The following is a 144,179-nucleotide window of genomic DNA, read 5'->3' as shown; positions in this document are numbered from 1 at the left end:
GTGTTCCATTTTGGGAGAGTCTTGATTATGCCTATTGCTCTGATCTAATTTTTAAGAGCACCAATTTCACTCTCAGAAATGACTTAGTTTTGAAGATGAAGTACATGATCACCAAAATATTAGAGTACTGTAATTTGTATACTAATGTCTCAGTCATATTGCTGCTAAAAATAATACTCCATCTGAAACTGCCTATCCGAAGCAAAGGCCTCTGCTTAGGAAAAGGAAAGAAATGTACCATGTGCAAAGATGGCCTTTCTTTGGACCAGGTTCAGCATCTGATACACAGGTAGATCATAGAGACCTGTAAGTGATCCTAAAAAAGAGCTCTACCCACTAGGCATTTAACCAATAAACTAAGCCAATCAATCTGGACAAGAAATTATGAAGGAAATTGGTGAGAAGAGAACAGATGGAAGAAAACAGGATATAAAGATATCTTACAGGATTTGAGATAAGAGCATATAGAGGTGTCTCGGATTCCAAATGACTCTTTTTCCAATCTATGTGAATCCTTACAGTAAAATGTCCCATTTCTTAATAATGTCTGAGTGAGTTTGCAGATGCCGAACCCAAGTTCTTACCAGCACAGTAAACCACAATTAGATTTCCTTCCTTTTACATCCTCATCTTTCCACTGTCCTTAAACATCTCATACCACCCCCGCCCCACCCCCCTGCCTTAGGTGATTTATTTTCCAGAACACTTCTCACTTTTAATGCAAATGAACCCTTCTATGTGTCCAAGAGGGCACCTCTACCTCTAAGTCTAGACCACCGCTATATTTAGCACAAAGGATTATGTTGCTCATATCTGATTTCACTATGTGAATTTTTAGGCAATTTTGTTCTCTACACTACACCCTGAGTTCTTAAATATGCAGACTACACATTTCCCCCATGTCCAACAAAGAAAAATAAACAATAAGAAACTATAATTGAAAAATTCTCCACCTGTTCAGAAATGGGAAGAACTATATCGGCAAACAACATAGCATTTTGTAGAATCAAGACTTGATTTTGACTTTTAACTGTCCCACTTGCCATTCTGCTTGACCTTTAGAAGTTTAAATCATTCTTTGCCTGTTATTCGCTATCTGTCCAATGGTCATTACAACAGTATCTGCCTCCCTGGAATATTTGTGAAAATTAAATGTGATTGCATATAATGCATTGGCATAAAAATGTGCAATATTCTTTTCCTTTCTGCAAAATGAGGACAACATTGCAGCCTAAGACTCCGTTATTTTGTATTACAATACTTAATGAATATCTTTTAAGCTTTTTCAGCAAGAAACTTAACATTTTTTTCTTGAGATCAGTCCATACTACATTCTGTGCTTACCTGAATCCTTAAACATAGGCTACAGACCATGATTTAACCTATTTTTGGTGGCTTATTTACCAATACAAGTAGTTATTGTTACTAGTTTGAATTCAGTGATGACTAAATGCTTGGCTTTCAGCTTTGTCAGCAGGAGGTAAGAGTCTCTTTAAAGGCTGCCAAAGAGACACTCTGACTATCACACTTTGTTTTAAATTAATGATTGATTTCCCTGAGCCTGTCATTTTCCCTCTTTAAGCATTAACGATGTTTAGCAGCAGTCACCAAAATCCCTACTGCTTATAATTACTATTTCTTCACTATTTCTAAAAGGCCAGAGACATTGCACAAGCAAGTACATCCTGTATGTACTGTATACCTGTATCCCATCTTTTTTCACCACAGGTTAAAATCTTAGCAGTTGCACTTCTAAGGTCTATCAATACTCCACTGACCACCAGTGATGATGTTTCATTGCTCTAGCATCCCATCCTTTGTGCCTGCTTCCTGGAATCACTCCTGGTAGCAAAATTTTTTAATTAGATATTCTAGAAGCAGGGCCTGAGACAGGAATTTGGGCATACCTGATGCATTGAAGAGCATACTGCATAAAACCTATAAGGGAGTGGGGAAAGTAGGATAGAGAAAGGGGACGAACTGGGCAAGGATGAGACCTCAATTGTCTACTCTTGGCCTAATCTATGGGGCAAGTAGAAATCTCTGTGAGCACAAATCTGTACCAGAGTCGTATCTCCTGAAGATAAGTGATCAGCCTTCCATAGTCATGGATCTGTCATTGCTTATTGGATGCTACAAGGACAAGGGTAAGGGTATGGAGTGGTCAACCTCCTGCATAAGGGGGTGCTGTCAGCAGAGAGGTATTATCTAGAGAACAAGGGCTGTTGTGGGAATGTATGCACAGGCCACAGAAAGGGAATCTGAGTGGGGCACAAACAGTGTCTACTACAGGTAGATCATTCCGTGCCCACAATTTACACATGGGAAACCTCAGAGGTAGGCAATGGAAAGCTTCAGTAACCTGCTCCAAGCCTCACATCTTGAAATGCAGAATTTGATGCCCGGCTTCTCTCACCAGAATGCATGTTCTTAACCAACCTGGCATATCCCCTCACACAGGAAGACAAAGAGGTTTACATGGATTGAGGAGAAAAAGAACGAGTAGAAAAGATGGGGAACAATCCAGAGTAACAGTATGACTAGACTTTATTCTAAAAAGATAAATGTAGATGAGAGAAATCAAGGAAGTATAGATGCAGAATCATGCTTAAAATAATTTTATTTCAATCCTCTTTAGGTTATATCTCAAGAAAAGTAATAATACCAAAACATGTTGGAAAAGGAAAAATAACCTAAAGAAAAACTGATGAAAGAAAGAAGATACTAAAAAGAAGAGGCATTTGAAATAAACCTGCAGGAAAATATATCTTCATTCCAACTATGGAAAAAAAAATGTCTATCATATACACATTTTTAAAAGAGACTAAATGTAGGTATTTTAAAAGAAGGAGAGACAGGAGCATGGGCCTACCAATAGAGCATGAGAATTATATAATTTCTGGTTCACTGCATCAGTAGAAATGGTATAAAGTCTTTTACTTCTTTTGGGAGCTATTTTTTAAATTAATACAGGACATTATAATATGCTTATGCTTATTTAGTGCTTAAATGGTACCTAAATAGTTATTTAAAACTCACTTTGCATCTGCATTTTCTTTCTGAAAGAAAAAGTATGAAAAAAATATTTAATATTATTAATTTCCAAGTATGGATACTTAAAAAAAAGTTTGAAGACATTGCCTTTAGTCCCCCTATACTTGGTCATCATACTTTTTTTATAATCCCTTAGCATTCTTAATCAGACCTTCAGAAGCTTAAATTATTATTGAGCAATTTATTTAGGATTATGGCTTAATTCATGATTCTAAAATGAACATACTATCAACTTTTGGGAGTAAAATCACAAGAAACAGCATAATCGTCTAGACCAAATAGGGCTTGAGCAATTTAAAATACTCAGGATTTGAAGGAATTAATAGATAAGAGAATAGATTCATTATGTGGTCAAGAGGTCATTTCATAAAAATATTTTAAATTAAAAAAATTAAAAACCTTTTCATTTTAAGACTGAGGATAAAATGAATTGGCAAGAATTAAAGAAAATGTTGAGAAAGACTGTAAATTATGCACCTGATTGAAGGGCTAATTAAAATTATCTTGAAGGCACTGAAAGTTTTTATCTTTGAATTTTTTTGTCTGTGGATGAAATATTCTTTTATTGTTTTCCAAGGAAAAATGCATAAAAAACCTAAATACTCTCTCTCCGAGGAATTTCAAATAAAATGTGGTATAAAATACAGTTTTATGCCCCATGCATGTCCTTATACTATCACTCAACAGTCCATCTAGCCCAAAGTTTTGTGAGTGTTGAAGTCCAAAGGCTTATGGCAACACCATTCTAAGAATTTCCTTGGGTCTACTGGAGCCATCTTATGCAAAAATGCTCTAGGAGCACCGTAATGACTTAAGGTAACAAGTTTTATTCATTTGCCTCAATTTAGGATTCATTGACACTGCAGATTTCCCTAGAGGATTAGATTGTGGCTAGACTTGAGCTGAATTCATATCTTTGCCAACATGCTCTCCCTCACTTCTCTGCAGTTTTCACTTCAAAACACTCCCTCAATAAAGCACCTGCATAAGAATCCCGACATCAGTCTATCTTGTGATTATCAATCTGTGTTCCAATGATTCTCAAAGTTTAATTGCTATCAGAGTCACCAGGAGGGTTTGTGAAAACACAGATTGCTGATGCTGTAGGTCTGTAGTGGAGTCTAAGATTCTGCATTTCTAACAGTTCCCAGGTGCTGCTGCTACTCTGTGGATGCTATGTTGACAGTCATTATTCTATAATAGTCAGCCTAAAACAATGAGGACACATTTATAAATCATGTGCTACTGCCTTTGATTCCTTGCTGAAAACAATTATAATTTATTAATATAATTTAACATTTTAATGTATAAAAGAATATTGTAGTTTAAGTTAAAGGTACTTATAAAAGTTAGGAATAAAAAATGTGAGCTAAATTCATAAAATAATTTTATTCAATAAATAATGAATGAGCATATATTTTGTGTTTTAGGCAGTTGCACCCCATTAGTACAAAAAATATGGGAAAAAAACACTCCCACCCAAGAGGGCTTCTGGGGAAGCAGCATCATATGAAAGCCAGCTTTCAACCAGAAGAAAAAGACACAGAGATTGAGGATGGAGGGGATTTGTTGATTATTGATCATGAGATCTAGATGGTAAAGTGACAAGGTTTCAGAAGATTGGAAAGCATGAGAGAGGGTAAAATGAGGGTAAAATGCAGAACTTTATAAGGATTAAGGTCCAAAGTATAAGAGTTGACTTGGGCTTCTGTTGGTGACTGACATGAGTAGGTCAAAGTCCTTGATTGAGATTCATGCTACATGGCCTCAGTGTAAGGGGTAGAGGAGACTGAAGAAGAGGAAGAAAATAAACGGGGCACTTGCAGGAATACAGAATTTGGGGAATACAGAATACAGATGGAAGCTTCTACAGATAAAAATTAACACCTAGCACTGAAGCCCTATTTTTTACTTCCACCAAAGAAAGCCTCAAGCCCAGAGGTAGTAAGTCTTTGACTAGGAAGACACTCCCTTGATGACTGTTAAAGGAGATCTCCAAAATGGGGAGTCTACTCTAAATGTGTAATTTAATCCTTTTCACATACAGTTGTTATAAGTATCTCCTCTTAGTCTACCACCTAACTTAGAATTTAACACAACTTTTTTTCTGATAAAGAAATTTTGATGCAGTTAAATGCATCAATTCTTTTTTCTTTAACAACATATGCCTAAGGTCACAAATATATTCTAATACCTTTGTTTTCCTTGCAGTTTTACTCACACATTTAGGTCTTTAATCCATCTGGAGATTATTTAAATACGGTCAGAGGTAGGAAACAATTTTATTTTGATCTGCTGGTAAACCGACTTTCCCATACCATTTGTTCATTAGTCTCTTCCTACTGACTTGTGATAGTAATATCATTTCCAAGTACTAAAAAAAGTGTATATCTTTTTCTGGGAAATCTGTAACTTTCATTGGTCTATAAGAATATCTCTGCATTGATGTCATCCTATTGATTTTCTATACTTTGTAAAATATGACTTAATATATGGTAGAGTCAATCCCTAATTCTCTTTGGTCCATTTTTCAAAATACTTGTAACTATTTAGGAACTCTTTATTTTTCCTTGTATGTATGTTTGATTGATTGATTAATTACTTTTTTCTTAACCACAGGGGACTTTTATTCTTTTGTAAGTCAGAGTCATTTTTGTAGAGATGAAGAGACAAAAGAATTAGACTCTAGGCTTGGGCAAAGGATTGGGAGCATGAAATGGTATAAAGCCAGTATATGTTAGCATCTTAGCCGCAGCCAAAATAAACTATTTTGCATTCAACAGAGCAGTCTGTATGGACTTTAAAGTTGGGAGATACAGTAAGTTGGAATGAGAGTACCAGCTGATCTGTAGAAACTGGAGAGATAAGATAGGCACCATTAGTGCATCTGAATGGTGTGTCCATATATATATATACATATATAAATATATATATATATTTTGGGGGGGAATGATTGATTTGACTTATCCATCAAGTAATTGCTGTTGTTGAGTTTCTTGTTGCTTTTTCTGAACATACTTGCATACTTGCTTCCTTTTTGTTCTGAAGTTCTTGAACCACATCTGCAGTACTATACACTAACACTGTTCAATATATTATTTGAAGTTCCTGTCTGTACAGCAGGATGCAAAAAATAAGATGTAGGAATGGAAGGGTCAATATCTAAATTATTACAGAGAGAACTTTTGAATTTTGTAAAGGACATAAAACTACAACTAAAGAACTTGAGAGATATGCCATGTTTGAAGATGAAAGAACACAATAATGCAAATATATCAGTAATTGACCAAATTAATCTAAAAAATGTAGAAATCACAACAGAATACTAGCAATCTTAACAAACTGCTTCAAAAATAAATAAAGAACATTTTGTCATGAATCTGAACACAGTCACAGAGTAAGATTATAAGATGCCAGACTCAGAGGACCTCACTTAGATAAGACTCCATGCTTCTCAGACACAGTCTAATGGAACCATCAATATTCCTGCGAGAGAGGGACTTGAATCATCATCACTTACCATTGGGTCATCTGGGACTTACCACTGGGATATTACACTGAGACATGAAGAAGCAAATTCACTTTGAAGAGTTATTAGTGGGGACTCTGGAAATCCAAGAGACCTCCTATAATTGGCTATTCCTCTGATGACTTCTTGAACTTGAAAGAATGTAAAAAAATTCTTGATGCTACAGGAACCAGCCAGCCCAACCATGTAAACACTAGATGCATCCACAAAGGAAACAAACTATATTCACTGTGAAGCAGTTGGAAGATCAGAACATTGTTTTTTATTACTGTCCATACCACAGTAATTGGAGAGAAATGGCTTCAAAAAAAAAATTCACATTTATACAAAAAGACACAGGCCAAAGAATGCCACCAGCCAGCAGGATCTGGAAAAGGAAAGGAACAGATTCTCCCTTAAAGCCTCCAGAGGGAGCAAGACCTTGCCAACACTTTGATTTTGGCCCAGTGATACCAATTTTGGCCTTCTGGCTTTCCGGAACTATAAAGAAATAAATTTCTGTTGTTTTGGGGTACCTGGGTGGCTCATTTGGTTAAGCATCTGACTCTTGATTTCAGTTCAGGTAGTGATTTCAGGGTCATGAGATTAAGCACCACACTGGGCTCCATGCTGGGCATGGAACCTGCTTAAGATTCTCTCTCTCCCTCTTCCTCTGCCTCTCCCCATCACTTGTGCGTGTGGGCACACACATGCATGCACGCTCTCTGTAAAAAATAAAATCTGTTGTTTTAAGCCACTAATTTTGTGATAATTTGTTACAACAGCCATGGGAAATCAATACAAATTTCACCTGGATAATCCAGAATACTCTCCCATCTCAAAATCTTTAACTTAATCACATATTTTTCCATATAAAATAACACTTACCCTTCCTCCTTTTTTAAATATAGGTTAATGTTCACACTTTCCAGGGATTAGGGTGTAGCTCTCTTTTGGGAGACAATTATCCAGGCTACCACAGTGGTCAATGATTTATTCTGGAATTGTCCTAAAATATTTGGGTTTTTTGTACTGTCCTATTCTGGTTATAATTTCAAGGTTTTATAAGCCTCCTGAAATTTTGAAGTTTGCTAATTTTGAAATTACCATGTCTATGAAAAGATGAATACTGCGTATTTATTGGCGGTAAACAATCAAAGACAATCAAAGGGAGTCTCGTGATCCTAGTGAATAGTAGAACATCACCAGGAAGGTCATGGGATTAGATGATGTAACATTCAGCTAGTGAGGCCTATTCTTAAACAGTCTCTATGGACCCTGGGGGCTATTGTCAAGAGCAATCAGGTTTCGGTTGGGGCAGCGGTCCACCCTTTAGCAGACCAGGCGTTCCTGGCTGCTCCTTATCTGAGGGGATTTCGGGAAAGGCAGCATTCCACCCTGAGCAAGCCGGGCGTTCCCAACTGCTCTGCTTTGAAGTTTACGCTAAAGCCTGCAGGGTCACAAACATGTTTTCCTATTATATCCTTAGCATAAGCTCTCCACCAGGGGCTGCTGCAGGGATGCATGTGATAAATTTCTTCAGGAGTTTGGTAGAGCAGGGAGTTAGAGAAGAAAGTGAAGCAAGTGGTATGTTCCAACTTGCCACTTAATACTGGGAGGCGTATTCAGTCCCATCTCAGTTCTGTCTTACATTAGTGAACTTTGTGGGACTTGAGTGCCACTTTTTCCCTTCTAGTAACAATTTGAGTAAGTAGAGACCAACGGATCTTATCTAAGAACTACCAACTGAGGAAAGATGAATGGTATTTTACAGACTGACTGTCCTTACATTTTTTTTTTATCATGATTGGAAATTCTGCAGTACATTCTAATGGATATTTTGCTCAAAAAAATAACATCATCCTTTTATACCCCCAATTTTTTTTTCTGCTTTGCAGTCTACTTATAGTTTATAAGATAGAGGGGGAGCACATTTTCTATTTTTACAATAAAGCTGTAGTTGCTCTTTCTTCGTCTCACCCAGCATCATCAAATACACGAGTCTTTGAGGGACAAAAAGGTAGTACTATCTATGACTTAGAATATATGCATATGCATATGTTTTAATAAGTTATCTTTACCTCCAAGATTCCCTATAGGATTAAAAAAAATCCATCATAACTTTGTTCTCTTTAGTGCCTTCCTAGGAAAAATGCTATATTTTGTGATTTTACAGGTCCTTGTGTGATATTTTCTTGGCCTGGTAATTTGCATTAATGGATATTCAAGAAACCAATTTATACAGCTCACTGATTTAAGTTATAACAAAGTCTGGAGACATATGAGGACACATTTTCAGTAGGCTTTTGAAAATGTGCTGACACATTTTAGGAGTGCATCTGTTTTTGCTTGCAAAAACTCACATTTATGTGTGCAACATGAGAAATTGAATGCACAAACAGGTGGTTTTAAATGGTTTTAAATACTCAAGCAGAATTTAAATGGAGACACTCACAACCTCATTGGAGTCTATTGAAAATTCTTCCAAATCTCACATTTAAACTAGTGGCAACTATCTTGGTATTCCTGATATTTGTGACTTTATTCTTACATTTGCAATAGCACTAGATAAGAAGTCTTATAGATAGCTTTCTGACGTTACTAATGATATACTGTGCGAAACTGAATAAGTTGTAAATCTTCCTTATGCTTTAGTGTGTCATACATTAACTAAAAATAATACAACAATCTCAGGGTAAATATTTATATATATATGTATAAATGTTCTGTTTCAAAACCCAACCTCTTCTAAAGAAATGTAGAAAACTATAAATAATGTATAAAATGATGGATTATAAAAGCAACATTAGGTCTTTAGTCATATCCATGTGAATATTAAATGCATGCACACAAACATGCACACACACACATATCAAACATTTGTTTAATTCTCTACAGTAGGTTTGATATTCCAATCAATAGAAATCATAAAAGCTAATGGTTCCTGCGTCAAGGCACATTCAGCCTATTATAAAGGTATTCATATAGATATTTTAAGAATTTCAAGCAAAGTGGTAAAAATAATGTTGAGAGCAATGAGAGTCACAAGCAATATTATTTTAGGAAAGGAGGGCACTGTATGATGTATAAAACACAGGTTAGATATTATCAGAAATTGAGTTTGAACTGAATTCTGAAATATATATATATATATATATATGTGTGTGTGTGTGTATATATATATATATATATATATGTTAAATGAGAAATGATGGCATTCATACGAAGGGAAATAGCAAACAAAGATGACATTAGAAATGGAGAGGAAAGACTACATATGACATTGATTAAAATGAAGAATCAATTATATCTCCAAGTTTCTGTTATTACATAGATGATAATGCCAATGACAGAGTTAAGGAATATAGAAGATTCAATAATTTTGTATTAGAAGGGAAGATGATTTCTGGTGTTTTTTTTTTTTTAAGATTTTATTTATCTATTCGACAGAGATAGAGACAGCCAGCGAGAGAGGGAACACAAGCAGGGGGAGGGGGAGAGGAAGAAGCAGGCTCATAGTGGAGGAGCCCGATGTGGGGCTCCATCCCACAACGCCGGGATCACGCCCTGAGCTGAAGGCAGACACTTAACCGCTGTGCCACCCAGGCACCCCAGATGATTTCTGTTTTAGTCTAGACAACTTGGAATTATCTCTGGTTGCTTACAGTGAATATGCTCAGCAGGCAGTTAGATCTATGGGTTTGGAGCTTAGAGACCTAATACCATATGCATCAGGGCTTTTCCAACAGAAGCGTACATCAGAATCACTCGGTTGTTGTTGTTTTTTTTTCCCCCTCATTTACAGAAACCATGGCCCCAATCCAAATCTACTGACAGATTTGTGGGAGAGGGACACATGATCCTATTTTGCAAACTTCTCTCTGTGTTCTGATATGCACTTTAGATTTAGATTCCTTCATATGGGTGGTGATGGAAGACACTTAAATGGAGGGTACTGCCAAGAGGAAGACCAAGAACTTCACCTGGGAGATATCAGATTAAGAAATAAGCAAAGAAGTGGAATTAGTGAAGAAAAGGAAGTAAGACTTAAAGGTCAGAAGATAATTAGAATAAAGACTCAGACATGCCGGTTTCAAGAAATGATCAACATATTTAAATGTCACAGAAGTCAAATTAAATAACACTGTATGTTAACTAAATGGAATTAAAATAAAAACTTAAAAAAAAAAAGTCAAATCAAAGAATTAAATGGAGTATATTGAGTTGACCAATTAGAAGTCCACTAGGGGGTTTGCCAGTTCTGACTCTATGAACTAATTGCTCAGAGGGGGTCAAATATTCCTTAGAGGTACTTGTTTTAGGCAGAAGGAGAACGTGAACTTAATGTGCCTAAGAGGGAGGGAGGGAGGAAACCAGGATCAAGGGAGAGTTCTTTAATATGAAAGAGTCTTCAGCATGTTTGTTGCCTAAGGGAAGCAATTAGTACACAGACAAGTAGAAAACAAAGAAAGGAGAGGAAAACCAACAGATAGAGTAAGATTCAACAGAAGAAATGTTTAAAGAAGTTCTACCATGAAATCATGCTTGTGCAAATATTTACTAAGACTATTTGTACTGAGCTCTGTAGAAGGTAAGATGTTCCCAAATCTGTTAGATATCATCCCTGCCTTATATGTAATTACAGAGTGAGGTAGTTAATACTGATTGTGACCAAAAAATAAAATAAAGAGTACATATAACCTGATGCCCAAATTAAGTGATAAAGTTATGCCTTGACAAGACTGTAGATACGGTTCGTTAAGAAATGTCCCAACTTTCTAGAAGTTGAATATAGATACAAACTACAGTAAATACAAACTTATACGTCTTTGAAATATCTTTTTTTTTAATCAAATACTAGTGGATATATATAATTTTTGAGAAAGAATTCTATTTCTCATGGCACCTACCATTTGGCAGACTTGATTAACATAATATTATTTGGATGCATTCATGTATTCATGGCACAGCAGACTGAACAGACAATAAGTATTTGAATTGCTTTCCATTGAAAATCTCCTATCAGTGTGAATGTCAGAGTGAACAAATCTTTACAAACCATATTAGCAGTTACACGAACTAGAAATAAAGTAAACCAGGTAGCCATACTCTATCCTGATATGAAAACAGTAATATTTGCTTCTAAATCACATTTTATGTTAATTTATACCAAAAGGTAGAAAATCATAAATCTTCAGTGTTATTTCCAAGAGGACTTAGTCACAGAAGAAATATAAGAATGTATCTAATTTCAAATTGTTGTGGTTATTTTACATTTCATGTACATATGTCTTGCCTCTCCAACTAACTTCTAAAATCTGTGATGGCAGGGAATATGTTTTTGAAAGTACGTATCTGACTGAGAGCTCTTTGAGGACTCTCAATCATCTTTGTATCTATTTGCTAATTACATCGGTTGGTACATTGTTAGACCTCCATGCTTCACTGAGGGAGAGAATAAACAAATGGTGTAATTATCTTATAAATAAATTGACATAACTGTTGTTATTTTAAATACTATTTCTTTCCTGATGCACCCTCAGTTTTGTCATTAATGTTTCTGAAGAGTAAAAGTAAACAACTGCAACAACCTGAGCAGTGTTTTATGGTTGAAGGCATCAACTTTTCCATTAAGGTAGAAGAGTATAAACAAATAAAAATACCAATATGATATTTATATCTTCTTAACCAAGCAGAGTGCCAACTCAGAACCACAAAGGTATGTGGACATATTAGGAAAACTGTTGATATTTTTGCTTTCAGCTCTCAGTTTGAGTCTTTGCAAAAAGTTTTTAGATTATACAGAAACCTGGGAATTGTCTTCTCTTTAGTAATGTGTCTGGGAAACATCACAGCTGTTCATTAACATATGAATTTAGTAGAGTTTCAAAATTCCCCAATCATTGTTATCTCTGAGTATGTTCTTTGTTGTGAAGGGAAGTGAGTTGTTATTTTATTTATCTGAAGATTGTACTGTGATAAGCAAAGTGTCAGGAATAATCATACCCAATGCTATCTATCACAATAGCATCCAATTACGCTTTACATGTCTTTCATCAAGAAAAGAAGTGAAGGAGTTTTTAAATTACTTATCATGACTTGATGAGTTGAACATTTTAATGAACATTGCTTAAACTCAGAGTAAGATCATTAGAGATACTAATAAAATAGATTTCAGACCTGTCATGTGTCACAGCACATAGAATCCAGGAAAATTCCTAAAAAGTACAAAAATTTACTTTAGCTCTCAAGAGCTCACATTAATTTGGGCAAAATAAGAAGCAAGACATAAATATAAATTTCAAACAGCTAACACTTGTCTAAGGGGATTTTCATATCTTGGAGGTTAAGAAGTGGGCCTGCTTAATGAGGCCTTTAAACATAACTCTCTGGAGAGGCACTTCTTACCTTTTTCTTCCTCTTCATAGTTGCCTCCAATTTTTTTTTTCCTTCCCACTTCTACCGCAGAGAGGTTTGACATGAGTTCTGGGATGGTTATGGGGATATGTTCTGGGAAGTATGGCAAAACTAATTAGAAGTATTACCTAAAAATAGGTTTATTAATAAGTATAGAGCCCAATGAAATAACAGCATTTTTATGTTTCTTCCATTTTCATATGTGGGGAAGTTGCAGTATGCCAAGTCAAGTGCAATCTCTTAGAAAAGCAAGTTTAACTGAGAGTTAAAGAAAAGAGAGAATGGAGTAAAATATCTATTTTAATACAAGACTTTATTTCAAAGAGATATCACTAGAGGGAAAAGGAAAAGGAAAATGATGAAAGGAATTTATTTCCCATTAAATACATTTATACATTCAGTGTGTACTTCCTCTGGCAATCTGAAATATACAGCTCTATTTTAGCTTTTGGTTTATAATTCATTAACCTCATTCTAACATTATAAAGCCTATGAATAGGCTGGTCTGAACACATCACACCCCTCAAAGCCTACTACAGGTCATTATTTCCTACTGGATAAAGAGCAAATTCATTAGTCTGAATTCATTAGCCTGAAATTTAATATATTTATCACTTGCATTTCCAGTAGGAATCACATAACATGTTCACCTAGATATGATTCCTCTTCATGACTGGCGTGCCGAGCCAAATGTATGTGACACATTTTCAATAATTTTACAATCTAGTTAGTAAACATTTTTAACTTGACACAGGCCATAGTAAGGATATTTGTACCATGGAAATTGTAAATGCCACAAATCATATTTGATTTTATTTCCCTTCAAAGAGCCATTTATTAAATATTTAGTAACATACCACTGCTGAATTCTTCAAACATGCCCTACACTTGCTGACTGTGTGCCCATGGCATTCTGTTTTACCCCTGGATGCTTCCATTCTTAGCCTTGAACCCCATCTACAGTGTCCACTCTTCCTAAGATCTTACTTAAATGGCTTCTTTCTGGCTCATTATGATCTTCTCTTAATATCCTGTTGGTTTTGTGGGCTGATCTACATCCATGATCCATATAACCTAAGTTCCATACTGTCATCTCTCCTTCTCAATATGTGAGTCCTAACATTTGGATCACCAAGAGTTATCAGTCCTCTATGATTGCTCAGAATTCAGCAGTAAAAAAGTTCAGATTTATCAAAGGCACTTTTACTACTCTTCTATTCTTGTTACCTAATGCCTAAATTTTTGTGTAGGCTAAACCAAAATGTAGGAATTCTAATCTAGTAAGAACAGATCTTTTTTAAGTAAGAAATTACTTCTATTCTTCCAAATTCCTTTTATGTATAAAGTTTATTGTGTTGATGTGGTGAGAGGAATTTACTTAAATAAATAACTTCCTATTTGAATGCTATCAGGAAGACGCTTCCACTCCTTAGCACTAAGTCATTTTGTTTATAGGTGCCTCCTGTTGGCCTCTGTCAAGTGTTTACGTAGTGGCAGCAGATAAATGGTAAGAAACAAGCTTTTTTTTTTTTTATGTTCATATGTTATATGTTCACCATGATATAAATTTAATTAACAAACATACACATGTGTTTTTTTTATGTTCTGTATATTTCGAGTGCCTAAATTTAATCAATATAAAATTAATTCACTTTTTTTTTACTTATTTATATTTTCAATAAATACATACTAATCGTATACTGTATATCTGGAGCTGGGAATATAGTAGAGTCAAAATAATGTTTCTATGTTCATGTATTCAGTTAAGGTAAGTGAGAGAGACAATGTCAAATGAAAAAATATAGACAGATAAATACATAGATACATAGATGCAGTGTTAAGTCCCATAAAGAACAATGAAGCAGGATAAGAGGATTAAGGGCACTCGGTAATTAGATATAGAGTAAATTTCCTACTAAAAGTAATCTTCATGATAATGTATTCTAAAATATGCTTTGTAACATGCAGTTTTGATCTATTAACACCTCTTTGCAAAAGCCTCCTACAAATGTATGAGTGTGCTATGCTAGCCTACATAGCTGCCAGTTACAAATGTTGCCAAAATTCTTTTTATGTATTCTAACATTTAATCTTTCTAACATTAATATTTAAGCATTATTATCCCTATTTTGCTGAAGTGAGAAGTGAAGTTTTAAGTTTTGTGTTTTTTTTTTAATGTTTACTAGGTTACTTATTAATCAAAGTACTGAACCACCATCCAAAACTAATTTAATTTTGAGTGCTATTATTTTCAATGGTTAGCTAATGAATTTTAGCCAATTAAAAAGGAAGGGGTCAGTTTTTAAAAAACACTACAATTGTTGTGTTTAACTAAAAATGTGAATTATGTGGGGGCACCTGGGTGGCTCAGTCGGTTAAGCATATGACTCTTGATTTTGGCTCAGCTCATGATCTCAGAATCTTGAGATGGAGCCCCATGTCACGTTCCATGCTGGGCCAGGCAAGGAGCCTGCTTGAGGGGATCTGTACTCCACTTTTAGCTAAACTTGGAGACATGGCAAAAACTCAGTTTCCCCATGTCCTGGAATGTCAATGGACCAGAGAGCCTTGTAATTGTATCCACAACCCTGATTCCTTGTGTATGCAGTGTGCTATTACAAAGATAATAAAGAACCTCAAGCATTCTGAAAGAATTCTAGACAGGCTTCAGTGTGGTTTAGAAATGATTGAAAGAGAGCTGGACCTGGAAAAGTCTTGTATTCAAGTACAAGGAACAACACTTCAGCAACCCTGAAGACTAGATAGGGACAAGGATTTTTTTTTTTTTTTAAGATTTTACTTATTTCTTTGAGAGAGAGAGCAAGAGAGAAAGATTGAGAGAACAAGTGGGGAGAGGAGCAGAGGGAAAAGTAGGCTCCCCTCAGAGCAGGGAGCCCGACAGGGGACTCGATTCTAGGACCCTGGAATCATGACCCGAGTCGAAGGCAAGACACTCAATAACTGAGCCACCCAGGTGCCCCAGGGACCAGGATGTTTTATGCATGTCAGCATTCAGAGATGACACAGTTCAAGGTAAAGGCATTCTACCCAATGCCTTGGGGGTAGAAAAGGCTATCTTGGTATAGATAGAGTTCTATGAAAGTGAGTGGGAGTGTAGGGTCTGGAGGTATTCTGAGTCAACAGAGCCAGGTTTCAGACACCTGATGGAATGAAGACTTGAACACTGAATTGCATTCTTGAAAAATAATGTCACATTTCTTGCCAATTTAGTTTAGTGGACAAAACTGGTGGTTACTATACCGGAACAGTAGTCTTAGAATTAAAATATTGTAAGGTGTTTAAGGGTAAAAAAAAAATATACTCTTTTTTACATTAAAAGATAAGGCACTTTAAAATCATCTTTTATATTAAAAGGTAACAGTGGGAATATAAATTGGTATAGCTGCTACAGAAGACAATATGGAGATCCCTCAAAAAACTGAAAATAGAAGTACCATACAATCCAGCAATTCCATTTCTGGGTATTTACCTGAGGAAAAGGCAAACTCTAATTAGAAAAGATATATGCTCCCCTATGTTTATTGCAGCATTTTTTACAATATCCAAGATATGGAAACAATCTAAGTGTCTATTGATGGATGAATGGATAGAGAAGATGTGGCTTATCTACACAATGGAATATTATGCAACCATAAATAGGAATAAAATCTTGCCATTTATGACAACATAGTTGAGCCTACAGTGTATTGTCCTAGTGAAATAAGTCAGACAGGGAAAGACAAATTGCCATATGATTTCGCTTATATGTGGAACCTAAAAAACAAAAACAAATGAACAAACAAACAACAACAAAACAAGATAAACAGACTCAAATACAGTGAATAAACCAGTGGTTGCCAAAGTGGAGGTGGGTGGCAGACTAAGCAAAATAAGTGAAGGAGATTAAGAAGTAAGCTTCCAGTTATAAAATAGATAAGTCATGGGGATTATAGTGATTATTATTCTAATAACTGTGTGATAACACAGTAACTACACTCCTTGTGGTAAGCATTTTGTAGTGTATGTAATTGTCAAGGGCGGCTGGGTGGCTCAGTCAGTTAAGCATCTGCCTTCAGCTCAGTCATGATCTCTGGGTCCTGGGATCAAGCCCCATATGGGGCTCCCTGTTCAGTGGGGAGTCTGCTTCCCCCACCCCCTCTCCACACTGCTCCTGTTCTCTCTCTCGGTCATGTTCTCTCTCTCAAATAAATTAAAATCTTAAAAAAAAACTGTCAAATCGCTATGTTGTACACCTGAAACCGATATATTTCAACTATATGTCAATTAAATTTTAAGCATAATAAAAAGATAAGGGACTTACAACAATATCCTATAGCATAAAATAAAACATTTTATTATTGGTAGATGTGATAAGTGAAAAGAAAAAAAAAGTAGCATCTCCAACTTTTGGGTTGTGCAACCTAAGAGTGGAAATACCAAGGTAATGTTTTTCTACAACTTGGGAAAAGAAGATAGTCATTTTCAGTATTCAAATCAAACGATGGACTTGAATTAGCTTAGATTTATGTAGGATTTAATAGAGAGGTGATTCAGAAGTGGACATCGTGGAGAAACTTCAATAAAAACAATAGACTTCTGATCAGAACCTGGATAGAAACATCAGCGGCCAGCAAAGCATCCATACACAGACACACCAAGCTATGCATACATTTTAGAGAGTTCTTAGGTACACTGAAGTTTATTCATTACCTCTCTCTTCTCTTTAGACTTTCAGGTTAAGAAAATGGGACCATATTTTTGGGTGTCAATTGCTAAAAAACTAATGAGAAAAAAATCATCACCCACGGTTTCAAAAATTTTAATCACTTTTGGTGGCATTTCCGTACTTCATGCTTTACTAACTGAGAATTTTGTCATCTTCTTAAATAATAGAAAATAACATAGAGCAACACTCTGTACCTTCATAAATGTGATATGCTTCTTTTTCCTTTTACCTCATTATAAACTGTGTTTTTTAATCAATGATATTAGACAGAATTTGGTCCTAGAAAACAAAATGCTTATTTAAATAAGATAACTGAGTCATTTTTCCTCAAGTATAATGCTCTAGGAAAATGGGATTATGGTAAGCCCAAGTTTCAGAAACCTCTTTTGTGTGTTAAATAGTATAACTTGATTTGAAACAATTTTGTCATATGTGGCCCTTTTTACACGAAAAGAAAGAATGTCTCCAATTTTCAGCATCATGTTTTAGAGCGGCTATCCCTTGCAAAATGTGAAGTCTCAAGCTACACTGTAGAATCTATTTTTATAGAAGGAAATATCCTTCTGTATGATCCTCAAATGAAAAGCTGTCATCCATCTTCTGAATAGGCTTTATCCCTCCTTCAATGGCTAGTTTTTGAAACTGCTGATGACTAGAAGCAATTCTTTATAACTCCCTAAATAAAGACATCAGTCTATCAGCAAAAAAACAGTACATGAGCTGGAAGGGGCAGCTGTCTCCAAGAGGGGGTGGGGAAAAAGAACACTTACCAGCTTAGTTAAAAGCTGTTAAATGTTATTATTGAGTGTGTGTCAATGTGATGTGTCCTTACAGTTTAAAACACTGCTTCAAGCAAAAGGGTTTTTTTTTTCCTTTTTCTTTTTTAATTTATGCTATATTAACCTAAGTATATAAATTCTTCTGTGCAAGAGTCTTACCCTACCATCAAAGGCAATTAAAGTCGGAAAGGAAACTTCAAAGCCAAAATGAGAACTGAATCCTAAAATGATCAGTTCATTTTAGGATTAAAGAAAAAGCATTATTCAGAGTGTCTTAGAGAAAAGCAAAGGTGAAGCAAAAAAATCTGTAGTGCCTCATCCACATACCCCACCCTCCCTCACCCTGACCTTGCCTCTTTATTGTACTCTTTATGTGAAATAGGATATATTATAATGAGAATCAGTGAAAAGGTACAGTGTGATAAGCTGTTCAAAAGCAAATGGATACAGTGAGACTTTGTATTTCACATAGCTTATGTATTTTCTTTGTATACAACTACTCCCTGCCCCCCCACCCCCATCCTCCATCTTGGAATGGCTTTAGGATCTTCTTTTTCTCCACCACGTTTTGAAAAATAAAAAAATAAAAAATATGCACCTTGATGTGAATCTTTTAAAAAATCTGTTTTTGCTGGGCATTTCAGCTTCTATAATATCCAAAATCATGTTCTTCAGTCCTAAAAATGTTATGGAATTATTCCATTAAAGATTAATTCTCTTCTGTGTTCTCTTTTCTCGCTGTTGGCTCTGTTAGATGGGACTTCTGATTCACCGCCCTCCCCATTCAGACTCTCCCTTGGTCCCTCTTCTTTCTCCCCCTTTTCTTTGTCGCGGTCTACGACGCGTACACACACACAAACAAGCTGCTGTTTTAACTCCAGAATTCCTAATTTAATACTATAAATCATTGACTCACTTCTCTTACTTCCTCTGACATTCTGTTCTCTTTTTCTGGAATATTTTCTTGATTTCTTCTTTTAAACATTCTATCCAATTTTCAGTTATTTTTAACACCTGGCAAAGTTTCTGTTGTTCTCTGATTATTTACTTCTTTTCTGTAATAAGCACTTGTTTTTTATTTCATAGATGTAATATCTTCATGTGCGTGTGTAAATTCTGCTTTCTCTATTATTTCAATTTTCAACAGTCATTTCTATTTCTGTTGTTTGATTTGTTGTGGTTATATTATTCTTTATCTTTTATACTAGATAAACTGGTGTTTACTTTGTTAATATTTGAGAATGAAGGTCCAAAATGTTAATTGTAAGCTCTGTATATGGATACATGTGTCAGAGAACTTTTGAATAATAATGTGTAGTATGGTATGATTGATTTAAGGGTGATCTTAACATTCTGTCAAGAGGATTATCAAACATGAGGATTGGATATTGTCTTTTCTTGTTCATTTGTTTCCTCCAGATACTAGTATTCCATTTTCATGCCCAGTGACATAAACTATTTACCAATGTTCTTTAATCAGAGTAGGGAAAGTGAACCAGAGGAGAGGGTCATTCTTACCTCTCAATTTATATTGGAGCTATTATTTGTCCAGATACTGTGTATTTACATTTGCATATATATATTTACATATATATACATACATATTTGATCCGTATGAAAGTTATCAACCTGAGGAATGTATATATGAAATACTTGAATTTAAGTAGTAAAGCAGTGTAGTAATTTTCTAAAGTTATGTTTTTTCTTATACAATGTGACTAGGTTTCTTCTCAGCTGGAGAGAAAGTATAACCATTCAGAGAAATTGTTGGCCACCTAAAAGTCGTTTCTTAACCATAACTATGCATTAGAATCAATGAACTAGAGAGTGTTCATTTACAATATTTGGCTATTTCCCAAACCATGGCTACTGAGTGAGAATTTTGGAGTATGAGAGTCTGGGACTTGTTTTAGTTTTAGTATTATAATTTTAATTTCACCTGCTCATTCCGATGCAGCTGAACCATTAAGAAGCAAATGGTAATAAATGGCTAATAGTAAAGACCTTATAAAAATGGAAATAAATTACCAGAAATAAATTATCAGGGGCACCTGGGTGGCACAGCGGTTAAGTGTCTGCCTTCCGCTCAGGGCGTGATCCCTGCGTTGCGGGATTGAGCCCCATGTCAGGCTCCTCTGCTGTGGGCCTGCTTCTTCCTCTCCCACTCCCCCTGCTTGTGTTCCCTCTCTCGCTGGCTGTCTCTATCTCTGTCAAATAAATAAAAATAAAATCTTTAAAAAAAAATAAATTATCACATCAATAAGAAAACAATAAATAAAGAAAGTTTTCTTCTTCCAAATTCTAGTTCTTTAAATTGGGGTTCTTTTGGGAAGTATTAATTTTGCCCCAAACTACTAGGGTACCTAAAAGTTCACATCTTTCCAGTGAAGAGCCCTGAGAAGCATCATGGTGGGGAATTTTGAGGCTGAATTTATCAACTCAGTTATTCCTCAGTATGATCAACATAATTGAAAAAAGAGAAGATGTACTACATAAGTCACTGACCCCATGAGCAGATAATCCAAATGGGGATGTACATAGAATATCAGGAGAACATACATGTATATTTCAGGCTAAGTAATCGATGACTAAAGTCAAAGGACAAGTATTTTTCAAACTTGCTTGATCCTAACTATCACCTGGCATATTTGTTAAAAATAAAGATTTCTGAGCCTAGTAAAAAATTACTACATCTTGAAATTTAGACTCTTTAAAGAATATTGATGAAAATCAGCATTTTTAGCAACTGCCCCGTGAGTTTTATAAACAAGCACATTTGGGCAACCTTGTACTAGACTTTCAACTTCATGAGGTCAGGGACATGTGTTTTTGTTTTTGTTTTGTTTTATTTTTTTCCATTTCTGGATTTCCTTTCACATTGCCTGACACTAAAGCCCTCAATGCAATGGATAAGTAAATTTTTTCAAAGTGGTATAAATTTCTAAAATGACTTTCAAAAATGAACATAAGAGAAGCCTGGTACTGCATGACATAGCAATAAAGTCCAGCATATAAAGAGGAAACCTAAAGAATATTAAATTTCATCCATGAAACCACTGAAGCTAGGATTTAGCAATGATACTGGCATACTTCATGAATAAACATTATAAAGTAATGTTGGTCATTGGGAGGGATGACTCCATAACTGTGAGAAGAATGTTAGAGAAATTATAATTTTTGTAAGGACATATGTATGAAAATGGAGAAGAAGAAAGAAGCAGACAATAATGAAGAAAATGAGAAAAAGAGACAAAATGGAATTATTAATTCAGTCCCCTACATGGCAAATTAAACTCCTGGTTAAACCAATACAATCGATTCAGACTGCTAACATATTGTGACTTTCTGTCTATTTTTAAAACAATCTTTTTCTCCTTAAAGTCACAGTTAAAAAAATACTAATTCTGGGTAAAATCATCTATCAGTTGTTAGATATATTGGTCTCAAAGTTGAACACAAGTAATTTATTATATGAAAATTTTCTTCCCATTTCCTTTGGTCTTTCTATATTGTCATTTATCCAACTAAATTAAATATCCAGTTCATTTATTTTAATTTGTATTAATAATAAAATATATATAACTATGATTTTTATTCTCTAATCATAGTTTTAAAACTGAATCTCATAAATTCTGACATTCTGTGATGCCTGTAATTATTTAAATCATAGTCTACATAAAATTTTTTAGATTTATTTTTCTTGTTAGGGGAGTTTTATGTCATGGTTTGTGTTTTCACATTTGTTTCTAATTTTTAAAAAAAAAATTTTTAAAGTTACAGTTACTGGTTGTATTCCCCGTGGTCAGAGATGTGCTGTGTAGAATTTCTAATGTTTTGTAATTAACTAAAGTTGTTTCTCAAAATATGATCAGTCATTGTAATTGTTCACTGGACTGGCATTTGCAAAATAAACATTCTCCGTTTGCAAGGCACACAATTAAGTAAATTTAAAAATAAAATCTGTTGTATTCCTTATATGTTAAAAAACCATCTATAATTTTCATTGGTGTCCATCAGATCTACCCAAAAATGATTTTATTTGTAATCAACTTTGTTTTTTATTTTCAGTGTAATGTCATTTGTAACAGAAATATTCCCATCATCTTTATCAAGTAATATATGTTTGGTGATATAAAGTCAAATATAAAACTTCTGCTTTGCCTCTTGTTCTATTTTATATTAATATTCAAGAGCTGCTTTTTTGTTTTTGCATTTATATTTCACTCATTGCTTATTTAATGTCTATGCATTGTAGAAAGCATAGAAACGTGCCTTTATTTGCTATTACTATTGCTTTGAACCAATCTGAGGGTACGTGCCCTCTAATGGAGAAGTTTATATTTAAATATAAACCATTTATATTTATTGTCAAACTAAATATTTGGGATTAACTTTGTCTTATTGCTTTATGCTTTTAATTTAAGCTGTATTGTTGTTTCAGTGATTTTTTTTCTCCAACTCTTTTGTTTTGTGGACTGAGTATAATTCTTAAGTACATTATTTTTTTTGCCCTCATGATTGGACCTTTTACATCTAACTTGTATTGCATTCAAATTTAAAAATAGACTGTAACACAAATATTTATATATAACTTTTATGAACACTGAAATTATATCCTGTTTTTAAATATCTTTCAGGATGAAATTATAAACTTACCATCTTTTAACTTACAAAATTTCCTAAATTTTAAAACTCACAAGAGTGTGAATGGGTTTTAAGCACACATTATTGTTTTTATTATTTCAGCTATGAGACTGGCATTTTTCTTATTTTAGTTTTATATCCTTTAAGGATATCCTCTACAAAGTACTATAACTTGTTTTTATAGCTTCTTTTTTCTGAGCAGGAGAGATGCAAACACATTTCTGGTTCTTTTCACCTGTCAGGACTACAGGAATACTGTACTTCCCTGCAAGATTAATGCTTATGCCTAACTGAGCCATAGTGGAATATATGTATAATTTGGAAAGAGTTTTCTCCACTTTGCTAAATGATTCATTTAGAAAATGGAGAAAGACAAGTGTGTGCTCTCTCTTAGTTGTTTTGGTTTTGGTTTACCTTGGAGAAAGAAGTGTGTGCTCTCTACTAGTTGTTCTGGTTCTGGTTTACCTTATCTATCATCTATTCTTCAAAGTATGATTACTAAGGATTTTGTTCTTTTTGTTGTGTGTTTGTTATATGATTTCAATAAATTTAAACGATTGCAAACATAATCTGGATCAGTAAAATGGAGTTAGAAATTTCAGGATGGAGAATATTACATGTGGTTAGTAGACAAAAGGACTTTAAGAAGAATAAAGAAAATTCAAGTATTACTGACTTGTATTCTATTATCAAAAAATAAAAATGTCAAAATCCATGAGTTTCAGCCAAATATGACTGGCTCCACATTGCCCACAGAATAAAATTCAAAATCACCTGTATACTTTCTGACTTGGACATCTGACTTCTGACATTGACATTTCCTCCTAGCCTTAGAATCCACCATTGTTATATCTAAACTCCAATTAAAGTTGACTTCTCCCTTTGATTGAAAACTGACCTTATTTTCTCACTGGGGTTAATCTTAAAAAAGAAAAAAAAAGCATTCCAAATCACCAACAAATTTGAAACTTGTGTATTTATTTATACATGCCTTATAATGCTTCCCCAATTTACTTTATTCTTCTCCATAGCACTGGTGCAAAGAATATTGTGTTCCTACAATTAGGGATTATGAAATCTGAATTAAAAATTACAAAGGATTGTGGTAAACATGTAAATGAACTTCCCAAATCTCAAACTTAAAACATGTATTGATTATAAGAAATAAAATACTGAAAACAATTATAAAAACTGTATTATTTATGGGTACAGAAATCAAAATAGCATCAATCTATAAACTTGGGGGCATTTGTATCCTATAAATAGCTTTGATTAACGTGACAATTTATATCTACAAATATTAAATTATTTTGACATTGTACATAACTATTTATACTGGTAAAAGGAAAAATGTTAAACAGAAAAACCATTAAGAGTTTGAAATATATTAAGTATATTTATATTTTAATTATTACATAATTATAAAATATATAATATACATCATATTATTAATTATATATGATTAGATTTTGTATATAACTATATATAGTTGTAGAAAAGTATGTTATATAATATTATATATATAGCTATTATTGATTATTCTAATGTAGATTTCATAGAAATATAAAAGATACCTAATTTAGGTGCAATAGTCATCCTTATAAGTAATAAATGATTCTTTAAGTGGAAATTTTTAAGTCCTTTCCAAAGGCTTCCTTGGATTGAACTTGGTAAATGCGTAGTAGAGATAACAAGAGATTTTAGTACTTTTCAATGATTAAGTGATTTTTTAGGTCGAGTTTGATACATAGTTACATATATTTAAGTTATTTCAGCAATGCAAGGTCATGTAACAATAGAACATAAATACAGGAGGCATTTAGTCCTATATTTATAATAAAATTGCATTTTATTATCCTCTAAAATTGGAAAATTATTTTTCTCATTTTTCATTTTTTTCATTTTTTCAGTGTTGCTGAAACCAGTCTCTCTGCAGGTCAAAAGAAAGAAAAGTGTTTTTGTTTTATTTTGTTTTGTTTTTAGAGAGAAAGAGGGGACGTGTGTGTACACATGCACGGGTGGGAGAGGGGTAGGGGGAGAAGAGAGTCTCAGGCAGACTCCCTGCCGAGTACAGAGCTGACAGCGAGGCTCAATCTCATGACCCTGAAATCATGACCTGTGCCAAAATCAAGAGTTGGTCGCTTAACAGACTGAGCCACCCTGGCACCCCTTGATAGGGGAAAAAAGAGAGACTTTCTTTGAATTTCCTAGGCAGGGTAAAATCAAAATCAGACAGTTCTGTGAAACAATACTCTTTTGTGAATATACAATGTGATGTTATCTGTCTAGAAACAATTAAAACAAAGGAGCAAAATATTAATATAGAATCCTGATGAATTAATAAGTTGCATATAAAAATATAAAAAAACATAGTATAAGAAAAATGGAATATTTATCAGTTCATATAATAATAACTTGAAACTTTATAGAGATTTAAAAAATCACACAGTAATGCATTGATATGATTATACTTCAAATTTTCCATATAAAAATAATTTAATAAGAAAAAAATGATCAGGTTGGGGATATATTTTTATTAAGAATTATTTAGAAAGATTATTAAATACATATGAAAACCGATTTGTTATCTCATTCCATACCAGTAAACTACTGAATTTAATAAAAAAGATTATTCATTGCTTAAAAAACTATAACAAAAATATTTTCAGTGGTCATGTTCACATTAAGTATGCTACTCTCTGGAATTTATCTCAGGGAAATAAATATTATTTTTCAAAGGTAATGAAGACTATTGCATGAATAAATTTGCTTCATTGACATATGTAATGAAGGAAACATAATGTTATAACTAAATAAGTTCAAATAACCTAAATATCCCAAAATGAATTAATAATTAGGTTAGATTGCCCTGAACTCATGGAATATTCGGCAACTATTAAAATTGTAAAGTCAATCATAAAACATGAAAATGTATATTAAAAATGCAAAAAGAATCATAAGACAAAATTATTTGGACAATATAATTATTAAAAGCTGTCATATATGAATGCCTCCATATGCACAAACAGCTTTCATTTTAGGTTAGCAAGCTTAAATTTCTATCTTTTTTACAAAATTGGAAAAAAATTTTCATTGTAAAAAATAATTGGCTGTTACATTTTTATTATGAAAGGGAGATAGTGCTAATCAGAAAAACAAACAGAGACAAAATCTTCCAGTAAAGTAGCTATGTAGCTAGCTAAATTTGCTTACCATAATTAGAAAGCATACATTCTAATAAAATGTAAGGGGAAAGATAACAGATGTTAACTTTATTTCTTGTCTGCATGATTTTATATGGTAATTTCTTTATACAATAAATTAATGCCATCAAAGACATTGACTATGGATGTATTGTTGATTAAGTACAATAAATGTCAAACAAAATGGAAATAGTTAGCAAAAGAAATCATTATATATACAAAAATTATGCATGTATAATTTATACACACATACGTAAATAAGAAATAAATCAGTGAAGGGTAAACTTTAATGTTGCGCATTTTACACTGTAGTGGAAAAAGGGACAGAAAATATCTGTTCTGAAAGAAACATATTTTTAAAGGCAAACCTAGTTCCAGGCATTAGTCTTTGAAAAGATAGGAGAATGCTTTTTAATGAATGTAAAGTAATATTTCAAGGGAAAACTCTCCTCTAATAGAAAGTTACTATTCATAGAAACTAATTATAAGAGAGGATTTCACTAATTTTAAAGGTGTCTGACCAAGGTGAAAAATTAACCATGAATCATACTGCCATTGGCTGATCACCTGGTGATGTTTCTGTACTTCATCATGCATTCCTAAGGTAGAGATCTCATAGAGTTCATGGACCCGCACATGTGCAGTCATCACAGATGCATTCACGTGAACACAGACTGCTGGATGTGTACTTGTAGGAAGTGAAATCACCAAATGGTATATTTAAAAATTCTAAATTCCAACAAAAATCCCTTCCTTTTTCACCAAGATATTCACAATTCTTTATAGTGACAAGTAAGTACTTTAAGTGATTAACTGACAGACTTTAATTAACTAATGCTGTTTGTAATTTCATAATTTAAAGGAAATGTAAATGACTCAGTCATTAATAAAAATAATTTTCGTTTGGATTAGTTTCCTTAAGTTTAAAAATGTGTTCTTTTCAAACATTTTTTTCATCATTAAAAAATATGAAGATCAACCATGTTAAATCTGCCAGCATTTATCCAAATACTTTATGCGCAAATCTAACTGACATCGTATCTTTGTAGCTCAGATGAAATTTTCATATATTCATTTGGTAATGTTTTGGCAAAATGTACCAGTGTCTGAAGTCATGTGAAAACAAAACAAAACAACAAAACATATTTTAAAAGCACAAGTCTTCATTTTTGAACTAAAGAAATCTAAGCTTCTGTACTCTTGCTATATCACGTTCAATAAAATCATTGCATGTTTTTAAAAGGACTCAAAACAAGCAAAAAGTTTTGCATATCAAAACAGAAAAATCCTAAACTAGCATTTTCAATAATACACAAAGAAGTTGGTAAGTGTGCAATAAATAGGATTTCTGCAGGGAGCAATCAACATATATCAAAAGATAACAGTAACATTTTCTCTGTTCATATTGAAGTTTGACAAATTTCTTAAATTTCATTTAAAATATTTTCCTAAATGTTGTTTGATTAATGATGTATATGCTTTAATTCATATTTATTTTTTTGCCAAGGAATTTTTCCTTAAAGATATTCTCTACATGGTCAGTATTTTTGAGAAAAAAAAAATCGTGTTTGAAAAATCAAGAATGATACCTAAAATCTCTAATAACTGTAGAAGATTATTGTCAGATTTTTGTTTGCCAGAGGTTTTTCCATATGTAGTGTGTGCATGTATATTTTCCAACAAAGGAGGAAAAAAATCTCAATTCTGTATACTTGAAAGTGTCTGTGATTTTTGGTCAGATTTATACATGCATATATAATTCCTTTTCTACTGTAAGAAATAGTAAACCAAGATAGTTAAAAGAAGATTCATTTATAGAATCTATTGAGACTACTTGTTACAGCAGAGCAATACCACGGGTTGATTAACTTGTTATGCATGCATTATACTTATTTAATTTACATTTAAGAATATTTTCCAAATTGGCTCTCAAGATAGAAGGTCTTTTTACTGATGTCTTTCTTTATAGCTCTTTGCAATCTCTAAAAATCATTCTGCCTTCTTATATGCTACTTGTGAGATTATTTCTAAAGTACCTCCTGGGAAATAGTCTCTTTGAAATTGGCAACACTTAATGAAAAATATATACATATTCATCATTAAAAAGAAGATACTGAAAAAAATATTGCTAGTATATAATCACTCTGAGCAGAAGGATTATTTTGAACATGAAAGAAATCATTAACTGTAAATAATCCAGGGATCAAAGATTTGAGGGGGAAAAAGTGGGCTAGAGGGCAGACACCACACCCTGTGTGGGCCAAATGAAGGACTATCTGAAACAAAAGCTCGGAGAGGAAAACAAAGTTACGAGGTTCTTGCCAACCCAGACACTTCCTGCAGGATAAGGCCAGGAAGCATTAAGGGAAGTTATATCAGTCATTATAAGGAGTGGAAAGGAGCATGATTTTTGGTTAGCTGCTTTCTGCTTCAACAATCATATTAATGATAAGGAGCTTTTCTATAATTCCGGGTGACCTTTTAATGAAAGAAAATAAATATACGTTTCTGCAATTTACTTTTCTTCAATAAAACTCTTTCACTCCAATTAAATAATGGAGATCCTATTTAGATGTATTTCCGGTCATGCAAATTAAATATGCAGATTTAGGATTGTCAGAACAGATCATTAAGCTCAATCGTGTCATTTTAGGATTTACATTTAAAACTATCCCTGCTGTTAACTAACAGTGTGCACTTAAAATCAGGCTCATTTTATGAAATTTAACATTACATACATTTTTTCTCTACATGCTTTTTTTGGTTATAAATATATTTAGGGAATTTTATTTCTATGGCAGAATTTTATCAAAAAGCACACAAATAATTGTTTCAACATTTCTCTATTTTAAAAAGTGCCACTGTGTCAGTTAGGGATATATTTATTTTCTAAACACAAATTTAAAACTTTCTGAAGTTGGCATTATAGTAATTTTTTTGTATCACTTAATTTTTAGGAGCTTAGGAAAATGAAGTGATGAACATATTCCAAGATCATAGAAAGCTGGATATAACTAAAAATTAGCCATTACCTTTTCTTCTAAGTTGAAAATATTTCCACAAGACTATGATGAATAATGATGAAAAACAGGACTGTATTTTTTCAGGGTAGTAGTGGAAATGAAATACACTGAAAAATGTTTGACTGTTTTCTATTATCTGTTTCATGACAAATTGAAATATTAAGAAAACAGTCTATAAATTAAAAACATGAAATGTGGTAGCATCATTAATTATGTTTAGAAGAATTAAGAATAGGTCCTCCAAATTATTAGGTAGATAGATAGATGATAGATAGATAGATAGATACACAGACATAGAAATACATAGCTACACAGAACTTCCAAAACAAACTAGATATATTCATAAAGTATCGTCCTACAAATGGCTTGATTTTATGGGCAAATGTCCAGATCCACTCTTCTGGCAATAGGTTTCTGTAGTTCTGAGCCACTTCCAGTCATCCATTGACCCTTATGATGAATAGGAAAGAGCATTATCTCTGAAGTAAGAAAAAGGATTTTATTTTATTTTATTTTTTAAATATTTTATTTATTTATTTGATAGAAAGAGAGACAGCTGAAGCAGAGAGAATGGCAGGCAGAGGGAGAGGGAGAAGCAGGCTCCCCACTGAGCAAGGAGCCCAATGCCGGGCTCAACCCCAGGACCCTGGGATCCTGACCAGAGCTGAAGGCAGACGTTTGAAAGACTGAACCACCCGGGTGCCCTGAAAAGAGATTTTGATTCTAAATTTACTGTTTATTAGCAGTCTGACATTGGGCAATTTAGAGAAACAGCCTCAGATTGCTCAGACTGTCAATAATGGGAATAATAATACATATTCACAAAGTTATTGTGAGAATTAAATGAAGTCATACATGGAATTACAGGGACGGGCAAAACTAAATACTCAATCAAATACATATTTTCTTCCTTTTACATCCAAGACTCAAAAAGAAGTTTGCATACCTAGGTCCAGCGATGGACTGACCTGGGAATAATGTCGTTGAAACTCAGTGGATTTTCCCAAATTAACTGGATTTGGTTGCTTTTCCATCTGGAAAAGGATATATACTGTATCTGCAAAAGTGGGGCTTGACACTTGTCTATTCCCACTGGGTATAACTTGACCCAAAGCATTGTATAATGTAAGAACTAGTACCATTTCCATTTCATCTCTAGCTGGTAAGATCAGTGAGTATAAAGGTTATGGAGAAATGACACCTGCCTTGTCTACAGTCTTCATTTGCGGCAGTATGTAGTTTCAGTGGCTTTTATGATGCTTTGCCTTTGAATGTTGACCACAAACAAAATGTTGTAGCCATAGTAAAAATTGATGTTCGAGATTTACTTATTACCCTTAGTCTACTGTGATTATCACTGAATAAATTTCTAATCCTTAGGAGACATTAAAATTTTAATTTGGGTAACCATTTTGCAACTTAGCTCCTCTCATCTTGACAAGTTTACTTCAAATCCTAAACAAAAGAAGTTACTGCAGAAACAGGATGGAACCAGTAATAACAGGTTCAATTTCTGTTGCCAACTTGTGTATCTTAGCATCATGATTGTGCCTATGGCTCTACCAGAAGCAATAAGAAAAATTTGTTTTAAAAAACTTATGTTTAAAAAAACATATTTTAAGCAAGACAAATATATAGAAACTAATGGTATATCTTATAATACCTTGCAGACAGAATATTTTGTAGTATATTTGGGAGTTGATATGAACTTACTGTTTGCTCTAAAAGATGGGAGATTTGAATGTTTTTTTAAAGAAAATTGATTTATAAGAAAGACAAATGCAATGGCTGATTTGTTTTGACTTATCAAAATGAGTTTATTCTTACTTTCATAACATCAACTCAATAGTTTACTTATTTAGTGTACTTTAAGCTAAAATTTACAAATATATGCAATATAGTAATAAAACCATAGCTTATTTTAATAAGTTTGTGTACATTCTCTTTGAATACTTTCCCCAGATTTGTTGATTGTTCAATTACTGATCTGAGACACAGACATTGCTTTATATTTTATTAAATGCAAGCTTACATTTGAAAATTATTCTGCCCTCTTCCAACAAATATATTCCATTCAGATTCTAGAATTATTGGCATATTATTGGCACACCATATTTTGTAATCAAAATAAACATTTAACTGAGTCCTCAGAATTAACATATTTCACTTTATTATTAGTTTTTCAATAGCATAGAATGGAAACTCAGATAACAAAAGGACATGTTTTATTTGTGATTAAATTTATCATTGACATAAAAATTTCGTATAATTTCTTGTATGAATTGTGCTATTTTTTGATGGAAGTTTTATATATTTGGTAAAATGAAGTCAAGTGATAATATTTTGTTAAGAAATATATAATTCATTTTGAGATATTGTGATATTTTCTCTCAAGGATAACTTTAGGGGGCACTGTGCTGCCAGTAGAGAGCTCTCCTTGGACAAGTTCAAATCATCTTGTTTTCTTTCTTTGCATATGAAAATATCTAGCAAGTTTTTCAAAGAAATCATGTCAAAAGTATTAAAGCTTATTAAATTTATGTTTTTCATTAGGACAATGTGTGGAAGGACAATTCTAAAAGTTGCTGAAGGGAGTATGTTTTTACCAAAAAAAAAGTTGTATTTCAGTACTAACTTGGCGCTGAAAATTCTCTCCAGGTAGTTTTGGATGTAGGAAACAAACCATCCAACAAATAGCAAACACAGGAGAAAGCAGAAAGGCATCTCCTGAGAGCAAAAGGGTGTGGTAAGAATTTTTACAATAATACTCCATGGTATTGAAACTGAAAAAAAGAATTCATGGTAGTTGCCTGTAAAAAAGAACAGCCAGCCAGAACCAAGAGTCAAGGTATAAGGAATCCTATATAAACCGTAGTTGACAGGAAGGCCAGCAGGAAAAGGGGAAACAACAGTGACAACAACTAACATAAAATGATACCAGCACAAATACACACTTGATGTGTCCAATGGCTTAGCCCTGTAAACCTCTCCCCGGCCTCCACCCTCACTCCATCAATCATCTCTGACATCTGTATTATATTCTGATTCCAAAGTAGTTCTTTTGTCATCAGAAGAGATCAAAGCAAAATCTTCTGTAGAAACAACGCAATGTGTTAATGGAAACCCCTCATCTTTGCTTGCGTCTTTCAGATTGTCTGATTGTAATAAATTAATTCAATTGCTTCTCATAGAGCTACTTGGAGCTTTCTGCAGTCTACTTCCAAATCATACCCTATTAGCTAAAATAGTTATATATATATATGGAGGTTATGAATTTTTCTTTTATATACTTTAGAGCCAATTAAATGTTTTTCCTTCAAATTAGAAATGTAAAATTAACATCTCCTCTTCTTACCTTTTTCACTGATATGTGAAGGTAATGCTTATGATACCTATAGATTTCAGAGTAATGAGTTGAGTTGAATGATACAGAAGAGAAAATATCTTTTTTTGCATATGCCTTAATTCCCCAGAAAATAGATGCTTAGATATGAAGGGCACATGTAAAGGAAAGCAAATAGTTTAGAAGATCACTAATGTTGAAATAGAGGGATATTAAAGAACAAAGAACAGTGAAATGTTTTCTTAAATGTTGATTTTTTAGAAAAAATGAACACTTGTGCTACTGGAAAAAAAGGAGTTTAGTATATGTAATTGATTTGTTCACAAGAGGTTGTGAGACAATACAGAGTATGAGCAGGCAAGTAATAAGAATTTAACAAATATTTTGCTGTCATATATGTGTATGACATATATATATTTCACATATATACAAAAGCAAATATCCAGCAATGTTAAGAAAAAAATGAAAATATCTAAAAAATGTTGTGGGTTTTTCTTTGTTAGAAAATAGGAAGTGTGAATAAAGTTTGAAGTGAGTTCCTGATTATTTCTTTAAATACTAAAAAGTTTATGCTAAGTGGCTAGCTTTATTTAAAAAGCTATTTAACTTTAAGCCTGCATTTGCAGAATCATTGGTGTTCCAAGTGAATTACTTTCTTTTTTCAGTTCTGTATTAATGTAATTATTGAGAAAATTATTTACTATCATGATATTTAAGAATATATGAAGCTCTCAAAATGCACTGCTTTTGAATGTCAAAGGTATCTGGGATTTCGGAATACTTTTTCTCTAGCTGTGTCTCCAAGCATTCCAATTCTCCTAGGGCTGAAATCAATGGAGAGAATTAAGAAGAGTAGAAGAAAGAATATTAGATAATCCCAGATTTTATATCTTTATCAGTGTTCATTGGAAGAATTTTAGATTAGCAACAGGCTAAGTGGATTTCTTAACTTCCTCCTGCGAAGCTTAATAATGTTCTTTATCTCCTGTTTATGGCTTTGAAGAAGTTCAACAACATTTATAAAGGAATTTCTTGAAACAGTTTGCCACTTCCTTCCCATATAAGTATGTAATTCATGGAAAATCCTATAACATATCTTTTTCTTGGAATTTCTTATTTGAAGTTAGTGGTTAGATACAGTGTCTGTTGCCATATGGACTTTGTGATATTCAGTGGAAATTGTTAATATTTTATAAATCATCATAATAATTTTAATCCTGCTTTGCACTTTCTGTAGTGAATTTCTGATAATGCCTGGCACTTTCAGGTGTAAACATTACCAAGGAGTGTCTACATCACAAAGTATATGTATATGTTCTAGGAAATAGTTTTATTTCACAGTAAATACTATATTACATCATGTTTTTTTAATATTTGTTTGAAAGCCCAGATTTTAAATGTACACTTTTTCCCCTCCATATTAACGTTTAATTAAAAAAAAATCTAGAGAACTTAACATGTTTTGTAAGGCTTTATTTTTTTTTTTAATGTTTAAAGTATTAAGAATATTTTAATCTGTTTATTTGGATCCAGTCTTTATTTATTTAGATCTGTTTATTTAGATTTGTTATTTTTCAAGAACTAGATTCTCTTTTGATAACCACACGTTGACTTAATAGAAAAAAAGAGAACTGTCATATGTAAATACACACATATATATATGAACATATATATCAGTGAAAGGAAATACATGAAATAGTTTAATTTACTATTTTGCACCCTGAGTAAGAAAAATACTCAAAATCAATTATGTATTTAAAAGAACATACGAAAACTATAAAGCTTACTTAAAGAGATAACTGAAAATATTTTTCTCATCTATATTTATTAAGAGTAATCCCAAAAATATACTTAGATTTATTGCAATCCAGAAACATTTTAAGAGTGAAGAAGAATGGTATTTGTGGACATGGAAGGATATTTTTATGTCTTCCCTACTAAGAATATCTGTAGAAAAGTCCTTTTTGGACTAAATTTTGTCAGCTTTTATTCATTTTTGAGCTGTTTGTACAAAAGTAGTGAAATAACAACCAAATTCTCCTCAGGAAAAATGCATTTGCCTTTTTTCTAATACCCTAATTTTTAGTCCTTACTTGTGTCATTTAAGGTCTTCCTATGTAGAGTGTGCCCGGGAACCGGAAGCAACATTCTCCTGGGATCTTGCTAGAAATACAGATCATTAGGCTTAACTGTGGACCTAGTGAATCAGAATCTGCATTTTAACAAGATCCCTAGGAAATCCCTGTGCCTCATTTTTTAGAAGCACTAGTAGAAGGTAGCAAAGCCTTGAAGTAAAATTTCAAAGTAATAACCGGAAAAGGCCAGGATGGAATTAGGGAAGCCAGTAAAATATTGTTAACCTTTACGACTTTTTTCCCCTTGAATCATCTGGTTCTGTTTATGTTCAATTTCATTATTTCAGTAAATATACTATGTTTTCTCCCCCGGTGTTCTCCTCCTTTATCTCCAGATAAACTTATCTCTCATCCCCTATTAAAATCAAAATATAATGAATAAATATCAAATTTTCAGTAAGACGTCATTAAATATTGAAGGGTGTTTAAGAAAAGACTTCGAGACACAAAAAACGTAATGGCTGCTTAGTTGATGGCTTCTTTAAAGAGCGCTAATGGAGTCACCTTGTTCCAGCAATGCTTGTGCAAGTTGAGTACCTCATCTGAGGGTTTCCGGTTTCTTAATTGAGCTATAATCATATGCATGCTGTGTTTCATAGGAGAGAAAACCGTGACTTTTTTATGGCTTGTGCTAGAGCGTTGGGAAATTAGAATTCATCATAAAAACTCACCAGGAATTTTTTTTTTTAAGGTCGAGTTATTTTACTTTTATAAAATAAAAACTAATGATTAGGAAATGGGAACTTTTAAAAATCTTTTTCCCCCACCATAATATATATGAAGAAATATACGAATAAACCGCACATAGTGCCTGGAATTAGTATTTTATATATTATCTCTCTTTCCTTGAGAGCTGAGAATAACTCTTCTGGCATGCTATATGTAGTATTGAGTATATTATTGTAAGTATGAGATGATAATTATGTTGACAATGAGTATAGGAATAAATTTCCAATTGTTTTATTATATTCTTACTTTAGCTCCATATTTCCAAATATTCAAGTATTTTTAAAATAGTCAAACTTTATTATTTATGGCTTTTGTCTTTAACATAAAATATTTATTCTAAATCAGGCATTAGCAAAATTTTTCTTTTTAAAGGATTAGATAGTAAATACTTCAGTTTTTGCAAGCCATACCCTCTTTGTCTCAACTACTCAACTCTGCCTTTAGAGAGGGAAGGAGCCATGGGCAATATAAACATCAACAGATAGGCCTGTGTTCAAATAAAACTTTATTTACAAAAACAAGAAGCAAGCTAGATTTGGGCCATGGTCCTTAGTTAGTTGACCCCTTTTCTAGCTATTTTTATTTACAATAAGGATTTTAAAATGAAGTAAATAATCTTATTTTAAAATCTACATTAGTACCTTTCTGGGTAATACACGCTTTAAAATAAACTTTTAAAATAAAATAAATACATACATATTTGCCCAACTTTTTGGAAAAACACTCATTTTACCTGTTTTCTCCAGACTGGCATCTAAAACTAGATAATTCCCAAGCCTCCTATAATTTTGATTGTATAGCTTAGACTTAAGAATCTCATGAGTTAAAATAATGTAATATTTACAACCTTTTCATGGGCAATTTCATTTTATTTGGTTCAAATGGAAGGGGATTTGACTGGAAGGTTGTTGGGCTTGGCATGTACTCTTATGCCAACGAATGCCAGAAAAGAATATGTAAGAGAGAGTCTTTTTATATACCTCTGGACTAGTACTTTAGGCTAATTTTTATCTTTCTTCTGAGCAATTTACAAAATATTAACTATTTTTGTCCTGTCAGACTTGTTTTCCTTGCATATATAGTAGGCATTTGTTGAATATAATCCGTATTATATACTACAAAGTTTCTGTGGTGAATATTGGCATATTTAACAGTTCACGCTCTCTAGGATTTACCAAAAAAAAATTTTTTAACATTTTAACAAATTTTATTTCATTTCAGAAATATTATTCAATTTCATGGGAGCAAGGGATGTGTCCCAGTGTAAATTGTATTTTTGAGTTATAATAATAATAATGATGATGATGATTAATGACTTGTTTGGTTTAACTTCAAGTTTTAATTCTATTATAATTAGGTAACTTTTCTGAAGAGAGGCAAAGGTTATTGATATAAATGAATTCTTTTTATATTATTTTCCATGCAGACTGATGTGAATATTAAGTCTGGAATTTAATGGAAATGTACCTCTTAATCTACCATTTATATGGTCATTTCTATTAGAGTCAGTATTCTGTACAACCAGTGAACTCTAAGATGGTAATGAATAAAAATGTTCTTGGTTTCCAGATCTGCTGTAGGTACTGAGATACACAACCAAAAATTACTGTTAAGACATATTGTCTTCCACAAATACAAACAGATAAAAGGGGAAATGCTGCCACAGTTGGTTATATTGAATTAATCCACTTAAATCTCCTACATTTCAAAAGAAAGTCTGTGTATTTAGAAAGCCTTTAACGACATTTTTGGCTTCCTTGGGGCTCCTAAAGAGCTATGTGGTAGAAATAAAAAGCTCTTTACCACAGGGATCCCTACAATTAAGAAAAGCAGAGATTGTAAAAGTTTGCTAGTTTTGAAATATTAGCTTGCCTCCTACTTAAATCCAAACAAAAGCACACTATGGCTCTGGGTCAGCCCAATACAGACAAAACCAGAACTCTGATTTGCCCCATACAAGGAACTATAATGGAGTGGAAACAGCAGCTACTTAATATATGAGTTAAAATTACCCGTGACTGAAGTGAGCACATCAATCAAAAGTTTTGGCATGTAGTGAGCCAGACAAACCAGTGTGGTGAGTTTGAGGGCAGGAAAAGCTTCTGTTCTGTATTCAATGGTTTTCAAATTACCATGACATCCCGTTGCACACACCACCCGACTTCCAGCAGGTGGATTTTTGAGGCATTGTGCTTGGAACACAAAGATGGATCAACTAGGAGCATTTGAGATAGTTTCCTGTTTTGTGTTCTGACAACTAGCCTTGCATAAAGCCTTCCAGATTCTTAGCATTTTTTAGATGTTGGGGAACGAATAAATACAGATCATTGAGAACAGAAAATTCAACAATTAGAGATGGAATAGAAACATCTGTAGCTTCTGATTTGGGTTTTAAGTAGAAATTGTATATCCATTTGAACCATCTTGACATAAATACAATTTGCTAGTTTAAGTGATTTCATTCAAAGTGCTATTGTGACTGGTTTTCTTTATCAATTTCAATTACTTTCTAAATATCTTGAAAACTGAAAGAGAGCTTTCCTTAATTATATGTCTAAGTACAAGCATGTACAAAATACATTCTGTCTCTCACACATGAGTTCAGTTATTAATTTCAGACGGAATTCTGCCCACAGATCTATATAACTGCTTCTCACTAAATCTCTGAAAAGCAACTACGGAAAACCTAAGAGCAGGATTTGCTTCAGTAAGAATATGGATGTGCAAAACTATGGTTAGATGATTTTACCTGGCCTCTAGTTATTTTTTTTTTCACTATTGCATTATAAAAGCAAGTAAGGTACTCTGTTTTCTTCAATACTCTACTCACTGGTTATTTTATTAATCATTTAAAACAACTCAGTTCTAAGTTAATATTAAGAATATTTGAAAAACCATTGCAACATTTAAAATATAACTACAGGATAATAAAACAGACTTGTGTCCAACTATAAGCAAACAAGATAAAAATCTGGTAGACACAAAATATATCTTAAAAATGTTTTAATTACAAGGTCGGAAAGTAACTGAATTAGTGAATGAATTGTGAGAAGTTCTGTGTTAATGCTATAAAGCCATCAGGTAAATGAATTATTTACTTCAATAATTATGAATGGATTCTGGATAGAAGAAAAAAATACATAAAGAAAAATCTTTTGTCTGATCATTTTACCCACTGATTTGACCAGTTAAGATGACTGTGAAATTAACATTTAAATGATTGTAGATATCAGTGGTTCAGGCCTCTGATAATAGTTTCCTCTTAGCGTGCCTCTTTTCTTCCTGTCCTCCAATTATTGCATGTTATAGTAATTGAAATATTCACATTCCTAAGTGGGGCAGGAACTGTAGAACTTCTTTTAATAAGAGAGAGACAAAGAAGTTTTTAAAGAGATGCTCAAAGTGTATTTAGTTGTTTTTACTGTGTGACCATTCTATCATACCACTTCATATATGGAATGATAAACATGCCTAAAATTATAAATAAATATCTCCTGCAGCATAAGGTAAAGTTCACAAAGTATTTAATGTAATAGTTTCTATATTTTCAACAATATGTTATTCTTCTAACAATATAAATTTTATGATTTCACTTAAGCATATGCAAAAGACACAATTATAATACAAAAACTATTAAACTTGTGGCAGTGCTAACTGGTACACTGTAAAGAAGAATTTAACATTATCTTGTAAAACTGAACATTTGCAAACCTTACAGCATAGCAGTAACTTGTGAGAAAATATCCGGGAGGACTTTGGCACATATGTACAAGAACATGGTACAAAAATATTCATACCCCCATTGTCTGTTACAGCAAAAACACTGAGAACAAGGTAAATTTCCACTAGCAGGAGAAAATATTAATGCATCGTGATATATTTACAAAATGGAATATTATATAATAGTGAAAATGAACCACAATGACAAGCAATTTAATGAGTAGAGCTTGGGAACATATTACTGATTTTTAAAAAAAGTGAGTACAAGGAGTCAATATTTAGTAAAGTAAAATTAACAACATATTAGTGAGAAAACTGAAAAGGGAACATAAAGGAACTTTAACCACAAATATCAGAATGTTGGCAGACAATATAGGTGAGGAACACACCAGCAGATATAAGTTATTTGTAATATTCCAGTTGTCCAGTTAAATAAATAAGTAAAATAAAATATGACCTGGCAAAGGACAACTGATACTAGTGGTTAAGAACCAAAAATTATGATTCATCAATTCTGTGCACTTCAGACCCTCAGTAAGAAAAATAGTAACAACCATATGTATTAGTAAGCTTGGGCAGCTGCAACAAGACTGAGTGGCTTAAACCACAGACATTTATTTTCTCAAAATCCTGGAGGCTAGCAGTTTGAGATAAAGGTGTCAACAAACTTGGCTTCCAGTGAGGGCTCTCTTCCTGGCTTGTAGAATGCTGCCTTCTTGCTGTGTCTTCACATGTGTTTTTCTCTAATGTCTCTTTCTCTTCTTAGAAGGACGTCAAACTGTCAGATTAGGACCCCCCACACTTAACAATCTCATTTAGCCTTCATTACTTCCCTAAAGGCTCTGTCTCTAAATACAGTAACTTTGGGGCTTCGGGCTGTAACAGATGACTTTGGGGGAGATAATATTCAATTCACAACATTGCATAATAGTGACGACTCTCCAAATTATTTTTATATGTAAAACAATTTAAGAAACATAAAGTGCTATTTAAATTTAAATATTCATATTCAATACTAAATATAAACATATTTATAACAAAAATAAAATATTTTACACAATTAGAAATTCTTTCTAAAATGAAAAAAAATATCAGTGAGTTTTATCCCAATTTCTAAGGATATTGTCCAGCATGAAGGAAGAATGAAGACATGGGAATATTAGAAAATGATGTTATTTTTTTAAAACTAAAGTCATCAATATTATATATCTAAATAAATGTTATTTTCAAGTAAGTTGCTGTATTTGAGGGATGCATACCTTCAAATAGGAAAAAATAATCCTCCTTTAATGATAGTTTCCATTAAAACCAAGCCTTATAAATAAGAATATAAGAATCTGGGATGTCTGGGTGGCTCAGTTGGTTAAGCATCTGCCTTCGGCTCAGGTCATGATCCCAGGGTCCTAAGATTGAGTCCCACATCAGGCTCCTTGCTCAGCAGGGAGTCTGCTTCTCCCTCTGCCTGCTGCTCCCCCTGCTTGTGTTCTCTCTCTCTGACAAAAAAAAAAAAAAAAAAGTATATAAAAACCTCACTCTGAAGTAAAATATATGAGAATTGCACTAATGTGTTTTAGCTTCATTATTGAATTTATTTTCCTTGGTAACTAATTTAAGGGAAATGGTTGAATGATAATATAAGTTCTCTTATTCAATTAATACAAAGCTTCATAATTTGTAGATATAACTGATATATGCAATATATATATTGACAGGGTCTTACCCCACATCGGAGAGCAATGTGAAGCCAATGCTTTTATTCATATTTGAATTTACCTGTTTTGCAGTATTGAAAAGTTGCCTAACAATTCATAAAATTATATTTTCTTCCAGTGATACAGATTTTAAATTTTGATGCCTTTATAATTCTACATCTTTAAAAGAATAAACTTATAGCACTTAAATATTGCAGAATTAAGACACTATATCATTATTCTTTTAAAATTCATTTAACATCAACAAAAGCTTTTTAAAAAATTTATGTAGGATATTTTTGTCTTTATTCTGAGTTTTTTTAAGCTCTGGATAGACTGTAGCCAGGATGCATATTTATATATTTTTACAGACAAGTGAGCACATATATTCATCGATAAAATTTACAGCACATCACTCTAGCTATGTTTCTGCTGTTTCCTGTTTAATTATACCTTTAAAAACTTAAATGTTCATGGAAGAATACTTGGCCATTCTTACAACTTTGTGATTATGAGTCCTGGCCTTCACTCTGAGTGTTCTCCCACTGTACCTTTATCTGTGCAAATATGGAAGGTGAAAACAAAGGTGATCCATTTAAGAGAGTTGTGTCTTAAAATTATCTCCCTATATTTAGTTGGTGCATCTGTTTTATGGAAGTCTCAATGAGGTCAGTGAGGATTCTGAACATGTGAAGATTTGGATTCATGCTAGTATATGCCGGGCTGCTCTAGATCGGTATCCATAGAAGCCTGCTGAAGGGCTGGTAGGGGCAGCAACAAAAACTCATTAGTGATGGAGCTCCAGTCCAGAGCACGGCAAGACCTGGGCTGCATGCTGTACCATGCCAATATTTGCACATGTGAAACTTCCAAAATGGGGGGGAGATGAATGCAGGGGATGACAATGACTGAATGAATAGTCAAGACTGGAAGAACCCATAAGGTGAACAATATGTTTGCAAAGTGGGAGCCAGGTTGAGAGTAGCCTTGAAATTTAATTAATAAAATTAATCAGGTCACTTTCCTTACCATTTTCATGACTAGGTCTCTCACATTGCAATACAATGAAGCTCTATTGAACACTATTATTGTGTATAATTGCATTCCAACACTCTAAGGTCAAACCAAAGCTTTTCAGAAGTGCAGTGGTCCCATTAGTAGCTGCTTTATGTACACGCTCCCAGGAAGAAATCTTTATGAGGTATTCCTTCACTGTCCTGTGACTTATTCATCTGATTTAACAGCATTGACCTTTGCTGAGAGTCACTTCCTCCCACAGGAAGACACCTGGAGACCCAGGCGTTCCTCTATGACATAACTGTGAGAATTGGTGACTGTGTAACAGGTTTAACTGGTTCAAATTAAGAAGTAGACACAATTGGCTTTTAATGCTCCACCAATTTACTTTCTTCTGAGATTTCACATCTTCTAGAATTTAACATGCCTTTTTGTCTTAGGTGATTGTTAAATAATACACAATAAGAGGAGTTGCTTTTTATCTGTATTTCACCTGTGGACTCAAAATTCAAAGAGACATAGTATTGCAGACATTATGTCAGGGAATGAATAAAGGAAATATTCCTCAGATTACCCCACTTAGCTCCATCTATTCTACTTTTAAATGATACCAACTCTTTGGTAAGAATAAGAGTCCTCTAAGCCAACTTCTCACCAAACTAAGGAATCCTTTCAGCGACTGTCTGGACAGTTGTCTAGGCACAAAGCAAACTGATTGAAGAAGCAAGTAATTTCAAGCAAGTGGTTGAAGACTCTACCAGAACATTTTTACTTACTGAGCTGAAATCTACTTCTTGTTTCTCACGTTTCTGTCCTGCCGTATTTGAATCACATGGTAAGCCTATCCTTCTTTTCTGCAGTGCAAAAGATTGATTTATTTGAGATGGGAAAGCATAATAGTGCATTTTGGTCAGGAATTCTCTTTTTAACCAAGTAGAATAATGACAATAACCTCAAAAGTAACTCTCAAATAATTCATATGCTCTGTTCTAAGTATACTGCATGTATTAATCCACTTAATCCTCACAAAAGTCCTGTAAAGCAGGTGGTGGTGGTAATACTAGTAGTAGTAGTATCTCAGTTTTACCGATGAGGAAATTTAGGCACACAGTGGTAAAACACTTCCCCATACTACAAAGATACTAAAAGGAGAAGTGAGATTTATTAAAACTTCTTTCAAATTAAAATGTATTTTAAAACAGAACCAACAGCTTCAAATGTGAAAAATCAAAGACAACGACAGTTGATCATTCTGCCATATTTGATGATTGGGTGGGGGGTGTACTGATAGACCCTACATTTAACTATGCCTACAACAGGCATAGTTAAATAACAAGCCATCAGAGTGAAAAATGAAACATTTTATCAAAGAAATGGGGATGAAAAGAGAAGAAAGTATTTGAATAACATTTTTTGAGTGGTTTTATAAAATGTTTTTGGAGAGTAATGGCAACCAAAAGCATATAGCAAAAGTGTAAATAAATAAGGAGGCAGCAAACAACGTGGATGTCCTATTGTGATCAGGCTAATATTCCAGTTTAAGCACGATCAGTGTTTAAAAACAATTCTTACCCATAGCTTTTGGTACCTTAACTATAATACTCAAGCCAATGTTAAGTTCATATATATTTCCTTCATGCTGTGTCATCTCATTATGTTTGAGGAGACAGTAAAAGCAAAAGGCTTAAATATCTTAATCTTGCAAATACTTTTGAAAACTAATAAAGGAAGATAAACATAAAAATGTTATACATATGAGGTTATTTTTTGAGTTATTATTTGAAAATATGTATTATCAATATATTAATATAAACATGTTATTTTACTGCATATGATTTTTTTGGAAATTGACAAATTTTAACCTTCCATCAACAAGTACTGATTTTTTTCACATACTGAGGGTAAATTGCACTAATCCATGCAGAATCTTCTCGAGTTTCAGCAATAACCAAGAACAAATATTGTTTGTCCATAATGGGTATAAATGGATAATAGAGCCGGAAAAAAATCCAACTTTAGCCTCAACGCTGTCACTTTAACTAACTTGTTAAACTATAGTTGTAAAATATATATTAGGAAAATATATGATATATCCATTATTGACTTTTATTTCCTTATTATTTCAAATAATACTTACTGAGCCTCACCAAACACATAACAGATATCATTTATTGATAGCTTACATTCCATGCATTGTGCTGCTTTCTGAGGTGGCATTATTCAGTAGAACCCAGCCCTTGCTTTCAAGGAGATTACGATCAGTAGATTATCGATTCATATAAAAATATATGTACTAGAGTCATAGTAGACTGTCTCACTCTCCTGATGTACATACATCATTTCCGGGAGGGCATGGAGAGAAATCCACCGTCTATGTGCTAACTAAAAGTATGGACAGAATAATAATTCTGTGATAATAGAGAAAAACTTCACCAAGAAAGTGCCTTTTGAAGTGATCTTAAATAAAATGATCTTAAAAAATAATTGAGCATATGAAGTGGACAAATTAGGAAGAGGCATTTTGCTGAGCTGTGCATAGGCATTGAGAGAGAAAAGTGGGTGAGGAGTACTAGGAAGGATAAATGCTGCAGGTGCACAGATAGTAAGAAGGGAGTTACTGGAGTGAGCTTGGAGAAGTACTTACAACGAATGACATCAAAGTTACTGGTTTTAAGAGGCACCATTAAAAAATTTATGTATTTCCCTGAGAAGGGAAAAAACTGCCAATTAAACCATAACACAGTGTTTCTTATTATTTGGTATATATGCCTATGTATCTGCTTCCCTATAGGTACATTCCTATTCCACTAAAATAGACAGAAGACAGAGAGGCAGAGAGACAAGGTAGACTAGATAACAAACAAGTCTGATAACTCTTCAGCATTGTGTTTAGGCAGGTAACACTACGTCACACAATATTGAAATCATTGGCATAGCAAATATGTAAGCGGTACTAGTCTAAATTAAGGGCACGGTGTTTTAAATATAAAAATAAAACAAAAACAGCAACAAGAGCAATATTGATAAATATTTTAAAAAACACAGCACATAAGGAAAAAAGATTATGGAATACATGACAAACTATTAGTTGGGTGTTTTTGGATAGTAAAATAGTAGGATTAGGAATCTCTTTATTTAATACTTGCTCTTGATATTACAATATACTTTTGCAGCATACTCTGTTTCTATGGAATCCAAATTTCAGTATATGAGAATATAGTACATTTAACATGCATGTGCTAGAAATTCCATCCATAGAAAATATTGTTTAAATTATCTATTTGAGGGGCGCCTGGGTGGCACAGCGGTTAAGTGTCTGCCTTCGGCTCAGGGCATGATCCCGGCATTATGGGATCGAGCCCCACATCAGGCTCCTCCGCTATGAGCCTGCTTCTTCCTCTCCCACTGCCCCTGCTTGTGTTCCCTCTCTCGCTGGCTGTCTCTATCTCTGTCGAATAAATAAATAAAATCTTTAATAAATAAATAAATAAATAAATAAATAAATAATCTATTTGAGTGTTACTAAGTTTTATTTTTAAATACTTTTAATAGGAACTATCCACATTTTGAATATACTCTATATAGCTTGTTTTCTTTCCCAAGTAGAAAATTTATGGACACCTCAACAGAATTTTGTTACAAATTCTACTTAGGTGACACCCAATTCACAAAATAAAACAAACTGATGCTCTGAATAAACATACTATGGCCATTCTGTTCTTTGCTTCTTTTCTTAGTATCAATATGAAAGTAAATCTAATATTAAAGGTGTTCATATGTTTAAATAATATATAGTTTTCATTATATAGGTAGCATAATAAAAAGATGTATAACTATAGGTCTCTAAGAGTGTATTTAAAAACGATTCACACACCATAAGAAGGATCGACAATTTTTTCAAAAGAAAACCAAGTTGAATATTTAAATTATTTAAAATGTCACAATAATATATAAATATTCATTAAAAAATCTCAGATATTATACATTAGTTTTGTATTTAGAGCTGTCCATCTGACTAATAATCATGGGGTTTTGTTAACTAAACTACAAATTAAATATTGCAAGTTACCTTTGCTTTTGTTAAATTCAGTAACATATGATAATAATGTTTAGCTCATGTAATTAGTATATTTGAGAAAAAAGGGTATTTGAATGGACCAAGAAAAGAAACAGTAAAATTAAATATAAAATAAGCAAATAATGACAAATTTTTCATCTTTCTAATACATGCCCAATGATCTGACTGAATAACGCTGCATGTACAGTTTTTCAACGGCATTATTAAAACCAAAGAGAGGTCACAAATTGAGAAAGATTATAGCTGAGTTGGAAAAAAAAAATAGGCTGAAACACCAGATGTCAGTTTCATTAAAGTAAAAGCTCCTGATATTGAGAAATCTGCTGATAAAAATACTCAAATCCACCAAATAATTGGGTCAAAAAACAGATCGCATAGGATATGCAGACGGTCAGTGAGTGTGATGGGAAAGGTACTTGGGTACGAGGGGAGACTGTTTGATTCAAAATATGAAAGGAAATGAAAAATCAAACGGAACAGACTAAGCCTCCACTCTCGTTTCTTTTAAAAAGAGGCCTGGCAAGACAGTTTATTTCACTTTTGGCCAAGGAAATTGTCCCTTTAAGCTATGGGAATGAATTGTCTCTTTTTAACCGCCTTTTCTCCCTGCAGTACATAATCACTGTCTGTCACACTTTGATGTCATAATCATCCGCTGAAGCTCCACCGTTAAAGAGTAAATCTGCTTAACTCACAAAAAAAAGGAGGAAAATTGCACAGAGGCTCTTGCTTCCCTTGCCTAAATGGCAGCCCATTTGAATTACAGAAGTGCAGTGTTATGTCACTTTGGTATTACGGATGCCATTTCAAAAGCCAAAAGCCTATTTTTAAAAATATATCTTAATCAGTTCAAACAGAAACAGCAACAATTTGCCATTAACGGAGTATAGTGCTTGTGCGTGTGTGTGCGCGCCCGCGCGTGCACGCGCGTGTAGTCGCGAGCTCGCGTGCACATAAGCAGCATGAAAAAGGCATTGAACAGCTGAGGAATGTTATTCTATGTTCACGCTGCCACTTTTCAAAAGTGAAGAGCTCTTATACTTCTCTACCTGAAGAAATACTTTGCATGATGTGTTCACTCCTAAAGAATATTTCACACCTCTTTGTACCAGAAAAAAGAATTTAGTTAATCTTGTGAAATAAATTGGAAAATTTTTGCCAGTGATTATTTTTATGATGAGTCAATGTAGGTTTTTATTATTATTTAATTTTTTTAAATGAAAAGCTGAAAAATTATTTAGTTATTCTTGATCTTGGCCTCTTTGATTTTTGAATAATGTGTTTTTACAAATTGATACATAGTATATAGTTTTGATCAGAATAAGTTCAATATCAGAGAAGCAGCATTTTTTCCCTTTTGCTATGCCATACCATTCTACAGCTAGATGCTACATTAAAAAGTTTACAATTTCAAGAAGGGAAATTGGGTTTCCACATGAGTGGACCATATTGTCTCTTCTGCAAGCATTTTTCAGTTGAATTCTGGTTATCTGTAAGTTATCTCATATTCTTAGACAAGAATGGAAGGGGGAGCTGAAAGGAAGGTAAAAATCGCACTTTATTAATTTCATGTCAATACTTTGTTGCATCATAATAGCTACTGTATATTTTGAAGAAACCGCACAGGAAATGGTATCAGTCTACTTTGTGTATTAAATACTAATGCTCCTGGATGGCTCAGTTGGTTAAGTGGCTTCCTTTGGCTGGGGTCCTGATCTCAGTGTCCCAGGATCCAGCCCTAAATGGAGCCCTGGATCGGCCCCAGCTCTCCAGGCTGGGTGGAGCCCATGGTCTGGCTCCCTGCTCCGCGGGGAGCCTTCTTCTCCCTCTCCCTCTGTTTCCCTGCCACCCTCTCCCCGCTCCGCTCATGTTCTCTCTCTCTCTCTCTCAAATAAATAAATAAAATCTTTAAAAATAAAAAAAGAAATACTGGGGCACCTGGGTGGCTCAGTCGGTTAAGTGTCTGCCTTCCACTCAGATCATGATCTCAAGGTCCTGGGATCGAATCCCGCACCGCATCGGCTCTCTGCTCAGTGGGAAGTCTGCTTCTCCCTCTCACTCCCCCTCTGTGCTGTCTCTTAAATAAAGAAATAAAATCTTTAAAAAAATATAAATACTAAAATCTTGTCCTATATGGAACAGGGAATTTGAACCTCTATTTAAGTGGTTCCTGTTGCTGCTAGTGCTGTTACCACTTTAATAATAATAAAGAACTTCGAAAGAAGAAAGAAAGAAAGAAAGAAAGAAAGAAAGAAAGAAAGAAAGATCCTTTCAAAGATTATTTTAAATAAACTTCCACCGTAAAATATTCAAAAGCTGACAACTGTTTTTATGCTGTGGGATTTTATAAAAGCAGTAAAGGAATTGTTGCCTTGGATGCTCAGTGTTGATGTCATGTGAAGTGGATAATCTTAGGTTAATTTTCAACCCTTCAGTGAAATGATAAAGTCCTTTCAATGCAACCTTCTTGTTTCAGTGGATTCCAGTACTGTGTTTTCCCTTAGCACAGAATCTCTACTTGGCCATTTTTTGCATACAATATAGAAAGATATTTTGATCTTTCATGTTCAGATTTTCTCAGTTACAGGATTTAAAATTGATAAGGTCACTCACCATGTTAAGGTAAAAAAGTGATTGCATTTGATTGCCCTAATTATGTAAAGATTTTTTCTTCAACAGCAAATCTATGCAAACAAAATATTAAAATATAAAATACTATTTTTCTATCTGTCTTAATCCAGTCAAACTCACTGAATGCATTTCATCCTAACCATTCCTTTGCTCACAAAATCTCTGACCTTGGGTTTTAAATTATAAATTTAGGTGATTCTTTCAGAAACAAGAAAGCTACAATAAGAAAATGTGATACTTCTTACCAAAAATGAGGACAAGTTACTTTCCTAACTTGATCAATGAAGGCCTTATCTGCCTTCCTGGACTTAATTTGTCAGATTTAGCTTCTTCTTTCATATGATACCATGATAAGTTTTGCAACTTTGCTGATGAGTAAATCCTTTAAAAAGGAAGCTTTAAATCATACGCGGTAGAGGGACCTGGCTCCATTGTAAGGCTTCCCACTCCTTCTTAACACCAAAAGGAGATGCTATTCACTAACACGAGAAAAGCTTGACACAACAAACAGTGTGAATCACAGTTCACCCAGGGCTTGTGCAGCTGTACAGGCAGAAAGCCGCCATAAATCAGGACCTTCAGGACTTTCTTCCTTTGCTCCAGCTCCACTCCTTTGGGAATTATACATTCTGAGTTGCAAAACATCAGGCACTGTATCTAAAAGTCATGCATTCCATATTCTGTTTTACGTCCCTCACCTCTCACCTCAACCTAGCCCGTGAGGACAGGGCCCTATAGATTTAGTTAATAGGAACATTTGTAAGTGAAGTCAAATTTAGAATTTATGTTAGTAACAACTTAATCCCCTCAAATGTTTTCTGTAAATGTTTAGCAATTTAAAAGCCACAATGTTCTTAGTAGGAGAGTACAAGTTAGTATTAGGTTTCCAATGGACTGAGGCTTGGGATGGGAAAATCACGATAAATAGAGGATATATAGAGAGCAAATATATATTTTTATATAATATATATTTATATTTATATAATATGTATTTCAGATAGTGCAGTTGACAGAATTGTGGAGGCTCTATTTACCATTTTCCATATACCCATATATAGGATTTAAAAGGCGATCAGAGGAAAGATACCTCCAAGAATGCTCTAACATTGTTAACTATTATTGACAGAGAATAATTTTGCAAAATTAGTTGCAATTTGCAGCAGGGAAATAATGGTCTTAAATGTCAAATCAAACATTTTGCTACTGAGATTCACGATGCGAGAAGTGACATGCCTGTTTCTGAACTTCAGAGAGACGCATCTGGAGGCGGTTTGGATAATGGCTTGAAGAAATTGATAAGGAGAATGCAGGGGAGCTAGTAAGAAAATAAAAGCAGAAATTCAAATCTGTAATTATGAAGATCTGAGTTAGGGATTCTGCAATAAGAATGGAGAGAAATCAGCAAAATTGGGAACATTGTGTAGGATGCACTGAGTAAATTTAGGGACCACTTAGAAGTTGGTTATGGTAAGGAGGAGTGTGTTTTATTTTGTCTTTGTTTTTGTTTTTCGTTCGTTTGTTTTTGCTTTTGTTTTTCCCCAAACCCAAAGATTTTGGAAAGAGAAAAGGTAAATTTGTACTATGAATTGTGACCTTAAACTTTCTGGCTCGGTTGTTTGGAGGAAGCTGACAGTGACTGGGACACAAGTACAGGAGGGAGGCTTAGGTGAGAAGAGACAAACAGAATGGTTTGGGAAATGTGAATCAATAGTTGTACTCAGTAACATAGAATCAGCAATAAGGAAAGCTTTATAACATCTCATTCATGTTGTTTTATTGTTTGCATCTTGTTTCTTTGTAGTACTGATGCCTGCCTGCTCAGTAGCCAGTGGAGGCACCCACCATTCCCTGCTGTTACACCGAATTAATCCCAAGCGGCCCCAATCACATAAGGCAATTTCATTCTCTATATGCTTATTTGGCGGATTCCAAATAGCCATATTTTTCTGTCTAGTGAAACGCTGTTCATCCTTTGAGCTCCTGATCAAAAGCGTTATCTTCTCTGAAGTGATCCTTTCCCACTCCCTTCATCTTTACCTTCATAGCCCTTGATTCACACTGCCACCGCAGAACTATTTCCTTGTGTTCGTAAGGGTGCATTTGCCGTCCCTGTCTTCAGTCCTGCTCAAGAGATGAATAGATTGTGAGGACTTTACTCATAGTGCTGTATTTTATTCACACTTGTATGTCCGACACTTACATAATTGTTATGAGGGGACCCCAATAATTGTCTGTCAATTGCACTGAAGAGATGAAACATGCAGCCCGTTAGCCAAGAACATTGCAGAAGAATTTAATAATCACGTGGAACAACCTAAGAATATAGTCCTTACCTTACTGTGCAAGCCAGATGTCATTAGAAGTTTCCCTGCCCATTGAAATGGAACTATTTGCCTCAAGGATACTTCTCCCTCATATCATTCGTACTGGAGTGCTTGAGCATTCTCCAAGATTTCTCTGCTGGATTGAAGGCCATCCGATGGCCTTATGTTCTCATACTTAACTCTGTATCTCACCTCTTTTCTTAATTCACTCCTTAGCTCTTGTCACCATCTCCTGTATGTTACCTGTGTTTCAAATTGCTTGGGCCCTAGACATAAAGCTGAACTATCGTTGAGTTTCACACCCAAAAAATTTCCCATCATCAGATATATATGTGTGCAAATATGTGTATTGGACTTTGTCGAGGGGATGTGAGGCTCGGATGGAGTGCTAATTTTGTAGACATAAATGACCTCAACTTTAATAGTTGGTGTTACACACAGTTTTTCTAAAAACCATTTGATCAACTACCAGAGAGTTTTTAGTGATCCCTTCCCAGCACAATGTCCCTAGCTTCATGCCACCTTATTGACTCTCTGATTGCTTTCTCCACTTTCTGCTTCACTACCTCCCTTCACATTCTTCTCCCTCAGTTATTCAAAGTGATTCAGCTCTAACCAGCCCCACATTAACCTCCCTGTCCACCTTTGCTGCTCACATCCATTCAGGAAGTTATGGTTGTACATAGCAGGGTTTTTTGTTTGTTGTTTTTGGGTTTTTTCTCCATGACATCTCTATATCAAAGGCCCATTTTCTTCAGTAAAAATGGAAGTAAAACGAGTTTGTTATAAAACACTAGCTTAGAAATTTGTTTCCGTTATATGGTAAGAGTAAGTCTTCCTATATCTTACAACAGTACAGTTTACAATTTATTTTTCTATGTTTGCCAGGAATTCTTCAGTTACAGTACGTGTTTTCTTCTTTAGCGTTTCTTTGGCCTTTTTCTACAAAGTAGTCATAGTACCATTTTTCATCTCTACTTTCAAAACCCTTGGGTATGGGAAGAAAATGATTCACTATTTTCATTAACTTCAAATATCTAAGATAGCTGTATTCTTTCTCTCCCCATAACACATTCATTTACATATATACTTTCAACTAAGTTTAAATATTTTCTTTTGCCCAAAAGATAGAAAAATAGAAGACATCTTGAACAGAAGATATGTATTCATCTTCAATATAAAATTAAGACAACTAACTATTATCCTCTTGATTTCTTGACATTTTATCTCCTATTGCTTATCTGAACTCTAATGGTTTATTTTTTGTTTGGATAATTTTTATTTTTATAATTAAGGTTTTGTGATTCCTTTCTTTAGGCAAGATTAACTGCTCTAGATTTCATATTTTAAGCTAAATTAGGCTTTCATATTTTCCACTGAGAAATCGTTAACCTACTTCAAAACCAGAAATCATCACAAGTCTTCTGTGTTCTATCAGTCTTGTTTTTCTTACCATGATTAGATCAATATCATCTTTTTTGTCTTTCAGACATGTGGTTCACAGCCATACCACCTCTCATTCCACATTCTGTGTATTCCAAATCCTGTTTCTTCCTTCACATCTCTAAAACACCATCCAAAACAAACAGTCCTTTCTTCTTCTTTTAAAAACATGTTTTCTCTTGTCCCTGGGGGCAGATACTGTCTCTCCCATGGTGGGTCTGAACTGTTTTGAGAACAGATGCTATAAGAGAAATAATCTTCAGGACACAAAGCTGCGGGGGGCACAGAATTTATTACCAGAATGCATCTCAGAACCTGGCTGTTCCTCCACCCCTTTTATCCTTGACCCTGGATAGCAGTTGGGCAATGCCTGTGTTTAAGTGAACTATGAGCCTTTATGTTCAATACAGTGCTTCACTGTCTTAAAGTGCTCACAGGTGTTTTTATTAGTTAATTAAGATACTCTTGTTAATAACGAAGATACTGATGTGAATAATAAAGAAAAAATATTGAATGCAGTGGTGGCCACTAATCAGTGGGATATCCCATTAAAAATATGCAGAAACTTATCACCAGTGTTATCAAACAAAAGTGTTTTAAGAGAAGTCCAGCTAAGAGTGAGGAGAATGTCATATTTCCACATGGAGAGCCTGGCATTTTTCAAATAGGAGGCTTTAAATGAATATGTCCTGGATGATTCTTCAAGTCAGAGGTTTGCAACCTTTGGGGAAGTAAAAAAAAAAAAAAAAAATTAAAAAGAAGACTGATGGGAATCATGAATTCTGCTCACTACGAATTCTGCTTCTTCTCCCTTGCAGGCACATGATAGGGTTACACTTCCTTACTCTCTTGTAGTTAGTGGGAAGCATATGGCTTGCTTTGGCCAGTGAAGTCTAAGTGGAAGTGACACAAGTCACTTGTGTCACTTCCACATAATAGCTTTCACAGCCCATGTGCCATTTGCCACATTCTCCTTTTCTTTCTGGCGTGGTGATGAGCCATGTTTGAAACGATCACTGCTTCCTCAGCCTGGACGTCCAAACACTTCACTGAGCAGAGAGCCCTGATGCCACATAAGGTCACGCGGGACAAATGAGATGCAGGTGTAAGTGGATGGGACTTGGTGGGTAATTGTTACTGCACCATATCCCAGCCCAGCCTGTTTGACACATTTGGTTGTTCTAATATCTTTGCACAGGACCCTGAATGCAAACATATTCCACCATTTATTAGATTGTTAAAAAAAAAAATGCCTTTCCTTAAACCTTGATGATTTTACATTTTCAAAACTAGAAAGCAGAAGTTAACATTTCTGTTATCACATCATCTCTTTGCCAGTGGACAACATCATAGAGAATCTCCTTTGGAGCAGAAAATTTTGTTTCCTCATATAGATTATAAAAGTGGAGGGGGAAAAACTTGTCTTTCCTTTGGAGACTCACACATGGCTGAATAAGAACATTCAGGCAAAGCTTATGAAAAATATTTGTAAGGAATAGTCTTAAACAAAAACATGGAAGTGGGAAAAACAAAAAATTCTCAGTGCTTTGGAAAATTACCCCTGGAAATGCTTTATGAGGGAACTTAATATATATTAATGAAGAATCTATGTGAGAAATTTCTTCTATAATATTTTGTATATAAATGACTATTTTTAGAATTTTGAAATTGAATTTTGGAAAATTATGTAGAATTTAAAATTTAGGTATTAAGTTGTTTCCTAGATTTAAAATATTGATATTTAAATTTAAAAATGAGAAATATCAATTTCAAAATGAAAATAATCTTATAAGGCAAATAGTCATCAACTATTTACTTTTTATAAATTGATTTCAAATATGGATTTGTTTTTTCAATACAACATTTAATTTTTAGTACATTTATTACGCAGGTATTGACCAACTTTAGACATAAAACACTGAGCTAAGTGTAATGAGGTATATAAAACTATGTAACATGAGTTACAACTTCAGTGTATTTTTATATAGGAAAAACATAAATATTTCAGAGAAATACAGATATTGATCTAAATAAAGAAGAAACGCTATAAGAGTTTGGAGAAAAAGAAAAACATTATTAATACATATTGTCTTTTCTCAGAGTGGTAAATATCTGGACCTGCTTGGGGAAACTACAGATTCTCTCAGAGCTCTAAATGTAAGCTTCAGTGGATCTTTTCAAAATTAAGGGAACGAAGTAATAATGAAAAACATTAAAGTCAGTAAACAAGAAGCATATTAATATAAGCACCTAGTAATTGATTTATATTTTTAACATAATTTCCAAAAGCATAGTGTTTTCTTTTTCTAGATGGGATTGTTTTTAAACTGACCCTCCCAAGTAAATACCATGTAACAACTGTTTCTCTTTTTCTAGATTCCCTAGACCACTCGGATTAAATTCTATGTGGTTAGTGGGCAAATATGTGCATTTATAACTGCATGATTTTTCTAGCTATAGTTAATTTGCAGGATTAAAGCAATTTATTCCACAATATACACAACCAAATAATCTATACAATTTGGAAGAAAGCAAATGTTGGGATCACTGTTGAATACTCATTTGCATAGATAAAAATAACAATAACAGAATTTTAAACTTGGGTAAAAACTAGAAATGAACAGTTATTTTTTCATTCTAAAGAACCATCCACATGGCTTAAAAATGAACATTTAAATCAAAGAAAGTAAACCAAAAGAATAATTTTATAGGAAATACACCTTAAACCCCAAGCTATTGTATATATTTTAATTTTCTTCCTTTTTGTTCTAATGGTGATTTTTGGATAAGAACTTTTTTAAGCTGTCCATAATTATTAAAATTTAAGATACCTCTAATTTTTGTGTCTGTACTTTCCAAAATATATTCAAAAATCTATTGTTACAGGCAGACTATACTTTAAGATTAAGAAAACATTTGACTGCTAAAGAAACATCTCTCATCTCATAAAGCAAAAATAAGAGCCGATTTCTTAGATTTTCTCATATGTCTGTATATCTTAAGGGCTCAAAAGTAACCTGATGTTGGAGAAAAATGTCCTTTGGCTACAGAACCACGCTGAAGCTAGCTTGGTGCTCTGGAGGCAAAAGTATGTTGTTGATACAAGTTTGAAATGTATCTGCCAGGCATCCTGGAAAACTGCTACATTTTCTGAAGACAACGTGGAAGAAAAACCTGCTTCTCAACCCAAACTTTCATTTGCCAGAGTTTGGATCGTACCCTAGCAAACAAGAAATCACTTTCTATCTGCAGGAACATTGCTGTAAAGAACTTTATTCGGCTTTATTTCAATAGTTTCTTCTTCATAATATGAAGGATGCATTAAGTTGATCACAAAAGACTTTCACTACTCTGAATTACCTGTTTCACCTTGGAAAGCCACACAAAATGAACCTCTTAAGCCTTTTTAAAATGACCTTTTTTTTTTTTCCTCAGCAATGATTTATCTTTCCCCTCGAAAATCCGTTTTACAAAAGGGAGTATGATTAAAGGAAGCCAAGCAGCACAAACACTTGCTGAAGATCCTGCTTATCTGGAACTCACTTGACAATGTATGTTTCTGGGGTTGGGAATGCTGCAGGTTCAAGGGATAATTCTGCCTTTCAGGCACTTCAATTTATTTCATGCCTGAGCACTGTCATTGTACGCAGACAAGATGAAACGCATCGTTGTGTAAAGAAATTGAAATGGAATCCTACTTGACCCAGCAGGATGGGGCATTATGTTTGACTCAGTAGTGATTCCTGGGATAATATCTAATTCCAGGAGGAAAATTTCTTGATATGGCCACCTGCTGTGAACGGCTTTGTCCAGGGATCACAAGTTGTTCTGGGTGACTAGGCTCAGGACATGCCCAGAAGAATGCAGCTCGTCTCCTGCTGGCATTTAGATCTCTTCATTTTCTCGATGCTTTCTATTCAACAGGAACAACTGAATGGAACAGGGGGGCTGGGAGAATATGAAGCACCGTACACTCCGGCAGCAATGAGAGTCAAGGCCCGCTTGACCTGAGATTCCTATTTATTTAATTTTTTAGAGAGCCATCATTATTTCTTCACAGGGCACTTTTTAATTTTTACACTTCTCGGGCCAGCCCCCTTGCATGTCTTTCTCTGTTCAGTGTGTGTGAAGTATTTACTTTGAAAAGGCTGCACACCCATAGATTAAATAAAATAGGAACACTCCATGTCTCACCAGAGGGAATCGTGCAGACAGCTTTATTACTTCTATCAGAGAACAAAGATTTTTCCCAGCATGCAGAGGATTATTAGGCCAGAAGCAAATAAACGGAATGTGTGATGTCAAAGCTTCAAATGCGATCAAGAAAAATTGTCTAATTGATTTTGCTGCAATTACGGCTTTTGGAATACAATTCCTCGTGTTTGGCTTCCGAATTTCTCTTTTAGAATTTTAAAAGGTTTATTTGGATACAAATGTAGGGAGTAATCCATTATCCCAATATTCTCTTCCCCCCAAAACAAGAGAATACAGTTTTAAACTATCGGTACTCACAATGAAACATTCATAGATTAACATGGTAATTATCAACAATTGACAACACATCTTCCCCCTGGCCCCTCCTTTTTTTTTTTTTTAAAGCATATTGATGCCATGATATATTCATTATTCAAACTTCAACATTCCTTGCCCTGATCAGTTAAAAGTAAATTCAGTGAGTAATGGGAAGTGTGTTAGTGGGTTTTCATTTTTCCTCTTATTTTCTTAATTTCTCTCTGAACATCAGCTTGAAGTTAGAAGGATTTATCACATTGTGGAAATACATTTTTTTCTTTTTTTTTTTATTTTTGCAAGACAGCTCTGAGAATAAAAGTAAACAATGACAGCTTGTTCTCCCAAGTAAAGGAAACAAGCTTTCCAGCCTCAATTCTTAATCTAATAAAAATGAATTCTTCTGAAAAAGAAACACATGATAACATATACATTAACTGTGTGTGTATATTATATATATGTATATTCACAGAACATGCAGATACTTAAAACAGATTAACATTATGACTGATAATATATGATTGATGTACACACACACTATATAATACATTTTTTTATGTATATTGTAATTTCCTTTTTTAAAAGATTTATTTATTTATTAGAGAGAAAGAGAGAAAGTGAGTGAGCAGGGGATGGGGCAGAGGGAGAGGGAAAGGATCTCAAGCAGACTCCCCACTGAGCACAGAGCCCATTGCAGAGCTCATCCCTGGACCCTGAGATCATGACCTGAGCTGAAATCAAGAGTTGGATACTTAACCAACTGAGACACCCAGGCACCCTTGTATACTGTAATTTCTATGTAAAATACATTTATGTACTATTGCAAGTGATTATATTTTTCCAAGTTTTGTTTAATTGTGAATACTGTATGGTGACTAACATAACGTAATAAAAAATTATTATAATAAAAAATAATTGTGAATAATTTAAAAGACTGTAAAATCTATTTAGAAATTACTCACATTTATATTTTAAACCAGTAAAAATCTAAAGGTATTTGGGTAGTATATGGGAGCAGTTTTTGTTCTCCCTTATTGGATATTTCTCAATTTAAGTCAATTTTATACAACAATATATTTCTATGATTCAATTAGAAAATCTATGTTACTGACCTTGTTAACCTTCATTCTTTAATAACTGCTTTAAGCTAAGAAATGTATGCTACAAACAAAATATAGCAGTTGGTCAAAGATTTTAGAATTAAAAAAAAAAAGGCAGAGTACCAAAAGTGTAAATGTATTTCTTTTACTAGACAAATTATATATCTATAGCTTTGGAATATAAGGTATATTTCATAAAAATATGATATGAAATTTCCAAATGCTTTCTTTCCTTGTGTGTGTGTGTATATATACATTACACAAAGACAGGAAAATATGGCCCATACACAAGAAAAAAGCAATAAACAGAATCTGTCCCTGTAGGTGTCTAGATGATGGATTCACTAGACAAAGGTTTTGAATCTGCTATTATATATGTATGTTCAAAAAATAAAAGAAACCATGTCTATAGAATTAAAAGAAAGCAGAATATAATATTTCATCAAATAAAGAATATAGATAAAAGATTGAAATTAGAGGGGAAAAAAGCAAATAGAAATTCTGGAGTTGGGGCTCCTAGGTGGCTCAGTAGGTTAAGCATCTGTCTTCAGCTCAGACCTGTGGGATACCAAAAAGCATACCAACATATGCATAATGCAAATCCAGAAGTGGAGGAGAAAGTAAAAATGACAGAAAGAGCATATGAAGAAATAAGTGCTCAAAACTCCCAGATTTAATTTAAAAAATTAATCAACACATCCAGAAGTAAAATGAACTCAAAACAGGCTATTCTCAAAGAGATCCACATGTAGGTACAGCATAATTAAATTTCTGAAAACAAAAAACAAAGAAAGAATCTTGACAGCAGAAAAAGAAAATGGCTCATCATGTACAGAGTCCACAAAAGATTAATAACTAAATTAAACAGTTCAGAAGGCAATAGGGTCACATATTCAAAATGTTGAATTCAAAAAAAGAAACTACTTGCAATAATTCCATATCCATCAAAAATGAAAAAAAAATTAAGACATTTTCATATTTTTTTAAACGAGAGAATTTGCTTTTAACTAGCACCCGCTGTATAAGAAATACTAAAGGAAATCCTCAGGTTGAAATGAAGGGACACTAGACTGAAACTTGAACCCACACAAAGAAATAAAGGGCACCAGTAAAATTAACTACACAGGTAGGTATAATAGACAGCATTAAAATATTTTTTGTTTGTAATTCTTTTCTTCGCCTATCAGAATTAAAGGACATGTGCATAAAGCAATAATTATAATGGTGTGTTGATAGGCTTACAAATAATGGAGACATAGTTTGGGTGATAATAACAGCAAAAAGGATGGAGGAGGAAACGGACCTCTATTAGAGCAGACTTGTTGTATAGTATTAAAGTTAAGTTAGTATTAATATGAACTAGATTGCTTAAATTAAGGTGTTAATTGTCTTTACTAGGATAGCCACTAATAAAAATACTCAAAAAATAGCATAAAGAACAAGAAGAAAAAGCATGAAAGAAGATATTCCAAGCAAATATTAATTAAAGAGTTGGAGTGGCTAAGATAATATCAGACAAAATAGACTTTAAGACAGAAATTCTTACTGGGAACGAAGAAGGACTTTTTGTAATGATAAACGTGTTAATCCATCCAGAAATTATAATGATTATAAACACATATATCTCCAGCAACTGAGCCCCAAAATACAAGAAGCAAAAACGGACAGAATTGAAAGGAGAAAGTGACAACTCAAGATAATAGTTTGAGTATACATCAATAAAAAAATAAAAATAAGAGAGAGCTCAATACCCTACTTTCAATAATGTATAGGTCACCTAGGCAGAAGGTCATCAAGGAAATAGAGGACTTGAATAACACTATAAATAAACTAAAACTACCAGGCATTTATAGAACATTACATCCAAGGTAAACATGTTACATATTCTTCCCAACTGCCCCTGGAACTTTCCCCAGAGTAGACCATATGGTAGGCCATCAAAAAAACTTTAATACACTTAAGCGGACTGAAATCATGCAAATTATGTTCTTCAATAAAAATGGAAGTAAATTATATATAATAGTAGAAGGAAATATGCGGAATTTACAAATATATGGAAATTGAACAATATGCTCCTAAATTACAAAATGTTTGAAGAAAAAATAATAAGTAAAAATAGAAAATACTTCAAAATGAATGAAAATGGAAATACAGCCTACTAAAATTTATGCGATGGAGCTAATGAGTGTTTACAGAGAAATGCATGATCTTAAAGGCCTTTATTAAAAAAGAGAGATCTGAAATCAATAACCTAAGGCCTTAAGAAGCTAGAAAAAGAAGCCCTAAGACTACATAAGGAAGGAAATAATAAATATTAAAGAGGAAATAAATGACAGTGACAATAATAAACAATATAGAAAATTAACAAAACCAAATTTTGCTTCTTTAGAAAGATCAACAAAATTAAGAAACCTTAAGTTATACTGACCAAGAGAAAAGGAAAGAAGACTCAAATTACTAAGCAGGAAATAAACTCGTGGATATCACCATGAAACCTACAGAAATAAATAAGATTATAGGAGAATATTATTAACAACCAAAGCCAACATATTAGATATGCAGGTAAAATGGACAAATTACCAGAAAGCACAAACTATGAAATTCATTCAAGAAGAAATAGAATATTTAATCATTATTTATAAAACCAATTTGTGTGTGTGTGTGTGTGTGTGTGTGTGTGTATCTTCTTAGATTAAGGGACGAAATGACAAAATTATCAGATATTTAAAAGGAAAGTGATGATGGCAAAGAAGAATGATTTAAGATCAATAATCCAAGTTCTCACCCTGGGAAGCTAAATAAAGAAAAGCAAAGTAAATCCAAAGTAAGCAGAAGAAACCTAAGAGAAAAAGAGAGAGGACACCAATTACTAATATCAGAAGTGAAAGAGGGGACATCACTGCAAATCCTATGGAAATTAAAAGGATAATAAAAGAATATGATGAACGACTCTATGCCCACAAATTTAATAATGTAGATGATTGGACTAATTTCTTGAAAAGCACATCAGCCAATATTCACACAAGAAGAAATAGACTATCTGAAGAGGCCTATTTGTATTAAAGAATTGAATCATTAATTTTAAAGCTTCCCAAACAGCACCAGGCCCAGATTGGTTCACTGGTGAATTCAATCAAACATTTAAACAAGAAATTATACCAATTGTCTATAGTCTCTTTCAGAGGATGGAAGCAGAGGGAAAACTTTCTAACTTATTCTATGAGGCTATTATTACCCTAATACTAAAACTAGACAAAGGCATTATGAGAAAAAAAAAAGTAAAGACAAATATATTTCAAAATCCTCAATAAAATATTAGCAAATTAATTGCAAAAAAGTATTAAAAAATTATACACCACAACTAAGTGTGATTTATCCCAGGGACACAAGGCTGGTTCAACATTCAAAAAACTAATTAATGTAATCCATCACATCAGCAAACTAAAAAAGGAAAATCACATTATCATACCAATATATGCAGAAAAAACATTTGACAAAATTCAACACACATTCATGATGAAGACTCCCAGTAAACTATGAATATAGAGGAATTTTCTCCACTGATGAAGAGATGATAGTAAAAATCAGAGTACATTCCAGAAAAACTAACGATAATTGGGGAAGATGGACATTAATTTGTAAGCTATAGACTTTGTATGTGCTAAGGAACAAAGTAATCTTTATTGCTTGTTAAGAAAATAATTCATTCTTAGACAATTTCTTGGACTAAACTAATGGAAGGAACTATATGAGGTAAATAAATATCTTATGCCTGGCATCTGAGTGCCTGCACTTTCCCCCAATTTTTTTTCACTAAGTTCTTTAGGAGGACACTTTAAAGGGCAAGCCATGGAATTCACAAATGATCAGATTCTCTTTCTCAAATAGGCTTTAAGAGAAGAGAATTGAAAGTTGCTGTGTAGCCAACGAGGTCTTGGCTGATCGTTAACCAATCATCTGCCATTGAGCATTGTTATCTCCTCTCAGAAAATGGTCTGGAAAGTAGTGACAATCAAGGGTGCAAACCATCCTAGTACTCCTCTGTGAAATTATCAATAATTATTTTAGTTTATTACTGGCTATTTATCATTCAAAATTATTGTTTTGGTTTTGTGTCCTTTCCAAACTGAAGAAACTCTTGTATGTATTCTCATAAACTATTAACAACTCATCAACTCACAAATTGGGGTATTAAAACTACCCCAATATATCTGATTTCTAGGTTTTGAGACCTCATCTACCTCATATATATATTTCCATATTATTACAAAATTTAAAAAATTTAGCCTGCAGTGGTATGATTTTACTGAATTATTAACTTACTTTTCCTTTTTTAAGCCAGCATTTCCCTCCACTTCCTCCCCTTATTCAAACAACTAGGCCATTCTCAGCTCATTACCACAAGGGAGGGATCTGTCACTATGGAAAGTAGAAACTAAGGAATCTTCCAGCCTTCAGTTTCTAATGGTGCAAAGTACTTAAGGCAGAAGTCTCAAATTAGCAGCCTTCAGGCCAAATCCTTCCTGGAGAAAATGTTTTATTGGTTAGTGTAGTCTTGGCCCCCACATTGTTTTAAATTAGAAATGGTGGTGAACATTGGAAATTGGATGATTTAATATTTATATCTAGCCTTCTGGCTTCTCTAGAAGATTCAGATCTTGCAATGGGGGCAATTTTCCCAAATTGCACCAGTGGAAGAATCTGGTTATCAGTTGTCTGCTTTGTCTGGGACACATGCTCTCTCATTGGCCTTGGCCTTTATCTCTCCAGCACTCTCCATGCCTTTATCTCTCCAGCACTGAGGCACAATATCAGTCATCTTTATTATCTTACAACTACTAGATTTACTTATGTTACCTGCCTTGAGCCTGAAGCTACCTAAGAGATCCTTGCTTTCATGAAATTGAAAAGATTCTGATTACGTAAAGTATTTAGGATGGAAACAATGTGCCATAAAATTAGTATGTTTAAGGACCCTGCAGCTTTGACAGGAGACGACAGCAAATGCAGGGATGGGAGTAGAAGTGATAAGAGTGCATAGTTAGTGGGTCAATTGAGAGGGAGACTCCAGGCCTTGCTTCCCTAGCAGAGAACAGGGAGATAGCAAAAATCTCAAAATTAAGCATCTGAATCTGAGAGCTGAGGAGATTTATGCCATCGAGAGGAGGCAACACCTGAGAGTGGAAATAATTCTGTGATGTACTTGGGCATATATTGACCTCGGTGGTTTTAGAGATACTTCTCTGCCCCAGCATGACCTGGAAGAGGCCGAATGATTTCTGTGCGCCAATGCATGGCACAGAATTAATTGTGAAGGCTGCTAGATCTAAGGTTGTGTTGCCAGGAGGAGTGAGAGATATCCCAGCAGATGCCTGCATGAACCAATCACGTGGAAGACCAGATTCTAGTAGACCATATCCACCCCATGTTCACGAATACTTCAGTGTTTATTGAATTCTCAGAGAATTGATACAGCAAATTGACACATTGAATTTGTATATAGTCAATATGCAAATGAATTTAGGTATCATGTACACCTGGATTTGAGGACTGAGATATGTACCCTTCAAAAGCTAGTTTTAAAAGCAGTGCTTTGAGAAAATGTATTAGGGAAAGTAACAACTGGATATCCAGAGTAGTAGGCTTTTCTGGAATAGATGTGGCACCAAGAACCGCTAGAGCAGGACAGCCCCCTTGGCCATAGCGGCTTAGGTTGATCATAGTCTCTTAGCCAAGAGATAGATATATAAATTTTGCTTCCCTCATCAATTGTTTAATACAAAATATATATGTATCTTTTGCTTCCCTCATTTATATTATCTACCCTAAGCTAGCTATCATCTCACTATCGGCTGATTGTTCAGTTTTTTATTATATATGTATATATTTTTTCTTTTAAGGGAAGTTTTCCTTTTAGAGTGTACACTTAATTTTCTTCAAAAGTAATTTGTTGTCCTGATAAAGTCTCTGTAAAGAATTCCTACAGACTCTGTAAAAAGTATCTGAAACATATACTTTAGTTCCTACCTGACTCTGACATTGATTCTGGAGCCCAATAAGCAGATGCTGCCCTAATGAGGTTTGTTTCTGCCGGGGCGTGTTGCTTGATACACTTGCACCTGATACTCTTGGTGTTTTCTTAGGAGTAGATCACGTTTTTTCACTTCTACTTTTGAGAATTCACATCAAGTGGATTCACATATCACTAAATAGATAGCATCACTGTGCCCTTTACTTTTTCTGACCCTTTCTTCAGTAGTCAAGTGTACTTTTCAAAAATGAAACAGATGATGAAACAGAGGGGATGATGCTCAGAATAAAAGTCCACATAATGAGTGTCTATCAGCGCTATCATCACACAGTTTATAGGCGGACATGTTGAACAGGCGCCCGAGCAAAATCCTAAATGAAAAGTCTCTGAGGCCAACTCTTCATGAATTTTAGGAAGCTGTATGAATAAAACTAAAAGATTTATATATTCTCAATTATTTTTTGTCTTTTCTCTTCTGCTATCCTCTCCTTTCCCTGTTAAGAGTTTTCCTGGGAACTGTTTTTCTATCCCCTAAGGACCAGTTCTTGGGGTGGTTCATGCTCTGCCCCCTACTTCTTATTGTTTTGGTTTCACTGTGGCATTTCTGGTGACTCTGCAGGACTTCAAAGTGGCCCTCACTCCATATCATTTATCAACTTTTCTACCAATTCACTGTCACTTCGATGTCCCACTGAGTAGTTGGCAACAGCACAGCAGGCCTAAAACAAGACAGAACTGGCAGGACCCAGGAATGAATAGTTAAACTGGAAAGCAGTGTCCAGTGTGAATAACCCAAAAGCAATCTAATGACAGCACTATGATGTCCATGTCCATCTGCGGCTAGGAAAAGCAGATATACAAAATACATATGCATGTGTACACACATTCTACAGTTCCAGTGAAGATTCAGTATTAATAGGACATTTGAACTTTAACGAAATTCAAAGAGTGACAACCCAATATGAGGAAATGACCAAAAGGTAAGTAGCATATTTGTTACTCATCAGGGTAGGGGTGAAGATGGACCTAGTCCTGTTTTCCTCAGTCTCAGACAATTCCCATTTCACCTTTCAGGATATTGCCAAGACAAATGGGTGATTTGCATCATTGTCATAAGGATTTAAACATCAACTCTGGATATCCAGAGTAGTAGGCTTTTCTGGAACAGATGGGGCACCAAGAACCGCAAGACCAGTGCAGCCTCCTTGGCCATAGTGGCTAAGGTTGATCATAATCGACAATGTCAACATAATGACAATTGTCTTTTTTCTTTTTAATTAAAATAGTCCTAATGTTTGATATCAAGAACTTTTTCTTTTTGAAATTTAGATGTGTAAGTTTTCACTGATGTACTTCCAAAGTATTTCTAACTTGGTAAAACCTGGGTTGAAATTCATTGTTCAAATCATCTTGAAAATAATTTTTCATCTTCTTACATTTTTATTCTATTTTCAGGAACATAACAGGTTTATCTTCCAATCTTTCTATTAAGTTTTAAATTTTTTTTGCTATTGTGCTTTATATTTCTAAAAGCTAAATCTTGATCTCACAAAATTTCTTTTTTATAGCAGCTGCTCTTTATTTTGAGGATGATACTTTCAATAGTCTCTCTGAGAATAATAATTTTTAATCTTACTCTTTTTTTCAAGTTCTCTCCCTCCAACAAATACCTTTTTCCTCTTAGTTTTGTTGATGCTTGTTTGCCCTTTCCTCCCTCCCTTCCTCCTTCCTTCCTTCTTTCCTTCCTTCCTTCTGGTCTTTAACTTTGAAGTTATTTCTTAGCTAACTGGCAGTCCTTGACCGTTTGTTCAGAGTTCAGAATGAAGGACTATAAAAGCTATTTGGAAACTACGAGTGCAGTTTCAACATACCAAATGTGTGAACTTCATTTTTAGCTAATCTGACTGGACCATTTCACTGGGGACCACTAATGTAAATATCTTTTTTTGCAATGGCTAGATTTTGAGAAGGAAATTTCTAATTCCAAATCTTGAATAATAAACCAGTCTGCTAACATTTTAAACATGACTGAGAGAGGAGTGCTGGGAATCCCAGAATTCATCATGTAAATATTCACTTTTACCATCCTTTTATGAGTATGATATGGCATACTACAATGGGCCTAGTGTCTTTCAATCCACATACCCTCTTAATCTTTTCAATCTTCTGCCATCACTGTGGAGGAGATCTGGAAGTCTAAAGACTTCTTATATATTGGGGCACCTGGGTGGCTCAGTCGTTAAGTGTCTGCCTTCTGCACAGGACGTGATCCCAGAGTCCTGGGATTGAGCCCCACATCAGGCTCCTCCACTGGGATCCTGCTTCTTCCTCTCCCACTCCCCGTGCCTGTGTTCCCTCTCTCGCTGGCTGTCTCTCTCTCTGTCAAATAAGTAAATAAAAATCTTTAAAATAAATAAATAAATAAATAAATACTTATTATATGGACTTGTTATCAAGTCTCCTATTTCAGCCCCACATTCAATCTCTGACCTTCAGTGATCTTTTGCCACCAATCCATACCCCTTTGAGTGACTATGCATGACACAGTGCTTTCTGGAGTGCCTGGGTGGCTCAGTCAGTTAAGTGTCCAACTCTTGATTTCAGTTCAGATTATGATCTCAGGGTTGTGAGATCGAGCCCTGACTCAGACTCCAAACTGAGCACAGAGCCTTCTCTTTCTCCCTCTCCCTCTGTCCCCCCCACTCCCTTTGGCACACTCTCTAAAACAAACAAACAAACAAACAAACAAATAAAACAAAACATAGTGCTTTCCTTGCTGACAGATTTCTCCTTTCTGATAAGTCAGTTATTCTTTGCTTATCTGCCTTCAGTTACCAAAGTTATGTATTAATTTTCTCCATTCTCCATTCTTTGTATATTTGTCTTGATTTATTTCCCATTCACTGGGGTTTTCTGAGTATTTCATGTATTTAACCTTTCATCTTTAAATTAATGTCTAATCTCTTTTTTTAGGTGCTTAAATTGTTATTAGTGCTTGTAAAATCAATAGGGAAGAATTTCACTTTGGCCTTTTCTGTCACTTAAAGTAAGTGCCTAGTGGAACAAATATATGAAATCAATCTGACTCTGACAAAAACAAGCCAAACAATTCCCAAGATTTAATATTCTTCTCTAGGTGGTTAGACAGGAGACTTATTCCTTCTTTATCATGTTCACCCATCCTTCATTCAAGAAAAATAGGATGGTTTTCCCAATGGAAGGACCCAGCTCTATTTAGTTAAGGGTAAGTTGGCAAATGCCCTTCTCTATTAGAAGACATTAGCTGGATATACACATATTTAAAATCAATTACCATTTTCACTGTCATGAATTAGTAGCATTTCAAATCCACCAAATCAGAAGTGGAAGAGGAAATATATGTTATGTTATATTTCAAGAGTGAACCTTTCTGAACTAGGCTTGCAAGAGTAGCACAGTGAAGAAATCTCATGAAGCTGAAGGAATCCAATGTAAACGTGAGGGGCAAGGATTTGAGGTGAGTATTGCCGAGGCAAGAGGTAAAGGGCAATCTAATTAGAACTATATGCCACCTAAGATGAACAATTTTCAGAAGCAAGTCTATTTGCCTGTGGATTTATGTGGTCAGTTTATTCATAAGTGGAGGTATACTTTTCACAACTGAAAGAGCACACATCCTAGTAGGGAATAGCTGGGGACAGTCCTGGATTACTGTAGTGTTCCCTCCAAAATTTATAACCCTCCCAGAATCTCAGAATGTGACTTCATTTGGAAACAGGGTCATTGAAACTAAGATGAGGTCATACTGGAGTAGGATGAGGCTTTAATCCAATATAACTTGTCTCCTTGTAAGAAAAAAAGAGTGGAGACAGAGACACAGGGGAGAATGCCATGTGATGACAGAGGCAGAGATTGGAGTGATGCATCTGTAAACCAAGGAACGCCAAGGATTGCCAGTAATACCCCAAGTTAAGAGAAAGGCATGGAACAGATTCTTTCCAATAGCCACAATTTTGGACTTCTAGTCTCTAGGGAATATATTTCCATTATTTTTGAGTCACTCAGTTTGTGGTAATTTGTTACTTTTTCTTTATTTCCAAATTCTCTCCCTCCTACAAAATAGCTTTCTCCTCTGTTTTAAACAACCTAAATATGTCTAATGTGAGGTGATTGAGCAATTGATTTCAATTAACTAAAAATTATTTAGGAACTTGTGGCTAATAGCTACTGTATTGGAAAGCCAACTCTATACTTACACCTTTTATGGATCTGTAGGAAAAAGGGGCTCACAATTTTGCAGACAAAATTAATGTAACATAACCAATATCCAGATGTATCCTAAAATATTGAATCTCAAGATTGAGGATAAAATCTACCACAGATCAGTCTCCCTACATTTTTTCATACATAAGTAAATTAATTTGTTCTAGCTGAAATCATAATATTAAATGTTTCAGTATTAAATGCCAGACAAAATGGCTTATAACTAAATAAAGTCACCAATTATAAAATAAATACACAAACTCAAAAGGATATAATATATATTTATAAATTTCATTTAAAAATATATTGATCAAAATAATCCCATGTATTATAGTAAGCAAAAATATTAAATACTAATGAATGAAATTAATAAGAAAAGGAATGAAATGAATGAGAAAAGATTAAACATCACCTAAGGGTCATAAATTTATTAGAGTATGAATCATATCAACTTCCTGAATGTATTCACTCAGTTACAATGTATCAATTCTCCATACATTTATCTGTGAATCAAACACAATGCCAATAAAATTACATTAGTCTAAACTATGTAAATCAAGTTAAAGTAAAAAGGGAAAACTCAAAAATTATTAAACCATATAAAACAAAAGAAAGGGTATATATTTTTAAGTCTATAAAGATATCTTAAACACACAAAGGAAAGAACATGTCAATAGAAGAAGTGGGCTAGAAACACAAATATGAAATTAACAAAATATTTAAAATATCTGAACAAGAGAAGTAGCACTTTTCATTTTGAACGGACTCTTAAAGGTTTAAAGGGTTGAGACGGTTATGTTTCCAGAGTTTGAAGGATTACATTAAGAGTTAGTAACTTAGGGGCACCTGGGTGGCTCAGTTGGTTGTGTCTGCCTTCAGCTTGGGTCATGATCCTGGAGTCCTGGGATTGAGCCTCACATAGGGCTCCCTGCTCAGTGGGAAGTCTCCTTCTCCCTCTCCCTGTGCCCCTCCAGCCTGCTCATGCTCTCTCCCTCAATCTCTCAAGTAAATAAATAAAATCTAAAAAAAAAAAAAAAAAAGAAAAAGAAAAAAAAGAACTAGTAACTCACAGTTAACATGTGCCAGATTAGTTCTGGAATCAATAATGTCTGTTCGTAGTTTTTGGTTTTCTATGTGAACAAGTTATTTGCAAATAAAGTTTAATACCTCTTGCAAGGGAAAAGAAGATGAATGTATATAATTGTGTGACACCTGGAGAGTTTGGCCAAATGATTCCACTTCAAATTCTTTCAAGGACACTTTAGAGAGGGCAGGTATAACCTTAATTGGATAAATGATCAAAAGCCATGGCTCTCATATACTTATAGAAAACTAAGTTGTAAAAAACAAACAAACAAAAAACAATAAGCCCTCCCTAAAAAAAAAAAAACCCTAAAGAGGTTTTTTTAACCTCTTTCATAGGCATCAAAGGAGAAGTAAAGATATACCAAGATTGTCTGGCGCTCTGGAAGGGGACGCTCACTTCCTATTTTTGATGACCAATGGGGAGATTATATATACTGTCACAGATTTTAAGAGCGACATGGTGATTTAGATCAAAAGTACTACGATCAGAAGTCAGGGGAGATATCTGGAGAGCATTTTTAATATTCTAAACACTATTTAAGTTCTATGAGGATAAACTTTGATCAATGTTGTTTCTTCAACCCTATTGTCTGGCATACATTTGATGCTCAAAAAATATTTGATGGGGCATCTGGCTGGCTCAGTCAGTAGAGTGTGCAACTCTTGATCTCAGAATTTTGAGTTCAAGCCCCATGTTGGGTATAGAGATTTCTTAAAAATAAAATCTCTTTAAAAATTTTATTAAGTGGGTAAATTAATTGATTTTCAATTAAATCTTTTCTCATTCTGTCTAGTTTTGGGATGCAAAATGTTCTTCCCCTGTAGACTCCATTTGAATTTGGGACAAATATTATACAATTTAAACAGAAACATTGTACTTTATTCCTTATAACTAAAATCACTGATGGAAACTGTACTTGGGTTTTAATTTCGTAAAATGAAGTCAGGGTGGATTGCAAAGGAACGGGGAGACCAAGTATAGAGAGGAAATTAGGAAAAATATGAGAACAGCAGATGAAGCTTGCAAGGTAAACTCCGTAACTCACTCAGAAATGAGAGAACATAAATTACCTTAAAGTAGGACAAGAACATACCCTGAATTCTTGTGTCTCCTGCTTCCACTGACACCCTTAAACATTTAAATTTCATGTACTTTTTTACTCAGTTGTCTACTCATTCTTACTTGTTTTATTTGAATGAAAAAATAGTGGAAGTGACTTTGGTCAAACCTATTACAGGATATTTAGCTAAATGACTTATAAAGCAAAATACATAGGGCCATTCTTGCCTCCTTTTCTACTATTTGAAAAATTGTTTTAAAGTCTCTTCCAGTTTTGATACAGGAGGCATTTGAGGTGTTTTGAAAATGTGTTTTCAGATTTGGCAAGAAAAATATGTTTTTCTTTGGGTGGCTTCTGATGCTTAGTTTATATCCGGTTGCTAAGAAAGCTGTGTATGTGTGTGTGTCTCTACACACACACACACATGTACTCTTGAGTGTTCATTCTCTTGTTCTCAGAACTGACATTTCTGAAAACTGGTAATGGTTTTGGATGATGGAGTGATAAAATATATACATTGCAAAGATTTAAAAAAAAGATTTCTCATTTTATTGTCATTTCTTCATAAGAAAAAAAATGATTGGTTGAGAGATGACCTCTATTTTAAGAGCAAAGCATAAAAATTACATGGGTTTTATTACTAAGCACATATTAAAATCATTTTGTTTTGCTTATGTTCGAATGCAACAGGAGCCATCACAGCTGAAAAGCTAAAGGTATGGAGCATTTAAATTATTTCTCGTATTTCTCCTGGAAGGTATGTGTAGATAAATTTAGGGGCAGTCTATAAGGGGTCATACTATTTTGTGAAGCCTCCTGGGATGTATTATCTCTCAATGACAACTATAATAGGAAAGAAAAAAAGACAAACTTGGGAGATTATGGATGTATTGGTTTTCTGTTGCTACTGTAACAAATTACCACAAATTTAGGGGCTTGATCCAACACAAATTTATTATTTGTAATTCTGGGGATACAAAATCAGGAATCAGTTTCACTTGGCTAAAACCAAGGTATTGTCAGGGCGGCATTCCTTCTGGAGGCTGGAGGGGAGAATTCATTTCCCGACTTTTTCCAGCGTCTAGAGTTTGTCCTCCTTCCTTGGCTCCCAGCCCCACATCATTTCGTCTTCTGCTTTCATCATCATATCTGCCTCCCTTTCATAAAACTCCTGTGGTTACATCAGGCCAATCTGGATATTCAAGATGATATTACCATATCAATATCTTTAACTTACTTACATCTGCAAAGTCCCTTTGGCCATGTGAGGCAATGTATTCACACATTCTGTCATTATGACTTGGGTATCTTTTAGAGCCATTATTTTACCAAACACAATAGTTTATACATGACAGTTTAACTTGATTGTGTGAATCACTGAAGCTATTTTGAAAACACAAAGTTTATATTGTGAAGAAATAAAAATAGTTTCTTTTACTGCTTTTGCCTAAATCCTTTCCAAGTTGGAATTCAAGATTAAGAAAGTAGCAAAATATTTGTGGTGTACTCCAGGCCCAGCCTGGCACACAGTAGGTGCTCAGTTTTAAAAATCGTCCAATAGGGCATGGCATCGATCTCTCATAGAAAACGTCAAAATAAGTTTGAGAACTACGTTGTTGAATGCAAAGGATGTGGTAGCAGGTGGCTATCGAGGATCCGTGGCTCCTAGAGGAGACGGTGAGGAGATTGCCTTACTTCCCTTCCCTAGCCATTATCCATTAAATCAGCAGCGTATCTCACAGATGGAAGACAAATTTTCTCAATTGTAAAGAATATTTTGTTGCTATGGCACCTGAGGTTACGGAGGATGAGACATCAAACTAACCTCAGAAATCTCAGTCTTGAAGAAAGTATGTTTTTTTTCTATCTTATTTCCTTTTGCTTTAATATGAGATTACATAAACTTAAATTCACTTCGGAGTCTCACACACAGTGAAAGCTGTCAGAGACAACCATTACAGAACCACAATTTACATTTCAAAATAAAAGGGTTTAAAAGTACAATCTGGGCATGTGCATTTGTGCATGGATATAGCTTCAATATTAAAATTTGCCATGAACAATTCTTTCCAACTCCACAAAGAACACTATGATATTCCTCTGATTCATCTAATGAGACAAGAAATGTACAGTTTAAAAGATAACCAAAAATGAGCATTAGCTGCAGATCGTAGAGATTTAGAAGCAGAATATTCTACCTAGGAGGAACAGTGGTTTATCAGTCAGAATATTTTGGGGCGCCTGGGTGGCTCAGTCTTTAAACATCTGCCTTCGGCTCAGGTCATGATCCCAGAGTCCTGGGATCGAGTCCCGCATTGGGCTCCTTGCTCAGTGGGAGCCTGCTTCTCCCTCTCCCACTCCCCCTGCTTGTGTTCCCTCTCTAGCTGTGTCTTTCTCTGTCAAATAAATAAAATCTTAAAAAAATCAGTCAGAATATTTTATAGATAACCTTTTACAGAAGTGTTAATTTAGAGGTTAAAGTGATTTACCAAAGACAGAAAAAAGAAAGAAATTTGTTAAGTAAGATAGTATGACATGAAATATAACTTAATGACTGGTTTAATGACTTAGAATGTGTACAATTACATAATTTTTTAAAACACAAATTACATTTATTCAACCTGGTTTAGATACGGGGCCAGCCTTAGATAACTAGTTGAAATGTTGTGGTAACAATCACAAGAAAACAAATCTACAGATATTAATTGATTTTCCATAATATGTAGGAAGGTATAAAGAAATAGAGAATGTTTCTATAATGTTTAAGGTAATTTAAAATCTAATTTGAGGGGCACCTGCGTGGCTTAGTTGGTTAGGCATCTGTTTTCGGCTCAGGTCATGATCCCGGGGTCCTGGGATCAACTCCCACATAGAACTACTTGCTCAGTGGGGAAGTCTGCTTCTCCCTTGCCCTTGCCCCTCCTCCTCGCTCATGCTCTCTCTCTCATAAATAAATAAAAATCTTTAAAAAAATAAAATATAATTTGATGATATTATTTTAAATAAGAGCTTAAATTTAAGACAAAAAAACGTGTGAATTTGGAAAGACAAGAGTTGGTAAGGAAATTCAGAAGACAATACACCTCAGGTTGGGTGATGAAATGGAATCAATGATAAATTTTAAATTTTAAATAGTTTTTGATGGACAGAAATTTATTTTTCATCATATACTAAAATTTGTCATGTGTCAAGAAGAAGTTATTTAGATCTAGTTGAATTTATGGGTCATGTTCCATTCCTTCTTTTTCTTTTAAGATTGTTTCAATAATACGATACTATAATCAGTAATGTTTTTTAATTGGACCAGTTTTTTTAGACAGCTACTTTAATTCAGCTACTTTTTAATTCAGCTACTTTCAAACTTTATGGACTGCCAAGAGAAGAGGAAAAGTAGAGGTGAATTGGTTTACTATTGTGGGAAACAAACTATAAAATATTAGTAATTTATAACAATCAGCATTTATTTAGCACCATCACGTCAGTTGGCTGCATATAAACTGTAGGTCATCTAATCTCGGCAGAGCTTGGGTGGGATGGCACTACTTCATACTTCTCTCCTCTTCCTTCTGGGACCCTGAACTAGGCTGGGTGCACGGCATATTTATTACAGAAGCAGAAGTAAGCAATCCCAACTAACAAGTACATTTTAGGCTTCTGCTTGATTCTCTTAAAATATTACCTACCAAAGCAAGTCAGTTGCTGGATTGTATGATAATTCATACCCTTTCAAAGAATTGCTGGGGCGCCTGGGTGGCGCAGTCGTTAAGCGTCTGCCTTCGGCTCAGGGCATGATCCCAGCGTTCTGAGTTCCAGCCCCACATCAGACTTCTCTGCTAAGAACCAGCTTCTTCCTCTCCCACTCCCCCTGCTTGTGTTCCCTCTCTCGCTGTCTATAATAAATAAAATCTTAAAAAAAAAAAAAAGAGTTGCCAACATGTTTTCCAAAGCAGTTGTGACCATTTATAATCCCCACCCATATATGAGGTCTCCAATTTTTACACATCCTTGTCAACACTTATTATTATCTGTCTTTTTTATTATAGCCATTCTGGGAATTCACCAGTCAAGCCATTTGCTCATGTATTTCCTTTGTAGAAGATTCTTTTATTACTAATTCAAACTCTTCAGGTGTTATATATCTATTCAGATGTTTTACTTCTTGAGTCAGTTTCAGCACTTTGTGTTTCTCTGTCCGTTTCATCTAGGTTATCTAACATGTTGGCATACAATTGTTAATTGTAGTCCATTATAATTCCTGCATTTCTTATTAATCTCTGCTTTTAGTAACTTAAGTCTTGTCCCTTTTTTTCCCTGGTAAGTCTAGCCAAAGATTTAGTCATTTAAAATAAAAAATCTTTTCAAAGAGCTAATTGTTGGTTTTGTTCACTTTTCTCTACTGTTTCTGTTTTCTGTGTCATTTGGTTTTTTTTTTTTTAAGATTTTATTTATTTATTCGACAGAGATAGAGACAGCCAGCAAGAGAGGTAACACAAGCAGGAGAGTGGGAGAAGAAGAAGCAGGCTCATAGCGGAAGAGCCTGATGTGGGGCTCGATCCCAGAATGCCAGGATCACGCCCTGAGCTCAAGGCAGACGCTTAACCGCTGTGCCACCCAGGCACCCCTCTGTGTCATTTGTTTCTAATATAATCTTTACTATTTCCTTTCTTTTGCTTACCTTGGGTTTAGCTTCCTATTTTTCTAGTGTCTTAAAGTGGTAGTTTAGTTATTGATTTAAGATCTCTCTTAGTTTATAATATAGCATTATATTAACCCAAGTATTGGAAGATATATTTGTGGTGCTTTTGAGGGTGAGGTGGGAGTGTTCACCTACTCAGTGTTTGCGAAACTGACATACCACCAAATGACCAGGCAACACAAAATACTGGGCACTTAAAAAGAAGATGACAGGAATCACAATGCATCCAATAAATATGCCTGTTTGGGCTTAAATGATGAATCAAAATTGAAGAGGTCTAGAAATCAAGAATGAAAGGAATGATATGTGGAAAATCAGGCTCGCTTTATTAGTGTTTGATTTAACGAGCTAAGACTCTTTTAGTTATGATTAGTGTATCTCAGTTGTATGGATATGAAGGTAAATATTTTGAATCAAGTGATTTGATAGAAAAACATCTTTGCCTATCAAAACACTATTTCATGGTGTTTTCTCAAAATTGGCTTATTTTATTTTATTTATTTTATTTTTTGCTATTTCTGTATTTAATTCATGGACTTCACAATAAACATTTTTCCAGAAACAAATATAATCTCTCCATTTCTGCAAACGATATGAAGAGCATAGATATCTGAATAAATAAAGTCAATTTAGTATTTCTAAGGACTAAGAATTCAACCACAAAGTCAATGTATTTTTGTTTGCAGGCAAATGGTAAAATATGGAAACTTTTCTCCCTTCATCAAAACAACATAGGTTCTTTCCCAGATAGTAAGTCTCAAATGTTAACATTTTTCAGTGGAAGAGTTGCCAGATTGAAAGGGGGGATTAAGTTTAAATAGAATTGCTTCTCCTTCCAATCCAGATTGTATATTGCTCCTATAAGTGGTTTAAATTTTATGTCCCTTTTCAGGCAAATATGAAATTGCAAAGACCTTATGAAAGTGTTGTCATCTCCCTTAAGGGTAGTCAGCAGCCGGTACTACTAGAGCAATGGGGAAACAAACTTTTACTTCCCTACTTGATGCATCTCCTTCAATCAAGTCTATCCCAGGAGAAGAAGGAACAATGTTGTTTGTCAAGCCAAACAGCAGGCTGAAAGAAACATCACTTTTAACTTAGGGATAGAGAAGGAGGAAAAAATAGGCCCAGAAAAAAATAAGTTTTCTATATATTCAGAATCAAACTGTGTAAGTAATATCCTACTATATTCCCATGTGTGGAAATTACTTGTTATTTCTGGACTATGGAAAGTAATTGGATTATTGTAGCGTAGTATTGTACATATCCACTTTTATGTTTTCTCTTCTCTCATTGATGCTTCAACTCCATTTTAAGAAATCCACTATCATGAAAATTAAAAAAAAATAATCCCTCAATTATTGCACTGTTGTAATCAATCTTGAATTTCACCATGAATGCAGAGAAAATAAGTTATCTTTTATTGGATAAGCTAAATATTATTTTGACAGCTATTTTCTTTTTATGTTTACAGTTTACTAATTGTTTTCATTTGAAATCTGTGATAATACCACATACTTCACTACATAGACTATCTTTTAGCACAATCATTTGTTTTCATGCTTGGAAATATATACACAATGAGATAGTAAAATCATTAGAGGCAACTGAGTGAGTATACAAGATCTTTCAAGTTGCCTAATAACATCTGTTGTAAAAGTATAAACGTTTTGAGAAATAATCAGGAACCTTTTTTTGTTCAAACTAGTGGAATGCTCCTTTTCTGTTTATATTAAAATGAACTATGGCATATTGTTCAAAATTAAAATAGATTAGATCTATTTTTGAACAATTCTACTGATTATAATGAAATGCTTATTTTTCAAGGATTTCTGAACTTCTGGCTTCATGAGTTCCATTTTATTCTTTTTTTTTTCTTCTTCTTTCCCCAGGTACTTGATTGTTTTTGCTCACTTCAATTTTGAAACAAAGAGTTGCTAGATACTGGGGAAATACTCCTTATATACAAAGAGCCTATTTAATCACTTGGAAGAGATAATATCTGTACACAAAGAACTCTAGATAATGGTGAAATCTTATAGAGAAAAGCTAGCTCATAGTAGTAATCAGAAAAATGACCATGTTGCAAAAGACAAACCAGGCTACTTGTAATCAGTGTAGCTTTGGTTTTTATTTAGCTAAATAGAGCGCTGAGGTAGCATTGTTTATACCTGCAGCAGTTCCTTCCCCAGTTTGCATTAGTATCACCCACGTTAATCAAATAAGCTACCAGAAAAAATAATTAAATGGCAGGTTTGAATACAATCGGCTCACTACGCATACCTAGCCTCAGTTTTTTGGTAATCTATCAGCAGAGTTGTAATTTATGCATTTATCCTGTCATTTTGACAACTTTTGTCTTAATGTGATTGTTTTGCCTTGCTGCTGAGCATTATCCTGGAAAAATAAAAATTATACAAAAATTGCAAAAACTAACCTGAAAGCATGACAATTTTGAACACATTAGTTCATTAGCTGAACATTGTTCAGCATATTAGTAACAAAGTACAACAATGTTTTTATGTATTTGACCCATATAACTTATGGGTCCCTAGAATAATAGAAGTACTCAATGGCTATGTTCAGAAACTTAAAACGCGCCTTGCTTGAAATATGCTTTAATCTTTCAGTACAAGAACAACAGCTCAGCTTTCTTAAGAGTTTACACTTGAGGAAGAAAAAGAAGACTTTTTAAAAGTAGGAGTAACTAACATCTATTGATAGCTTACCGTAAGCCAGCAGCATGATTACTGTTTTTTGCTGATACATCTGTTTTTTTATATTTGAGTATAGTTGATGCAACAATCTTATAGAGCCATTATTATCCCATTGTTCAGAAGAAACTGGGACACAAAATATGGAAATAATTTCCCCAAGATCACAATGCTTATAACTGGAATTTCTGGAATTCCACACAAGATAGTCTGATTTTAGTATCCTTGCTTTTACTCAGTGCACTGTAGTCTTTCTTTTCAATAGAATGAAGCTTGGTATTGACTGAAAGAAATATTTAGGCTAGTATAGTATCTATGAAGAATATTAAAATGTATATAAATTTCATTTGTGAAATCCAATCACTAGAATTCAAAAAGCATTTCTGAGGGCAACTGTGTCAAATAGCTATTTTTAACTGTATATAAGTGGCTTGCACTGGTCACATTTTGGGGGAAGGAGTTTAGGGCATCCTTCATTGCTTGAAGCAGAATTTGAAGTGAAAATCAAATGAAGTTACATTATATTTAAGAGCAATCAAAGTCAATATTCCTGAATTTTCTTTCCTTAATTTTTACTTCATTTCCAAATTTACTTGGTTTTAGGTTGCAATACGAAAACAAAATAATAACTTATAATCATGTTAATTGCCTTAATTAACAGAAAAATAAAAATTAAAACACTTAGCAGTGACGTTTTGTTTAATTTCAAGTATATCTCCGGGTGGCATTGCTCACCTGAGGTCCACAACCTGACGCACTTCTGCATGTTGGCCACGATTGCAGGGAGGCCATCTGAGGTGAAAATAGTCTCTAAGAAAGTCCCATTACAAGTTCTGTCTTTGTCAGTGACACCAACCTTCTTTCTAAAGTGGGTTAAAGCACATATTAAAGTTACTAAGTGTGTCCTGAGCCCAGTGAAGCCAAACAGAACATATTTTCTTCAATTCTGTTCCCCTTGAGTTTTTAACAGATATGCTGTCAATTGACAGGAGCACCTCATGTTTTAAAAATACGGCAACTTAAAATGACCTGCTATTCAGCTCTAGAATGGAAGCCTACTGCTGCTGACTTAGCAGTCCAAACATTTTTACACTGAGAAATTATTTATGAGTTTGAATTGTCTTCCTATAAGAAAACGAAATCACCATTCCTTCTAGAAACACTGTATTGATAGTTCATGGGGGAAATAAACATCATTTCTTATTTTAAGGGTGACTTTTAGATGGACACAAAGGTATTTACACCTTTATATTTTTAGTTTTATCTTAATATATTTTTTTCTTCCTTAAATTGTTTTGGAGTTAAGATTTCTAAGTGGGTCTAATGAAGAAGTAAGGTAGATACATGACTCCCTTGCTACTTAACTACAGTATGATCTGAATCAATGAAGCCTGGGAATGATCCAGATATAAGCTCTATCAGATTTAACATCTTTAAGTTAGGTTCCCAAGCACAGAAACTATAGCCATGATCCAAGCAAAACTTTTAAGATACCAAGCTAGAAAACAGTGCCCTAATTGCTTTAACGTCAAAAGAAAATTTCTAAAATTTACCCAAACTAAAATTTTTGGTATTCTAAAAACATGAATTTTACATATGTGATTGCCATCTGCTAAATCTTCTGAATTTTTGCTACCTAATAGCTTTGTCTAGACTTGAAGTTCATTTGGCTGGCTTCCATAGAACCAAACAGAAAGCAAAGAATGTTTATTTTATTTACTTGCCCTATTAATTAATTCCTTTTCCTATTAATTAATCAAGAGATAATTTTCAGATATTTATCAGAAACTTATAATGACATAAAATATGTATTTTGCAGACTCCTAAATAAACTGAAATACTTCCAGAATGTTTCAGTAACATAATAGTAAACAAAAAGCAATGCAAAATGGTAAGGGCCAAGTAAATTAAAGTACCATGTACTTACTATAATATTTGTTAAAGCACAACAAACAACATTCTCAGTTATTCTTATAATGAGGATTTTTTCCCCATAACGTTTTGTTTATGAATTATAATTAGGGCCAGATTGAATCTCTGTCTGCAATTATACAACTATAATTATCAAAACTGGCAAAGGAAACTTCACTTTGTTGCTTTATTAATGTGCTTCAATCCTGAATGTAAAGATCTACATTATAGCTCTTTGTCTTCTGCTGAGATTTTCAGCAAACATTGTAGTTGCCAATGGAATTGTCTCATGCAATGCAAATACTTTAAATTACAATGATCTCCATCTTTCCATTGCCTAAAAGATATTATTTAAATGGTGAACATTTTGTTCACACCTATGGGATCTTTGGTGTAACTCTGATTTGCAAGATTTAAGACCTTGTATCTCATTACTAATTTATTCTCAACCTTCAACAAAAGTATTTTTTTTTTTTGGATCAGCACACAATCCACCTTCCTTACCCCCATATTTTCCTTGTCTGGTTTTAAGCTCCATAGTATAATATGTTTGAACTTTGGATCTTTGATATAGTCAACTTCCTCTTGTTTTAATATCTAAAGCTGTGGCTGGATGCATTATTGATAAGTGCACTGGGAACTTCTGCTGAAGCTTGTGAAATAGTTATTTGGTGTCTGAGTCATGAAAAAAAGATTCTTATGGAAACTTCATTATGCCTTTTCTTACACATGGCATGTGTTTGATTACTTCTGCCACCTTCTTAATGTTGATTGTCACTTTATTTTCTTTCTCCTTGAAATTGCTAGGTATCATTTAATGCAGAGAATATACCCATCTGTAGTGTAAATTATGCATGTTTTTATTTTAGCTCACTTGCTCTCAAATCCAAATCCTTTTTCTGAACAGCAAAAAGTTAATTTTACATTTATGCATCTTTCCATGTGCTTTGTGCTTAGTTAGATAAAGTTTGAAAAGCAGTATTCACTTTTTTACTTCTCTTTTTTAATTAAAAAAAGGGCTGAAATATTTTCTACATTTTTTTTTTCTCAAAGGAAACCTAAGTTGCTACATCCTGACCTTGGGCCAAATGTACAATTGTCCTGCTTAAAAGAGCTAATATGAATTTATCTTATATTCAAAATGAAACAATATTTCAACAAATGCAGCTTTTATCTAATTTCATTTGCTTTTATTAGAATGATACACTTTAAACTCACAGTTTCTTCCATCCGTTTCTGTGGACTGTGGCACAGAAGTATTTCCCACTACCCTGCTTAACAGAGAGGGACTTTCAGTGGCAAGCTGGTTGTTTTTTTGAAAGGACTTATTTGTGCTAGGAAAAAATTATAATCTTTGAACGACAGAAGCTAAAAGACATTTCAGCTGAATGAGTTTATAGAACATCTGAAATCTAAGCCAGTACTGACTTTCCATGACAGTGTAAGACCCTCTTAAAGAAACTGGAACCTCACATACTTTCTACACCATTGAATATACCATGTTCCTATAATCATTATGGTAAGTGAATGACCTTAAGAGATGAACATATATTTTTCGTATGCTTGAAGTTCAGATTATTTTATTGCCTAATATATACTGTGTTTATATTTATTTAAAATACAGTGGTATGATATTACACTGAATTTAATATTTAAGAAAATAGTGGTGTGGTTTCTCTAAGTAATTCCCTGATTATAGCCAACCAAGAATTCTATGGACACAATGACTGCTCTATAGCTTTCTTTATAATCTGCCTAGAAATGCAACAGACACTTAAATCATATAAAGGAAGGCAGACTTTTAATAAGTACCTGTCTTATTTTTCAGTAGCAGTTTAATTATTTATGCTCACTGACTAATTGGCATTCTAAGCTTTATTGTTGGGCTAATTTTTCTCGAAATAGTAAGAGGTTATTGTTTTTTCCCCAACTCTTTTAACTGTAGTAAAGTCTTCATTCATTCAACAAATATTTGTTGAGAATCTACTATACCTTACTTTTCTAAGGCTTGGGATTTATCAGTGATCAAAGCAAGAAAAATTCCAACAGGGAAACACACAATAAACATAATAAGCAAGTAAATTATGTGCAAGTTAGAAGGCAAAAAATACCATAAAGTAAAGTAAAGCAGGGTTAGGAGGGCCATGAATATTGTGTGGTATGTGTTATTTTAAATAGGGTGGTCTAGGTAGCCTTGACGAGAGGGTGATTTGAAGGAAATAAGGGAGCTAGACATGTGGATATATGGGGAAACAATGTTCAAGCAGACAGAATAGTTAGTGTGGAAAACAGTAACGTGGAAGCATGTCAAGGATGATGGTGGAAAGAAAGACTAATGCAGTTAGAATGGCGTGAGAAAAGAATAGCAAAAGATAAGGTTAGAAAGATGACTTAGGGGGCACCTGGGTAGTGCAGTCGTTAAGCGTCTGCCTTCAGCTCAGGGCGTGATCCCGGCATTATGGGATCGAGTCCCACATCGGGCTCCTCCGCTGGGAGCCTGCTTCTTCCTCTCCCACTCCCCCTGCTTGTGTTCCCTCTCTCTCTGGCTGTCTCTCTGTCACATAAATAAATAAAATCTAAAAAAAAAAAAAAGAAAGATGACTTAGGGGGCAGAACACATAGTACTTTGGAGCTATTGAATGGAAATTTCTCCTCTTAACAACTCAAAGCATTTAAAACTAATTCTTTCTCACAAACGTTCTTCTGAGGGGTGCCTGGGTGGCTCAGTCGGTTAAGCAGCCAACTCTTGATTTGAGTTCAGGTCATGATCTCAGGGTGGGGAGACCAAGCCCTGCATCAGGCTCTGCTCAGCAGGAAGTCTGCTTGAGATTCTCTCCCTCTGCCCCTCCCTCTGCTTGTGTGCTTTCTCTCCCTAAAATAAATAAATAAATCTTTAAAAAGATGTTCTTCTGAGGCAGACTCAAATATTATTCTGTGTTGCTTACTTAATTGAAAAAGTGAACTCATAGATGGTTTTACAGACATGGTAATAGGCCTTATTTTAGCAAGGAACATGAATATAGCTCACTTTTAGTAATAGCTAGTGGCAAAAAAAGGGTTAACTTGCCATCCAGAAAGGGTCAATATACCATTTTATTTAAAGTCAATCAGATGAATTAGTTGTAAATAAAACTTGACTTTTTGTGTTCCATTGTCATTTAAATAAGAACCATCAATCTCATTAAATATGAACTTACAACATAAGGTGCACTGTAGGTCACACAACTAAAGTCAAACCAATATGTTATACACTTATATAATGAGGTATGTCAATTATATCTCAATAAAACTGGGGGAAAACTAAAGTCATTAAGCTATATGTGAAACTCACACAAGTTCAATGGGATTCTTGGGACTAGATCAATTGTGTTGTAGTCTCTTAGCAAGTAACATATCAATTTGATTAGCTATGTCAATTTTTTTTTCAGATTGGTGAATGACAACTACTAAACAACCCCAAAGTATACTTAGAAAAATTTACCAGTATCTTATGACCTGATGGAATATAGGTAATTTATTTCAACTTTACTGGTTTGGGTGAACATAGAAATTTTGATTAAAGATAAAGATAAATTAGGCACTACATTTGGTGTATGTTATATATTTTCAGTGATAATTCAATATGTTATAAATAAGACTTTCTTTGAAGTATGTGTCATAATATTCTGCAAATAAACATATATACTGAATAATTTATTTTTCTTACTGAATATCTCACATATTTATAAACCGTCTAATAGACTAACTCAGCATGTACAAAAATCTCACATCCTTGAAAATATAAACAGAGAAATATAAAAGTAGTTTTTGAAACTCCTTAGTTTTCCAATAGATTCATGTTTCCAGTCACTTTGGCTCAGAACTTCTAAGGTATTTTTTTTTTCATCTAACTCATCTATTTTATACGAAATAAGATAACAAATGCTCCTGTTTTATCTACCTCAAAGTCTACTGTATTCTATCATTTCATTCCTTTCGCCCCCTTGGTAGATTCGTCCATTTTGATTTGTAACCTACGTTATTTCATTATTTTCTAAATGTCTTATTGCTTCTCTACACTGTAATCCACATTCAAACTCAGCTGTTAAATTATCCTTTTAGAGCATGCTTTGATTATTCTCCCCTACCAAATACTTTTTAAATACCCACTAAAGGTCAGTTTCTATGTAACACATTCATGATCTGATTTCACCTCATTTTCTTTTTTATCTGTCTTAATGCACTTTGCTTCCCATAATCTTTCATTCAACCAAATTACAGTTCTCACCATTTCCTAAACACAGCTTGCATTTTCTTTTTACTTTTCCCATCTGAATTCAGTCCAGAGGCATTTGTTGAGGGTTTGCACTGTGACAGTTTCTGTGCCAGGAGACAAAACAGACTAGTATTCATCTTCTGCTTTGTGAAGAGTTCTCAAAGCGTGATGGGGAAAAAAGACACATAAACATTATTACAATAAAATATGAGGAAATAACAGAAATAAGTTCAAAATAGTAATGAAGTTACCTGCCCACTACGCATACTCACTTGAATCTATGAATTTCTTCTCCAGACGTTGAGATTCAGGACCAATGGCACCCCTCTGGTTAAGCATCACCAGGCTTACCAGATCACGCTCAAGTTGTCTCCTGTGCTCAGAATAACATTACCCATTGACTTCGCCCTCCCTCAGTCCTTAACACACACTGCCTTGCACTACAGTAGTGTGTGAGAAGATGGAATAACCCCTGTGATACTTCAAACACTTTGAGTTGAAGACCTTGCCCACTAGAATGTCAACTCCAAAGAGCATTAAGGCATGCCTCTTTGTAGTGGACATTTAAAAAATTTTCATGAATGAATGAAAAGAACATGCAGAATATCTTTGTAATAGTCATGGAACCTAACATGTACATGACATAGAATTAGGCTAAATTAATATTTGTTGAAGAAATAAGAGTGGTGTCTTAGGTTTATATCCTTTGTAGTGGTATGCATGTGGTGCTTAACAACTAGTAACACACACTTAACACTTGTGGTGTTTAACACTAGTAACACACACACACACACACACACACACACAGGATTGATCTGCAGCATTAGCCAATTTCTTTAGTGTAAGCATTTCCAGTATGATAGATTTCAAGCTAAAAATGCGATGCCATTGCAGATTGAGAAGGGTTGAGAACAGGCTTTCAAGAGCTGGTGTAAGCCAACTGTAGCTAAGGTGATGTCTAGTACACACAACAAACTCTCAATGATTATTTATTGTTAATTAATTAATAAAAGTTTTAGACATATGGCTAAGCTTGAAAGAAAATTATTTACTGCATAAATAAAAAGGTGGAATGTTATTTTTCAAAACTGTCTTCAAAGTTCAGAGGATTCAGATAATTAAATCATAAAATTCAAGCCTCATATCACAAATAAAGTTAATGTAACTACATGCTAGAAATATTTTAGATTTATGTGTGTGTGTGTGTGTGTGTGTGTGTGTGTGTGTATCTGGCTTGTTATTTGCATTTAGAATTTATTTTATTTTATTTTTTTCTTAGTGAATGACCTGATCATTTATTTTTTCAAATCTTGAAATAGGTCATTGTTCCAAAAACAAATACCAAACAAATAGTGTTTCTTTATTTCAATATTTCATTATTCCAGGGAAATTCTCCCTTCTGATTTCAGATTCAGGAGATCTTGGTAAACCATAGAGCATGGGAAACGTACTGGAGTGTAATATTGGCTTTGACCTTGACCTTGAAGTTTGATGCTCTCCAGTGTGCAACAGCTGTAGGGGACTTCATCACATAAGTTATGATCACCATTACCCCTAAAATCAGGTCTTCATGGTTAATAAGGATATTTGTACTTTGCTTCTCTTACATATACTAGATTAGATTTGAAAAGAGTATAGTAATTGGGATTGTGTTTGGCTGCAGATGAAAGAACCCAGCTTAAACAAATTTTTTTTTCACATAACACAGAAGTCTGGAAGTAAGCCATTTAGGATTGGTCCATGTTGCAAAAAGGAATTAACCAAGCTCCTTCCTTCCTCCCACTCACAAGCTGCTGCCTCACATTAGAGTCAAAACTGCAGGAAAAAAGGTGGAGGTCATGAGGATCATGCCAGCTGAGTTTGTCCCTTTATTTCAAGAAAGAAAAAAAAACTTTCATGACTCCCTCCATCCCAATTCAATTTCTGATTATATTTCATTGGCTAGAACTTTGTCATGTGGCAACACTTAGAAGCAAAGGAGCCAGGAAAACAATACTTTTTTTTTTTTTTTTACCTCTAACTAAATTAAGATTATATTAGTAAGGCTAGAGGACAAAAAGGATATTGGGCAACAAACTTAGTGACATAAGTCATACTTACATCATTGCTGCAGTATGAATAAGAAATTGTAATCTCATTGTACTAAGTAGATCAATGAGAAAGTAACTTAATTCAATTCTATTACTTGCTGTGCCATTTACTGAGCAGAGCTATCTCTGACATTTGGGCCGTATAATATTTCATCAACTATCAGTAATTTGGCTCATACTCTATTCATGACACCAGAACAATTGCTACTGAGAATGCTGGGAATTAAAATACTAAACCTTGCACTGGGCTGGCACTAACAAACATGACGACTACCACACACTTGCTGGGCACACAGATAAAGATCATAATCCTTACACTTTGACATGCCCATGTTCACAAAGCACTAACTGTTATGTGTCTTTATGTTACAAACTAATACGATTTTTCCATTGGTAAGATAGAACTAGAAGAGTTAAAATAATAAATTTTATGATAAACATTTGGAGTCTCCATTTGGTAGCCAAAAACTTCTTTGGACCTGAAAAAGCATGCATAATGTGTTGAGTTGACTTTCTGACCTTGAATTGAGAACAAATTGGTTGGAAACAAATTTGTTCATCTTGTGTCATATCAGCCTCTATGAAAGTCTAATGACATAGGCATTTGATTTACATTAATGTAACTTACTATCCTGGTTTATTATCTGCATACAGTAGTGAGAAAGGCAGCTACAGATCCAAGAACAACAGAAATTGTTCTAGAAAAAGGAGAGCAGAAGAGTGAAAGAGTGAGAGCAAGAGCACATGAGAGAGAGTAGGGAAGAGAGAGAGAGAGAGAGAGATGAGAAAGGCTGTGTGGCTTTGGAAAGTTTCCTAGCATCTGGTCTTCAAAAGTTACCAACATTTGAAGGACTAAAAACCAACACAGAATGCTATATAAGAAAAAGCTTCAAACTCATGAATAAGGTTAACTTGTGGATATACTCTTAATCTTGCTGACTATCATTTCAGTGATCTTAAGCAAGTCACTCAAATTCTCAGAGTCTAAAATCCTTTGTTAATGTGTTACAGACAAACATCATGATAACAAAATTCCATATTTTCCAAACACCACATAATTCTACAAAGGTGTCCCTGGGAAGGGCATGGCAAATCAATGGATGGAAGAAAGCTTTTCAAATGTATTACTGAGGAAGATTTAGTGTGCACTGTGAGCTGGCAAGGTTAAAGCAGGCTAAAGTGAAAATTAAAATCTGCATGTAGTTTAGAAAGACAGATAAGATCAGAGATGAGATCTCAGGTTGTGGAGATGGCACGGGCAGAGGTAGAGAGGAAGGGACAGACATACTGTGTACTATTGTGAGGATAACTCAGTTTTAGACATGAGGTTTTATTGTATATTTATCCTATATACTGGAGATCAGTTTACAAAAATTGAGTCTTGAAAATCACATTAAAAGACGACTTTACTTGACGGTAACGAGAACGCCATAGATATTCTAGAAAAAACTATTGACATGATGAGATTATTGTAGTCTGTTTTCCTCTAGTTCAGAGGTGCTTTCTTTCCTCCAGTAATTTTCCTCCAAACTGGTTACTATACTGGTGTTAATCGTGGCATTTAAAGAAGTTATTTTAGGAGAAAAGAATTAAAACAAACACATAAAAACCAAGCAATTCTGGGCTTTTAAGCACAAGTGGCTTATTTTGGGTATTAGAACAGAAAGATTTCACAGAATGTAAGAGATTATCAAGCAGAATCAAATTTTCCTACTTCTCAGACCAGTGCAGATGGAAATAGGAGAACCGAAAGGAGACAGGGGTGTTAGATCCTGTGCCCCAGCACGGTGCCCTCCCTTCCCCTTGGGTTGAATTTACGTAAGAGGAAGGAATGCATTCTGTCTGTTGAGCTGTGGGATTCGTCTCTGCTCTCTGGTGGGACCCCGGAAGATCTGTAGTGGTACATTGGAAGTGGTCACAGACAACCTTATTTTTCATGACAGTTTCGAGGCATGGTCAGCTATTTTGAAGAATATCACACCATTTGTGTGTTTCTGATATTTTTCTCATGATAAGGATGGGGTTATTTTTATTTTTTTATTTATTTTAGGAGGAAAATTGCAGAAGTAAATGCCATTCTCATCACGGGATGTTAAGCATCTGTGTTATAGGATCACCAATGATTGGACTAGCGGTTCATCTTTTTTTTGAATTTTTATATCATGTTTTTAAAAACTGTGATGAACTATACATAACATAAACCCCACTATTTTAACCATCTTTAAGTGTACCATCTAGTGGCCTTAAGCACATTCACACTGTGGTACCACCATTAGCACCATCCATCTGCAGAACTTGCCCACCTTCCTAAACTGTAACTCTTTACTCATTAAATACTGCTCCCCGCTCCCCTTCCTTCCAGTCCCTGGCAAGTCCCATCCTACCTTCTTTCCTGGGCATTTGACTACTCTAGGTATCTCAGTACTTTATCTTAACAGAGCCATCAGTTTCTCCTTTCACATGCTAACCACACATTCCACTTAATGAAGCTCTTTCTGCCTAGTCCACAATCCTCGTTCACTATTCTTTTTCTCCAGCTTCACTGAGGTATATATATAATTGACAAATAAAAATTCTAAGATATTTAAACTGTACTTTGTGTTAACTTGATACACATATACATTGGGAAGGAATTCCTCCCATCTAGTTAATTAAGACATACAAACGTATCTATCACCTCACATATTTATCTCTTTTGAGTGTATAAGAACATTTACGTTTTACTCTCTTAGCAAATTTCCATTATGCAACACAATATTATCAACTATAGTTACCATGTTATACATTAGATCCTCTGACCTTATTCATCTTACAGCTGAAAGCTTATACCCTTTTATCAACTGCTCCCTATCTCCCCAAGTCTCTATCCCCTGGCATCATTTTTCTACTCTCTGTTTCCATGATTTTGACTTTTTATTTAGATTCCACATGTAAATATACCACACTGTATTGTCTTTCTCTGTCTGGCTTATTTCACTAAGCATAATGCTCCCGGGTTCCGCGCATGGTGTTGCAATGACAAGACTTCCTTCTTTCTTGTAGCTGAGTAATATTCCATTTTATACACCCCATCTTCTTTTTCCATTTATTTATTCATTGATGGACACTTAGGTTGTTTCCATATGTTGACTATTGTGAATAATGCTGCAATGAACATGAGAGTGCAGGTATCTCTTTGATATCCTCATTCGCTGTCCTTTACATTTAACTCTCCTTCTGCTGGACAAATAACTGAACTCAGTTATTCAGTTACTGGTTATTCTTGCATACCAATGGACAGAAAACAGTCATACTGGAAATTAAAAATTCCACAATAAGCCTCACGGGAACAGTAAAAGTGTCATTTTATTTCTGACTACTCTTTTTCTTCTATTACTACAAAATTTGGGCAAAAAAGTAACTCCCTCAAAAAAGGTTATTTTCTCTCACTGATGACTATCTTAAAACTACATGTGTTCTGAAAATTAAATTAAGCGGTTTATTACCAATTAATATTTATTGACTTCATTGCCAACTTAGTTACTTTCTCTTTTAAATCTTTTTTTTTTAAGTTTTTTTTTTATTTATTCATTTGAGAGAGAGTGCGTGAAAGCATGAGCAGCGAGGAGGGTAAGAAGGAGGGGGAGGAGCTGACTCCTCGCGGAGCTGGGAGCCCTGCAATGTGGGAATCAAGCCCAGGACCCTGGGATCATGACCTGAGCCAAAGGCAGCCTCTTAACTGACTGAGCCACTCAGACACCTTGTCTTTTAAATCTTGACTGTCTTGTGTTCACAGGAAAACATAGGACTGAAAAATGTTTATGTACAGTAGACTCAGTTCCCTTCCCTTTTTTCCTGCACTAAGATTTTGCTTAGCCTTTAGGCAAGTTTCTCCTTTTTATATGGCCCAATTTTATTTCTTTAGATTTCAAGGCATCCCTGACCTATAATAAACAGACTTTGGGTTTTATGAAGCAAAGTAAATAATTAATTAGGAGCTCAACTGTTTTCAATAAATTAGGATCAAATTGGATTTTTATAATCTATTATTATTCTATATTATACTTTTAAATAATTGTGGCATGCATACAATGACTGAGCATTTGTTATATATTTTATGCTAGTTTTATAACTTTATAAAATATAAAAATAATGTAATTAAAATATATTTGAACATAATTTTAAACTTTTAAATCTGAATAATTACACTGTGGAAAATACACATAAAAGTAGTCTCCTACCACTTTAAAATATAAAGTTAAAACCTCACAAATAATGACCTAAAATCTACAAGTCAAAAAAGGAAGCATGGTAGTTTCATGTTAGTGTGTTCATGTAATCAATAAATTGTGTCCCTTTTTAAAAAATTATTCTTTTTTTTTAAATTTTATTTATTTATTTGACAGAGAGAGAGGCAGCCAGCAAGAGAAGGAACACAAGCAGGGGAAGTGGGAGAGGAAGAAGCAGGATCCCAGCAAAGGAGCCTGATGTGGGACTAAAAAATTATTCTTACTTTTATATTTAGGGGAGGAGGAGCAAATCATTTTTATTTATTTATTTATTTAAACAAATACACCAAAGAATCATGCAATCCTGCCAACACTGGATGCAATCCTGGGCCACAAGTCTGCACGTTCTTTTGTGAATTGTTCTTAAGATAGCAGAGCCTTTCATTTCACCTTTATTGTTTACCATGACCCCATGTTAACTTCAAAATAAAACACACCGTCTTTTCTCCAGTATTCCTGCAGTATACCACTGCTGGATGTACCTTCTTCCTGAGCTCTGGTTTGCCTTTCTTTACTGTGGCCATCACCACGCAGGTGGAAGTCTGTTCAGTCCTCCCTTGATACCCTTCACAGAGATGATAAACAGATTTTTGGCTCCCGTGTTGTCAGCACAGTTGATCACAGGTCCTACCGAAAGACCCAGGGAAATCCAGAATTCTGCAACGGAGGACCCACCACGTCCTTACTCAGACATCTTGAACGCAGGAAAGGGACAGAAGAAAAGCTGTACCTTTTTTTTTTTTTAAATAAGTGTATTAGTCATTGAGTAGAATTGAGGACGACATTTTTGTAGCAAATATTTTTGTCTTTTTAGATCTGCCAGTAAAATCTGAAGAAATGCAAGTTATTTATTTTATAACTTAGAGCAAATGCATATGATTTTTTTGCACAGTTATTTGAGACTTTTAGGTAAAAAATGACTTCTTTAAGATTACTCATGAGATGAGAGGAACTTAAAATGGGAAGGGTCTCAGATATTCTTTTTTAAGTTATTTTTCTATATTGATAAGCCCGCTCTTTAACCCCCATCCCTTATTTCACCCCCCCCCCCGCCACGCTCACCTTTCCCTGGTAACCACCACATATGGCAGATTTCAAAAAAAGGAAACTACAGAGGATATATTATTTTCTTTAAAAATTAAGAGACATGTATGGCAGATTCCACTAAATATGCTTCCTAAGGCACACGGACATACACACAGAATACAGACATACAAACAACATACAGAGACGAACGTTTTAAAAAAGATAATTAGTGGAGTTTGAGGAACAAATCCTTACAAAGAGCTGAAAGGAAAAGAGCCAGCCTGGATTGTAACTAGAAGGTTATAAAGAATTTACAAATAAGATATCTTTTGAGAATTAAACAGGAAGATCAAGACAGAATCAACCTGGCCAGGGATAGACAGCTTATCTTAGAAAGACAAAGATTCTCTCAGAAGAGCAAGCCTTGAATGATCCTGATTGCATGAATTCACACATCCATCAAAATATCAGTATCAATCAGAAGGAGCGTAGGTTAAGCATGAACAATAAAATAATCAGAGTTCAGTGTCAAATACAATCACTATCCATCCAAGGACAGCCCAAGGAAGTGGGTGACATAGGCCAAAGGCTTTTCCTGTCCAGTTGTAACAGTACAGCTTCATCTAATTCCATCAACTATTCAAATCTTATAACTAATTCCATTTTTTTGTGATTTCATAATCACCAAATCATCTTCTAACTGAGCTGTTTTCCCCCTGAAGTATCTGAAGAAAATACCCAGCCCAAGGACTTAAATAGTGTTTGTACTAACCTGGCCTGTTGTATTTCTAATTGTGAATTAACAGCCCCCTGGTTAGAATTTGGCAATTCATGTAAATTTCCCAAAGGGAAAATGTGTTGGCCATAGGACTCAAATGTCTAATACCTCAACAGTTAAAGTTTATGCCACAAAATAGCATAGATTTGAATGTTTAACATCAGAATTGTAGACTTGATTGATATGAACTAACACTGGATGCTGACCAATCAGGTTTTGGAGCTTGCAAAAAATAGGGCAGATTCTGAATCACCTCATAAATTCATGATCCAAGGAATCTGAAGTGAAACTGAGCTAGCTACAGTTTCCCCAGTATTACCACATTAATTGTAGGGATTGTCTGTACTCTGCAATATCTAGAACTTACTTGAATAGAAATGATTCAGTAAAGCAGGTAATGTGATGCTCATTTGATACCTGAGAGAATTGAGGTGTAGTGAAATTATATAATTTTTTTTCAAGCTGACACAATTAATAAGTGGACCTAGAATTAGAGCCGGGTCCTTGTAGTCAGGGGTCGCAAACTCAAATGACTACAAAGGTGGTAAGTGGGTAAAGAAGGTGCAAGGACTGCTTAAAACTGTGTAGGTTGTGAACTTGTAACAACATAGGTTGCCAGTTTCCCAAGAAAAGTCAAATATTCTAATTTTATGTGAAATCTCTTGATTTTGAAATATTGTTATCTAATTCAAAAGTAAGTTTTGGACATAATGAGCTGAATAAAACACTTATACATAAGCACATTTGGGCTATGGGACACCAATTTGTGGCCTATGAGCCAAAGTAAATACTTCTGTTATTTAGAGTCAAAGGTTTTTCTGAATTCTGGAAAAATAATTACTGGTCTGAAGTGATATTCTCCGATGAGGACCTGGAGTGCTAATATTCTGTGCTACTCAGTGCTGATCTTACGTATATGATTTAGAAGCCAGGACAAATGTGACTGTTTTTTTTGTAAAAAATTTGTGAGAGGATAGCCTACCTCTTTTGAGCAAGGGGTTTCAGATGTAACTGAAAGCAATTAGAATTTTGCTAAAGAAGTAGTTACCTAGTATTTCACCACAAGAACAAGTGACTGAAAATATTATTTGAAATTATAAAAAAAAAAATAAGCCAAGACTGTGACAATTTGGCACTAATTTTTAGCATGGTAATTACCGATAGGACACAATCTGACATTAGATGGATAATTTGTGGTATAGATAGTTATATATGAGTAGACTGCTTTAAAAACTGTAAATCATTTTCATTTTTGTGTGGGCCCAATATTCTCAATATGTCTTCATGTGCCTTTCATAATTCCAAAGTTAAAGAGCCTCTGAACTTGGAGAATCCGACTGAAAACTATAATTACGCCAGATTCACAGCAGTCAATGGACAATGACATCTTAGCCAAGACATCGTTCTAAGTGAAATACACTTTACTCCTGCATATTCTTCTTGTTCTCTCTGAAACTTGAAAGAAGGAAAGTTGTTTCCCTTCATAAGGATGCATTAATGCTCCACAATGTATATTTAAAGGGTTCTATCACTTTACCCTAAAAAGAGACAGAGAAAAGAATAAGACCATTATATCATAGCTCCCATAGAAAGCATAATTTTATATTGTATGTCATCTTGTAAGTTAAAAGTTTAAAATAGTTTAAAATAGTTGCTTTATTTAAAGGGAGAACACTCTCCAAATAACTGACTTGAAATAAAATGCTAATGTCTGAGGAGACTACGTCAGTCAAAATATTATAGAAATGCCAAATCTTACAGCAGCAAAAACTGCAAGTTACGTTTTCATAGTATCGAAGGTTAGACAACCTAGCCACGAATCTGATTCTCATACTTCAAATGCAGATTTGCTCTCACGACATGAAAAGAATAGTCTGATTTCAGTAGAAAACGCAGACAGCCGCATTCTGCAACAGTTTTCCCTGTTGCATTTAGAGCTGCAGAGTGACGAGGAAACCCATAAGGTGGGTCAAGGCAAGTGAATAATTCTCAGTGGAGAAAACAATTGCCTATTGACTGTAGACTGGGCAATTTTTCTTCAGGTTTCCTACCTCTTAAGGGACCCCACCTAAGAGATGGTGTGAGCCCTGTTGTGAACAAATGAGATAGCCATCTCAGGATCAACTCCGCAGAGGCTTCAAGCAATATCAGAAACTGACCCAATGATGCCCTAGATATCGCACTTCTAAAAACAGGTTTTAGATGCAGTGCTGTTTCTTTGATTGTTTAAAAAACAGGGACTTTTTTGTGTTCAAAGACAGGAACTAAAATCACAAAAGCACATTACCACTGAAATGTGTAAAATTTGTCTCATAAATACAAATTAAGCAAATCTTGCAGCTAAGATGTCTTTCTATTAATAATTTTCTTAATTAGAACCCCAGTGGTGCTAGTATTTTCTGGTCCAAGGATAATAATTAATTAAACTATTGATATATCTTTCTTTTTAAAATGTAGAGGATGTTATGTCATTAAGTTAATAGCTATTTATTAAGTGCTTACTGTGTACCATTTACCTACAACTGAGCTAAGAACTGCCACATTCAAAATGAGCTTTATCCAATGTAGTCTACTGACAGAATGAATAGTGCTGGGAGGTATCAACAGGGGCCTCATCACTAGGCTTCACCTAAATCACTGCTGATTGATGGCTATCTCTGCTGTCCTTAAAGATCTCCTAGAGAAGAGCTCCCAATTCATTAACAAAATCTATTAAGGGGAAGTTCTCCCTAATAACCAGTGTCATCGTGGAGCCAAAATCTGTTTTGTCTAATTTTGCTGCCATTAAAATTGTAAATAGCTGGACTATTAATATGTTGTCACAATTTAAAGCAGCTAAACTTCACTATGTTTCCCATTTTCCTTTTTTGCTTAAAAGAAAGATGTATCCCTTTTATATCCAACACTAACCTATCATGCTTTCAGCACTGCTCTCACCTTATGTCTTGCTCCATTATTTTTTCTCCTATATGAGCTGGTCCTCTCTCCTAAGCATGTAAAGATGTTCATGTTTCTCTCAAAAGCCCCAATTTATTCTTACATCATCCCCTCTATTTGTTAATTTCTCTTCTTTCCATCCTTAGCCAGGTTACTTTCCTTTCCCTTCCATTCTCTCCTTAACTCCTTGTAAGCTGACTTTTCTCACCACTACATAGAAATTGCTCTTGCAAAGATCACTACTAATAGCTTAACTGCAAAATCTAATTTCCACTTATCATCCTCGCATTACTTGAATGTACGAGATATTTAACACGATTGACCACTGCTAGAACTACTAAAGTGCCTGCAATTTAAAGCAATTTAATATATTCTCTTTTACATTTTAGCCTTAGATTTTGTGACTACAGTCTCTCCTGGTTTAACTTTTCCAACACTCACTCCTTACATTATAATTTGTGGTTTCTCTTCTATCCACTCCTTAGATAGCGGTGTCACTCAGAATCCTCAGCTCCTATCTCTTCTTTTTGTGTATATTCTTTGTAGATGATAACATGCACAATAGAATATTTCCCTGCTACTTAGTTATAGGAAACTCCAAGTCCATACCCCAACCCAGACCCTTTTCTATTGCTCAAGCTCCAAATGCCTCCTGGTACCCTCAGCCAGCTGAACACGTGAACTTCATCTCTCGTTCTAATTACTAGGATGACCATCTCACTTGTTCATCTGCAAAGATATGAGTCCCTATTCTTTTCTCTCTTTCCCTTTACTTTCCACATCTAATTAAATACTAGTTTCTGGTCCATGACTTCTACATTCTCCATTAAACAGTCCCTAATCTCCAATCTCGATATTACCACTTCATCCCCCAAAGGAACCACTGTTTTCATCTTCTGCTAGTTTCATCGTCCATAGCCTTGCTCCTTTTCAAGTCATTACCAAGCTTGTTTTCAGAGGAACGCTTCTCAAGCACATATCCACCATGTTACTTCTACTTATGAATTTCCATTGTTGTGCAATGCTTATCCCAGGGAGAGTTCAAATTTCATACTTTGCCCCCTTGCATCACTAGTCATTTTATTCCCACCTGCTTTGTCAGTCCTCTGCCCTGCCGCTCACAGCCCACAGTCGTCTATACCCAGCGATGCATACACATACATGCACACATCCTATGCCTCATCTGTATCGAGTAACTCTCAAGTCCCCAGTCAGAACACGTCTCTGGGCCTCTGGTGTCTGTGTCACAGCTCTGTCTGCCACTGATTTCAGACCTGCCTGCTGGACAGTTCCCCACAAGCTCTGTCTCCTTGCACCATCCCTGGGGGGAAGCCTCAACCAATAGTGGGCAGAAGTGGTAGATAGATACTCTGTTATCCCGACTTTTAGGCGAACGGTTTGGAGGCCTTCCCTTTATTTTTGGAGGCACTGACAGACTGAGACTTTGTTGCTTACAACAAAACTCAGAATGAAAGCTTTTATTGTTTTTACTTCTTTTCCTTTCTCACTGTGCTCTTTCCCTCCGTCTTGTTTACTAGGTTCCCTCCCCCAAATAAACTGCATGTATTCGAGACAGGATCTAAGGTTTTACTTCTGAGGAACCCCAACTAAGCCTCTGCCACACACATCAGCTTTTGGACATGTCATTACACTTTTTAAAAATTCCCAGTCTACACATGATTCACATGAAAAAGTCCCATATTCTCCTACATTACGGTTTGTGAGCATTTACTTGGCAAACGCTATCAAACTTTTAAAACAGTCACTATTTTAGGGGCGCCTGGGTGGCACAGCGGTTAAGCGTCTGCCTTCGGCTCAGGGTGTGATCCCGGCGATCTGGGATCGAGCCCCACATCAGGCTCTTCTGCTATGAGCCTGCTTCTTCCTCTCCCACTCCCCCTGCTTGTGTTCCCTCTCTCGCTGGCTGTCTCTATCTCTGTCGAATAAATAAATAAAATCTTAAAAAAAAAAAGTCGTATTTGTAAAAAAAAAAATAAAAAAAATAAAAGTCACTATTTTAAAAAATCAATATTTTTTTTTGTCATCAATAGGAACTATTAGTTTATCATCATCTCTCCCATAATACACCATGAGCAGCTTGAGAGTTCAGACCAGGCATAATCATCTATATATACCAATGCCTAGAATAGTGACTTAATACATAGCGATATTGAATTGTTTGTATTGCACAAATAACATTTGTATTTTAATAATGATGACATTTGATTGAAATAGATGAGGCATTTTTCTGTTATATTTTGGTGATGTAATCAAGAATTATTTAAATTGAATTTTAAGAAACAATTATAATCAAACACAGCTAAATTGATCTTTAAATCTTTCTGGGCTAATATCTATGATATCAAAGGAGCAATATTATAAAGATCCCAAGAACTCAGAGGTTGGTGGAGGTAGTGCCATCTGGAGCTACAGGGGGCAGAAGAGAGTGGCCAAACTGAAGGTCCTAGAGACTAAAGGTCCAGGTGGATCTAATTGCCCTTTAAGTAGCATGTCCAGAAGCCATGAATCCAGAGTTGTCAGTGAGTATTTGCACATGAAATGAGAAGCTATTAACAAAAGAGGAATTAACCAGCGGCAAAGCACAGAACCAATTATATACTCATAGGAATGAAGACAAAGTTTGTTGGGATCATTGAACCTGAGAAGACAGCCAGATTATGAAAGATCAAAGCACATAAGAAGGAAAAAAAATTAAGAAAAGTCAAATCTGAGTAGAATTGTCTTAGAGCAACTTGGAAAAAGAAACAGAGGTTGAGTTATCTTCATTTTGTTGGCAACTCCGGCTACTTTGAACAAGTAGCCCAGCTTGACCAGTGATATCCCTCCTTATTTTTCAAAGAGTTATTCCTAATGGGACTGTGAGGAATGTATAAAATCATATTTCTGTAAATTAATGATAAAATAATGAGTATTTAAAGATATTTGATATTTCACACTATTGAACAAATATACTTCATATTACAGGTTACGACATCAAGGATATACTCGGTTCCAAATGAATAACATGGATGGTTAAGAAAGCAAGTAAAATTTTTCAAAAGTATCAAACTTACATAAAAGTATGCATGTATTTAAGATTAAAGTAGAACTAAAGAGGAAGAGTTTTATTATAGAAATATATTACATATTGTTCACCCAATGAAGGTTAATATTTGTGTACCAGTATTATATTTAATAACCTACCCTGAGATAGGTTGTAGTGTGAGAGCTCCGATTGTCTAGAAAAGACACACAGAAGGTAAATTTTAACAGATATAGAAATAAAGTACCACTGTGAGTGTTTAAAAATTAATTGCAAATCCTTATTAAAATATGAGTAAAACAAATCAGGCCATATATGTATATACATATATTTTTTAAAGTATTAAACATCATGACTAAGTAAGAATTTTCCAATTAAGGGGTGGAAAGTTAATTCAACATCCAAACATATGTTAATATACTATATCATGCCTTGGTTTTCTATTGCTATGTAAGGTAAAATTTTCACAGGGCCGGGGGATGATAACTTTGAGGGCTATTAGTCAGCCTACCATGGTGCTCCCTCTGGTCACAAAGGAAGCCATCCCACAGAAAATATATTCACCACATCCTAAGGTCTTCAATGTAATATTAATTCAAATCTCAATCTCACCTAAGACTTACTGTTCACAAGTCCCAGATTTCATCATCTAAATTATTGAAATTAGCTATGAGTGAAGCTCTGGGCATAATCCATCCTGAGGCAAAATTCCTCTCCATCTGTGCACCTGTAAAACTAGAACATAAGTTAACCCCTCCCCAAACACGTGCTAGGACAGGTATAGGAAACAGTTATAGATATTCTCATTCATAAATGGAGAAAATGAAAGGACAAAAGAAATCACCTGCCCAATAAAATTAAAATCCAACCAGGCAAACTGTTTTGTTTCAAATGCTAGAAACAATCTTCTGTGGCTTCTTATAAACGGTAAGGAGAAAACAGGCCACACCTTCAACACTCTGCTTAAAAATCTCAGCCAAATATTAAAGTTCTATTGCTTAGAAGTTCTAGTTTTCAAATAGTTTGTAAGGCACAATTCAGCCAAGCTTCTTGCCATTATATAACAAGGATTCCTTGTCTCCAGTTTCCAAAAACATGCTCTTGATTTCCTTTTGAGCACTCATCCAAAGCACCTTTAATACTTATATTTCTGCCAATAGTCTGTTTATGACTATTGAAGTATTCTCTAAGACAACCGATTTTATTCTACCATGTTCGTCCCTTCCTTCTGAGTTCTCACTGATGGTACCTTTAGCACCCAGCTTATTCAAGGCAATCTAGAATTTTTCTAATATATTCTTCATAATTCTTTCCGGCTTTGCTTACTGTCCAATTCCAAAGCCACTGCCACATTTTTAGGTATTTGTTACAGCAGTACTCCATTTCCAAGTACCAGGGTCTGCATAGGTTTCCTATTGCTACTTAAGATAACATATAACATATTCACAGGTTCCAGGAATAAGGTGTCGGCATCTGGACATATTTTGGGGGTCATTATTCAGTCTATCACATCACATTAATAGAATAAACCAAGAAAAAAATCACAAATCACATGGCCATCTCAATAAATAATAAAAAAACTTGACAGAATTCAACATTCATTTATTATAAAGACACTCCAAAAACTAAAACTACAACTACAAAGGAACTGATAAAACACATCTGTGAAAAACCCACAGTTAACATCATCCTTAGTGTTGAAAGCTTGATATCTTTATGGTTAAAAATAAGGGAAGAATATATGCTCTCACCACTTCTGTTCAACAGTATTCTCTAAGTTCTAGCCAATGCAATAAGGCAAAACATTTTTTCTAACTTACAGCATATAGAGATTAGAAAGGAAAAAGTAAAACTGTAATAACAGATGACATAATTCTCTATATAGAAAAACCCAAGGAGTATACACATACACGCACACACACACACACACAGTTAGAACTAAAAAATGAGTTTAGTAAGGTTGCAGAACACAAGATCAAAATATAAAACTAAGTTGTATTTCAATATACTAAAAATGAACAATCCAAAAATGAAGTTATAAAAATAATTCTATTCGAAATAGCATAAGAAATAAAATTTAGGGGAAAGTTAACAAAAGAAATAAAAGGAGTTGCACAAAGAAAAGTATGATTCATTGCGGAAAGAAATAAAAGGAGATCTAAATAAATGGAGAGAAATTTATAATACTATCTTCTGTCCCCCTCACAGAAACACCCACCCCAGTGTCGACAGCCTCTCCTGCCCTCTTGTACACACGGAGATCCGACAACCCACACTGCTCTGCAGCTCTGTTCTCGGTGAAAAAAAACGATCGTGATCGCACAACAGAATTGATTGTAGACTAAATTATCCAGGAAGAGAGAAAGGCGGGAAGGAAGACATGGAGGGAGAGAAGAAAGGGAAGAAGGGCAAATTCTCTTTTATAATTAGATATTCTTTTCCCTTCAAAACCATCTTTTTATGTCTCCATACACCATGGTGCTCCCTCTGGTCCCAAAGGAAACCATCCCACAGAAAATATACAATCCTGTATCCCATGTGTGTCATATCAAGCCAGAATGTTGTATTTAATACCAAGCACCACCATTAAAGAGGGTAAAGAAGAAGACAACAGGGTGGATGAAGATGGTGAGATTATTTTGCCTTGAAATGGGTATATGAAGCATAGCAGCTTTCAAATATTTGAAAGAATATCATGTGGGAAGGAAGATGGTATAAGATTTTGGGTTTCTTTTTTTTTATGTTGCAGAAGAGAAATTAATCTCAGTGGAAGGGTCTTAAAATTGAAAATTTGAATTAATAAGATTTTTCTTTCTGTAGTTCTCAGTCAGAGACCAGATAATCATCTTCCGTGTCATTCAAATATCCCTTATTTTCAGGTACCAGGTTGTTGTAAGTGTCCTCTAACATTAATTGTATAGCTCGTATGTTAAGATAATGTCAATTGAACCATACTAGAATAAACTTGGAATATTTGAAACTTCTAAAGGGAGCAAAACTTCCTTCGTAGATGTCAGATGCTGTTTCTAAGAATGTTGTTGGATGCTTCATTGATATCCATAAGTAGCTCCGGAAATGATTTCCTCTAAGTGAGCAAAGTCATGGATTTCATGCTACATGATATTACTATATGTAAATTTACATGACCTACTGCATGTCCAATTCATGTTGGAACGGATAGTGTCCTTTAGTTGGTGATTCCATTTCAAATCAGTTTCTTGATAGTGTCAACGGGAAGCAGAGAGATGCCAAACTGTTGCTACAGGTTTTTCCTCTTCTTCACAAATGAAAACACTCCCAGTTAGAAAAAATCTGAACACTATAAAAATACTTTTACAATGTTTCAGTTTTAAAAACATATTTAAAATATATGAAAATGTCAAGCACCTGCATTTTCATTCATTAGCTTACAGGATAAATCAATAATGAAAGCAAGTAACATGATGTAGAATGAATGAAATCAATTTAGTAAGCCAGTCATAATTGCGAAGTCTGCATGTGCCATATTCACTAACCTGTCCAGTCTTTATATTAAAAAAAATCTTATTCTTGGAGCTGAGCCTTACTTGTACTTTATAATATAGTTTGGATAAATATAAAATAGCAGCCAAATACACTTATATAAATCAAACAGATCTCATAGGTTTTCACCATATGCACTGAGAAAGAAACAGGTTTACCAATTTATTCTCACAAAGGATTAGGACTTGAACTTGAGAGGAAGCAAGCAATATTAAAGGCATTGTATGACGAGCCACACTAATATTTGAATCATTAAATGAAGAATTTTTTCTTGAAGCTCATAATTTAAATGAGTCAGCATCCTGATTAGGTAGCATTAAAAATTAGCTTTTAGCTGCTAATAAGCTTCCCCTTGGATCTGCAGCCTGTTTTCCTGAGGCAAAGAGAAGAGGGAGCTGCCTGAGCCACTGTTTGCGATGTATGAATAAGATGACAAATGGGAAGAGGGCGTGGATGTTGATGAAGAAGGTTTGATTAGCAATTGGCAGCATGAAAACTTCTGAATTATTTTGCAAATTTAAAGAAAGGTTACACATGCAGTTGGTGAACAGAATTATAGACATAAAAATAGAACTATCTGAAGAAGCAGACATTTTGTTTTCATGCATGTGATTTGGGTATTTTTGCATCTCTTTATCTTTAATCAAAACTCAGACTAGGATCTTGATATGAGGCAAGTGGAATTTACTTGTATGTTGCTTGGCCACCAAGCAAATATCGCTAGCGTTTCCCCAGGCCACACGAGTCTGGGATAGCAGTGGAGTGACAATAAGTAACAGAATGTAAGTGATAAGTGCAAAGCTTTACCAGACTGTGAGAACACATGAGGTCACATTTACATTAATCCCCCAAATCTCTGCACTTGGAGCCTCCACCTGTTTGGCCAGCATAGGGAATTCGAGACTATTCCAAGTGTTCTTCTTCCCCAAATATTTGCAACACCCCAAATATCGCGTATCAGTTTGAGATGTCCCAACGATAAATACCACCACCAACAACAAACACAACAATAACCAGAATTGGCTAAATCAGGAAGAAAAAATATCATTTAATAGCAAGAAGACCAGAGATAGTGTAGTTTCATCTTGGGCTCACTAGCATCATCAAGAACCCCATTTGTTTTCACTGCTTTCCCTAACATTATGAGGGCTGCCTTGTGCCCTACTTTCCAAGGCTACTGTAACAAAGTACCACAGACTAGGTGGCTTAAAAATATGGGAATTTATCCTCTCAGTTTTGGAGGCTAAAAGTTTGAAATCAAGGCATCAAAAGGGCAATGGTCCCTCTAGGGAAGAAACTTTCCCTGCCTCTCCTTACCTTTTTGCCAGAAGTCCTTGATATTCCTTGGTTTGTAACTCCAATTTCTGCTACATCCATTACATGGTATTGTCCCCGTGTATCTCCTATGTCCGCATTTCCTTCTTCTTATAACGACACCAATCACTGGATTAGATCCTGCTGTCAACAGATATGACCTCATCTTAATGTGATTATATCTGCAAAGACTTTGTGTTCAAGTAAGTTCACATTCACAGGTTCTGGATGGACATGAATTTGGGGGGTGGGGAAGGGATATCGTTCAACCCAGTATACTTGGTCTTCCACTGGTTCCCTCATATTTGCAGAATGGCTTGCTGTTGCAGATTTCACCTTCTCGGCATAACTAGATACAGAGTCATGAAAGAAAGACTATCTCTACTTGTTTTCTCATTTTCAGAATAAAGAAATTTCTGAAATGTGTAGTGGTTCCACCCAACATACATTCCTTCATGTCTCATTCATAAGAAATGGTTGCCCTTTCAAACCATTAATTAGCTAGAAGAAAGAACAATTTCTACAGTTAGTATATACTAAGGGTATTTCCATTCCTGGATTATGAAGGGTTTAGTCTTCACTAAAGTACATGACTACCCATTTCTGAGCAGAATTACTATTCTTTCTCCTCAAAAAAGGACATTTGTGACAAAGGAAGAGTGGTAAAATGACTTCTTTACAAATTGAGAGACTCAATCCTGTTAATTCTTATCATAAATAGTGATAGTTTTAATGATACTTTCAGCTACATATTTCAACTGTAGATACTATATTACCAATTCTTTATTAGTCCCAAGAAATTGTCATGATATCTAAAATTCTTACACTGGCTATCTCAATTGCTTCAAGCAGTAGGGCTACCAGAGGGCAGTCCAGAGCACAGCCACTATGGATGCTCCTGCCTCCACCTTTGCCACTGTCGAAAAACAAAGAAACAAAGTACTATTGGTTTTGGCCTTTATGGTCTAAAGGTTTCACATGCTGAGACTGACCAGTTCCAGTTAATCATTTCCATAGACCTTAGTAGAGTTTTATACTTACATGGAAAGGATGGAATTATGAACTAAGTTTTGTGCCCCCTGCTCCAAATTCACATATGGAAATCCTAATCCCCAGTACCTCAGAATGAGACTGTATTTAAAGATGGGGCTTTAAAGATGTCATATAGAGTCATATGATTGGGTCCTAACCCAATATGACTGGTGTCCTTATACAAAGAGATAGTGACAAGAGATGCACATGCATAGAAGAAAGATCATGCGACGGAATGTGAGAAGGTGGCCATCTGCAAGCCAAGGAGAGAAGCCTGAGTAGAAACCATACATGTTGACACCTTGGTCTTGGACTTCTAGCCAGTAGAACTGTCAGAAAATTAATTTTTGTGGTTTAAACCATTCAGGCTGTGGTATTTTGTTATGGCAGATATCTAGTTTCAGGAGCTGAGTGGCTGAGGATTCATGCCTTCCATGTGCAGTTAAATAACAACTCAGGGCAAAGTCACCTAAGTTCGATAGTTTTCAGATTTTTCGTGAATTTTTTCTTTTACAACAGATACACACACACACACACACACACACACACACGACCATTCTTTTAAAAATGATCCAGAAAGGCTTCCTCAGAACAAGCCAGAAAGGTAACAGAAAGGCTTGTTCAGAATGAGATCAGAGTATCTGTCATATATTACTCACCTGCTGGCAGTCTTGCTTTGACTTCTCTCTCAGTTCCTCGTCGTCAGAATTACCCAGGCCATTTTTCTCATGAATATACTACTAGCCAGGGCCCACTGGCGAGGCAGCCCAATGACAGAGGACATAGTTTTTAAGTGCACAAGCTCTGGAGTCAGATTTCCTGGGCTTGAACCTCTGTTCGTTACCACTTTCAGTGCGTTATTTAAGACATTTGTGTCTCTACCATAGCATATATAAAATGAGGAAAATAGAGGAGTCTACTTCATGGGCTTGACAGGACTCAATGAGGCAATATGCGTAAACACATAGGAAGTGTTTAGTAAATGGAAGCTAGAAATAATAGCTGCCCTTGCTGGGCTAAGGCTGCTCAGCCTTGTAGAGTGAAGGTGACAGGTTGGAATGGAACAATAACCTTCTCTGTCCCTTGTGCACATTGATCTCAAGGCAGCGCTGCCCATGCCTGAGGTTTCATGATTTTTGTTGCTCATTATTTTCTTCCATACAACTATCTCTCCCTGTCTCCCCTGCGTCCCCTCTCAATCTTTCTCTCCCTCTCTCAGATTCTATTTCTCTCTAGCTCAAAACCAATTCCTAGAACCTAAAAGGTAAAAGAAACAGATTACAAATGCCTGCTTAGACTTTCAGTTGATTCAACAGAGAGTACTGCGTAACCACAATGAGCAATGAGCAATGCTCCGAGCTGGATTTCCAGTGAGGAAACAGACAGGTTTCTTATCTTCATGGAGCTTACAATCTAGAAGATGATAGGGACAATTATAATATTTTCAAATGTGATGAGAGCTCAAAAAGTACAAAGTCCTATGAATGCATAAGATGAAGACTAACCTACTTCCTAACCTGAGAGTTGTCAATTAGCTCAGCCACGACAGGAGAGGAAAATATTGCAGACAGTGGCAAACTATGAATGAAGGTCTTGAGAAAATATAGGGGAAAATACATTGGAGGAAATGAAACATGACTAGCACGACTGAAGCACAGACAGTGAGGGCCAAATGAAGTACAGTAAAACTGCAGAAGCCAGTAAGGCCTCGACTCAGCAGGACCCTATAAGTCATGTTAAATATTTTCATCTTTATCGAAAGGAAAATTAAGGGTATTGTGCAATAGGGCAACATAATCACATGTGAGTTTCTAAAGTATCACTTTGGCTCCAATATAAATAATGGATTGCAGGATGGATGGGAGGGAGACAAGTCTGTTACCAGGAAAGCCAGTTAATGAGACTGTAAGAATGGTTGAGGTGTCAGATGCTTAGGACAGTTGCAAGGGGTGAATGGATGGGTTTGAGATAAATCAACATATTATGGGGTGATTGAATAACTTCTAGATTTATGGTTTGATGTCTGTTTGGATGGTGTTGCCATTTACTGGGAAAACAGGATAAACAGAATAGGACAGGATTAAAGATGATGAGGACAGTTGGGCTCACATAGTTATAAAGGTGCTTGGCAGATGGCCAGATGGGACCGTGCAGAAATATATAGGTCTGGAGCTAAGAAGAGTGTTTTGAACTAGAAGTCAGACTTTGGAGTATTTTGCCATGGGAGAGAAAACTACCACATATGAAAATGTAGTCTGTATTCTCAAATATTTGCTATGAAGATTAAATTAAATCACAAAATGCAATTGGCTTAGTGTTTGGTGTGCAGTTAAATACTGTTTAATAATGGGTTGTTGTTATTATATTTATATCCACACAAACTTACAAGGTTAGTACTAATAAGATTTCCATTTTAAAGATCAGGAAATGGAAGCATAGAGAAGTTAATTTATTTGCAACAGTCACTGTTGTTGCAAATTTACTAAGATTTGGATCCAGAATTTAGTCCTATGTCCATGTCTTTCAAAATCCAGAGCCTGTACACAAAGCCCAATTCCTTTTTTTTTCTGCTTACAAATAATTCAAATCTATTTATTAGTATTTCTTTGAATATCAAGTTTTCCTTGAAAAGAGCCAGAAGAATAGATAATCAGGTCATTCAGAAAATGCCATATTTTATGATATTGCCATTGGAAAATTATACTAAGCTAAAAAGTTTCCCATTAACCAAGCCACAAATATGTGAAAATCCATGTGCTTTTAGCAAAATATGACAACTTTTATTACGTGAAAGTCAGCCATAGTGTCAAATATTATTGGTTTGAAAAGTATCCTTGAGTTAAAATGGAGGAATCAGCTCTTGAAACAAAGAGAAATGAGTTACATCTTTGGAATAGTCATTTTGAGGCTCACTGAGGGAGCTCCTGGAGGACTCCTGTGTCTTATGCATTTTCATTCACACTGAGTGGAGCTCAGCCCTGCATTGTCATTTGCAAGGTGCTTGTTTGAGTTATCTAGAGCTGAGTTATGAGAGCAACTCTATCCTTCAAGTGTTATTGCTCTTTCTCTCTGGCTCTTCACTCCTCTTCCCAGACTCTGCTAAGGTGCTTCAGTAGCTATAATGAAGTGAATCCAAATTACTAGTTTGAGAATAGCAAGAGACCTGACATGCACACAAAATATTCTTTTAACATTTCACTGAACTAATCATCCTAAAGGATTTACTCTGTCTTTCATAAGCTTTTATTCAGCTTCGATTTTCTTTTTCTCTTAATGTATCTTGGTAGTTCAGCTCAAGGAAGTTTGAAAATGTCATCCTGTATCTTTCAGTAAAGTTCTCTTGCCCCAATTTTTTGGTTTAATATATTTAGTGGATGGTTTTTGACATAAGAATTACAATAACAAGACTGAGCAAACAAGTCTTATTAGTTCCCTATGTCTATTTCCACACAAAAAATATATATATAGTGTGCTTCCTGTGACTGATGACCAAACTCTGGTTAATGTACATAGTGGGGAAAATAATGCACCAAGTTTCAATGTACTCCTCTGTGGTAAAGAACATCACATTAGTTCACACGAAATTTCCTTAAGATATTAGATAATGAAAATTATATCAAAAGTTCGGAAAGAGCTTTAAGAATTATGGAAGAGGGACAAATTGAGAAGTGACAGTAAATTATGGGATCAGATATATATGATTGTTATTATTATCGTTAATAAACCTTTGAGAGATTGAGAGTAGTCAGCCAAAGAGATCAGCCCACACCTTCATAGAAATAAAAGGTAGGTCATATGGCATGATTTAGTCTGTTAAGCAAATGAGCTTGCCCAAAATGTAGCCCTGAAAGAATATTCCCATCCAGGGATAGGCATGGCTAGAAAATCATTGGCCTTCCCTAAGAACCCTACTTCTATAAAACTCACTACACTAAGCAGTAGGAAATGTGTGTTTTCTTCACACGTATTCCAAAGACAAAAGCAAGAGAGTAAGTGTCTAAACTAAACAAGCTTCATTCCTTTTTTAAAACTGACCATTCATTCTCTGAAGGAGAAGGAAAGAAGAAGCAAGTGGGGCCAGTAGAATCACCCCAATGGTGATCTCTCCACCTGAAAACACGTAGAAAAGCAAATAAACATGCCCCTTCACAAGGAGTTCAGGTACAAATTTACAGAGCGAATTGTCACAATCTGCTGTGAGTCTGTTAGTAAATAGACATTTGTCTTCAGTTCAAATGAAGAATATTCTGAATGAAACCTCATTCAAGTTAGAGTGCTCCTGAAAAAAAAAAATGACTCAGCTGCGAGGAAGCCCCGAAGAATCGTTGTTAAATGTCACACTCCGATAAGAATTACAAGGTCCTTATTGCTCAAAAAGCCATTCTTTGCTTGTCAATAGGTGTTCCTTCCTACCATTTCCAATGGGATGAGATCCCCATAGTTGCCTCCAGCTGTCTCCATCCAGACCCTGGGAAATCTTTTCATGAAAACAAAAAATGTCATCCACATTTGCTGCTGAGCACTGACTGTCCATTCTTTTGGCTACAAGTGTTGGATTTTCTGGGATCTATGAACTGGAGATAGGTATAGGGCTACCTATAGGGCTACCTACCTCAGCAAGATTGAGATCATATGACATATTTTACACAAATTTTAGAAAATAATTGATTAGACATTGATGGCCACATGGGCCACCTTTCAAGTATATTCCTCCCAGAATGAGTATCATAACAAAATGTTCAACCTCAAATGGCAGAATTAATAATTATATTTCTCATTTTTAGAACATTCACAGTGTAGTCACCTGGAGGCTTTATATTCTCTAAAAGTGTCTTCTAGTCTCAGAGTACCCACTTCTTGATTAAATAATGAAATTAGTTACAGTAGTAAATATTTAGTGTGTACCCATGTGCAACAGGGATTCAGTATTAGTATAGCGATTTGTCTGGAGTTCTTTTTTTTTTTAAATAATTATTTTTTATTATGTTATGTTAGTCACCATACGGTACATCCTTAGTTTTTGATGTAGTGTTCCATGATTTATTATTTGCGTATAACACCCAGTGCACCATGCAATATGTGCCCTCCTTAATACCAATCACTGGCCTATCCCAATCCCGCCCCCCCACCTCTGTGAAGCCCTCAGTTTATTTCCCAGAGTCCATAGTCTCTCATGGTTCATTCCCCCTTCTGTTTACCCCCTCTTCATTCTTCCCTTCCTTCTCCTACCGATCTCCCTGCTATTCCTTATGTTCCATAAATGAGTGAAACCTTATGATAATTGTCTTTCTCTGCTTGACTTATTTCACTTAGCATAATCTCCTCCAGTCCTGTCCATGTCGCTGCAAATGTTGGGTAATCGTTCTTTCTGGTGGCTGAGTAACATTCTATTGTCTGAAGTTCTAATAATTATAAACCTCAATAGTTACCCCAAATAAATTTTGTCCAACAACAAGAAAAAACTGTTCACTTCATCATTTTAATTTGCTGGTATGTAACACACCTCCCAACCAGAAACAGAATCACGCAAATTTGGTGTGTGTGTCTGTGTGTGTCTGTGTCTGTGTCTATGCATGTTTGTATAGGATTATATGATTTAACACTGTACTTTGGGTATTAACTCTTAACTGAAGGACATATTCTTTCTTCCTTTCCATCCTCTTTGCATATAATGCCCTCTGCCTTTCCAACTCTCTAATGTCCCAACACGTATTTCACTAAAAATGAAGACTCTGAGGATTCTTGTCTAAAAATTTAGCTTGCCCTAACAAGTGGCTATTTACTCTTTCCACTAGGAAGTTATGTAAATAAGGGGCAGCAAATAAGAGGTACATGACATAAAAATGCACTTTGATTAACTTTAGTTTGCTCTAAATTTTCAGTAATGTTAATACCACTGAGCAATTTGGTGTTGTGGGAAAACAAAGGATGGGGCCATAAAAAGGGAATGAACCATGCTCCAATATCACCAGCATTCTCCACTGAAGCCCTGAAAATATGCCACAATCTCATCAAGATGAGATTGGAAATCTTCAGTCCTTCATGAATGTGAGTAGAAACTAATGGTGGTAATGCAAAAAGCAGTGTAAGACAACTCCCTTTCCTCATGTAAACTAGAGAAAAATAGCGCTTTAAAGGATAAGGGGAACCAGCACTTAGATATAGAGATATATCATGATACAAATACAGAATGTACATGACGTATTCATCCAACAATAGCCATGTAAAGTACATAGTTCTAGGGATTTGGGAGGGTTTCGTGAATGAAACAGACAAAAATCTAGCAACACAAAGAGAACAAAACAAAGGGAAAGGGCTCAATCTATTGATCACTGTGTGATCTCTGTTTGAAATAGATGCAGAACCATGTCATTGAAAGTCAACAGCTTCTTGGCCCCTCTGAAGTGAAATAAGGGATGTCAAAGAGAATGAAGATACTACTTCCACAGAAGAGCCTTCCCCAGGAAACTTGAACTAGAAGAAAGGTATTCTCATGGAGAATGTAACTATAAATCCCTGTTTGCATACATAGTCCTGACTTACTCTGCTTTCAAGTGTCGTCATCACCCGCACACTTCCACTCTCAGTAGAGTGTCGGCTTGAATGGGAAATGATACAGTTGTTTGAAATTCAACCCTATACCTGTGATGAGGCTAAAAAATGCCTCATTGCTATGGGCAACCTTTGGGGTCCAAGCCAGCAGATTTGGTCAGTGCTTCAGACAAAGATGGAACTTTCTTTGGCCCCAGAGACAGTCTGGCTGTCTGGTTACTGATGGAGTCTGCTTCTCCTTCACGTACATCTGTCAGAAGTCCAAGACTGATTCCTGGATTTGCCCCCATGGAGAAGAAAAGTTGTCTTGCCCTGGCCACATTTGAGCCTTACTAGGAATAAATCCAGGTTCAGAATGCTACTTGACAGCAGTGACTAGGTGACTGGAAAAAGTTTATCTCAAATATAGACTTGTTTCTGACAGTCAGGCTCTGGAAAACCAGAACATTGACATTTGAGAACAATAGGGTCAGCGTTAAGGTGGCAACAGCAGGGTTATTTATTCTTTCGCTTATTTGCTTTTTCTTTTTTTTTTAAACACTTTTTTATTTATTTTTTATTTTTTTTAAAGATTTTATTTATTTATTCAACAGAGATAGAGGCAGCCAGCGAGAGAGGGAACACAAGCAGGGGGAGTGGGAGAGGAAGAAGCAGGCTCATAGCGGAGGAGCCTGATCTGGGGCTCGATCCCATAACGCCGGGATCACCCCCTGAGCCGAAGGCAGACGCTTAACCGCTGTGCCACCCAGGCGCCCCCGCTTATTTGCTTTTTCATGCAATAAATATTTATTTATTAAATATTACTACGCACTGGGCTATGCTGGTCTTCAAATATAACAGTCAGCACAGAAAGTTTTTGATCTTACCATGATCCTGATGTGTCACTGGGAAATTAAAGGATTTTATTGGAGGGAAGAGTAGAGAAGTGCAATTCTAGGAATTATGTACTTTGGGACTTTAAACAGGGAATTCTGGCCTCATTCCTAATGACTTTTAAGTGTAGGCTATAATAATTCTATACATACAGATAGAGAGGGGTTCTACAATTTCGATATATACACATAGAATCAAGACTAAGAAAAGAAAGATTGATAGAAACTGCACAAGTGTTTCTAGTGAAACTACACAGAAGATATATTTTATTATCATCTTGTTTGCGTACCGCGGTCCTGAGGACTCAAAATTATAAAGGATGGGGTCACCAAACTTGTACTCCTGTTTTTTATTATGTAAATACTACTTCAATTTTTCCATTGATGAAACAGAATCAACCTTCCTGTTAGAGAGCGTTTTATTAGCAGATGCTTTGAACATGCACTTGGTGAATGGTTGTTACATGCAGACAATAAGCAAAACCTGGCATTCACAGAAGCATGTGGCATTCTGAAAACTCTTTTCTGAGCACATCTTCCTAATAGTGTCCATTATCTACAGCAAGTCTGACTTCACAGGCATCAGCATATTCACTTTACAGCCCCCTTTGTAAACACACAAACTCCAGTCTGCAAACTTTCAACCTACATTTTTATTTGTGCATCAAACACATCAAAGAACAAAAGGTCTGTGGGAAAATTACGCACCACCACATAACTCCTTTTGTCAGAGCACAGAGCCCGAAGAAGTACCCTTAGAGTCTTTTATCCAAAGCTTTGCTCCTACAATGAGTTATACCTCCCACTTCCTCTTCATCTTTGATTGTCACCTACTTTGAGGTTCATCTCCTTATTTGCTCTTCTCTAAATTCTGACATAAAGAAAAAGGCAAAAAGAAACCTATTAGAAAGTGTAGAAAGACTATGATGGGCCAATATAAATAATTACTAAGAGAGGAAATAATGAAAAATATCACACTATTACTGATTTACATAGTTAATATGTCAACACGAATAAATCTCCTGACATGTAGTCAACCTGCCCCTACTTGAGGTGAGGACCAAATTTGGCTAGGAAATAAAGTAATATAAAAAGCATAAGCTTAAAGCAATCAGAACTGATGGAAAGGGCTAATGAGAAAATTGATCTGTTTGCAAGGTAGCGAAAGTGGAAATAATTTCTTGCACATTACGCAAATCAAGCCTTCATAATTAGATTTGACACAAATACAGGTATAACATCATTGCACGGGACATTAGGTTGTACTACAAAGTAATTTAAGTTGGAAATGTAAGTTCTGTTAAGAAGTAAGTTCACCAACCTAATAAGACCAGAAACATTTTCATGATAAAAAAAAAATCAATAGCGCTTTTTCTGATTTAAACATTCAGGGTAGCCTGGGAGAAAAAAATGGAGAAAAAAATACTGAAATCTAATTGAATAAAATTCAATTGAGTAAAATGTGAATAATAAACAAGCAGAATACAGATTAAAAATTAAGTAGTATATTTTTTTTACCCCAAATTAGTTGTGTTATTGTACATTCACTGAGTACTAACTTACTATAGACAGTGAAACAAGGAAAGACTAGTGACTTCCAGACAATATTAAAATTTAAATTACTTGTATATTTATTATCCTGAAGTTTATTTACCATTTAAAAAATACATGAACAAGTGAAAGGCATACTATGTTTAGGAAAATAATGAGGACTTCAAGAAGAGTATGTACCGAGATATTAAACCTGGGCCAAAGAGAAAATATAAATTTATTTTCTCTTTATTTGCAAGGAATAGAAATAATGTGATTTTGTCTAATTTACATAAATTGGCAATTTAGAATACTTAAAAGGGAAGTTTGTTTAGTGGCCTCTTAGATGCTTTCACTGTGTGCGCTAGCCGGTTATCAATATATTGCTTCTCAGATGCAAATTCATCTTTCACTGTCTGATTTAAGATAATGAACAGGGCTCTTCCAGCAAGATCACCTTTACAGTGAACATGTTAAACTTTGTCAGTAGAGGGAGCTGGAGGGGCATTGCAGGAAGAAGAAGGGGCGGCAGAAGTGGTGGTAATCTTCCTGGTTCTAAAGTGCTACTTCTGCTTTTCCTTGCTACTACTGTATAGAATGTCAGTCATGCATTGTGGTGTGAGGAGGAGAGACATTCTCTCCAACTGCAAGCCTGGAGCAGGCAACCCCTCAAAGACCTTGCAGCCATGGCCCCCTGATTGCAGGCACTGCATGATCCAGAACTCAAGCCTGCATGGCCTGGACTCCATCTGCATTCCCACTCACCACCTTTTGCTTAATGGAGCCTCAGAGCTTGAGTCTTGCAGAATGCAGTCTTGCAGAAAGCTCCAAGCCTTCTATAGGACCCACTAACTCCCTTTATGTATTCTCCCACTAACCCTGTCTTGCCTGATCTCTGTGGTACTGTTTCTTGCTTGTCGGTGACTGGACTAGATCTAGCTCTGGCAACCCAGCAAAATTTTCTGCCACCCATTGGGCTGCAACTGTATCTTCTTCAGTGAGTTCTCAGAACCCCAGCCTTGGGGCAGGGCCACTCTTCCAAATTTGTCTTTCCTGAGATGCTGTCTGTGTCCTAGGGTATTCTTCAGAATTCTCTTTATATTTTTATAGTAACCTAGTGTATCAGGGTTCCCAAGACCATCCCTAGTTTCCACTATTCACTAGAAGGATTCACAGGAATTAGCATATAGTTGTATTCATGGTTATGATTTATTACAGGAAAAAATACACAGAAAATCTAGCCAAGGGAAAAGTTACATGGAACTACGTACTCATAAGTTTACAAGAGTCTTTACCAAGTTGAGTCACACCGACTTACTTAATTCCTTCAGCATCAAATAGTGACAACACATATGAAGTATTGTCTACCAGGGAGCTCATTAGAAACTTAGTGGCCAGGGATTTCATTTGAGACTGGTCACATAGTCAGCCACTATCTGCCTAGTATGTGCCAAAATTCCAGGTTCCCAGAAGGAAAGCAGGTGTTCGACATAAAACATGTTGCTTGCATCAACGGTTTAGGCACAGTGAGCCATTGTTATCAGGGAATGGTGAAAACCCTTCCAAAATACAAGTTCCCAGATGCCAAAGGCCAACCTTACAAGCAGGCCTTCCTAAGGGTAAGCCTCAGGCCTGTTATGTTCACTCTTTTTCTGCATACCTAGCATAGTTTCATATTCTTTATATTAAACTTACTTTGTTGAAATTACTGTGTGATTTCTGTCTTTTGATTGGACTTAGACTGATGTATAAGCTACTTCTTAGGACATAGTAGACTTTTTCTTTTCTTTATTTTTTTTTAAAGATTTTATTTATTTATTCGACAGAGATAGAGACAGCCAGCGAGAGAGGGAACACAAGCAGGGGGAGTGGGAGAGGAAGAAGCAGGCTCATAGCAGAGGAGCCTGATGTGGGGCTCGATCCCATAACGCCGGGATCACGCCCTGAGCTGAAGGCAGACGCTTAACCGCTGTGCCACCCAGGCGCCCACATAGTAGACTTTTTCAATGTTACCCTAATTTCTAATCTCTTCAGAACATATTTTAAAAATTATTGCTGCAGAATACTAAGTTATCAGAAGTTAGCCTCATGACATCAAGCAACAATTCAAATTAGACAATTTAGGGAAAGAAATCTGGACAGCTGGTAGCTAGGTTTCTGTCTGTACCCAAAAGTCATTTTAGACTAGAGCAAGTAAAAAAGGAACAAGTGTGAAATCTGTAAAACATGTTCCTGTTTTTATGTGAAAAACTTTTCTTTCAACTATTTTGCTCTATTTTGAATATTCAAATTATTTTAAAATATTCATTAAGGAAAAGGATTGGCTACTTTAAAATTCTATGAGCTTAAGAATGGGAAATGGGAAAATGCTAAAACTAGAGATAGCAGACGCAAAATATATTTTACACATGTCCTAAGAAGCAGGTGGAGAATTGAAAACGCAAAGCGATCATGCAGGAAACTCATTCTGGGTGCTTTCCGATAAGGCAAAACTGCCATCAAACCAGGGCAGGACCCAGACTGCTGCGCTAACCTTTGAGTTTTACTTATTTGGTTCCGGCAAAAGCTAAAAAGCAAAACTGAGTTGAAAGGGGCATTTTTGTCTGTGGATTTCAGATTCCTTGAATTCTTGGAAAGCAAAACAGAAGAATCCCTGACTAAAGGCTTTCTGGTAAGTACCTATGAAAAGCTATGATTCCTATACATAACAGGATGAAGAGAGACTAGTATAAGCCTCTCTGGCGTTGCAGAGTAGATAAAAGGTAGAGGCCATCTGTCATCAAAATTCCCCTGAGAAAGTAGGTTCTGTTTAGATTTTGCTGGCAGAGAATCAAATAATTTCAGAGGATAAATATACTATACTTAAAAGCCAGCCAACCTAACCCTATAGTTTTACGGATAGGAAACTGAACACAGGAGAGTAAGTTATATGCCAAAGAAGCACAGCTAGTTAAGGGCACTTGCTAGTTAGTAGCAAGCTGGTAGGAACGGAGTTGGAAGCTATAATACACATAAATTTAATACACATTATAATACACATAAGTTTGTCATTGACCGCTTGATCACATCAGAGAAAACAGATGACTTAGAGGTGTGTTAAGTCCTAGCACGGAAGAGCCGAATAAGATTGCAATGGGGTAGTCTTCGAAAGACCTTATGTTAAAATCATTTGATACATAAAGCATCAGAGAAGGGAATCATTTTGGACCTCAGACTTTATAATCTTGCTTTACCTGCTTTATATTCCATAAAAGTCTTTAGAGATTATTTTAATTGCTAATCTTCCTGATGGTTTACAGAGTAGACCATCTTTAGGTAAAAAGCGCAATGGGTTTGAGAGGGTTTTTCCTTGACTATTTAAATTTGTCACAGGAGGGACACCTAGCTGGCTCAGTCAGTAGAACATGTGACTCTTGATCTCGGGGTTGTGAGTTCAAGCACCACATTGAACGTAGAGCCCACTTAAATAAGCAGACAAAAAAAGTGTCATGTGAATTCTAATATATTTAATAAATAATTCTAATATATATTAAATGCTTAACACCAGTACTCTGATTAACATTCAGCAAGAACTAGTACTTGTATCTTACCCCACAGTATTTTACATGATCTGACAGTCGATATCATTGCTGTCTTTGCTTATTTTATCTAGTAATTTAATTATGGTTTAAAGGGTTAGCTCGGCTGCTAAATTATTAGACATGGCATACGTGATCTCGAGGTACCATCATTTTCTCTTCTTGTTTGTCTGTACCCTCATTTAGCATTTAGTGACACATTTCTTCCAATGAAGATTCTTTTCTCCCACATCCCTGCTTACCTTGGACATCTTTATGAATGAGTAATTGAGATACTATCCCTATTGTTGGCCAGTGCTGAGTATAAGGAAGTATATCCTTATAATTAGGCATATATACTTCCTTGCAACTTTGTTGCATTTATCTAACTTTTGTCCATATGATGTGGGAGAAACAAACAAGCAAGCAAAGAGTTACAACCAAGGCAATCATTCGAGTGAATAAGAGGTATTGTGACCATGGTAGGGCTTCTCTTCTCTGGACTCAACTTTCTTATTTAATTAAGCCTTCTTTCAATGGTATCATTTGCATGCACTACTCCTTCCGTACTTAGAATACCCTTAGAGTACACTCATATATTTCCAATGCTCCCCCTAAAATAAGAACTCAACAACTGGGCCCAGTGCATTTTGTTAATGCAGAATATAATAGCATATTTCTTGTTTTCCCTAGTGTAGTATTATTAATGGGTTAAATTCCTTTAAAGTTTAACACAGTGTTTTTATAGTTATTGAAACCCCTGATGTATTTTTTTACGCAAACAGCTACAGAAGCAGAGCCATTTTTTTACTGCACTTATGCAGTTAATTTTATGAACATGAACACATGTCCTAACTTTTATTTCTGTAGATAGTACTTAGATTTTAGTACTTTAAACCACAATTTCATCTTGCACTAGCTCTTATCCATTTTTTTGCACTTATAAATTTAATAAAAAAGCTATTGATGTGCTCATTCAAAAAACACTCAATGCAGGTTAAAGACCCATGACATCAGGTATCAGAATATACCTTGCACCTTGCTGATATCAAATCTATTCATGTGATATATACTCCCGGAAGTCTGGAGAAAAGCCTTATAAGCACAATCTACTACTACACTAAAAACTTACTGAATTCCTTAATTGTTGCTCGTCTAGCATATTTGCTTAACTAGCTACAAACCGTTCACTAAATTCAGTATTTATTTTTCTAGATTTTAAGCGGAGCTATCCTAGAAGGCTTCGAAAAGGCCATGGAGGAATTAAAATCCTAGATGTTGCGTCTGTAGTTGCTATGTTAAATAAAATCCTTGGAAAATGGAAACGAGGCTAGTTTAGAATTTTTTAAAAGTATTTCGTATTTTTATTTGTTCTCGATCCTTTCAAAGGCATATGTTAAAGAAATTAAATGACTTGAGAATATATCTCATTGGAAATCCTCATAAATACATGCTAGGGAAGTCACTGAGAGAGACATGGGAAAAGATGATACTTATTTGATTTTCACAATTGAAATCCACTACTGAAAATAAAAGTAATAGTTCTAAATTTGAGAATCATTCCATTAAAGTTGAAATTTGTACATTACTCTAGGAAATACTGAAACCAGGAGATATTACTTTGTTGCCAAAACCTCTGCAGATCTATGGAAATAACTCATCCAGTGACACATTTAATTTTGTATAATAGCAAAACACAGTGGAAACATAGTTGTTTAAGGGTGGCAGGTCACAGAAGGGCAAACTCTCAAATCCCCATGTTACCTGCCTGTGAGTAGTATCTCAGTGTGGAAATGGAAGGTGGTGGTCTGTTTGGAAAGTTGCTGTATAAGAAATCCAGAGACTAAGTGGTAGTAAAGGGGCACTTAAAATCGCTAACACATTAAGCACTCATTATCAATCATCATTTAGTTATTATTAATGAATCATTACCAGACTGGTAAAGATAGATTCTTCTAACCATATCTAAATGAGAGAATAAAGGAACAAATAAATTCTGAGATCTGCTATTAATATCAGAAATGACAAATGCATTTTATTTGTGTTTAAAATATATTCAATATAGTTTGTTTTGTTGTATACAGTATGGGTATAATAAGAAACGGGATTATGCCTATTAAGATTTTATGACCGCTGAGAGTCTCTTTTACTTTTTCTTTCTTTCTTTTTTTTTATTTGGGTATAGTTGACACATAATGTTAACATTAGTTTTAGGTATACAGCGTAGTGATTCAACAACTGTATACGTTATGCTATGCTCACTCCAAGTATAGCTACCATCTGTCACCATGCAATGAAATTACAGTACCATTGACTATATTGCCTATGCTGTACCTTTTATTCCTGTGACTTATTTTTCCATACTGGAAACCGGTATCTTCTACTCTCCTTTACCCATTTTGCTCTTTCTACCACCCCTTCTCTTCTGGCAACCATCAGTTTGCTCTCTGTATTTATAGGTCTGATTCTGCTTTTTGTTTATTCCTTTGTTTTGTTTTTAAAATTCCGCATAGAAATGAAATCATATGGTACTTTTTTTCCTCTGTCTGACTTATTTCACTTAGCATAATGGATGCATTTATGTTGTAACAAATGGCAAGATCTCGTCCTTTCTTTATAGCTGAGTAATATTTCACACCTTCTTTATCCATTCATCTATTGATGGATATTTGGGCTGCTTCCATATCTTGGCTATTATAAATTATGCTGCAGTAAGCAAAAGGGTGCATATGTCTTCTCAAATTAGTGTTTTCATTTGGTGGTGGAGTAAATAACCTGGAGGGGAATTATTGGATCATGTGGCATATCTATTTTTAGTTTCTTGGGGAGACAGGGGGTGCACCAATTTGCATTCCCACTAAGAGTACACATGGGTTCCTTTTTCCTCCACATTCTTGCCAGCAGCTGTTATTTCTTCTCTTTTTTATTCTAGCCACTCTAACAGGTGTAAGGTGATATCTTTGAGGTTTTTATGTGCACTTCCATGAAGATTAATGATGTTGGACATATTTTGATGTTTCTGTTTGCCATCTCTATTTCTTCTTTGAAAAAATGTCTATCCATGTCTTCTGCCCATCTTTCAGTTGGATTATTTGGGGCTTTTGGTGTTGAATTATATATATTTTATATACTAACCTCTTACTGGTAAGGGGTATATCATTTGCAAATATCTTCTTCCATTACTAGATTGTCTTTTCACTTGATTAATGGTTTCTTTCACTGTGCAAAAGCTTTTTATTTTGGTATAGTCCCAATAGTTTAATTTTGCTTTTGTTTCCCTTGCCAAGGGAGACATATCTAGAAAAATGTTGCTAAGGCTGATGTCAAAGAGATTGCTACATATGTTTTCTTCTAGGAATTTTATGGTTTCAGGTCTTACATTTGGGTCTTTAGTTCAGTTTGAGTTTATTTTTGTATATGGTGTATGCATGTAGCTGACCTTTCCCCAGCACCATTTATTGAAGAGACTGTCTTGTCCCCATTGTATATTCTTACCCCCTTTGTTATACATTAACTGACCATATATTGTGGGTTTATTTCTAGGCTATCTATTCTGTTCCATTGATTTGTGTGTCTATTTTTGTGCCAGTATCATTTCCCTGAGGGTCTGTTTTCTGAACAATGATTGGATACTGCAAGAACCTGTAATGAGAGTACTAGGCCCTGACCATCTGGGGCCTGTCTGACTGACCTCACTTTGCGTTGAATAATTAAATAAATACTTATTTTTTTTATAAAAATATTTTTATTATATTATGTTAGTCACCATACAGTACACCCCTGGTTTTTGACGTAAAGCTCGATGATTCATATTTTCATCCACAGTGCTGCTTATTTGTCTTCAAGTAACCCAATTTGTTGTGCTGCAAAGCATCAAATTAATCTATCAATATACCTGTCGACATAATCATAAGTGCTTGGAGAACCCTACCAAATGGTGGTAACTTAGACTAACATTAATTGGGTAATGATATAAGTTTGATTACTAAAATGTATCAGGGACTATGCTAAATCCATGCATGCTTTGTCTTGTTTCATCCTCAGAACATCCTTATAAACTAAATATTATTATTACCCATTTTTCAGAAAATACATTAATTAAGATGGTTGAGTAACTTGATTAGAGTTTTAGGTTAGTGCTTTACTAACTTGAAAACTTTCACTCTAGGCTTCACACTTTCAACACGCCTGTTAGTCTTCTATCCTATAATGTGACTTAGAAAGAATTAGAGAATTAGTATGGAGCAAGTCTTTTAATACAAGTCAAGAAACATCTCATGCACTTTCGTAGTAATGTATCCCAGTTTTGTTTCTTGGATTCCGCAGCTATTGTGCACTTGAAACCAAGCTAGTATGACTGAAGAACTGAATTCAAAATTTTGTTTAATTGTAATTAAATTAAATTTAAGAAAATACATTTGGCTATTGGTTCCACATTGGACAGTGCACCTAAAATTAGAATTTCAGATCTTGTTTATCTAGTAGAAAAATCATTTCTTAAAATAAGATATTATGCAAAATGTTAATATATAAATAAAAAAAGTGAAGCTGCCTTTGTCAAATGACAAGGGATAGGGATGCCTGGATTTTATAGTAAGAGTGGAGGACAGCAGTTGACCTCTCTTCTTTTTGTTTACATTCCATTCCAGTCCTGTAAGGGACTACTAGTAGGTTACAGTAGAGCATCGTTTGAAAGTAATTGATAAAAATATTGTAGTGCCTCTTTAATATTTAATAATTTCTTAAAGATCCATAAATTGATTTTATGATTAAATCATGTAAAAACTCTCATCAGGAGCTTACCAATGTGTTATTAATGATGATACTAACATTAATAAAACACAAATCTTGGAGCACCTGGGTGGTTCAGTTGGTTAGGCAGCTGACTCTTGATTTCCTCTCAGGTCATGATTTCAGAGTCATGGGATCAAGCCCCAGGTTGGGCTCCTACACTACGCATGGAGCCTGGTTAGGATTCTCTCTCCTTCTCCCTTTTGCTGCTCCCCACCCCAACCCGGTGGACACATGCATGCTCTCTCCACCCCCCACCACCAAAAAAAAAGACTGTACCTCTAATCAAAATAAATTATTAAAAAAAAATGGGGCGCCTGGGTAGCGCAGTCATTAAGCGTCTGCCTTCGGCTCAGGGAGTGGCGTTCTGGGATCGAGCCCCACATCAGGCTTCTCTGCTGGGAGCCTGCTTCTTCCTCTCCCACTCCCCCTACTTGTGTTCCCTCTCTCACTGGCTGTCTCTCTGTCAAACAAATAAAATAAAATCTTTAAAAAATAAAATTAAAAAACCCCAAAAATAAAACACAAACCTTGTCCTCAGGTAACTTAAAATTTAAGTGAAAGATTTTTTAAAATATCCCACATTGTTAATATAGAAATTCAATGTTTTAAGTGCTATAGATGATAAAAGTATGGAGTACAGGGGAGTGCACAAAGGAAGAAGAGGAAAGGCTTCACAGAAGACATAACATGTAGACTGACTTTTGAAGAAATAGCATGAATCAGAAGGACAGGGGGTATAAGTGGGGAGTGGAATTCTAAAAACAGAAATTCTCTCAGTATTCTAAGGAGTGACTATTTGAAGACATAAATTTATTTACACTTTCCAAGGGCTGGGTAAAATAATTTCTTATCTACTTGTTGCCTTTTAATTCTTTATCTTAATCATTTTTTTCTTTTTCCAACTGAAAACTAAATGTCTTTGGGGGAAAAAAGAGAAACTAGGTAATATTTGAATATTTTTCCTTTTCCGTTATTTAGATTCTTCAAGATACATTTTTTTAAACTTGAAAAGAAAATCACTTTTTCTCTCTGCTTTTCAACAAATACGGCAAAACAGAAAACAGAGATGTGTTCCGTTGGGAATATCATGAAAATTTTATGTAGAATCATACACCCCTGGATATCATAAGCTAAAAAGAGACATAGAAACGAGAGTAATTTATCTGTGTGGGAATTGCAGTTTTTAAGAACTTAATTTTTCTAATTCATTCTGTGAGGTTATAATGGACAAATACTTGTTTTTTGTCAAATAATGATTTCACATGTTGTTTGAAACCATGTGAAAAATCAAATGAGCCCTGACTATTGCCGAGTGTTGATATTTTAGAAATTTATGTTACCAATTACAAGTGGCAGATAATCTCAAGTATAGATGTCTAGAGAAAAAAAAAGGTAATTCTAATAAGTAACACCTAATTCCTAAATAACTGATTCTTTTCTTAAATATTTGAATTTGAACAAAGAATAATGAATCATAAGAAAGGTTAAAAAAAGAAAGCTGAATTAATAACATTAACAATGGGGCACAGGATATTCTTTAAATGTAAGAAAATCTCAAGAATCAAGAATAGCTATTTGAAAAAATGTAAGGACTCAGGCTAGCCCAATTAAAGATCTTTTGATAACAGTCCTCAGTATTATATTCTCTAAAACATTACAAGCAAATACCAAAGGTAAGAATATTTATATATAAAGAGGAAAGATGAGAATTGCGTACTCAAAAGAAAGAGAGTATATAAACAATTATTAAGTAGTAAAATGATTTAATTTAAAAGTCAACATCTGAAATTCTTATATAATAACCATACTTATGTTCTTTTCTCTAATATTGTTGTATTAATGTTGACTTATTGTCTATATATTTCCCTGCAAGTTGACATAAATGCATGGGTTACAGACTGTAGGGAACTCGAAAGTATTACTTCTTGATGTTCACTGGTGTCTAGCTGATTTATTTTCTAACAGTCTGCTATGTCTATCCTGATGGCATGTGCTATAATGATCAATGTGAATGAGTTGTATTTCCTGACCTAGCCAATATAAAAAGCATGAAAGTGAAACATTACAGAGGCGTAAAGTCATTTTTACTTCTGTTTGGAAAAAAACATACTTTACTGCCTTTGACCTTTTAGTGTTTTCTTGTGGTTAGCCATCACATCATCCAATTCTATAAAAAATAATCACTTCTAAAGTGGCATAAAATAAACTAAGATACTGGGTATAGGATGAAAGCACTCAGTAACACCCAACGTACAACAGAAAGGGCAAATGTGCAAATCATCAACTACAGTGTGGTTTTGGTTAAAGCTTTCATTATGTCAAGATTTTAAATATATGATTGGTTGGCAAATAGTAGCTCTTTTTTTCTCTGTGGCTGCTTGAAGCTTCACCACCATCACGAACAACAACGTAATTATCTGGACCAGGAAGTTCATGACCAACCAACTACTTCTGAAACAAATGGTCATTGATGTTCTTCACCGGAAAGGCAACAGGACCTAAGACAGAAATTTGGGGAAAACTAGCCAAAATGTACAAGACCATACCAGATGTCATCTTTGTATTTGGATTCCGAACCCATTTTGGTGGTGACAAGGCAACTGGCTGGCATGATTTAGAATTTCTTGGATTATGGAAAAAAAAAAAAAAGAACCCAAACATAGACTTGCAAGATGTAACCTATATGAGAAGAAACAGACCTCAAGAAAACAGCAAAAGGAATGCAAGAACAGAATGAAGAAAGTCAGGGGGACTGCAAAAGCCAATATTGGTGCTGGCTAAAAGGGATAAAGATTCCGCAGTGACTTTATCTATGGTGATTGTGCAGTGACTTTATCTGTGGTGATGTGAGTAGTCCCAGGTCCAAGGTCAGTGAGTGAGTGCGTCTGAGAGCCAGAATCTCAGACATGTCTCCTAATCTTTCTTGAGGGCACTTTCCATTATATCATGCTGTTTCTGTATCTTTACCATGATTTTTTGCCTATTTGATTTAAAATGTTTTTGTGTGTTTTTCCTGAGGTGTGAAAATACAAAGCTTTTACCATTTGGCTAGCATTAATAATGACCCCAAATATTTATGGTTCAGTGGTTCTCAACCTTAGTTGTGCTAAAAAAAAAAAATCAATCGCTGTGTATAATTATTCTAATATACATGGTTAAGCAGCACCCTTGGAGTTTCTGAATTAGTTGGTTTAGGTAGAGGCCCTGGAACCTGTATTTTAATGAAGTGTGCCAAGTATTATCGAAAACACACTAGCAACAATAATCATACCTAGCACGTAGTCTTTTAATAAAGCTTTCAAATAAAGTGTCAACCATTGTCACTGCAACTCTTCATGAGGGAAGAAAAAAAAATCATTTTAGGTAGATGGAATCTTAATACTACATTTATTCACATATTAAAGAAAAAAAAAAACTCCTGAGCAGTTAAATGTCTTTTTTTCTAGTCACACAAGTTGTGAGAGACCTAATAGGCTACTCCCAATTCAGCATTCTTTCTCAAGAAACATTACCTTTCAGTCATAGTAATTTTGCTTTCCTCTAATTATATTTAGTGTAAGGACTGTACTATTCATAATTATTAGTTGAAAGCAACAGAAACAATTTTTGTTTTATAAGGCAAAAAGAGTTGTTCAAAAATACACTGAGAAGCTCATAGAACTGCTAGAAATGTGGCTCGATGCTCATGTTATAGGACCAGTGGCCCAAAACACTCCCTAAACTGGCCTGAGGCAAAATGGCTTGGACCAGGTACCAAGACCTCATCCTGACTGCAACCAAAACTCCACCAGCACTGATAACAGTTCTAGGACCAGAAGTCAGAACTGTAACCACTACCATTCCTGGAAATCCAATGTCAATTAAATGAACTCTACACAGGGTGTACTTACCACCCAAGTGGACTGCTGCCAAATGAAGCTTCGCTTGGGCAACTGCAATTATTGGAATCCTGATTCATGATCCTGAGTTGCACTGCAAAAGAGGGCAAGAATGTGCATTTCCTGGCTTCTACACTAGGGAGGTACAAGCAAAACAAGCAAAACATGGGAAGGTTGCTTAAAAGATATTAGGAAACCAGAAAAATATGGATAGTTCCGAAAGGAATCAGGGAAGGATTACTTTCATGCAGGCAGACATTTGAAATCCTAAATCTTAGAATATTAGTAAGATGAAAAATACATAATTAGGAGGCTCTCTTAAAATGATTTTTAACTATACACTTCAATAAAAGACCAAGGGGATTTGTTTTCCAATTCTGCATCTTGGTTGGAAGGATTTTGCTAATTTATGGTATTATTGAAAAACTAATCAAATAGTGGGAGAAAGACATAGATTTCAATACTACTCTCATTCATTGCTAGTCGTCCTGGGTAACTTTCTGTTACTGTTCAAAAAGGCATGTGTCTATCAGGGAAATAGAAATAATATTTACTTCACAAGGTTATATTAAGATTAAATGAAAAAGTGCAAGTAAAACACTTGAGCACCAAACTCCAATTTCTCTATCCCTTTTAGAAAAGTTTTGCAATACATTGGAAACACTTCAAAACCAATTTCATTCATAAACAAAAATATGCAAATTATCGTGTTCATGACCTTCCAAAGTAGATCTGAGTACTACATATACCCTTTATGACCCACAGTACCAAAGAAAAGGCCTTTTTCATACCTCTTAAGTTTTCATTGCTCTTTCTTTTTTGATTATCTATTAATCTGTTTTGCTAGATGGTGTATACCTTGAAGGCAAGAAGAAACTGTGAGATGAGGACAGATGATTGCCTACCAAAACACCCATTTTTCCTTTCCTACTTATTAATAAAATCCTTATGTTATTCATTGAGATAATGAGCCCCACTGGAAGCCTACAGAATGCAGAGACTTCTGAAGCTATGCTATGCCGTGTGACTAAGTTCTGAGAAACATTTTATGGAACTGCTGGAAAAACATGTTAAAAGGACAGGTTACTTTTAAATTTTCTTTCTCCTTCTGTCTTCCTGCCCCTTGGGCCAAGTATATAAAATCTGGAGCTCCAGCAGCCATCTTGATCCATGATGTAACCTTGAGAATGACAATCACATGAGGCAGGGACGAGAAGCAGAAGGAATGAAGGAACGTGATAATTTTGTGAAGCTATAGTACCAGCACTGAAGGGCCTTCTCCTGGCCTTCTTATAGATGAGAGAATAAACATTCGTATCCTCTTAAACTCTATGAATCAGATCTCCAGACTCAATGCAGAACTGATCCATACTGTCTCTCATTTAAATTTGTATTCCCAATACTTATCACGATGCCTGACACATAGTAAGTATTTAATAGAGGTTGGCTTAATTAATTCAACCGTGGCTTTAAGCCAAATAGAAATGTCTTTTGCTTTGTCTATTACCTCATTTGAATAGTTACAATAATAGAAAATTTTCTGTCTAAGGAGTGAGAAAACAGAATGGTCTTCTGAAGGTGAGAACACTATGGATATTTATTTACTTTTTCTAATTATAATTGTATTAAAATGAAGTCAGTGAATTAAAACTGAGTTGTCTATATCTATTTATTTTTCTATAGTTCTTTTGGGAGCATGTGAGGTATTCTTTTTAGAGAACTTTTTGCTAGTGTGCAATAGACTAGAAAGAAATCTCAGAAGAAGAGTTTGCTCAGTCAAGTATATTCACTATTTGAGGTGGGAAATTTAGTTCCAGCATGATAAGTATTGCTTCAGAAAAAATCTAAAAGAAATAATGAGCAGTGGATATATAAAGCTAATATGAGTACATAAAATGTATGTACTTTCCTTATTCTCTCTCTAAAAAAAAGTCAGGATTTGTCTTTTAAAGAATCCGCTTAGATTATTGAGAAAGGTATGGAAGGGGCTGGGGGATAAGGTATAGCTGGAGAATTGATTTTAGGTACGACAGAAAGACCTCTCATATAAAAGAGGGAATGCAGAGTTCGCCTGTCAGTGGAGGTCAACATGTGAGTATATAGCAGGAGGAAGGTGAGGGACTTCAAATGTGATGCCTGTTTTCTATGGAGGTAGATGTCCTGCAGATCAAGCTTGTGGCTTTGTGTTGTTCAAATCTTACATAGCTTTCCTGAAATGTTTGTCCACTTCACCTGTCTTACTGCTAGAAGTTTGCTAAAATCTCAACCTATGATGATAGATTTATACATTTTCTTCATAACCTGTCAATATTTGCTTCATATATTCTGAAACTGTTTTGAAGTGCTAGAGTTCTGCCTTCTTTTTAGCACTATAAAGTAGACATTTTATCATATATTTTAAAAGGTCAATCTATGACCCTGTCACAGACCTGCTGGTTTTGCCTAATCTCCCCAGACCTCTGACTGTCTGAACCTTCCTGGGGTGAGGAGCTGGCAACAGCACAGCTTTCTTTCTTTCTTTTTTTTTTTTTTAAAGATTTTAATTATTTATTCAACAGAGATAGAGACAGGCAGCGAGAGAGGGAACACAAGCAGGGGGAGTGGGAGAGGAAGAAGCAGGCTCATAGCGGAGGAGCCTGATGTGGGGCTCGATCCCATAACGCCAGGGTCGCGCGCTGAGCTGAAGGCAGACGCTTAACCGCTGTGCCACCCAGGCGCCCCCAGCACAGCCTTCTGATCAGCATACTTCTGTTGTACCAGGGCCGACCTGACATGACTCATGGAAGCTACGACTATCACTTATTGTGCTTTCTTCTCATGTTTGACTTCTGGAATTGTTCCTAACTTTATTACTAAATAAATAAATAAATATATATATATATATATATATATATATATATATACACACACACACATACTTTATTACTAATATATATACACACATGCACATATATACATACACACATTACACATTTGTGTGTGTGTGTATATATGTATATATATGTGTGTGTGTGCCTCTCTCTCTCTCTATATATATATATATTATGATATTTTCTACAAGGATAGTTTTACCTAATAGAAAATATGGATGGTATGGCTTTAAAGAGAAATTTTTTTTTACACATTCTAATTTAATAATCAGAAGTACCAATGAAGTTATTTCTAGAAAGAGAAATAAAAGAAGGAATTATCAGATCATATCCAAAATAATGACTCTCATTCCTGATATACCTTAAATTTGAAATAGTAATGTTTGGCTCAAGAAAATATTTTTCTTTCTTATGGTGTAAAATAGAGGCTTTTTGGTTGTGAAACGCTGATCTGTGAACACTTTGCATTTTTCAGATTGAGTTTTAAAGAATTAATTTGGAAATAAAATCATTTAAAATCAACGGGTGGCATGGTTAAATATACTTTTTTCTAGTACTTAGTAAATGTCCTCTGATTTCATTGTTTCTTCACATATAAATACATTGTAAGTAATCTATATTTTATGTTTTAATACACTAATTTGAGAATATTCTACAATAATTATTTAAATAAATGATAAATATAATTTAGTATAGGTAAATGAGGTCAGAGATTATGAAGAGAAAATTAATAACTTATGTGCAGACGATACTTCATAACAGAGTTTATCTGGGGAATATCTTAGATTAGAAGTTTTCATTGCTCTAGAGGTCTGTAACAGCATTAAAATACATTTCTTGATTATAAAGTAATTACATTTTTTCAGCACCATGGAAACACTTTACTAAAAATGTAGAAATGAGAGGGAATTGAAATGCTTATAACATGTACCCAAGTACTTGAAATATCAAAAGGCAATCACTGGCTCCAAATAATCAACTGAAAAAAAAAACCTAGAAAATTTATGAATAATATAATGAGTAAATATAATTATTGGAATGATGGCTTTTATAAAATAATTGTGTGAGAATACATATTTTATAATAATAAAAAGGTAATACGTACTAAAATATTTCAAAGGCATGTTTCACTAATAAATTGAAGAGCTTTAGAGTGGGAACCAGGCATCTGCATGCTCCGAAGCAACTTGGTGATTCCCAGGTGAACCAAAGTTGGGATCCACTGGTTTACAGTATGGAGGGTATGCAGTGCTTTATAACTTGAGTTTAGGACTTAGCATCTTATATTTCTACTAATCGGCAGCTATTGGAAGGTTTTAAACAGAGGACAGATGTCTATTTTAAATGATCCCTGTGTATGGAAGGAAGGAGCACAGAAGACATGGAGTTGAGTAGATTAGGAATACCAAATAAAAAGCAATAGCTTTTCTCTTCATAAAGATGAGAAGAAGCTTTTCTCTTTCATAAAGAAGAATTTAAATAATTTATGTAGATACTCTGCCCTCAAAGAGGTGGAGTTTAACTGACTACCCCTTAAGTATGGATTGTGCTCACTGACTTCCTAGATTAAAGTACAGGAAGGGGAAAATGAGTAAATTTACAGTGGAGGTACATGGCAAACATCATCTAAACCAGATGATCAAAGTTAACCTTGACAGTGATAAGTCTTCTGGATAGTATGCACCCCTTTATAATATGTGGTGAGAGTGGCATTTCACTTCTGAGGCTGTCCTCCCCAAAATTCATAACCTCTGTTGAAACATGAGAAAAATGCCTTGAAACTGTCAAAGTTATCAAAAACAAGGGAAAATCTGAGAAACTCTTACAGTTAATGATTAAAAAGAGTGATAGAGATTTAGAAGAATTGATTAAGGAGTAGAATAATGAATGCTGGAGGCAGTGAAGGAGAATCTGGGTGCTGAATGGAAACCACGACTTTCAATTATTACCAATTGGAATTACTCCTTGATCTTTTGTCACAATGCTCAGCAGCTTGAGGGAGCTAAGAAAGACAATGATGGAGCCAGTAAATTCAGTTTAAAGATGATGAGGCAAGCCATTTGAAAATAAAGAACTCATTCACCCAGGAATATGCATGAGAAATGCATAAATTGACAATATAAATAATGAACAAACACTAAGGTGAAAAGCGGGAGTATGAGGAAGTCAATTAATGGATCAAGCCAGATAACAAGCCAGGATTAAAAATATCTAATGAATTTGTCATGGCAAGACAGGTTGGGAAAAGGGAAGAATCATATTATCAAAATGATAAAAAAAAATCAAAATAGCATAGAAATTGATAAAACAGAAAAGAAGGCAGGTTCGACTGAAGTGATTGTGTGATATAACAAGCATGTAGTTTGGTAAATCATAAGAACATATAGATGGCGGCTTTCACTTTTAGAGTGAGGGTTTTAATTCAGTGATGTAACTAGAACAACACATACCTCCGGGAGAGTAGCCTCTGATAGGCCCCGGCAGGCTTCAAGATGGCTCTCGGCTTTAGAACCAGAATCTGCCTATGCCAACCTCTAAGTTACCAGAAACTTAACCTCAAGGGTGGATCATACTTTGCTCTCAGCTTCTCAAACCTGCCGCAAGGCCTCTGTTCCAATGTCTCACTTTGACCTTTTTGCAGTATGATGAGGAAGAATTCTTCACTTCTTTTTCTCTTCAAATCTATCAACAGGGAGAATTCTGGTAAAGTCTAAGTGTGTTCAGTAACATTTGCGTATAAATTGCATAACCAATGCTAAGCTTCCCTTGTCTCCTTGTTGCCCCTTCTCAACCTCTTGTCCTATGGCAACAGAGGTTTTTTGGTATCTGCATATGTGGGAGAGGACTTCTTTTCTCCCTTGGAACTTGTAGTTAAATGCTTCGTTCAAATTAAGGCAACACTTAATATTGTCATGTGCTCCTTCAAGTTCAGTCAGTGATTCTCAGCCCTGCTTGCACCTTAAAAAGACTCAGGGAACTTCCAAAATTTGATGGAGATGCCTACGCAGCCTCCCCCTTGATTTAGGTTTGAGCTGGGATCGGGGCAGGCATTGATTTTTTTTTTTTTTAATTTTAAGATGATCACACGAGAGTTAATAATATGCAACTAGAATTGAGAACCACGGAATCTGAGCTTCCAATGGCGAAATAGAGGCAAAAAGGCTTTTATATTGTCTTTTAATCCCCTCTGTTCCTCTACCTTTAAAGCTCTTCAATACTGCCTCCCATTCCTTATTAACTCCAATAACATTTCAGAAGCGTTGATACCTAACATTCAAGTATATACTTTCTAGTTTTGCTCCTGCACTCTGCAACTTTCTTCTGGGAACATGTAGGCTAAATCTGTGCCTATTGGCTTGAGCTCAGACCTCTGAAGACCAGAACCAGACTGGGAAGCCTAGCAAGTATCTCAAATGAATCACAATATTTTCCATTTCTCTTTCTCCATTGAGGAAAGATCTCCTTGCCTTAAGAATTTATATGGCAATATAGGATGGTGTTTGTAAACTTCCTCGTTCTACTGAAAATATGGTATATACCTAGCTTCTCATAATAGACATGCCATTCATTTAGAATAGTGCCTCTGCTCAATTTCGATCTCAAGAGTAGTCGACATAATTTGCCTATGACTTTTAAATTGTTTATCAAGAATCATTAATTCTGCTGTCAGGCCCTTCTCCTATCGCTTGCATTGTAAGTCTAACAACTTTCCCGTCACAGTGAATTGTGCTGTTGGATTTCCTGGATGATGCATTAACCAAAGGGGCAGCTAAATACTGCACCCAAGGTTCTAAAGTCCGTGATGACAGATCTCACAATCTAATATGAGTATTACATGAGCGTTTCTGGATCTCCGTGAGGTAGCTGTCCTATTACCTAAGCCCTGCCTGGAGACCACTTTCTGCCATGGCGTGGGGAAGGGCGGGAGGACCACAGATAAGAATGTCTAGGGTGCCTGGGTGGCCCAGTAGGTTAAGCGTCTGCCTTTGGCTCAGGTCACGATCCGAGGATCCTGGGATGGAGTCCCAGGTCAGGCTCCGTGCTCAGCAGGGAGTCTGTTTCTCTGCTCTTCCCCTGGCTCATGCTCTCTCTCTCTCTCACTCGCTCACTCTGTCTCTCTCAAATAAATAAATAAAATCTTTAAAGAAAATAAGACTGTCTAAAATGTGTGAAGAATAATGTGGAATTTTATTTATAGTTTCTTGGGGAGACAGGAAAAAGAGTCCCCAAATGGAGTGTGAGAGGAAGCACAGTACACCACACATAATCTTATAACAGAACTTTCGAAGTTAAGCTTTAGGTATCCGAAACAGTGGTGATGGATCTAGGCCTGCCTCAGCTCATAGGAAAATGTCCCGCTGGTCATGGCACTCACCCACCAGCAGATTACAGCTTCCCACCCTCTGTCCAGAGCTCTTTGGAAAGTGGGTTGTCCAGAGGCAAAAGAGGTATCGGATGGTGGAAGGTGAGGGGAGAAAAAGATGATGGGTTTTAGGGTTCTGGATGCTTAATGGACAATCTCTTATAAGGTGTTTTCATTCCCTTTATGTTTCTCCCATCTGCCTCAATTACAGAAGTGATCAGCTCTGGGAAAAATTAGAAGACTTTCCTCAGGATGACTATTTTCAAAAGGAGCAAAACGAGGAACTATAAGTGCTTATGAAATAACATTCGTCCTTCTCATGATTAGATAGGCCGTACAAAACTTTTGAAATGTCTTCAATTGGCAAGTGTCAGGAAGAAAAATAATGTTTGGGGAAGACAAGATCTTGGTAGTATCATGAAGGTGTCACTGATTGATTTCAACAGCAGGGAGGACAAAATGTTAGAAAACTGTAACTGCAGGTTAAGTACAACTTGATTAAGTGAAATTACTAAGTTTGGGTTTGAGTACAGGTTAGGGAGAAATTGACTTGGGGAGGTAGTTCATAAGAAAATAATCTTACAAAAACAAACAAAAGAACTTCCACATCTAAATTGTATCTATATGAAAAATAAAATAAAATTATATCTATATGGAGACGAGAGAGAGAGAAGAGTCACGATAGCTTCCGTATTTCTGGACTGGAACGGGTACCAGCTGATGAATTTGATGATCCCAAGGAGGTCCCAGCCGCTTTCTCTGAGGCGCTTTGCCGGCTCTGTCCCTCAGGGGGCGCTCAGCTTCTGTGTCCACAATACCCATAAGCCTTTTTCTACTTCTAACTGTGTTCCATCTGGTGCAGTAAATGTGGATGTCATACAAATACATACACTTCAAAATGATCCGAAGATATCTCGCTAAGAGAAGGCTGTGGGACTATTTTCCTCTCTTTTCTTACTTTTAAACTCAATTAAGAAGAAACTTTTTCTTCCCCCCTCTGAGTCATTGCCTTTTATCTTCTCTTCTTCTTAGGTTCATTGTTGTATTTTTCTCCTTCATGCTAAATGGTGGCACAGAATACTGATGAGAAAATGCTTATTTTAAAACCACTCATTTCTCTGAGCAGAGCAAACCTGATCTGCATTTTTACAGATGTTCCCCGTGGTCTGACCTCAGCCTTAGGAGGGTTATAGGTAGTCCCAAAGCAAAAGGAAAAAGAAAAAAACAAAACAGACATTTCGCACCCCAGGTTCTTCTGGATTGGCAAAGGAGGAGTTAGAGAACAGACCACTGTACATCAAAAGCAATTGCTGGAGGCTATAGGGTTTTTATGTTATTCCTAAATTAGTTTCTTTATATAACAGTAGGTCTAATTCTCAGGACGATCACGTTCAATGAAATACTTTTTTTGGGAGAGGGGAGAAAGGGAAAGTGGGTTGTGTATAGGAGCAGGACGGTCCCTATTTTGATTTTATAAATGTGCAGAGCCCTAGTGGGACAATGCCCATATTAAAGTAATAGTGGCTTATCCTAGCCTGAGAAACTCTGCAGTTCTTTTTTAAATTGAAATTACAAGCATGGTTAAAATTCTTTCTTTAATGGGTCTCTATTATTTTTCAAAATCCAAATCAAATTGACGCCTAAAAATAGTTTTATAACACTCTCACATTAGAAACCTCTAAAATGGTATATAGATGATTTCACGGGTATGATAAAATTTGCAAATATCTATCACTTTTGTCTAATTCAAAATAAATTTGCACTTGGAAACAGAATGGATAATTCTTCAAAGAAATTAGCATTTGCCTATCTGTTATGATTCAAACTTTTTGATAGCAACGGCTATTTTACTGTCTGAATTCTTTCTGGTGTCTACAAGAACTGACAGAAGCAGAATAACTGGTAGGCTTCTGTGGATTCCGCTGTGAAGAACCCAGTGGAAGAATTGTGGCAAGGCAGCCTGCATTCATCTAAGGAAAGAGAAATGAGACGAGGAGAGATCCACTTATTGGTAAAAGCTGAGTGGGCCAACACTGATGTGGCAAGAATTATCAGTCACTCACCTGTCTATATGTTTACTGTTATAGGAGTTTTCCTATGTATTTATTATTTATTTTTCATTTATTTATTTTTTAACTTTATTATTTTATTTTATTTTAGATTTCACAGTAAAGAAATTCTTATTTGATCCAGGAGTTTTCCTATTTAAACATCAGATCCGAATCTGAGGGACAGTGGGTCATTATTTTTTTAATCCCTATAGTACCTACCATATTATTATGGGATGCTTGGAACACTCAAATGTAAGTAAGTAACTGAATAAAATGTATCAACACATTCTTTATTGGATATGTTCATATCCACCCATCATCCTCAGCATACTGCACGCGGACACACACAGACACACACACATTTTTTAGTGAAGTTAACCATGAATGAGAGGAAGGAAGATAGAAGATATAGCACTGGTATCTGGGAATCAAGCCAGATAAATCAGGACAAAAAGATTCCTGGAGATACTAAATACAGTTCTGGCCTACTTTACAACTGTTCCCAGAGTCATTTATGCTTGGGTACTTATATATGGAATATTATAATAATGTAAGCCGCTTATATATTTTCAAGTGAGAGCAAGAAGAAATATGAGACATGTAAATTATGTAAACTTTCTTTTTATTTTTTTTAAAGATTATTTATTTTAGAGAGAGAGAGGGAGCACACGCGCATACACGAGCAGAGGGGAAGGGGCAGAGGGAGAGAGTATCCAAGTGGACTTTCCCTGAGTGTGGAGCCCCACGTGGGGCTCGATCTCAGGACTCATGGACTCAGGACCCATGATCTCAGGACCCATGAGATCAGGACCTGAGGCAAAACCAAGAGTTGGACACTTAACTGACCGAGCCACCCCGGCGCCCCTACTTTCTTTTTGTTTATTCACTCATTCATTTAACAGGTATTGTATTCGTACTTCTTATGAGGAAATGAAGAAAGAAAAATGACGAATATGTGCTTCCTTATCTCAACATGTTTTAATTCTTGTGGTAGATCTGGAAAAGTAAACAGACATTTGCAATGCAGACTTAATCCAGTCTTGGAGTATTATGTTTTTCAGATGTGTCTACATATAGCCTTATAATTTTTTCTAATGTGCTACTAATCACTTTTAATTGAGCTTTGAGCTTGCAGGTGTCAATTTAAATGATGAATGTTGCTGCAGTGGGGAGTATCCATCAAGGGGGAAATTACCCTGAAACAATGTTGCCATGTTGTTATGGACATTTTATAGTTACTCTGAAGTCTCCTGGATCCCTGGTAGTATTGCATCACCAAATAGAACAATAGACTCTCATACCTGGAAAGAAATTCAGAGATTAATTAATACAATTCACTTATTTCACAGAAGAGAAAAATTAGATTCAGAAGTTGTATTTGCTGGACATGATTACAGAACTTCTTGGTGGCAACCAGCCAAAAGCAGGGTCATTCTTCACACACAAAGTTAAATATAATTTACATCTCACAATCATTTCTGAAAGATTGCATAATTTAAATAGATATAAAAATGAATTCACAGGATTAAATTAAAGGCATGATGTCATAGTCATTTCGTACAAATTGATTCTAGTTTTATTGAATACCTGAACATAAATACTGGGTTTTTTTTTTTTTTTTTTGAGTTTGTAAGCTGATCAAACCAGAAACAATTAAATGAGTTAAAATATATTATAGAGGATTAATTCTGAACATGTTGGTGTTTTCTCTCATATACTTTGTATTTACATTTCTGGTAATATAACCTTGCACTGAAACAAGGCCATAATAGTTACTGATGGTGACTCAATGACCCTAGGAAAAATGAGCATATTATATAGATAATACATTAGATGAAGAAATCACTTGAAAATTAATATGACTCTATTTTATTTATTTAGCAATATCTGACGTTTCTTAGGTGTCAGAAACAATGCTGGGCATTTAAAAAAAATCACATTAAATTTACAATAAAATTGAAACCCAAACTAGGTTTAAAAAATATAAAAAAGTGATTTCAAATATAATCAATCTTTACCATAAACAACAGTATTACTTTGATTAAAAATATAAGTTGGGAGAAGAAGATAGGTGAAAGGTGGGTAAAGCTGTTAAAATCTAGAGAAGAGTTGACCTCCTCCTCTCTACCCACAAAATGAATATATTGGTCTTCTGAGTCTTATTAAATGCACCGTGGTATGGACCAGTAGGAATGTTCTGTCTGGTGGGAGGGTATGACTCTACAGTGCTGGGATAGAATTATTTATTAGGCTATCCCGTTAGCCCATTGTTCCCTTTATTTATTAAGATGACCAAATTCACTTCCCTAAACTCTGATGCCATACTCTCTGTGCAAATAACTACAGAAAGAATGATCTGTTTAAATAAATGCAAATATTGTTACATAATTTGTATATATGATTTCTATGCAAACAACTATGTTTAATAAGACTCTTTATATATTCTTCTTTCCAGTCTTTCTGTCCTTTGATTCCTTTAAAAAATAATTTTTGCTTTTTGACCTGAGGAATTCTGTCCTATGCCCATGACACAGAGATGAAGGGCCACAGATAATACGGTCCCTATGCACCAAGGAGAGGCAGGCAGGTTAACAAACAGCCAAATAACAAAATGAGCTGATGATTATAAGGAAGTTTTATCTAGAATGCAGTTTGGCATAGAGGAAGAACTCCAAAGCCCGAGTTCATTTGTGCTTGAGCTAGTATTTGAGCCGAACCTGGAAGGATTGGACAGTTTGGCAGAACACTCGGGAGAGGGTATTTCAGTTAGAGAAAAGAGTTTGTGAGAAGGAATGAATGCCTGAGTTAGCAGAAACTACAAATATTTGACTTTTCCCGGAGGATCTCTTATGATTTAATAAGCATGTTCAGTCTGAGTAACTTATTGCATTTGGTATAGCAACCAAATCATGTTTTTGAGCTTAAAAGCAATAATTCAGGCCCTAAACCATCGTGGCCACCAGCAGAACAGCACCCTGTGAGGCCTTGCATGGGCACCAGCTGGTGCCCATAGATAAATCTCCTTTGGGTTTCTCGCCAAATGCTGCAAACACCCACATTTTTAAACTGCTGATAGAGAAATAAGGGCACATTCTTAAAATAAAAATTATACTCTTCTATCAAATTTTGTCTGCTAAAAACATATTGACCAAAATAATCAAGACTGATTTTTTTATCTCTTACATATTTTAGGCAAGGAAGACAATAATGATACATCAGAGTTTTGTTCAGATTATTTAACCTCTCTTTTTCTCTCTCTTTTCCCCTTGCTCACACACAGACACACACAGACAGACACACAGACACACACGGACTCACAGATGCACATAAAAGTGCACACTTTTCCACTTTCTAGGTTATTTAGATCTTTTCCAGGGCACATCAGGTGGTGTTTTGTTTATTTATTAAAAAAAAAAAAAAAGAAAGAAATGACTATGAGCAATGCTGAGTGGTGGTGGCAGGAGGCACAGAGAAGATAGAAACGTTGGTCCTACTCTCAGGACAATTGGCTGGGATTAGGACATATGTGCTTTCACTTTATACCCCAGCGAATCTCAGGTAGGGCCGGGTAGTAAATTACACGAATCAAGAATGTCAGCTTGTCCTTTTCTTTTCTTTTTTTTTTTTTGCATTACCCCACGAAATATTGGCAGAGCAATTTCATAATATAAACTTAAAACTAATTTTGCTACTAGAAAATAAACATCACTATGATATTTTGGATGCAAACTAAATCATTCTATGAGTAGAAGAAAAGGAGCTGTCACACATACCCTGACCATATTATTTTCAAGTTCTTCTCTTAGTATTCATTGCTACATATTCATCATTTTCTCAACTGCTCATACTTTCTGGCAGGTGCCAAAAGTTTAAGAAAAGCCGAGAGAAAATCTTAAAATTGAGAAAACTCTATTAATTCATTTTTAAAAACAATTTGGAAGGTCCTTTTATAATCTAATTTGCCTTGGTCAAGCTAGAGGAACACCAGTGTTCTTTAGTTCCTCAATTTTAAAATTATTTCTTAGTCATTTTATACCTTTATTATTATATTAAAAAATTGTTTTCCAACATTTTCAATTAAAAGTTTTAATCATATTAACCACGATTCCTGGTATTTTGTGTTTAACTAAAGTTTTCAGTGAATATTCAGAACGTATGCTATGCTTTTATTTCTGGAGTGGATCACAGAAACAATGCTTATATTCCCCAGAGAATTACAAGACTGGGGTAAACCTTATTTAGACAACATACTATAAGAGGTGCCACGTAGCTAGTTAGGTTTCTCAGGGCATCAAAAAAAGTTTAAAATCAATCGCGCTCTACTTAACCTTGCTATATGTATATGAGTGACCACATTTAACATGGCCGCAGAAAATACACATGGCTTCATGCACATATGCATATTGAGTAAAAGATATTTTGTCATTTTAGATACCAATTTCTTGTTTTTCTTCTCAAAGGAACCTATTTGGAATGGGGCATTATTTCCCCTTTGAATAGGTTGAATAGATCTAAAAAATCCTTCTGAATTCACTCTTTTATTCATTCATTCAACTGCAATTTATTATGGAGATTAACAATACATAAAGACAAAGTGCTTGCTTTCGGGGAACTTAAAATTGGGGGCGGATGGACAATTAAGAATTTATTGGGGTGCCTGGGTGGCTCAGTTGGTTAAATGTCTGCCTTCAGCTCAGGTCAGGTCCTGCTCCCTGCTCAGCGGGGAGCCCGCTGCTCCCTCTCCCTCTGCCCCTCCCCCCTGCTCGTGCTCTCTCTCTCAAATAAATAAATAAAATCTTAAGAAAAGAGAATTTATTATTTTATTTAAGAAAGCACATGTATTGAGGGATTACAACAAAGCAAAATGTGTTTAGGGAAGTCAGTCAAAGGGACGAGGGGGGTTAATCAACTTAAGAAATGGATTCCAGACTTTGCCTTATGTCTTATTTACTTATGTCTTAATTATCAGCTTAATTGACAGCAAACATGTTTCCTGGAAAAAAATCTTTGATAAAATTTGATTTACAATGAGAGATAAAAGCATATATTATTTTCTCAGATTTATAAAAAATATTTCCATATTGACATGACAAGATTAGATTTCTTTTTTTCTTTCTTTTCCCCCTCATACCTAACAAGTTTTGATGGCAAACACATGTCTTAGAAAAAGGTTTTGGTTCCATTTAGTTTATCAAAAAACAGTTAAATGACCTCATATTCATGGGAGAAATTTAAGAAGCAGATGAATTTGTATATATTCCTGACTACAGAGCAGGAAATAAACTAGATCATCTTTTAACAGTTATGTTATTTTTACACAGTAAGTCTTCAGCAAGCAACACTGTTCTATGAAAAAAAGTGGTTTAAGTTAGTTTGTTATTTGGAATTCACTTTGCCATAAAAATCATATTTTAAAGTGTTTTACCTAGATGTACCCAAAAGAAGTCTAGTGAAGGCTTAATGTGTATATGAAAAGTAGTAATAAAAATAATATGATAGCTAATATTACTGGTCAGTTTTGGCATTCTGCTGCTTGAATTCATTATTATTTTCTCTTGGCTATTCTATGAGAGCAATATTATCATTTCTATTTTACAGATGAGAAGATTATAGTTTAGATAATTCAAATGACTTGGGACTTAGAGTCAGAATTGGGAATTTATGTCTATCATATGACCCCAAACCCATGTCTTTACTCATTTTATTATATTATGTTGTGTTGTGCAGTTATATTAAGAATGCCAGAAAAAAATACACACATTCCTCTCTTTTTCAACAACAGAAAAGCTGACACCAGAGGCACAGATATGCTGCTGATAAATTTGTTATATTCATTTTAAAAATTATTATATGTTATATTCATTTTAAAAATGAATTAATAGGACATTATTTACATGAGGTTATGCAAGACGTATTTAATAGACTTCACTGAAAAAGGAAGGACCCACTGGAGGGTTAAGCTAAGGGAATAAGATGTTACTTCTTGAAAGAGTGAGAAGAGAGAAAAGGAAAAGAAATTGTCCATGGTGCAAGGTAAAAAGAAGTCTCAGAAAAGCAAATCAAAGGTTTGAACAGAGATTGTTTGTGAAAACAAAAAACGAAACAAAAAAAGAAAAGAAAAAGTAAAAAAGAGAATAAAACTTTAAAGAAATACATGTGTATTTTTGGTGGGGCAGGATTAGGAAGAGGAGACTCGCAGGAATGCTGAGTGAGTGTAATTAAAGTGGTGACTATCAGGGACAATTGTGGGAGGAGTTATAAAGAAAGAAGTGGAGGGCCACCTGGGTGGACCAGTGGGTTAAGCAACCAACTCATGGTTCTGGGTTCAGGTCTTGACCTCAGGGTTGTGAGATGGAGCCCAGCCTCTGGCTCCCTGCACTGAGCCTGGAGTCTGCTTGAAAAAAATCTCTCCCTCTGCCTCTTCCCTTGCTAATAAGCACTCTCTCTCTCTAAAATAAATAAATAAATAAACAAACAAATAAATAAATAAATAAATAAATAAGAAGTGGAAAGGAATGTAGATACATAAACATATTTTAGGAATGAAGGACATGAAAAAAATCGGGGCATAAAACAAGCATGCAGGAAGCCTATTTAGTTTGAAATATGTGCTCTTCTCTCCACTTACTCCTAATGGGGTCTCTGAAAGTGATTGTAATTCAGGATCCTTGTTGAGATGAAAGTTGAGCCAGCCCCCATTGCTATGATTCTGTACTCCATTAAAACCATTTTGATTGCCTCATAGGATGCACTTAAAGCTATATTTCCTGGTCTTTAAGGTTATTAACATGGGATTGGCATGTAGGCAATCCAGATCTATGAATTACACATTATATTATATGAATTACACATTATATTAATTCCCATAATCTGAGAATACTTTCATTTTCCTACTCCCCTATTTGGACTGAATGACAAATCAAAATAGATAATGTTGCCTACGGCAACATAGAGGGTGGGAGGGTGAGGCCATGGGAACAATTGTTATTCAGTAAAAGATTTCTTTTTGGAGTGATGAAAATAAGTGTGATGATGATCACAAAATTCAGTAGACAAACTAAAAACCAATGAATTATAATGTTAATTGGGCAAACTTTTTGGTATATAAATTATATCTCAATAAAGTTGCTTCTTTTTTTTTTTTTTAAAGAAGCAACTCTAAATGTTTCAGGTCAAATGGTAATGAATTGAAACTTAAAACATTCACCTGTTGGTGAATAAATTTTTCTTTTCATAAGGCTCCTAAGCTCATGACACTAGGGAGAACATAATTAACGTTAATGGAGAAACCTAAAAAAACACAACTGTAATTTTTCAAAAAGCTCTTCAGTACTTTTTCTTTGCTCTCAAATGGTCTTGAAATAATTGTCTCAAAGTATAACTATAATCTACTTTCATGTAATTTTCTCTTAGCATAACAGAAAAATGTAGAGCAAAGGACTCCCAGGGAAATTTTCCAATATGATTACAGTTGACCTAGTATTATGGATTTGGGTTTTCTGATTGACTTTTCACCCAATTAATTGTTTCCATAAATTTTTCATAGGACTTTTATAACTTATTCCCCTCATTCAATACCTACTAGGCTGTCAGAATTGTATATAAAGTAAGAGGCCTAATACTGTCCAGCATGGGGTTTATGGAATAGAAAAAGAAGGAATTAGAAAAGGTAAATACTTAAACAACTAGAAGATTCAACATAGAGTCTGGTACCTAAATCTGATCTTTGAGCATAAATAATTTTATCTCCCAGCTTTACCTATTTTATTCTAAATGTTAATTCGTGATACACACATATATCTGGTAACACATACTTTTATTGCAGACAGTTTTATAAGTTAAATTTTTGTATAGAGTGTGTAGTAAATAATAATAAATTTTATTTGCAAGTGGATGCTGGGAATATATCAGAAGGGAAAATAGACAAAAATACATCTTGTAAAGCTTAACATTCAATTTGCCTGTGCTTAAGCAATATGATATACCACAAACCTTTGGGGAAAGTCATCCCGGGCTTGAATCCAAGACCTTCCACGTATTAGCTATATAAGCTCAGATAAACTACTCATTTCCTTCAGTCTCAGTTTTCTTAAGGGAATAATAATTTTGCCTGAAACTTTTCTTCTGGTGATTGAATGAAATATCATATAAAATATTTGTCACCTTATGATACATAACAAGTATTTTCTAAATGTTCACCATGTACCTAGAATGTGGTTTGAGATCAAATGTATCTAACATGTATTGATAGAGAAAAAAATTTCTCTTGATTAACACAACTATTTCAGGAAACCTAGAATTAAACCCTATCTTTCCAATATTCCATGGAATATAGTTTCCTTTTTAGAACCGTAGTATTAAAATGGAATTTTACATATAGGCACTCTGGATTTTAAGAGAAGTGAGTTTACATTTCTCCCTAAAGTAATTTCCAGGATTATTTTTACCCGGTAAACTTTATACCAACTAGTGTATTTAAGATAGCCAGAACCAGAGCTCTGAGAAGTGCAGTCTGAGTCTTCAGTCCAATGAATCTGGACTGAACCTCTGTCTTCTTACGTCGAAGATGGTGGAAGATTGATACTCTGCCAGTTCCGGGCCTACACTTTAAAAAGGCTGGCAGCTTCTCCTTCTACTCTTTTGTAACTTGGCTGTCGTTCTGTGAGGAAGCCCAAGCAACTCCATGTGGCAGGTGACTGACATCCCCAACGACCATCCTACCTGAGCTACCAGCCAAAGCCAGACCAGCTTCTAGTTCACGTGAGTGAGACACCTTCACATTGATCCTCCAGTTTTTCCAGTAAAGCCTTCCCAAAGATACCCTGTGGAACAGGCCTGAGCTGTTGCTTCCAAGCCCTGACTGAGCTGTAAAATCATCAGTAAATAATTGTCATTTGAAACCACTACATTTGGGGGAAGTTTATTGTACAGCAGGAAATAACTAAAACTGTAACCAAGGAAAGAAGCAGTATCTGCAGGAGTTAAAAGATATCCTGGAGCATCTCTCCTCTCTCTGAAGAACTTGCAAATACTTCTACCACAGCGCTTATGAAGCTTTATTGTTATCATTGCTCTACATCTTTTTTCATTAATTAGCCTTTGTCCTTCTCAAGTGGTAATAAATTATTCCCTCAGACCCTACACTTCCTAATTTTTAGTAAATATGCCACAAATGCTTAATGAATGAAAGAATGAAAGATGAATAAATGTCTGGTTTCCTTAGAATTGTTGTCTTTTTTGTTATTTTCAGAGAGAACCGATAACAGTTAACCCTGATTCCTTCCTACAACTTGAAGGTATATATGAATAAATCAAAATAAAAGTATTCAGTTTGAAGAAAGATGCTGTTTGAAAGAAGGATCATGTGATGAGAATAGGGAATCAGGACTTTAATTAATTTCTGTGGTGCAGATGTTGGAAGAAATGAACTAAACATAAAAGAACAATAGATCTTTTGGAAAAATAAAAGTTAGCTGGAGTTTCTCTTTTCCTAGTGACACCCTACAAAATACTTATTTTAAGCCATGAACACCAAATTCCTTGGGATTTCCATGATCTTTAAAACACAACAACAACAACTAGCACCTTATAATTAGCAGCAAAGAGTCTGTGTACGGAGTTATTATAATGTA

General features: G+C 35.0%; 2 pseudogenes; one reads left to right on the top strand and one right to left on the bottom strand.

Annotated features, from left to right (window-relative positions):
* Positions 1–90,722: 90,722 nt before the first annotated feature.
* LOC103675893 lies at positions 90,723–91,122 on the bottom strand (annotated as a pseudogene).
* Positions 91,123–93,977: 2,855 nt separating this feature from the next.
* On the top strand, positions 93,978–124,845 carry LOC103675914 (annotated as a pseudogene).
* Positions 124,846–144,179: the final 19,334 nt, after the last annotated feature.

Source organism: Ursus maritimus, unplaced genomic scaffold (assembly GCF_017311325.1).
Source record: "Ursus maritimus isolate PB19 unplaced genomic scaffold, ASM1731132v1 scaffold_13, whole genome shotgun sequence".
Lineage (NCBI taxonomy): Eukaryota > Metazoa > Chordata > Mammalia > Carnivora > Ursidae > Ursus > Ursus maritimus.
The sequence above is the reverse complement of the archived record's forward strand: the minus strand, read 5'-3'. Positions and strand labels throughout refer to the sequence as shown.